At 47.4% G+C, this 144,179-nt stretch overlaps 1 protein-coding gene and 1 long non-coding RNA gene across 3 annotated transcripts; one reads left to right on the top strand and one right to left on the bottom strand.

Moving 5' to 3' along the window:
- Window positions 1-7,666: 7,666 nt before the first annotated feature.
- On the top strand, window positions 7,667-87,472 carry LOC134965754 (protein-arginine deiminase type-2-like). 2 transcript variants are annotated; one of them, XM_063942103.1, is made up of 16 exons: window positions 7,669-7,859; window positions 25,221-25,404; window positions 25,690-25,762; window positions 29,556-29,617; window positions 34,347-34,464; window positions 34,548-34,673; window positions 39,785-39,948; window positions 40,841-40,944; window positions 41,111-41,222; window positions 42,084-42,191; window positions 55,690-55,841; window positions 57,510-57,654; window positions 73,441-73,534; window positions 73,755-73,831; window positions 80,355-80,480; window positions 85,904-87,472. In XM_063942103.1, the coding sequence occupies exons 1-16, from the start codon at window positions 7,762-7,764 to the stop codon at window positions 86,138-86,140; spliced, it is 1,980 nt and encodes a 659-aa protein (XP_063798173.1). In that variant the 5' UTR covers window positions 7,669-7,761; the 3' UTR covers window positions 86,141-87,472. The 2 variants fall into 2 exon arrangements, with proteins under 2 accessions (XP_063798174.1, XP_063798173.1); XM_063942104.1 differs by lacking the exon at window positions 80,355-80,480 and having other exon boundaries at window positions 7,667-7,859.
- A 7,318-nt stretch (window positions 87,473-94,790) lies between these two features.
- On the bottom strand, window positions 94,791-101,511 carry LOC134965756 (uncharacterized). The gene is made up of 2 exons (XR_010188508.1): window positions 99,815-101,511; window positions 94,791-97,270 (listed from the first exon to the last, which is right to left on the bottom strand). It is a non-coding gene; the product is annotated as an uncharacterized LOC134965756 (long non-coding RNA).
- Between the last annotated feature and the right edge of the window lie 42,668 nt (window positions 101,512-144,179).

Consider the following 144,179-nt stretch of genomic DNA (forward strand, 5'->3'; position numbering starts at 1 on the left):
CGTTTGTAAATTTTTACAAATTTGATACCCTGGCAAAGGAGGACCTGGAGTTCTCTCATTCGGTGCTGCAGAGTCATCCGCACTCTCCCGCCCGTTTGGGAGCTTTGGTATAATCCCCATGGTCCTTTCAGGAACCCCAGCATCCACTTAGGACGATAGAGAAAATAAGAATTTACTTACCGATAATTCTATTTCTCGGAGTCCGTAGTGGATGCTGGGCGCCCATCCCAAGTGCGGATTATCTGCAATACTTGTACATAGTTATTGTTAACTAATTCGGGTTATTGTTTAGGAAGCCATCTTTCAGAGGCTCCTCTGTTATCATACTGTTAACTGGGTTTAGATCACAAGTTGTACGGTGTGATTGGTGTGGCTGGTATGAGTCTTACCCGGGATTCAAAATCCTCCCTTATTGTGTACGCTCGTCCGGGCACAGTACCTAACTGGAGTCTGGAGGAGGGTCATAGGGGGAGGAGCCAGTACACACCACCTGACCTGTAAAAGCTTTACTTTTGTGCCCTGTCTCCTGCGGAGCCGCTATTCCCCATGGTCCTTTCAGGAACCCCAGCATCCACTACGGACTCCGAGAAATAGAATTATCGGTAAGTAAATTCTTATTTTTCCACTTTAATTTTGAGTTTGACTCCAAATCCAGACCTCCATGGGTTAATAAATTTGATTTCCATTGATAATTTTTGTGTGATTTTGTTCTCAGCACATTCAACTATGTAAAGAACAAAGTATTTAATAAGAATATTTCATTCATTCAGATCTAGGATATGTTATTTTAGTGTTCCTTTTATTTTTTTGAGCAGTATGTGTATATATATATATATATATATATATAGAAGCAGTGTACAGCGGCACTCGGAGAAATAGACTAGTACAGCAGAGTGGTATACAACGTTTCGGAGCTTTAATGTCCCTCCGTCATACCTGATGACGGAGGGACATTAAAGCTCCGAAACGTTGTATACCACTCTGCTGTACTAGTCTATTTCTCAGAGTGCCGCCGTACACTGCTTCTATTATTTGGACCTGCCGAAGGTACCTAGGAAGGCACCGGGACATTTATTTTGGCATTGGGAGTGCTGCCCGAACGACTTCTATATATATATAGAGAGAGAGAGATAAAATGACAACAGTAGCCTTATCCTGCGCCCGAACAGGAGCGACACTACAGGAAAGATCTCTGTTGACTAATCTCAAAAATATATAAAATAAAACACAATTCCCAAGTGCGCTATATTAATCGAAAGTTGTTTTCTTGAATTCTTTCAGACAGGATCCCAGCAAGTGTGGATTACTAATTGGAGAATTCTAATGGCAATTATTATCCGAGCTCCTAAAACAAGAAACCCCTCACCAAAAAATCACCCAAAACAGACGGCAAAAGGCCAATTAGTACCATTTTGTGGTTTAATCACATAGATTTTAGACATACAAAATATAAAATTGTACAATGATAAAATACATAAATCAGTGAGGTTAGTCCAGAATATGGTGATGGTAAAGTAGATCCTCCCTCACCTTAACAAGGTGTGAGCTCAAAAGAGGGAGAATCCTCACAGACTGCATTGCCAACTCATGACTGACAGACCCTGCGCGTTTTATCTAATCAACTTCATCAGGGGTAACTTTTTTGAAGGGTGACAAAAAGATCTTTTACTTAAAATATGTAGAGAGCAGACTGGGTATGGTAGAATAAAGTGAATTTGATTTAACAAAAATGGAATTAATTTAGTTGGTACCTACCAATAATAAAAGCAGTACCAGATTCTGTGTTTTGATTAGGTGTCTTTAAGGATATTTTTATATATTTTTCATCATGGTAGTCAATGGGCCTCATCATATTTATTGAGTCTTATTAAGATGTCTCTCGTTTGAGATTATAAGATTTCCCCAGGTATGTACCTATGGAGTTACACTGTCTTTAGTAGATCCCCGATTTGGGGTAAAAATCCTTAATAATACGTTTCTAATCTTTATTAGGTTGCGATAGACCAGTTGCATTTATAGCTCCAACTTGTGTATCTGGTCCTGCTTTTATGATTGGAGACTGGGGGCTGTAGTCCATGTTACCCTACACAGAGCCTGCAGAATCTGGGGTCACTGGGAGGGGGAGCATGTAATCCTGCATCATGTCTGTGGAGGCTGGGGGCTGTAGTCCATGTCACCCTACACAGAGCCTGCAGAATCTGGGGTCACTGGGAGGGGGAGCATGCAATCCTGCATCATGTCTGTGGAGACTGGGGGCTGTAGTCCATGTTACCCTACACAGAGCCTGCAGAATCTGGGGGTCACTGGGAGGGGGGAGCATGCAATCCTGCATCATGTCTGTGGAGGCTGGGGGCTGTAGTCCATGTTACCCTACACAGAGCCTGCAGAATCTGGGGTCACTGGGAGGGGGAGCATGCAATCCTGCATCATGTCTGTGGAGACTGGGGGCTGTAGTCCATGTCATCCTGCACAGAGCCTGCAGAATCTGGGGGTCACTGGGAGGGGGGAGCATGCAATCCTGCATCATGTCTGTGGAGGCTGGGGCTGTAGTCCATGTTACCCTACACAGAGCCTGCAGAATCTGGGGTCACTGGGAGGGGGGAGCATGCAATCCTGCATCATGTCTGTGGAGGCTGGGGCTGTAGTCCATGTTACCCTACAAAGAGCCTGCAGAATCTGGGGTCACTGGGAGGGGGGGGGGGGGAGTATGCAATCCTGCATCATGTCTGTGGAGGCTGGGGGCTGTAGTCCATGTTACCCTACACAGAGCCTGCAGAATCTGGGGTCACTGGGAGGGGGGAGCATGCAATCCTGCATCATGTCTGTGGAGGCTGGGGGCTGTAGTCCATGTCACCCTGCACAGAGCCCTGCAGAATCTGGGGTCACTGGGAGGGGGGAGCATGCAATCCTGCATCATGTCTGTGGAGGCTGGGGGCTGTAGTCCACGTTACCCTGCACAGAGCCTGCAGAATCTGGGGTCACTGGGAGGGGGGAGCATGCAATCCTGCATCATGTCTGTGGAGACTGGGGGCTGTAGTCCATGTTACCCTACACAGAGCCTGCAGAATCTGGGGTCACTGGGAGGGGGGAGCATGCAATCCTGCATCATGTCTGTGGAGGCTGGGGGCTGTAGTCCATGTTACCCTACACAGAGCCTGCAGAATCTGGGGTCACTGGGAGGAGGAGCATGCAATCCTGCATCATGTCTGTGGAGACTGGGGGCTGTAGTCCATGTTACCCTACACAGAGCCTGCAGAATCTGGGGTCACTGGGAGGAGGAGCATGCAATCCTGCATCATGTCTGTGGAGGCTGGGGCTGTAGTCCATGTTACCCTACAAAGAGCCTGCAGAATCTGGGGTCACTGGGAGGGGGGGGGGTATGCAATCCTGCATCATGTCTGTGGAGGCTGGGGGCTGTAGTCCATGTTACCCTACACAGAGCCTGCAGAATCTGGGGGTCACTGGGAGGGGGGAGCATGCAATCCTGCATCATGTCTGTGGAGACTGGGGGCTGTAGTCCATGTTACCCTACACAGAGCCTGCAGAATCTGGGGTCACTGGGAGGAGGAGCATGCAATCCTGCATCATGTCTGTGGAGGCTGGGGGCTGTAGCCCATGTTACCCCACACAGAGCCTGCAGAATCTGGGGTCACTGGGAGGGGGAGCATGCAATCCTGCATCATGTCTGTGGAGACTGGGCGCAGTAGTCCATGTCACCCTGCACAGAGCCTGCAGAATCTGGGGTCACTGGGAGGGGGGAGCATGCAATCCTGCATCATGTCTGTGGAGACTGGGGGCTGTAGTCCATGTTACCCTGCACAGAGCCTGCAGAATCTGGGGGTCACTGTGGGGGGGGGGGGGGGGGGGGGGGGAGCATGCAATCCTGCATCATGTCTGTGGAGGCTGGGGGCTGTAGTTCATGTTACCCTACACAGAGCCTGCAGAATCTGGGGTCACTGGGAGGGGGAGCATGCAATCCTGCATCATGTCTGTGGAGACTGGGGGCTGTAGTCCATGTTACCCTACACAGAGCCTGCAGAATCTGGGGTCACTGGGAGGGGGAGCATGCAATCCTGCATCATGTCTGTGGAGACTGGGGGCTGTAGTCCATGTTACCCTACACAGAGCCTGCAGAATCTGGGGTCACTGGGAGGGGGGAGCATGCAATCCTGCATCATGTCTGTGGAGGCTGGGGGCTGTAGTCCATGTTACCCTACACAGAGCCTGCAGAATCTGGGGTCACTGGGAGGAGGAGCATGCAATCCTGCATCATGACTGTGGAGACTGGGGGCTGTAGTCCATGTCACCCTGCACAGAGCCTGCAGAATCTGGGGGTCACTGGGAGGGGGGAGCATACAATCCTGCATCATGTCTGTGGAGACTGGGGGCTGTAGTCCATGTTACCCTACACAGAGCCTGCAGAATCTGGGGTCACTGGGAGGGGGAGCATGCAATCCTGCATCATGTCTGTGGAGACTGGGGGCTGTAGTCCATGTTACCCTACAAAGAGCCTGCAGAATCTGGGGGTCACTGGGAGGGGGAGCATGCAAACCTGCATCATGTCTGTGGAGACTGGGGGCTGTAGTCCATGTTACCCTACACAGAGCCTGCAGAATCTGGGGTCACTGGGAGGGGGAGCATGCAATCCTGCATCATGTCTGTGGAGACTGGGGGCTGTAGTCCATGTTACCCTACACAGAGCCTGCAGAATCTGGGGTCACTGGGAGGGGGAGCATGCAATCCTGCATCATGTCTGTGGAGACTAGGGGCTGTAGTCCATGTTACCCTACACAGAGCCTGCAGAATCTGGGGTCACTGGGAGGGGGGAGCATGTAATCCTGCATCATGTCTGTGGAGGCTGGGGGCTGTAGTCCATGTTACCCTACACAGAGCCTGCAGAATCTGGGGTCACTGGGAGGGGGGAGCATGCAAACCTGCATCATGTCTGTGGAGACTGGGGGCTGTAGTCCATGTTACCCTACACAGAGCCTGCAGAATCTGGGGTCACTGGGGGGGGGGAGAGCATGCAATCCTGCATCATGTCTGTGGAGACTGGGGGCTGTAGTCCATGTTACCCTACACAGAGCCTGCAGAATCTGGGGTCACTGGGAGGGGGAGCATGCAATCCTGCATCATGTCTGTGGAGGCTGGGGGCTGTAGCCCATGTTACCCTACACAGAGCCTGCAGAATCTGGGGGTCACTGGGAGGGGGAGCATGCAATCCTGCATCATGTCGGTGGAGACTGGGGGCTGTAGTCCATGTCACCCTACACAGAGCCTGCAGAATCTGGGGTCACTGGGAGGGGGAGCATGTAATCCTGCATCATGTCTGTGGAGGCTGGGGGCTGTAGTCCATGTTACCCTACACAGAGCCTGCAGAATCTGGGGTCACTGGGAGGGGGAGCATGCAATCCTGCATCATGTCGGTGGAGACTGGGGGCTGTAGTCCATGTCACCCTACACAGAGCCTGCAGAATCTGGGGTCACTGGGAGGGGGAGCATGTAATCCTGCATCATGTCTGTGGAGGCTGGGGGCTGTAGTTCATGTCACCCTACACAGAGTCTGCAGAATCTGGGGTCACTGGGTGGGGGGAGCATGCAATCCTGCATCATGTCTGTGGAGACTGGGGGCTGTAGTCCATGTCACCCTACACAGAGCCTGCAGAATCTGGGGTCACTGGGAGGGGGAGCATGTAATCCTGCATCATGTCTGTGGAGGCTGGGGGCTGTAGTTCATGTTACCCTACACAGAGTCTGCAGAATCTGGGGTCACTGGGAGGGGGAGCATGCAATCCTGCATCATGTCTGTGGAGGCTGGGGGCTGTAGTTCATGTCACCCTACACAGAGTCTGCAGAATCTGGGGTCACTGGGAGGAGGAGCATGCAATCCTGCATCATGTCTGTGGAGGCTGGGGGCTGTAGTCCATGTTACCCTGCACAGAGCCTGCAGAATCTGGGGTCACTGGGAGGGGGGAGCATGCAATCCTGCATCATGTCTGTGGAGGCTGGGGGCTGTAGTTCATGTCACCCTACACAGAGTCTGCAGAATCTGGGGTCACTGGGTGGGGGGAGCATGTAATCCTGCATCATGTCTGTGGAGGCTGGGGCTGTAGTCCATGTCACCCTACACAGAGCCTGCAGAATCTGGGGTCACTGGGTGGGGGGAGCATGCAATCCTGCATCATGTCTGTGGAGGCTGGGGGCTGTAGTCCATGTTACCCTACACAGAGCCTGCAGAATCTGGGGTCACTGGGAGGGGGGAGCATGTAATCCTGCATCATGTCTGTGGAGGCTGGGGCTGTAGTCCATGTCACCCTACACAGAGCCTGCAGAATCTGGGGTCACTGGGAGGGGGAGCATGCAATCCTGCATCATGTCTGTGGAGGCTGGGGCTGTAGTCCATGTCACCCTACACAGAGCCTGCAGAATCTGGGGTCACTGTGGGGGGGGGGGGGGGAGCATGTAATCCTGCATCATGTCTGTGGAGACTGGGGGCTGTAGTCCATGTTACCCTACACAGAGCCTGCAGAATCTGGGGTCACTGGGAGGGGGAGCATGCAATCCTGCATCATGTCTGTGGAGACTGGGGTCTGTAGTCCATGTTACCCTACACAGAGCCTGCAGAATCTGGGGTCACTGGGTGGGGGGAGCATGCAATCCTGCATCATGTCTGTGGAGACTGGGGGCTGTAGTCCATGTTACCCTGCACAGAGCCTGCAGAATCTGGGGTCACTGGGAGGGGGAGCATGCAATCCTGCATCATGTCTGTGGAGACTGGGGGCTGTAGTCCATGTTACCCCACACAGAGCCTGCAGAATCTGGGGTCACTGGGAGGGGGAGCATGCAATCCTGCATCATGTCTGTGGAGACTGGGGGCTGTAGTCCATGTTACCCTACACAGAGCCTGCAGAATCTGGGGGTCACTGGGAGGGGGAGCATGCAATCCTGCATCATGTCTGTGGAGACTGGGGGCTGTAGTCCATGTTACCCCACACAGATCCTGCAGAATCTGGGGTCACTGGGAGGGGGAGCATGCAATCCTGCATCATGTCTGTGGAGACTGGGGGCTGTAGTCCATGTCACCCTACACAGAGCCTGCAGAATCTGGGGGTCACTGGGAGGGGGAGCATGCAATCCTGTATCATGTCTGTGGAGACTGGGGGCTGTAGTCCATGTCACCCTGCACAGAGCCTGCAGAATCTGGGGGTCACTGGGGGAGGGGGGGCATGCAATCCTGCATCATGTCTGTGGAGGCTGGGGGCTGTAGTCCATGTTACCCTGCACAGAGCCTGCAGAATCTGGGGTCACTGGGAGGGGGGAGCATGCAATCCTGCATCATGTCTGTGGAGGCTGGGGGCTGTAGTCCATGTTACCCTACACAGAGCCTGCAGAATCTGGGGTCACTGGAAGGGGGGGCTGTAGCCCATGTCACCCTGCAGGAAGGGATAATGACATTAGTGGTCATTAGGCTGGGGCTGGTGCAGGGTGATCCCGGGTGTTACTGCCCCCTCCTCCCCAGTCCCCCCCCTCCAGCCATCTCCTTACTGGGAGCGCCTATACTTAGCCCCTCTCTCTCCCAGAGTCCCAGGCAGCAGCAGCAGCAGCAGCAGCAGCAGCAGCAGCAGGGGGCGGGCACCTCCCGGCGCACTCACCTCCTGGCCCCGCCTCCCCGCTGTGAGTGACGTGCCGGGGCGGGGCTGTCAGTGTGTAGTCCCCGGGCAGCAGCGCAGAGTCACCTGCAGCAGGTGCAGAGCGGGCAGCATGCAGCACGGGCAGAGCAGGACCCTGCGGCTGGTGCACGGGCAGAGGCTGCAGGCTGTGTGTGTGCTGGGCACCAGCCTGACCGTGGACGTCAATGGGTGAGCTGCCCCAATGCCCCCTCACCCACCTGTCCCCCTCACCCCCTGTCCCTGGTCCCCTGTGTGTCTGTGCCCCCTCACCCCCTGTCCCCTGTGTGTCTGTGTCACCCCCTGTCCCTGGTCCCCTGTGTGTCTGTGCCCCCTCACCCCCTGTGTGTCTGTGCCCCCTCACCCCCTGTCCCCTGTGTGTCTTTGTCTCCTGTCCCTGTCTTACTGGCTGTGTGTTATCTATTGCAGCAGCCTGTCATCTGGGCAGGGCATGCTGGGTGTTGTAGTGCTATAGGGTGCCAGAGTCTCTCTGATCTCCAGGTGACAGCTTCATTCCTCATGGGAGGTCGCCCTGATCCCTGTGTGACCCTGTATCAGAGTATTTCACACTCAGGACCCATAACAGTCCATGTTTTCCAGATCTCCTGGGGATCTTTTGGATGTGTCTGTTAGGAAGGCATGTACCACTACCTGTGCCCGGCTCAGTGGTCTGGAAAACGTGAGCTGCTGTGACCGAGTCTGAGAAACCGTAATCTATAGCCCAGAAACTGATACTCCCTCCCCTCCCCCACCTACCCCCTATCCATGTGTCACCAGGCCTCTCCTTTTTTGCATCTTACAAAGTATAATGTGTCCCCCCCCTCCCCTTCCTTGTCCAGAATGTCGCAAGTAGAGGCGCTCTTTTGTGTGTTACTGTTATGTCACTAAAAAACTAATTGTTGAACCCTCTACTCAAGTTTCTGGCATAAAGCTATAACTAGAGAATGACGCATTGGGATGACCGGTGTATTATAGAGAATGACGCATTGGGATGACCGGTGTATTTTAGAGAATGATGCATTGGGACGGCCGGTGTATTTTAGAGAATGATGCATTGGGATGGCCGGTGTATTATAGAGAATGATGCATTGGGATGGCCGGTGTATTATAGAGAATGATGCATTGGGACAGCCGGTGTATTATAGAGAATGACACATTGGGACGGCCGGTGTATTATAGAGAATGATGCATTGGGATGGCCGGTGTATTATAGAGAATGATGCATTGGGACGGCCGGTGTATTATAGAGAATGACGCATTGGGACGGCCGGTGTATTATAGAGAATGATGTATTGGGACGGCTGGTGTATTATATAGAATGACGCATTTGGACGGCCGGTGTATTATAGAGAATGACGCATTGGGATGGCCGGTGTATTATAGAGAATGACGCATTGGGACGGCCGGTGTATTATAGAGAATGACGCATTGGGATGGCCGGAGTATTATAGAGAATGACGCATTGGGATGGCCGGTGTTATAGAGAATTACGCATTGGGACGGCTGGTGTATTATAGAGAATGACGCATTGGGACGGCCGGTGTATTATAGAGAATGATGCATTGGGACGGCGGGTGTATTGTAGAGAATGACGCATTGGGACGTCCGGTGTATTATAGAGAATGACGCATTGGGACAGCTGGTGTATTATAGAGAATGACGCATTGGGACGGCCGGTGTATTATAGAGAATGATGCATTGGGACGGCCGGTGTGTTATAGAGAATGATGCATTGGGATGGCCGGTGTATTATAGAGAATGACGTATTGGGATGGCCGGTGTATTATAGAGAATGACGTATTGGGATGGCCGGTGTATTATAGAGAATGATGCATTGGGATGGCCGGTGTATTATAGAGAATGATGCATTGTGACGGCCGGTGTATTATAGAGAATGACGCATTGGGATGGCCGGTGTATTATAGAGAATGACGCATTGGGATGGCCGGTGTATTATAGAGAATGGCGCATTGGGATGGCCGGTGTATTGTAGAGAATGACGCATTGGGATGGCCGGTGTATTGTAAAGAATGACGCATTGGGATGGCCGGTGTATTATAGAGAATGACGCATTGGGATGGCCGGTGTATTATAGAGAATGATGCATTGGGATGGCCGGTGTATTATAGAGAATGCTGCATTGGGATGGCCGGTGTATTATAGAGAATGATGCATTGGGACGGCCGGTGTATTATAGAGAATGATGCATTGGGACGGCCGGTGTATTATAGAGAATGATGCATTGGGATGGCGGGTGTATTATAGAGAATGACGCATTGGGATGGCCGGTGTGTTATAGAGAATAACGCACCTCCTATTGACATCTGTAGCAGATATATAAGCTGGAGGCTGTGGTCCAGGATAATAAGATCACACAGCTGCTCCGTGACTTCTAATATCCATATTATTTATTTACAGTAGGGAGTTCATTATCCCATATATAAAATATTACCAGAGATCTGCAGAGCATTGCCTGTCCCATCTGTAGATTTGTGTTGCAGAGTATCGCATATCCGCCCCCCAGGAACAGATGCTTAGGAACTTCGCACATGTGCGCTATATTTGCCATATAACACGTCGGTAATACCCAGTAAATGCTGCGACGCTGCAGTACGGCAGCGTGATGTAATGGCCGGTGAGTGCGCACTTTCTGAGAGCGTCATGATACTGTACACCAGAGATTTATTTTTATCCCTCCCCGGTCAGTGTATTTATTGTCGCTGGTGACTGTAATGTATATGCCCGTAGTACACACTAGTCCGCGCTCTGTGAGACGTGACGCTGCTGACTTTTAGCCACTGGTAAAGTTTACGGACAGTGACCTTGAAATAACTGTGATTGGGTGCGGCAGCTGCGGGGGATACGTGAGCATGAGCGTCTTGGCGAATAGTCACTGGCGCTACACATGTGTCCCGGTACGGCAGCTTGGTGTTGTGACTGTAACCGCACAGTTGTGTATCACATACCCTGAGGCCATGAATGTGTTTCCAGTTTGTTGTGTTCTACAAATGTATCAGACCTGAGTAAGAGTTAGGAACAAATAGACGTAGAGGGGGCAAATAAAATCCTACCCGTGCGCATTCATTGTATATACCGCTGCTTACTGTATGCGTGTAACGCGCACGTGCTGCACAGATTTACATTTACACCACAATGTAGAAGTAAGTTAGGGTGTCACCAGCAGGGATGTATTGGAATGTGCGGGTAGGTGCCGGCAGTGGCTATTCAGACACATGAGACCGGTCAGTCACTGTTACATGGAGGACCCGGGTCCGGTGTGAAGGGCGACAACTTGTGAATAACGCGGGTCCATCACCCACATGTGACCGGGGTCAGGGTCTGAGCCGAGATAAAGCCGGGGTTTATGTCTGAAAGGGGTATTACTAACATAGCCATCTGCCCTGCCCTCGGGGTATTGTCCATTGCTTCCTTTACCGTGGTTTTCTGAGGCATGACAATATTTGGGGAAGTAGCTGATAGGGCCTTGCGGGTTCCATCCCGGGCACCGGCCCCCTGCAGGTTACATCCCAGGCACACACCCCTGCGGGTTACATCCCGGGCACCCCCCCCTGTAAGTTACATCCCGGGCACCCCCCCCTGTGGGTTACATCCCGCCCCCCCCCCTTTGAGTTACATCCCGGGCACACCCCCCTGCGGGTTACATCCCGGGCACCCCCCCCTGCGGGTTACATCCCGGGCACACCCCCTGCGGGTTACATCCTGGGCACACCCTCCTGCAGGTTACATCCCGGGCACACCCCCTGCGGGTTACATCCTGGGCACACACCCCCTGCGGGTTACATCCTGGGCAGACACCCCCTGCGGGTTACATCCTGGGCACACACCCCCTGCGGGTTACATCCTGGGCACACACCCCCTGCGGGTTACATCCTGGGCACACCCCCCTGCAGATTACATCTCGGGCATACCCCCTGCGAGTTACATCCTGGGCACACACCACCTGCGGGTTACATCCTGGGCACACCCCCCTGCAGGTTACATCTCGGGCACACCTAAGGAGACTCTTCCATAGAATGTGACGCGTGTTCCTTACCAGTCAGAGGATGTGGGGGAGCAGGATCGCGGGCAATGAGCTGGTTACCCCTTTGATCGCAGGTAATGAGCTGGTTACCCCTTTGATCGCAGGTAATGAGCTGGTTACCCCTTTGATCGCAGGTAATGAGCTGGTTACCCCTTTGATCGCAGGCAATGAGCTGGTTACCCCTTTGATCGCGGGTAATGAGCTGGTTACCCCTTTGATCGCGGGCAATGAGCTGGTTACCCCTTTGATCGCAGATAATGAGCTGGTTACCCCTTTGATCGCAGATAATGAGCTGGTTGCCCCTTTGATCGCAGGTAATGCGCTGGTTACCCCTTTGATCGCAGGTAATGAGCTGGTTGCCCCTTTGATCGCAGGTAATGAGCTGGTTACCCCTTTGATCGCAGATAATGAGCTGGTTACCCCTTTGATCGCAGATAATGAGCTGGTTACCCCTTTGATCGCAGGTAATGAGCTGGTTACCCCTTTGATCGCAGATAATGAGCTGGTTGCCCCTTTGATCGCAGGTAATGAGCTGGTTGCCCCTTTGATCGCAGGTAATGAGCTAGTGTTCACTCTAGCTTCCTTTTGCGGGGCGCTGCGCCCTGCCCCTTTTCTGAGTGTCAGAAACGCGCCCTGCCCGTTTGTGCCCGCCCTGCTAATTAGTAAAGGACTGCCGCGCCGAGCCGTGCTGTCACTCCTCCCCGCCGCATCTGTCACTCCTCTCCGCCACGCTGCCACTCCTCCCCGCCGCGCTGTCACTCCTCCCGCCGCTGCTTCAGGCTTGTTGCGCTCACAGCTCTCTGCAATACTGTAGGCTGCTGGTGAGATGAGGAGGGCTGGGTTTGCCTCTCCCGCTGAGGCAAACCCAGCCCTCCTCTCTGTACATGACCCTACATAAGAGGACGCCGGGTAGGATCAGTGTGGCGCCCATTTTCATCCAGTTCCGCGATGTGTGAGGGGGGACACCAGTGCGATCACTCCTGCAGCATCAGCCCCCAGTAAGTTGTATTGACACACAAACATCATATAAGACTAGTGCTGCCACACTACGCTATTTATCCTACTGTATATAGGTCGCCTGGTGCCCCTTTAGTTTTAATCTGGCAGCACTCAACTAATCTTATTGTGACACATTACCTATGAATTACAAATGAATGTGTAAGAGATCTAAGTCCTAACAAACTGCTGGTTTCTTCTACTGGAGACAATGGTGACTGTTTATTTATTTTTTCCTAATGGCCATACAGTTTTTGGCAATGTATCTGTAGCTGCAGAAAACATTATGATAGCATTGGGAAATCATACACCCTTTATACAATCTAATAACTGATGTAACCTATTAGGCTTCAGATGTGAGAGGACATCCCCTGCTGGTTTACCCTGGAGAGCTCCCAGTTTCTAAACGGCCCTGATATATTCTGAAGTGTCTCAATAGAGTTTATATAGTTTAATGAACTATATAAACCCTATTGAGACACTTAATAAATAAACTGGCAGCACATGAATGTTATATAAACCATTCTGGGACACCTTCGCTTCAATCTGACAGCACATTTAACTTAAAATGTGCTGTCAGATTGAAGCAAAGGTGTCCCAGGATGGTTTATAAGATACAATGTGCTGCCAGTTTAATACACCTGCATACATATTACAGTATGTACATCATTTTGCCCTTCTAAATTAAAATGTGCCCTCCCGAATCAAAAATGTGCCCTCCCCAAGGTCAGCACCCTGCCCTAAAAAATTCCTAGAGTGAACACTATGAGCTGGTTACCCCTTTGATCGCAGGTAATGAGCTGGTTACCCCTTTGATCGCAGGTAATGAGCTGGTTGCCCCTTTGATCGCAGGTAATGAGCTGGTTGCCCCTTTGATCGCAGGTAATGAGCTGGTTACCCCTTTGATCGCAGGTAATGAGCTGGTTACCCCTTTGATCACGGGCAATGAGTTGGTTACCCCTTTGATCGCAGGTAATGAGCTGGTTACCCATTTGATCGCAGGTAATGAGCTGGTTACCCCTTTGATCGCAGGTAATGAGCTGGTTACCCCTTTGATCGCGGGCAATGAGCTGGTTACCCCTTTGATTGCAGGTAATGAGCTGGTTACCCTTTGATCGCAGGTAATGAGCTGGTTACCCTTTGATCGCAGGTAATGAGCTGGTTACCCCTTTGATCGCAGGTAATGAGCTGGTTACCCTTTTGATCGCAGGTAATGAGCTGGTTACCCCTTTGATCGCAGGTAATGAGCTGGTTGCCCTTTTGATAGCAGGTAATGAGCTGGTTACCCCTTTGATCGCAGGTAATGAGCTGGTTACCCCTTTGATCACGGGCAATGAGTTGGTTACCCCTTTGATCGCAGGTAATGAGCTGGTTACCCATTTGATTGCAGGTAATGAGCTGGTTACCCCTTTGATCGCAGATAATGAGCTGGTTACCCCTTTGATCGCAGGTAATGAGCTGGTTACCCCTTTGATCGCAGGTAATGAGCTGGTTACCCCTTTGATCGCGGGCAATGAGCTGGTTACCCCTTTGATCGCAGGTAATGAGCTGGTTACCCCTTTGATCGCAGGTAATGAGCTGGTTACCCCTTTGATTGCAGGTAATGAGCTGGTTACCCTTTGATCGCAGGTAATGAGCTGGTTACCCTTTGATCGCAGGTAATGAGCTGGTTACCCCTTTGATCGCAGGTAATGAGCTGGTTACCCTTTTGATCGCAGGTAATGAGCTGGTTACCCCTTTGATCGCAGGTAATGAGCTGGTTGCCCTTTTGATCGCAGGTAATGAGCTGGTTACCCCTTTGATCGCAGGTAATGAGCTGGTTACCCCTTTGATCGCAGGTAATGAGCTGGTTACCCCTTTGATCGCAGGTAATGAGCTGGTTACCCCTTTGATCGCAGGTAATGAGCTGGTTACCCCTTTGATCGCAGGCAATGAGCTGGTTACCCCTTTGATCGCAGGTAATGAGCTGGTTACCCCTTTGATCGCAGGTAATGAGCTGGTTACCCCTTTGATCGCAGGTAATGAGCTGGTTACCCCTTTGATCGCAGGCAATGAGCTGGTTACCCCTTTGATCGCAGGCAATGAGCTGGTTACCCCTTTGATCGCAGGCAATGAGCTGGTTACCCCTTTGATCGCAGGTAATGAGCTGGTTACCCCTTTGATCGCAGGTAATGAGCCGGTTACCCTTTGATCGCAGGCAATGAGCCGGTTACCCCTTTGATCGCAGGTAATGAGCTGGTTACCCCTTTGATCGCAGGTAATGAGCTGGTTACCCCTTTGATCGCAGGCAATTAGCTGGTTACCCCTTTGATCGCAGGTAATGAGCTGGTTACCCCTTTGATCGCAGGTAATGAGCTGGTTACCCTTTGATCGCAGGTAATGAGCTGGTTACCCCTCTGATCGCAGGTAATGAGCTGGTTGCCCCTTTGATCGCAGGTAATGAGCTGGTTACCCCTTTGATCGCGGGTAATGAGCTGGTTACCCCTTTGATCGCAGGTAATGAGCTGGTTACCCCTTTGATCGCGGGTAATGAGCTGGTTACCCCTTTGATCGCAGGTAATGAGCTGGTTACCCCTTTGATCGCAGGTAATGAGCTGGTTACCCCTTTGATCGCAGGTAATGAGCCGGTTACCCTTTGATCGCGGGCAATGAGCCGGTTACCCCTTTGATCGCGGGTAATGAGCCGGTTACCCCTTTGATCGCAGGTAATGAGCCGGTTACCCCTTTGATCGCAGGTAATGAGCCGGTTACCCCTTTGATCGCAGGCAATGAGCTGGTTACCCCTTTGACCGCAGGTAATGAGCTGGTTACCCCTTTGATCGCAGGTAATGAGCTGGTTACCCCTTTGATCGCAGGTAATGAGCTGGTTACCCCTTTGATCGCAGGTAAAGAGCTGGTTACCCCTTTGATCGCAGGTAATGAGCTGGTTACCCCTTTGATCGCAGGTAATGAGCTGGTTACCCCTTTGATCGCAGGTAATGAGCTGGTTACCCCTTTGATCGCAGGTAATGAGCTGGTTACCCCTTTGATCGCAGGTAATGAGCTGGTTACCCCTTTGATCGCAGGTAATGAGCTGGTTACCCCTTTGATCACAGGTAATGAGCTGGTTACCCCTTTGATCGCAGGTAATGAGCTGGTTACCCCTTTGATCGCAGGTAATGAGCTGGTTACCCCTTTGATCGCAGGCAATGAGCTGGTTACCCCTTTGATCGCAGGCAATGAGCTGGTTACCCCTTTGATCGCGGGTAATGAGCTGGTTACCCCTTTGATCGCAGGTAATGAGCTGGTTACCCCTTTGATCGCAGGTAATGAGCCGGTTACCCCTTTGATCGCGGGTAATGAGCCGGTTACCCTTTGATCGCGGGCAATGAGCCGGTTACCCCTTTGATCGCGGGTAATGAGCCGGTTACCCCTTTGATCGCAGGTAATGAGCCGGTTACCCCTTTGATCGCAGGTAATGAGCCGGTTACCCCTTTGATCGCAGGCAATGAGCTGGTTACCCCTTTGACCGCAGGTAATGAGCTGGTTACCCCTTTGATCGCAGGTAATGAGCTGGTTACCCCTTTGATCGCAGGTAATGAGCTGGTTACCCCTCTGATCGCAGGTAATGAGCTGGTTGCCCCTTTGATCGCAGGTAATGAGCTGGTTGCCCCTTTGATCGCAGGTAATGAGCTGGTTACCCCTTTGATCGCGGGCAATGAGCTGGTTACCCCTTTGATCGCGGGCAATGAGCTGGTTACCCCTTTGATCGCGGGTAATGAGCTGGTTACCCCTTTGATCGCGGGTAATGAGCCGGTTACCCCTTTGATCGCAGGTAATGAGCTGGTTACCCCTTTGATCGCAGGTAATGAGCTGGTTACCCCTTTGATCGCAGGCAATGAGCTGGTTACCACTTTGATCGCAGGCAATGAGCTGGTTACCCCTTTTATCTGTGCAAAGTTCAGTTTTTTTATATAAAGTTAATTCCAAAACCTGTAGGTCTGGTGCAGCGCTGCCCCGATTACCTGCCCCAACGGGCACAAACAGAAATCCGATGGCGCGCATGTAACAGTAGATGAACTTTAGTTACAGATTAACGTCCCTACATCAGAATTAATTGTAAGAAGCATATAAAGAGCCTTCCAGGCAGGATCACCTTAATGCTTCACACAGACCTCAGTCTCCGTTATTTGAATCACTCATACGCATCACATCGTCATCAGCAACGACCAACGCGTTTCATCACCCCATTGGACTCTTCATCAGGGGGCGAGTCACAACTGCACCACAGAACTCCTTCTATGCTGGCCCAGTGTAATATGCATAATGCGTGGGCCAGCACAGAAAGAGGCTTTCCAAGAGGAACGTTGGCTTATTGGAGACAAAAATATAGGGATTTTCAGACTCCAAGTGCCGCTGCTCCATCTGACTCGTGAGATATATATATATATATATATATATATATATATACTGTAAAATATATATATATATATATATATACTGTAATAAATATATATATATATATATATATATATATATATATATATATACTGCTCAAAAAAATAAAGGGAACACTTAAACAACACAATGTAACTCCAAGTCAATCACACTTCTGTGAAATCAAACTGTCCACTTAGGAAGCAACACTGACTGACAATCAATGTCACATGCTGTTGTGCAAATGGAATAGACAACAGGTGGAAATTATAGGCAATTAGCAAGAGACCCCCAATAAAGGAGTTGTTCTGCAGGTGGTGACCACTTCTCAGCTTCTATGCTTTCTGGCTTATGTTTTGGTCACTTTTGAAAGCTGGCGGTGATTTACTCTAGTGGTAGCATGAGACGGAGTCTACAACCCACACAAGTGGCTCAGGTAGTGCAGTTCATCCAGGATGGCACATCAATGCGAGCTGTGGCAAGAAGGTTTGCTGTGTCTGTCAGCGTAGTGTCCAGAGCATGGAGGCGCTACCAGGAGACAGGCCAGTACATTAGGAGACATGGAGCAGGCCGTAGGAGGGCAACAACCCAGCAGCAGGACCGCTACCTCCGTCTTTGTGCAAGGAGGAACAGGAGGAGCACTGCCAGAGCCCTGCAAAATTACCTCCAGCAAGCCACAAATGTGCATGTGTCTACTCAGACGATCAGAAACAGATTCCATGAGGGTGGTATGAGGGCCCGACATCCACAGGTGGGGGTTGTGCTTACAGCCCAACACCGTGCAGGACGTTTGGCATTTGCCAGAGAACACCAAGATTGGCAAATTCGCCACTGGCGCCCTGTGCACTTCACAGATGAAAGCGGGTTCTCACTGAGCACATGTGACAGACGTGACAGAGTCTGGAGACGCCAAGGAGAAGGTTCTGCTGACTGCAACATCTTCCAGCATGATCAGTTTGGCAGTAAGTCAATAATGGTGTGGGGTGGCATTTCTTTGGGGGGCCGCACAGCCCTCCATGTGCTCGCCAGAAGTAGCCTGACTGCCATTAGGTACCGAGATGAGATCCTCAGACCCCTTGTGAGACCATATGCTGGTGCGGTTGGCCCTGGGTTCCTCCTAATGCAAGACAATGCTAGACCTCATGTTGCTGGAGTGTGTCAGCAGTTCCCGCAAGACAAAGGCATTGATGCTATGGACTGGCCCGCCCGTTCCCCAGACCTGAATCCAAATGAGCATATCTGGGACATCATGTCTCGCTCCATCCACCAATGCCACGTTGCACCACAGACTGTCCAGGAGTTGGCGGATGCTTTAGTCCAGGTCTGGGAGGAGATCCCTCAGGAGACCATCCGCCACCTCATCAGGAGCATGCCCAGGCGTTGTAGGGAGGTCATACAGGCACGTGGAGGCCACACACACTACTGAGCCTCATTTTGACTTGTTTTAAGGACATTACATCAAAGTTGGATCAGCCTGTAGTGTGTTTTTCCACTTTAATTTTGAGTGTGACTCCAAATCCAGACCTCCATGGGTTAATAAATTTGATTTCAATTGATAATTTTTGTGTGATTTTGTTGTCAGCACATTCAACTATGTAAAGAACAAAATATTTAATAAGAATATTTCATTCATTCATATCTAGGATGTGTTATTTCTCTAACGTCCTAAGTGGATGCTGGGACTCCGTAAGGACCATGGGGAATAGCGGCTCCGCAGGAGACTGGGCACAAAAATAAAAGCTTGAACTAGCTGGTGTGCACTGGCTCCTCCCCCTATGACCCTCCTCCAAGCCTCAGTTAGATTCTTGTGCCCGAACGAGAAGGGTGCATGCTAGGTGGCTCTCCTGAGCTGCTTAGAGTAAAAGTTTATTTTAGGTTTTTTATTTTCAGTGAGTCCTGCTGGCAACAGGCTCACTGCATCGTGGGACTAAGGGGAGAAGAAGCGAACTCACCTGCGTGCAGAGTGGATTGGGCTTCTTAGGCTACTGGACATTAGCTCCAGAGGGACGATCACAGGTTCAGCCTGGATGGGTCCCGGAGCCGCGCCGCCGGCCCCCTTACAGAGCCAGAAGAACGAAGAGGTCCGGTGAAATCGGCGGCAGAAGACGTTCCTGTCTTCAACTAAGGTAGCGCACAGCACTGCAGCTGTGCGCCATTGCTCTCAGCACACTTCACACTCCGGTCACTGAGGGTGCAGGGCGCTGGGGGGGAGCGCCCTGAGACGCAATAAAAACTGAAATACCTTAGGATGGCAAAAGAAATACATCACATATAGCTCCTGGGCTATATGGATGTATTTAACCCCTGCCAGTTTTCCAGAAAAAAGCGGGAGATAGGCTCCGCCCCTTCACGACGGCCTTATCTCCTCAGCACACAAGCGCCATTTTCCCTCACAGTTCCGCTTGAAGGACGGCTCCCTGACTCTCCCCTGCAGTCCCTACAGAATCAGGGTAAAAACGAGAGAGGGGGGGCACTATTGGCAGCTAAATTATAAACAGCAGCTATAAAAGGGAGTAACACTTATATAAGGTTATCCCTATATATATATATATATATATATAGCGCTCTGGTGTGTGCTGGCAAACTCTCCCTCTGTCTCCCCAAAGGGCTAGTGGGGTCCTGTCCTCTATCAGAGCATTCCCTGTGTGTGTGCTGGGTGTCGGTACGATTGTGTCGACATGTATGAGGAGGAAAATGATGTGGAAGCAGAGCAATTGCCTGTGTTAGTGATGTCACCCCCTAGGGAGTCGACACCTGACTGGATGGTTGTATTTAAAGAACTACGTGACAATGTCAGCACTTTACAAAAAACTGTTGACTACATGAGACAGCCGACAAATGAATTAGTGCCTGTCCAGGCGTCTCAGACACCGTCAGGGGCGATAAAACGCCCGTTACCTCAGTGGGTCGACACAGACCCAGACACAGATACTGAGTCCAGTGTCGACGGTGAGGAGACAAACGTAATGTCCAGTAGGGCCACACGTTACATGATCACGGCAATGAAGGAGGCATTGAACATTTCTGACACTACAAGTACCACAAAGAAGGGTATTATGTGGGGAGTAAAAAAACTACCAGTAGCTTTTCCTGAGTCAGATGAATTAAATGAGGTGTGTGATAAAGCGTGGGTTTCCCCCGATAAAAAAGTGCTAATTTCTAATAAATTATTGGCACTATACCCTTTCCCGCCAGAGGTTAGGGCGCGTTGGGAAACACCCCCTAGAGTAGATAAAGCGCTCACACGTTTATCTAAACAAGTAGCGTTACCGTCTCCTGATACGGCCGCCCTCAAAGAACCAGCGGATAGAAGGCTGGAAAATATCCTGAAGGGTATATACACACATACTGGTGTTATACTGCGACCAGCAATCGCCTCAGCCTGGATGTCCAGTGCTGGAGTGGCGTGGTCGGATTCCCTGACTGAAAATATTGATACCCTGGATAGGGACAGTATATTACTAACTATAGAGCAATTGAAGGATGCATTACTATATATGCGTGATGCACAGAGGGATATTTGCACCCTGGCATCAAGAGTGAGTGCTATGTCCATTTCTGCCAGAAGAGCGTTATGGACGCGACAGTGGTCAGGGGATGCGGATTCCAAACGACATATGGAAGTATTGCCGTATAAAGGGGAGGAGTTATTTGGGGCCGGTCTATCGGACCTGGTGGCCACGGCAACGGCCGGAAAGTCCACCTTTTTACCCCAGGTCACCTCTCAGCAGAAAAAGACACCGTCTTTTCAAACTCAGTCCTTTTGTTCCCATAAGTACAAGCGGGCAAAAGGCCACTCATTTCTGCCCCGGGTCAGAGGAAGAGGAAAAAGACTGCACCAGGCAGCCTCTTCCCAGGAGCAGAAGCCCTCCTCTGCTTCTGCCAAGTCTTCAGCATGACGCTGGGGCTTTACAAGCGGACTCGGACACGGTGGGGGCCCGTCTCAAAAATTTCAACGCGCAGTGGGCTCACTCGCAAGTGGACCCCTGGATTCTGCAGGTAGTATCACAGGGGTACAAACTGGAATTCGAGACGTCTCCCCCTCGCCGGTTCCTGAAGTCTGCTCTACCAAAGTCTCCCTCCGACAGGGAGGCAGTTTTGGAAGCCATTCACAAGCTGTATTCCCAGCAGGTGATAATCAAGGTACCTCTCCTACAACAGGGAAAGGGGTATTATTCCACGCTGTTTGTGGTACCGAAGCCGGACGGCTCGGTGAGACCAATTTTAAATCTAAAATCCTTGAACACTTACATAAAGAGGTTCAAATTCAAGATGGAGTCACTCAGAGCAGTGATAGCAAACCTGGAAGAAGGGGACTATATGGTGTCTCTGGACATCAAAGATGCTTATCTCCACGTCCCAATCTACCCTTCTCACCAAGGGTACCTCAGGTTTGTAGTACAAAACTGTCATTATCAGTTTCAGACGCTGCCGTTTGGGTTGTCCACGGCACCTCGGGTCTTTACCAAGGTAATGGCCGAAATGATGATTCTTCTTCGAAGAAAAGGCGTTTTAATTATCCCTTACTTGGACGATCTCCTGATAAGGGCAAGGTCCAGGGAACAGTTAGAAGTCGGAGTAGCACTATCTCAGTTAGTGTTACGTCAGCACGGGTGGATTCTAAATATTCCAAAATCGCAGCTGATTCCAACAACACGTCTCCTGTTCCTAGGAATGATTCTGGACACAGTCCAGAAAAAGGTGTTTCTCCCAGAGGAGAAGGCCAGGGAGTTATCCGAGCTAGTCAGGAATCTCCTAAAACCAGGCCAGGTGTCAGTGCATCAGTGCACGAGGGTTCTGGGAAAAATGGTGGCTTCTTACGAAGCGATTCCATTCGGAAGATTCCATGCAAGAACGTTTCAGTGGGATCTTCTGGACAAATGGTCCGGATCGCATCTTCAGATGCATCAGCGGATAACCCTGTCGCCAAGGACAAGGGTGTCTCTTCTGTGGTGGCTGCAGAGTGCTCATCTACTAGAGGGCCGCAGATTCGGCATTCAGGATTGGATCCTGGTGACCACGGATGCCAGCCTGAGAGGCTGGGGAGCAGTCACACAGGGACGAAATTTCCAGGGCTTGTGGTCAAGCATGGAAACATCTCTTCATATAAACATTCTGGAACTAAGGGCCATTTACAATGCCCTAAGTCAAGCAAAACCCCTGCTTCAGGGTCAGGCGGTATTGATCCAATCGGACAACATCACGTCAGTCGCCCACGTAAACAGACAGGGCGGCACGAGAAGCAGGAGGGCGATGGCAGAAGCTGCAAGGATTCTTCGCTGGGCGGAGAATCATGTGATAGCACTGTCAGCAGTGTTCATTCCGGGAGTGGACAACTGGGAAGCGGACTTCCTCAGCAGACACGACCTTCACCCGGGGGAGTGGGGACTTCATCCAGAAGTCTTCCAAGAGATGGTAAACCGTTGGGAAAAACCAAAGGTGGACATGATGGCGTCCCGTCTCAACAAAAAACTAGACAGATATTGCGCCAGGTCAAGGGACCCTCAGGCAATAGCGGTGGACGCTCTGGTAACACCATGGGTGTACCAGTCAGTGTATGTGTTCCCTCCTCTGCCTCTCATACCAAAAGTACTGAGAATCATAAAAAGGAGAGGAGTAAGAACTATACTCGTGGTTCCGGATTGGCCAAGAAGGACTTGGTACCCGGAACTTCAAGAGATGCTCACGGAGGAACCGTGGCCTCTACCTCTAAGAAAGGACCTGCTCCAGCAGGGGCCTTGTCTGTTCCAAGACTTACCGCGGCTGCGTTTGACGGCATGGCGGTTGAACGCCGGATCCTGAAGGAAAAAGGCATTCCAGAAGAAGTCATCCCTACCCTGATAAAGGCCAGGAAGGATGTAACCGCAAAACATTATCACCGCATTTGGCGAAAATATGTTGCGTGGTGTGAGGCCAAAGAGGCCCCTACAGAGGAATTTCAACTGGGTCGCTTCCTACATTTCCTGCAAACAGGACTGTCTATGGGCCTAAAATTAGGGTCCATTAAGGTTCAAATTTCGGCCCTGTCGATTTTCTTCCAAAAAGAACTGGCTTCAGTGCCTGAAGTCCAGACGTTTGTCAAAGGGGTACTGCATATACAGCCTCCTTTTGTGCCCCCGGTGGCACCTTGGGATCTCAATGTGGTTTTGGGGTTCCTAAAATCACATTGGTTTGAACCACTCACCACTGTGGAATTAAAATATCTCACATGGAAGGTGGTAATGCTGTTAGCCCTGGCTTCAGCCAGGCGTGTCTCAGAATTGGCGGCTTTATCTTATAAAAGCCCTTACCTGATTTTTCACACGGACAGGGCAGAATTGAGGACTCGTCCTCAATTTCTCCCAAAGGTGGTTTCAGCGTTTCACGTGAACCAGCCTATTGTGGTGCCTGCGGCTACTAGGGACTTGGAGGACTCCAAGTTACTGGACGTAGTCAGGGCCCTGAAAATATATATTTCCAGGACGGCTGGAGTCAGGAAATCTGACTCGCTGTTTATCCTGTATGCACCCAACAAGCTGGGTGCTCCTGCTTCTAAGCAGACGATTGCTCGTTGGATTTGTAGTACAATTCAGCTTGCACATTCTGTGGCAGGCCTGCCACAACCAAAATCTGTAAAAGCCCATTCCACAAGGAAGGTGGGCTCATCTTGGGCGGCTGCCCGAGGGGTCTCGGCTTTACAACTTTGCCGAGCAGCTACTTGGTCAGGGGCAAACACGTTTGCTAAATTCTACAAATTTGATACCCTGGCTGAGGAGGACCTGGAGTTCTCTCATTCGGTGCTGCAGAGTCATCCGCACTCTCCCGCCCGTTTGGGAGCTTTGGTATAATCCCCATGGTCCTTACGGAGTCCCAGCATCCAGGACGTTAGAGAAAATAAGAATTTACTTACCGATAATTCTATTTCTCATAGTCCGTAGTGGATGCTGGGCGCCCATCCCAAGTGCGGATTGTCTGCAATACTTGTATATAGTTATTGTTACAAAATTCGGGTTATTATTGTTGTGAGCCATCTTTTCAGAGGCTCCTTCGTTTATCATACTGTTAACTGGGTTCAGATCACAGGTTGTACGGTGTGATTGTTGTGGCTGGTATGAGTCTTACCCGGGATTCAAGATCCTTCCTTATTATGTACGCTCGTCCGGGCACAGTATCCTAACTGAGGCTTGGAGGAGGGTCATAGGGGGAGGAGCCAGTGCACACCAGCTAGTTCAAGCTTTTACTTTTGTGCCCAGTCTCCTGCGGAGCCGCTATTCCCCATGGTCCTTACGGAGTCCCAGCATCCACTACAGACTATGAGAAATAGAATTATCGGTAAGTAAATTCTTATTTTTAGTGTTCCCTTTATTTTTTTGAGCATTATATATATATATATATATATATATATATATATATATATATATATATACACAAAAAAAGAGAGGGACGGCGGCACTCAGAGTCTTTCACTTTCATAAGTATTAAAGCAAAAGGTGCATTTGACGAATAAATGCACCCTTTGCTTTAATACTTCTGAAAGTGAAAGACTCTGAGTGCCGCCGTCCCTCTCTTTTTTTTGTGTATATTGGGGTTGCCGTACCCCCAGGAGGGCACCGGAGCAATACCCCCATGGGGACAACAAAGTGCCGGGCTGCTTCCATGTACTATATATATATATATATATATATATATATATATATATATATATATATATATATATATATATATATATATAATTTAGTCATGCCTTTTATCAGCAGAGCATCACGCCTTGGCTGGTGTCACCTACGTCCCTGCCGATTGCCTGGTTGGTTAATTAAGTCTGGAATCCTCCCTTATATCTCAGATTCATATAATTGGGCAAATGATGCCTTTCATCTATAGTTCTCAGCTGCAATACAATACAGGGAGAACAATATATCAGGGGATTAAGTCTGACTGCCCTGGCTCAATTAACCCTATTAAAGGCCAAGATAAAGATGGCTCCATCTGTAGAATATGAGGTGTCCATATTATTCTCCCCTGGGATTAAAGTTACTCTGAGTGAACGTTGGACATCCTGGATTCTGCTGACTGTTACTTAATGATTAATCTGTAATGTTCCCCCTCCGTCCTGTACACAGGGGTTCTCCGGCGGACTGTAAGTGGTTCAGCATGAAGCACAGTCCTGACATTGAGGCTGAAGTTCTCAGCGGTGAAGTGGACAAGCAGAAAGTGGTCAATGGAGAGAAGCTGTGGCCGCTGTCCAGCAACACCCTGGTGGAACTTACCATGACGGCGCCCAGCGCAGAGACCAACGATGGGAAGGTGAGCGGGGAGAGCTGGCAGTGACTATAACACCACAAGGATGTGGTACTGGATGTCTGGCAGCTTGCGGATTCACACTGGGGCAGATGCGGGTAACGGGCGACTGATCCTCAGGGCGTTGGGAGAGTAATTTAGAAGAAAACCTCCAAAATGTCATTATGTAGAAGGGAATGGTAAGGCCTGGTCTTATCGCAGTGTGCACAGTAGAACATCGGTCAGGTGTATATAGCGCTGGGTGTAACATCCTGGTATATTGCATTTACTGTCCAACATTTATTCCTGCAGATAACCTTCGCATACTACAAAAAGGGGTCAGACGCGCCTGTAGACAAATCCAGACTCTACCTGACTGGCATCGGTAAGTCACCCAGAACGTGTGGGCTGCGGAGCTCAGGGCCACATGTGGGTTATGTGGATGGCAGGGTGAGAGGTGCAAGTCACCATATATCGCTCCGCAGCTCCGTCATCTTCTATATATCATACTTGTAAACGCTTCCTTGTACATTGCTGCCTGAAACCTAATAGGAGGTTCCACCTTCAGACAACTTTAACGTGTTAGTAAAAACTGTCCACTAAGTGCTGCATAGAACGTCACTTTATGTTTCTGTCTTACTTAAATCAGTCACACAGAGCTGCTTGCCCTTAGATGTGGCACAGCTCCGCTACACACTGTTCAATGGACTGTATATGATGGGAAGTTGTGTGTCATGTCTAAGGTCAATGAATACAGAGCTGCCTGAAAGTAATAGTGAAACATTCGGAAAGAAGACACAGTGTGAGCCATGTATGTAGGAAATGTTGCAGGAGGGTGCATACAAAAAGGGGCAATTAAAGCTGCCTGAAGGTGACAATCCATTTTTTTTTAATGCCGCATATTTTCAGAATGTCAGGAATAAATAAGAATGAAAGGGACCGACGGCGCCATAGAAAACTATAGACAGACAATATTTAATAACTGAGGTTTGTATCTTTTATGAGAGGACGTCCCATAAAACACAATAACAACAATGGACAGAATAAAGGTCATGCATAATGCTATATAATAACATGACGTGCTCAGAAGAGGGGGGAGACGGAGGTGGAAGAACTAACAATGTTATACTTTACATTTCGCTAGATATGTCCAGACTTCCAACAGTGATCTGATTTCTGATTGAAAACCTGCAGTAATATATGGTAGAACTAGTTCTGAATGTGAGGGGGATTATTTCCTCCCCATCCTATACCGGGTCTGGGACTCCAGGTCGACAACAAAAAGGTCGACACGCCTTAGGTCGACGCCAATTGGTTGACACGCCTTAGGTCGACATGGACAAAAGGTCGACATGGACAAAAGGTCGACAGGAACAAGGTCGACATGGAAAAAGGTCGACATGAGTTTTTTATGTTTTTTTGGTGTCGTTTTCTTCGTAGAGTGACCGGGAACCCCAATTAGTGCACCGTGTCCCCTCGCATGGCTCGCTTCGCTCGCCATGCTTTGGGCATGGTGCCTTCGCTCGGCACAGATTAGCGTTCCAATCGTAGTCCACGTGGATCGTTAAGTATGAAAAGGTTCCAAAAAAGAAAAAAATCGTGAAAAAAATCATGTCGACCTTTTGTCCATGTCGTCCTTTTGTCCATGTCGACCTAAGGTGTGTCGACCAATTGGCGTCGACCTAAGGTGTGTCGACCTTTTTGCTGTCAACCTGGAGTCCGGATACCTCCTATACCACTTGTCCTAGTGAGAGAATAAACAAGGACATGTCACAAGGCCGTCCATTCCAGGGAACTATATATCAGCTGTCAGGCAGGACCAGGAATATCCCTGCACGAGGTGGGGGTTCTCTTATGTCACTAGGATGTGCACTAGTGCGTGAGACGGCCTGTGAGTTACTGCCGGGACTAGTAATAATGCAATACCGCCCTATAGTTATCACTTTTACTTGTTGCTATGTTGGAAGGTGAGGTAGTTGTACTGATGCTGCTTCTGAGGAGGATAAGAACGTGTGAGTCAGGACACGCAGCAGTGTTACATACATGGGAAACATGGCAGGAATCTATTTCTGCTTTTCAGCTCACGGCTCCAACTTACACAGATCTCTTTGCTCTATGGCCTGTTTCTTACCTACCACTGTCCTAGTTCTGTGGCCCTCATTGATCGGGTCTGGAATTGCGCATGCGCGTCGTTGCCCGGCAACAGCCGTTGCCGGACAACGACTCTGACAGTGGAGAAAGCAGTCGCAGCGGCTACCGCAAGAAGATTGACTGCAGGAAGACTGCAGCTGACCGTTGGCGGACGTTTTCGGGGAGTGGTAAGAAAAACGCAGGCGTGTCCAGGCGAACGGAGGGCGGATGTCTGACGTCAAAGCCGAGCCCATCATCGCTGGATCCGTCGCACAGGGTAAGCATGTCCAGGGCTGGTCTTGATTTGTGAGAAACTTTTTTAGCATAGTAGGGCTGCACAAGCGATCGCACCCCTGCTATGCTATAATACACCCTCCCATAGGCGGAGATTAGTTGATCGCACCAGCAGCAAAAAGTTGCTTTGTGCGATCAACTCAGAATGAGGGACAATATACAACCAAGTGCAAAGCCACATTGACATAAGAAGAAACACCATTCTGTGGCAGAATAATAATAATAATGATTTATTACAAGCTGTCTTCTCAGCCACAAAAAAGGTAACGATATTAGATATAAGGAGCAGAGACGTGCGGGGAGGTAAATGGCTCAGGAGGCACTGGCTAGCACCAGAGCCAGATTTACACACAATATATGAGCCAAAGGGCATTATACACAAGTGCACCAGTATATACAAGTGGGCATTATACACAGGTGCAGCAGTATATACATGTGGGCATTATACACAGGTGCAGCAGTATATACATGTGGGCATTATACGCAGGTGCAGCAGTATATACATGTGGGCATTATACGCAGGTGCAGCAGTATATACATGTGGGCATTATACACAGGTGCACCAGTATATACATGTGGGCATTATACACAGGTGCACCAGTATATACATGTGGGCATTATACACAGGTGCAGCAGTATATACATGTGGGCATTATACACAGGTGCAGCAGTATATACATGTGGGCATTATACGCAGGTGCAGCAGTATATACATGTGGGCATTATACACAGGTGCAGCAGTATATACATGTGGGCATTATACGCAGGTGCAGCAGTATATACATGTGGGCATTATACGCAGGTGCAGCAGTATATACATGTGGGCATTATACGCAGGTGCACCAGTATATACATGTGGGCATTATACACAGGTGCACCAGTATATACATGTGGGCATTATACACAGGTGCACCAGTATATACATGTGGGCATTATACGCAGGTGCACCAGTATATACATGTGGGCATTATACGCAGGTGCACCAGTATATACATGTGGGCATTATACACAGGTGTAGCAGTATATACATGTGGGCATTATACATGTGGGCATTATACACAGGTGCACCAGTATATACATGTGGGCATTATACGCAGGTGCACCAGTATATACATGTGGGCATTATACGCAGGTGCAGCAGTATATACATGTGGGCATTATACACAGGTGCAGCAGTATATACTGCGGGGATTTTTCTGTGTTTTGGTCAGAGATGTGTGGACACAATAGGCAGGGGGCACTGCCTCACCTGCCATAGACTTTTTACTCCAGAGTTTTGACAATAAACATGATTAATATAATACACAGAATGTATTTCTAATATATTCTTGGTATTTTTCATATACTTTATATAGTCAAATCTCTGGCGTATACGTTAGTATGACAGTAAAGGCTCTGCCTTAGTTCACCGCATGTCACTGTAAGGCAGCCTGCCTGGTCACCAGGAACCAATGACTCCACTGCGGCTGCCATTTTGTTGGAGCCAGTTCTTGTGACCTGGTCTCATCAATGTCATTGATTCCAGACTCCTCATGAGTAGTGGCTCAGCCCACAAAATGGCCGCCACTGGTGTGTGTATAAATTAATACTTAAGCTGGACTTTATATTCACTCAAAGTGGTTCTATTTGCGCTCAGAATCTCTGGTCCACACCCCTGCACACCGTTACCGGTTATGTTGTTACCAGGAGTTCGGACGCTGTTGCCTGTTGACGCCATTTCCCTATGATTTGTAACCCACCATTTTGTTTGACAGAGATGTCCCTGGATGTTGACGCCGACCGGGATGGACTGGTAGAGAAGAACAACCCACATAAGGTAATTCTAGAAGGGTTCGCACGGCCAAGTACTGAGATGGGGTATAATGCTTGTGATCTCCTAGTATGACCACCTTGCAATAATGCAGCATTGCTCTTCATCCTCGTGGGCTTAATCCTATTAGCCATGACTGGAATGAGTTGCCGTTGCATGCCGTAGAGACGCCAGCAGCAGCACCGCGCCCCCATCTCACCCCCACCTTGCATATTTTTGTACGTAGTCCTATGGAGGTGCTGTGAGTGCGGCATGCAGCCTCACTCGCGTCGCGACTGAAATCACGGCCAATAGGATTGAGCCCTTAGGTTCCAGCACTGCACTAACAATGCGTCAGTATGGAGGTTATATATAATAATAATTTTATTTATATAGCGCCATTTATCCGGCAGAACTCAAGTCGCTTTACAGACATCAAACACCGTGCACTTAGGAGGTGATTCAGACTTGATCGTAGATGTGCTAAATATAGCACATCTACGATAATTTTCTCAGACATACGGGGGGACGCCCAGCACAGGGCTAGTCCGCCCCGAATGTCTGGCTCTGCCCCCCCCAACCCCCCTCCTCCAGCACGAGTGCGAAAGCAGGCTGCTAGCCACTGTATCGCGGGTCGCAGCGGCTGCTTGTGACTTCACGCAGCTGCCGCGGGCCACCCCCCGGTCCGAACATGCCTGCGTTGTCCGGACCGCGCCCCACCAATGGCGTTCTAATGCCGTTGGCATGCCCCCTTCCGCCCCGTGACTGCCTCTGCCAGGCAGAGGCGATCGCAGCCCTGAGATGCTATTAGCATCTCACCGGGCCTCCCGGGGTGCGCTCGCGCAGTACGCCTGCTGCGCGTGCGCACTCCCTAAAGGGATTCAGACTGCGATCGCTGTGGCAATCCAGTCTGAATGACCCCCCATAATACAGAAGATTTAAGTAACACCGCAATAGACCAGTCACACAGAAAAAAATAAAGCCTAGAGCGCACCATAACCAAAATGCAGGATTGGTGTAGGGATTTTGGGTTACAACTTTCGCAGGTTTTATATTCCACCCACGCAAGACAGCCATCTTGGGCGCACTGCATAGGATTACCCTGGGTGGAATACTCTACCCTTAGAAGAAAGGACACAAAATGGGGTGATTCTAAAGCTCAGAGTAGGGTTCCAACAAAACAATCAGGTCCATGGATTTTTCATCCCATCCACTAGCGTACCAGGTGAGGCCGCCATGTCGGCGCACTATGGAGGTTACACTGTGGGAGGTGAGCCATACATGGGCCCAGTGCATATATGGCAAAACTGACACTTGCATAGTAGTATATGGGAGATCACTGGATCTGGTCTTCACTCACCGTTGCGATATTTCTGATATCTCCAACTCCCCATTTCCCCTCTCTGACCACCACCTGCTCTCCTTTAACCTATCTCTCTCGACTTCCCCATCTCTGCCTCCTAAGGCTACCATCACTAAGCGTAACATTGAGGCTATTGACACCACATTCCTTTCCTCCCTGTTTGACTCACTTCTCTCTCCTATTCTCTTTCCCTCATACCCTGAACAAGCCACTTCCACATACAATGCATCCCTTACTTCTGCTCTTGACTCTGTTGCTCCACTAACCACTATTCACCCTCGCAAATTAACACCTCAACCCTGGCACACCAAATGCACCAGATATCTGCAAAAATGCTCACGTACTGCTGAGCGACACTGGAGGAAATCACGCTCTAAGGCAGCCTCCCTCCATTTCACACTTATGCTCTCATCCTTCAGTGCTGCCCTTTCTCTTGCTAAACAGTCATACTTCAAGAACCTCATCTCCTCCCAGTCTTCCAACCCCCGGCGCCTCTTTGCCACTCTCAACTCACTCCTCTGCCCACCTCCACTTCGTCTCCCTTCCTCACTCTCTGCTCTTGACTTTGCCACTTACTTCACATCCAAAATTGACTCCATACGTCAGGACATCACATCACACCAGACCATCAGTAACCAGCTTTCTCCCATCCTTTACCACCCCTCCCCATACCTCGCACCAACTCTGTCATCTTTCTCCCATGCATCTGGAGAGGAAGTCATGGCCCTCATTCGTTCCTGTCCCCTCCCCACCTCCCCACTTGACCCTATCCCCTCCCGCCTCCTCTGCTACCTCTCTTCTTCTGCTTGTTCCCATCTTTCCCACCTTCTCAATCTCTCCCTTTCATCAGGCACTGTCCCCTCTGCCTTCAAGCACGCACTCATCTCTCCCATTCTTAAAAAACCTACCCTTGATCCAAACACTCTCTCCAACTACCGACCCATCTCTCTCCTCCCTTTTGCCTCCAAACTCCTTGAGCGTATTGTCTACAACCGCCTTACTTCCTTTCTTTCCTCACACTCACTGCTTGACCCATTCCAGTCTGGCTTCCGTCCTCTCCACTCCACTGAAACTGCCCTTACAAAAGTATGCAATGACCTCCATGCTGCTAAATCTAAGGGACACTACTCTCTACTTATTCTACTTGATCTCTCTGCTGCTTTTGACACTGTGGACCATCCTCTCCTACTGCAAATCCTTCACTCCATTGGTCTGCGTGACACTGCCCTCTCTTGGTTGTCGTCCTACCTTTCTGACCGTTCATTCTCTGTCTCCTCTCATGACTCCACCTCCCCCTCACTTCCACTAACTGTAGGGGTACCCCAAGGTTCTCTCCTTGGTCCTCTTCTCTCTCTATACGTCCTCACTAGGTAAGCTCATTAGTTATTTTGGTTTCCAATATCATCTCTATGCTGATGACACTCAAATCTATCTTTCCTCTCCAGACCTCTCCCCTGCTCTCCTCACTTGTATCTCCAACTGTCTCTCTGCTACCTCTTCCTGGATGTCCCAGCGCTTTCTTAAACTTAACATGTCTAAGACCGAGCTGATCATCTTCCCTCCCTCCCGCATAACCTCACCTCCTACAATCTCATTATCTATTGATGGCACTACTATCTCCTCTACCCCCCAAGTGCGCTGTCTTGGAGTAATCCTTGACTTCTCCCTATCCTTCAAACCACACATTCAGCACCTCTCACAAACCTGTCGTTTTCATCTAAAAAATATTTCCAGGATCAGACCCTTTCTGACCCAGGATGCTACTTAGACTCTTATCCACTCACTGGTCATCTCCAGACTGGACTACTGTAATCTCCTCCTGACTGGCATTCCTGACAAATACCTCTCTCCACTCCAATCTATCCTCAATGCTGCTGCCCGGCTCATTTTCCTCACCAAACGCACTACTTCCACCTCTCCTCTCTTACTAGACCTTCACTGGCTCCCCTTCCCTTTCAGAATCCATTTCAAGCTTCTCACACTTGCTTACAAAGCCCTCACCCACTCCTCTCCCATCTACATCTCTGATCTTATCTCGCTTTACACTCCCACCCGTCCTCTTCGCTCTGCTAATGCTCGCCGACTCTCCTGCCTACGGATTACTTCCTCCCACTCCTACCTCCAAGATTTTTCACGTGCTGCACCACTTCTCTGGAATTCCCTACCTCTCCCCCTCAGACTCTCCACCTCTCTACAAAACTTCAAACGGGCTCTCAAGACCCACTTCTTCACCAAACCCAGCCAAATCTCATCCTAAACCTCTGTTCCACGCTCTCTATGTACCCCATCTGTCTCACCCCTGTCTGTCTACCCCTCCCCTTTAGAATGTAAGCTCTCACGAGCAGGGCCCTCTTCCCTCATGTGCTTACCCTTTTCTTACTTTAATAATCTTCAGCTGCACCAAATCCAGCAGTCTTCTGCCACCTGATACTTATTCCAGTGTCATCTGCTGATGTAGCTATGTTTATTTACCCTGTACTTGTCCTATATTGTCGTCAACTGTAAGTTGCTGTTTTCCTGTTTGATTATTTGTTTATGTACTCTGTAATTGGGCGCTGCGGAACCCTTGTGGCGCCATATAAATAAAGGATAATAATAATAATAATAATATACCCTGCATGGAAAGATCCACGTGAAGCACATCCTGCCCGCAGAGGAACTAACCGAGGCCACCATCTGTGGTCTACTGCATAAGTAGCTGCTGGCAGGACGTGCAATCAGTGGAGGTACACATTACAGGAATACCACACAGTGGGTTGATAGTAAGCAGTGACACCCCCCCCCGAGGAAACAAAACCCCAACATGGTGAAAACACATTGAGATAGCATATTATTTGAATAAAATTATATATAAATGTACTGGTCTTATGGGAGCAGTACGGGCGGGTGTGAGAATGTAGGGAGCACAGTTTGTCCAATAGAAATGTTCCTGCTAAGTCTAGTCCTGGAGTTCTCCCTGCTCATTTTGAGGGGTAGGCCAGGGGGGCAGTCCCGATGTTCCAACATGAGAGGTAGTGGGCCTGGTCCCAGTGTTCTCATGGCAGAGGTGGGGAGAGGCCACATACTGATCCTGAGCTGCAGTGTTTGAAAAATGTTTCATTTGAGATTCGAGAGTAGTCCAAAGTCCAGTTATAACTCTGCAAGCCCTGGAATAACATCCTTTCAATGCAGCCTTCCCAAACGCAGACCAAGGCTTGGTTGCAGAGCTTGAAAATAGTTCTCTTAAATACTACGCTCTACATCCGCCGGCACAGGGGGAGGTGCGTTGTTCAGCAATCTTCTTAACAGAGGGGGTGTTGAGTTGCAGACAGGGTTACAATTGCAGACAAATGTCTCTGTATAATGCCACACCGGTCATCCTTGGTCGAGTGTTGTGACCCTGTTATCATTTAGGCCACCTGGACGTGGGGTCCCAACGGTCAGGGCGCCGTCCTGTTGGTGAACTGTGACAAGGACAGCCTGTTCTCCCGTACAGCTGATTTTGGAGACAGCATTGTGCTCTCGAAGGCAGGTAATCCGCCATTTCCCCCGTCTCCCCGGTTCAATGTGTCTGTGTGCCAGATGCCTCCTGGTGATCCCTGCATCCGTTCACAGATCTCCTGGACATGTCTAGAATGGTCCTCAGGATCCAGGGACCAGAGAGACTTCCAACCGGTTATCAGATACTGCTCTACATCTCCGCAACGGACTCCGCGAGCCTGGCAGTGTTTCATTTCCACAGTACGTTCTGCTGGGTGATTTCCATAAGGTGACAGATTACTGCGCCGGGTACCTTATTACTTGCTGTAAGAGTCTAGATTGTAACTACCGTAACCCAACTTTGAGATGTTTTCTATGGTTATATACACGTTCCTGTTTCCTCCTTTGTACAATGCAAGTACTTTAAAAAAAAAAAGAACAACTAGTGCAGTGGTTCTCAAACTGTGTGCCGCTGCTCCCTGGGGTGCCTCGGGACACTTGCAGGGGTGCCCTGGGTTGGTGGTCCAGGACCAATTAAAATTATTTATGGTCAGTGTAATAGGCAAAACCAGTGCTGGTGGCTGTCAGTCATAAAATATGTGACTAAACAGAAGCAACTCTTGTCCCTCACCACACAACTGACCCTAAGGATGACCTATAAACACAATTTACTTAATGCAATAATTCTTTCTAAATTTCTCAGTGAGAATTTTTTTTGCCTAGGGGTGCCATGAATAATTTCTGATACTCTAGGGTGCCCGTGATTCAAAAAAGTTTGAGAACCACAGAACTAGACTATTTTTAGATAAGGAAGGAGGGAGCGTGTTTTTCATGGCTGCACATATTGTAACACAACTACGTCCACTTTGGGGTGAGGTAAAATGAGCGATGTTTCTGTCCCTGTGTGTCATTGTTACATGTGTTCCCATGCCTCGTTGATGGCACCTCACCAGCATCGCAGATGATTGATTGCCCCCAAGTGAATCCCATTTATGTGCTAAACACTACAATAAGTCTCAGAATTATTTACAATTCTGGTTTTTACGCCATAGTCTCGTTGTCTCCCACGGCATATTAGTATTATCAGTAGATAAAAGTCCCCGTTGGTACACCAGTGAGCCCCACAGTACACTCTGAGTGCTCTCTGAGAAGGAAGCCCGGCCACAAGCCACTGGGCTGTCCTGTCTCAGGGTGGCTGCATTTAGTGATGTGTTCCCATCTCTCTGGCACACTGAGGCCCGGTCACGACTGACCAGCCGATGCTCCAGATGCGTCAATCTGAGAATCGTCACCAGTGACTTATGGTTAACTCAGCACATGTGGTTAATGAAAACCCGGTAACTGTCACCAACAAGAGAACCACAAAACATGAACGTGTGGACCCCAGACTGTCTTTGCAGCTATCTGTATCCACAATTATTAATTGCACACTCACTTACACTTTAGTAGCTTTTGCCTCACTGGCTCGTAGATTCACCAAGAGACGCGGAGAATACGCTAGAATTATTTTAAAATTCAAACAAAATAATCCAAGGTTTGATTATAAAAAGATATGAAATGAACAGGAAATACAGTGCATATAAAGCTCAGGAAAAATAAACAGGATATAATAATTCAGTATCTTAACACATAGAGAAGTTAGGATTCTGATGTAGGGGACTGCATAACTGAGCTTATCGATTCATCTCCAGCGTAGCTGAATCCCCATAGAGAATGAACGCCGTGCTTTTAGGGAGAGGTGGAATTATACTGTTTTGCAGCTCCACTCCTCTTTCCCACCTTTTGGTTTTTTAACTAGCTCACTGCTGTACTCTGGACATGCAAGGGATTCATGTTCTCCCAAGTCTTTAACTCCGTAGATAAGGGAGGGGGAATTAGCCCACATGGGATACAGACATTCCATTCTCCTTATTACTAAACACAAGAAACAGTGACTTACAATTCAGTACAATATAGGACAAGGAGAGGGTATATGAACATGGCTGTGTCAGCAGACAACACTGAAATAAGTATCAGGGTGGCAGAAACTGAGGGATTTGTTGCCATCAAAGGTTTTATTGAAAAGATGATAGGTTAAGTAAGAGACATAAAAGCACATGAGGGAAGAGGGCCCTGCTTGTGAAAGCTTACATTCTAAAGGGGGAGGGACAGACATACAGGGGTGACACAGATGGGGTAGAAAGTGAGCGTGGGCCACAGAGGGCTTAGGATGAGAGACGGCTGGGTTTGGTGAAGAAGTGGGTCTTGAGAGCCCGTTTGATATTTTGTAGAGGAGGAGAGTCTGCGGGGGAGAAGTAGAGAATTCCATAGAAAGGAAGCAGTGCGTGCAAAATCTTGGAGGTAGGAGTGGGAGGAGGTAATCGGTAGGCAAGATAGGCGGCGTGCATTAGCAGAACGAAGAGGATGGGTGGGAGTGTAAAGGGAGATAAGGTCAGAGATGTAACTGGGAGAGGAGTAGGTGAGGGCTTTGTGAGTGTGAGAAGCTTGAAATGGATTCTGAAGGGGAAGTGGAGCCAGTGAAGGGCACGTAAGAGAAGGGAGGTGGATGTAGTACGTTTGGTGAGGAAGATGAGCCGTCAAGCAGCATTGAGGATAGATTGAAGTGGAGAAAGGTATTTGTCAGGGGTGCCAGAAAGAGAAGATTACAGTAGTCCAGTCAGGAGATGACCATTGACTGGATAAGACTCTTAGTGGCATCGTGTAAGAGAAAGGGTCTGATCCTGGAAATTATTTTGAGAAGAAAATTACCGGTTTGTGAGAGGTGCTGAATGTGTGGTTTGAAGGAGAGGAAGGAGTCGAGGATTACTCCAAGACTGCGCACTTGGGGCTAGAGGAGATAGTAGTGCCATCTATAGATATGAGAGTGTGGGAGGTGAGGTTGTGCGGGAGGGAGGGAAGATGATCAGCTCAGTCTTAGACATGTTAAGTTTAAGAAAGCGCTGGGACATCCAAGAAGAGATAGCAGTGAGACAATTGGATACACAAGTGAGTGGAGCAGGTGAGAGATCAGGGGAGAAATGTTAGATTTGAGTATCATCAGCATAAAGATGATATTATAAGTAAAAAGAGCTAATGAGTTCACTTAAAGAGGATGTATAGAGAGAGAAAAGGAGAGGACCAAGAACAGAACCTTGGGAAACACCTACAGTTAGTGGAAGTGGGGGGAAGGTGGAGCCATGAGAGGAGACAGAGAAGGAATGGTCAGAGAAGTTGTAGGACAGCCAGGAGAGGGTATTATCACGCAGACCAAGGGAGTGAAGGATCTGCAAAAGGAGAGGGTGGACAACAGTGAAAAGCAGCAGAGAGGTTAAGGAGAATAAGCAGAGAGTAGTGGCCCTTAGATTTGGTAGCATGGAGGTCATTGCAGACTTTTGTTAGGGCAGTTTCAGTGGAGTGGAGAGGACGGAAGCCAACCTGGTATGGGTCAAGCAGTGAGTGGGAGGAAAGAAAGGCAGTAAGGCGGTTATAGACAATACGCTCAAGGAGTTTGGAGGCAAAAGGGAGGAGAGAGATGGGTCGATAGTTGGAGAGAGTGTGTGGCTCAAGGGTAGGTTTTTTAAGAATAGGGAAGACGAATGCATGCTTGAAGGCAGAGGGGACAGTGCCTGATGAGAAGGAGAGATTGAGGATGTGGGTAAGATGGGAGCCGGCAGAGAGAGAGAGAGGTAGCAGAGGAGGTGGGAGGAGATAGGGTCAAGTGGGGAGGTGGTGGTGGGGGAACGGAGGAGGGCGATGACTCTCACAGATACATGGGAGAAATATCTCAGAGTTGGTAGGAGGGATGGGGAGGGATGGTAAGAGAAAGGAGGTGGCTGGTTGCTGATGGTTTGGTAGGATGTGGTGTCCTGACGTATGGAGTCCATTTTGGATGTGAAGTAAGTGGCAAAATCAAAGGCAGCGAGTGAGGAGGGGAGACTAGGTGGGGGTGGGCAGAGGAGAGAGTGGAGAGCAGCAAAGAGGCGCCAGGGGTTCGAAGACTTGGAGGAGATGAAGTATGACTGTTTAGCGAGGGAAAGGGCAGCACCGAAGGATGAGAGCATAAATTTGAAATGGAGGAAGTCTGTCTTAGAGTGTGATTTCCTCCACTGTCTCTCAGCAGTACGTGAGCATTTTTGCAAATATCTGGTGCATTTGGTGTGCCAGGGTTGAGGTGTTGATCTGCGAGGGTGAATAGTGGTTGGTAGAGCAACAGAGTCAAGAGCAGAAGTAATAGATGCATTGTATAGGGGTGTGGCTTGTTCAGGGCATGAGAGAGACAGTATAGGAAAGAGAAGTGAGTAGAGTAGGGAGGATAGGGAAGTGGTGTCGATAGCCTCAATGTTACGCTTAGTGATAGTAGCCTGAGGAGGTAGACATGGAGTAGGAGAGAGAGAGAGAGAGAGAAGGTAAAGGAGAGCAGGTGGTGGTTGTCAGAGAGGGGAAATGGGGAGTTGGAGAAATCAGAAATATCACCGCAGATCCAGTGAGCTCCCATTCACATGGGAGGGTGATAAGGTCCACTGGGAGAGACCAAGTGACGATGTGAGGGTAAGGAGTTTAGAGGCAGAGGATTTTGTGAAGATATCGATAGGGATGTTGAAGTCACCTAAGATAATGGAGGTAATGTCAGAATGGAGGAAGCCAGGAAGCAAAGTTGTCAAGGAATTTGGAGGGCAGGCCAGGGGGGCAGTAAATGACAGTTTCTCGAAGATGCACTGGTTGGAAGAGGCGTATAGCATGGACCTCAAATATGGAGAATGCAAGGGATGTTTCTGGGGGGATGAGTTGGTAGGAGTAGCTAGAGGATTAGAGGATCCCAACACCACCGCCTTGGCGACCCCAGGGAGTTGGAGATGAAAAGGTCATGGATGGAGACCAGTTTGTTAGAAACAGATCTGGCATTCCATAGGGCACAGGATAGGGGGTGTGAGATTGAGGTGAATTTCTGCTTTCATTTATTACTCCCGGCCTAGTGTGACCAGGTCTGGTTGTTTGTGGATGAAGTTTTCCACCCCCAAACATTTATGACTGGTACGTGGCAGGGGACACCCGATACCATTACAACAGCGCTCTGCCCGGCGTGTAATGGGACTCTCGGCCAGGAATGTATATTAGTGCCCTCACGGTTGTCACAAAAGCTGAAGTAATGAACTATTAGCACACGGGGGATTACGTCTGTCATACTCTGCTGGTCCAGACTTTATTGGAAGATGTTTCTGCCTCGCCTTAACCCCTCGTTCTCTGGCCTATTGCTGGAGACCCCGGCTGAAACGTCCGGGCAGCGCTTTGTGGTTTTATACAGGAACGGTGATCTTTAGGGGTGAAATAAATGGTATCCAGGATGTTTGCTCTGTCTAATGACCTATCTGTATCCCTCGCTATTACTCCCGCAGATAAGATGTACTCTCCTGTCCTGGGGAGAGAGAAGCTGTACTACAAGGCCCGGTACACGGGAACCAGCGAGCTGGAATTCTTTGTGGAAGGATTGCGTTTCCCGGATGAGGGATTCAATGGGCTGGTGACGGTCAGAGCCAGCCTGCTGCAATCTCAGGTGGAGGTACGCAGGACCGTAATATACCACCGCCCCATGTATCTGCATATACCCTGTATCATACATTATGGCTGGGGACCCCCGGTCCTTATTACACAGCGTCAACCTGCATTGGTGTATTGCAGTAATATGTATTCCAGGCTGATCCAATGAGCTTACAGTCTAGGAGGTATGGAGGGAAAGGAACATAAATCATTGTGAGAAGCAGCCATTGTGCATTTTCCCTTACTGTGCTTAACAGAAGGTGAATTGGGTTAAACACTTGTCAAATATAGGGATCAATATGCGCTGATGCCATGACTAACCTAGCCTGGCCCTTTATGGGGAAGTAGTGATATCACAGCAGCTATAGACCTTCAAAATGGCCGCCTACTGCGTTGTGTGGTGTTAGTGCTTTGTCTCCATGGAAACACTTTGCTGTTATGTCTGTGCTGCGCTCCCTTCCATCTGCGTTCCGTATTTAGAAGCCTCCGTGGCAGATTACGTCTAGTAACGGGATCTGACTTTTGACAGCATTGCATTGTCCTTGGCTTTAGTTTCATTTCTGTTCTGAGCTGTCTCCCGCTGCTAACAACATCATTACCTTCTCCGTGGGATGAAAGCCAGTGTTCTAGCCTCATTCGCTGACTACGGGACCTCACTGGGGACACGGCGTTGAGCGGGGTCTCTGAGGGTGTAACATGGGTCAATGAACCTCATCCCTGCAAGCTACTGAAATCTCGCCATTGTCACCCTTAGTACACACAAGCGTTATTAACCTCTGACCCTTAACTTTTAGAGAGGACACAGCACAATCTACAACTGCTTTCACGTGTTTAATCTCCCATATATGCTGTTACTGTTATCTTCTATGCTGTGAGCACGTGTAGACTCCGTATTGTTCTGCGTTGTCCCACAGGGCATTCCTGAGACCCCAATATTCACAGACACTGTGACATTCCGCATCGCTCCACTGATCATTACTCCCAACACCTTGGAGCCCATGGAGGTCTATGTCTGCAGGTAACGGGCGACACTTGGTGCACAATGGTGGGGGAGGTCCGTTGGGCCTTCTGATCATATTTTGGTTCAGTCAGATTAATTCTTATCTCCTACAAGAGTGGACGTAACAAGTTGACAAACTTCCCAATGACCCACAGGTAATATCGTGTTTGTCGTCTTTTCACAGTGTGAAGGACAATTATCTCTTCTTAAAGCAGATCAGGAACCTGGTGAGCGAGGCCAACTACAAGATCAAGATCTGCTTTGAATACGTAAATCGGGAAGACATCTGGATGCAGGTTTGTCCTCTCCGTTATTCTTAGTAAGCCAGCCAGACATTATTACACACCGGTTGTTGGTCACGAGGACCCATTTACATAAATCTTGGGCATACCGAGGTCTGGCTTTGATAGAATATGAAAAACCTTGAGACCTGAGAGAACCTAAGCAGGTATAATATGTACTTGTTGGCTAGCGTAGACCAAGAGATGGTCTTCTCTGTTCTTTCATAAAAGGCTTTGAGTGGCTTCTGCTCTTCTATGTGTCCTGCAAGAACCTGGATGGTCATATTATGTATGGTGATCTCATCACCCACAGAGTAATCCCATCGTGTAGCCACACGTGATAATGATTATATCAGAATCCGTGAGATTTATCAGGCAGGATGGAATATGAGGAATTGGCCTATCTATGCCGTCAACTTCCAGTCACATTGGCATCGAGGACTCTGGGTACCAACCCAGCTCCTCAAAGGGACTCGAGGTAATTTTGGGAACACAGATACCAAACTGGTAAAGGAATGACTGTCCGAGTTTTAAAAATTTAAAACTTTTTAGTAAGTCTAAAGAGCTGAAAATGGCGAGAAGTATATAGACGGACAAAATCTTGAATGCTATACCTCACCGTAATGAGTGGAGGAGTTTATCCTGAGACCAAGTACAGTAGTTCCAGATATGTGGTGCAGGACTCTACACCGCCACCTAAAGGCGGCATTCATAGATGCAATAAGGTTGGAGGGGAATCATCCCCTGAAGCTCCAAGAGCCTTTTCCATGCAATGTTTTGTGACCCGTTTGATCTGTATTGTTCATGACTATTGTGTTGTGACAGTGTCGCTCTTGTGCTGAATGTTGATGTAAGAGGACATATGTTTCATTGCAGGATGAGATGGAGTTTGGGTACATCCACGCGCCTCACAAAATCTTCCCTGTCGTGTTGGATTCTCCTAGAGATGGAGAACTGAAGGATTTCCCCATTCGGGAATTGCTGGTAAGTTCAGTTCTGTAAGGTTTTGCTTCCTTGTCCTTATTTTACACAGAAATGACTGACCACATACACAGGCTGCATGGGACGTCAGAGCCTAGAGTAGGTCCGTTTCAGTAATGTAGAATTTGCTTGATTTAATTTAAGATAGTCTGACCTCACACACAAAGGAAGCAGTGACATCACTGAGAGTGCGGCCTATCCATTTGCTAAGAGCTAGTGACATCACTGAGAGTGCAGCCTATCCAATCACTAGGAGCCAGTGACATCACTGAGAGTGCAGCTTATCCAGTGACTTGGAGCCAGTGACATCACTGAGAGTGCAGCTTATCCAGTGACTTGGAGCCAGTGACATCACTGAGAGTGCGGCCTATCTAGTCACTAGGAGCCAATGACATCACTGAGAATGCAGCCTATCCAGTCACTAGGAACCAGTGACATCACTGAGAGTGCAGCCTATCCATTTGCTAGGAGCCAGTGATATCACGGAGCGTGCAGCCTATCCAGTCACTAGGAACCAGTGACATCACTGAGAGTGCAGCCTATCCAGTTACTAGGAATCAGTGACATCACTGAGAGTGCAGCCCGTTCATAAAAACTATTCTTAGTCCGGTCTGCTGACAAAGAGGAATGATTATAGAGGAGAGTGTAAAATATGTGAAAAAGGCAAAAATAGGAGCCCAAAAAAAAGAAATCGTATATGGAAATGATGAAAAAGGGGTGAAAGTATAAACAAAGGATGGCATGCAGTGAATGTGTGTAGCACGTGAATAAAAGAAAACCACAGTCACAATTGTCATTGAATAGGGCCACCGACCTATGCCAATAAGGTATCCTTATATAGGAAAGGTAGGTCTTCTGTAACATAGTATCTGAGGTTGAAAAAAGACAATTGTCCATCGAGTTCAACCTATTTGTGGTCTCCTATGCATGATGATTTGACTAAAATTTCTGACTGATGCTGCTGTCAGCCATTGCATTTTATCCCTATTTATAGTAACTATAATGCATGACTATGCACCATACCCCTGGATATCCTTATCCATTAGGAATTTATCTAACCCATTCTTAAAGGTGTTGACAGATTCTGCCATTACAACTCCCTCGGGCAGGGAATTCCAAACATGTATTGTCCTTACCGTGAAAAAGCCTTTACGCCGTATTGTGCGGAATCTCCTCTCCTCTAACCTGTGCGAGTGTCCACGAGTCCTCTGTGTTGATCTAACCAAAAACAGGTCCCGCGCAAGCTCTGTGTATTGTCCCCTTATATATTTGTAGATGTTGATCATATCCCCTCTTAGTCTCCGCTTTTCCAATGTAAACATGCCTAGTCTTTCAAGCCTTTCCTTGTATTCCATCGTCTCCATGCCCTTAATTAGTTTGGTCGCCCTCCTCTGTACCTTTTCAAGCTCCAGGATATCCTTTTTGTAGTACGGTGCCCAGAATTGTACACAGTATTCAAGGTGTGGCCTCACTAGTGATTTATATAACGGGAGTATAATACTCTCGTCCCTAGCATCAATACCCCGTTTTATGCATGCTAATATCTTATTAGCCTTCTTTGCTGCAGTCCTACTTTGGGTACTACTGCTTAGCTTGCTATCTATGAGGACACCTAAGTCCTTTTCCAGTACAGAATCCCCTAATTTTACCCCATTTAGTAGGTAGGTGTAATTTATGTTCTTGTTACCACAGTGCATTACCTTACACTTGTCTGTGTTGAAGCGCATTCTCCATTTGGCTGCCCATGCTTCTAATTTAACTAAGTCGTTCTGAAGAGACTCGGCATCCTCCTCTATTTATAGCCTTACACAATTTGGTATCATCTGCAAAAATTTACACCATGCTCTCTAGACCTTCTGTTAGGTCGTTAATGAAAATATTGAACAATAGCGGTCCTAATACTGAGCCTTGCGGCACACCACTTAGCACTTCAGTCCAAGTTGAAAAAGATCCATTAACCACAACGCGCTGCTTCCTATTATCTAACCAGTTTTTGACCCAAGTGCATATTGTGCTTCCTAGCCCTGATTCTTGTAGCTTGTAGATAAGTCTCATGTGTGGTACAGTATCGAACGCTTTGGAAAAGTCTAAAAAGATTACATCCACGTCTTTACCCTGATCTAGGTTTGCGCTTACTGTTTCATAAAAGCCAAGTAAGTTGGTTTGACAGGATCTGTCCTTCATAAACCCATGTTGATTCCTTTTAATGACCTTATTGGTTTCAAGGAACTTCTGAATACTATCTCTTAGAATACCTTCCAATACTTTCCCCACTATAGATGTAAGACTAACTGGTCTATAATTACCTGGTTCAGTTTTACTTCCCTTTTTGTATATAGGCACTACTTCCGCTATACGCCAGTCTTTGGGAACCATACCTGATATAACTGAATCCTTAAAGATCAAAGATAGCGGTTTTGCCAGTTCAGAGTGAAGCTCCATTAAAACCCTTTGATGAATACCATCGGGCCCTGGTGATTTATTAATCTTTAAATGTTTTAATCGGTCACAGACTACTTCCTCGCTTAAATAAGTACCTATCAGTGTAATATAAATATAGCTATGCTCCCCTAGCTGAGATTACACGTATACTTCTGCTGTCCAGAGGCAGAGCTGAGTTGGGCCCTGTTGTATCAACCAGGCTCTCAGATTCTGTGATTTGTTTATACTGGGACCACTGAGCTGACTGGTTGGTAAAGGAGTAATGGAGTGAAGTGGTCACATGAGGCTCCTCTACAATTGGTTCCAGTGTTGGACTGGGGCATGTAGGGCCCACTGCGGGGATGCAGTGGTAGGGGCCTATGTTAGGGGTGTGGCCAGTCTGCAGAGGGTGTGTAGCCTGCAACTTCATTGGTTTGACAAACCATTAGAGAGTGCAACGTCTGGGTCCCTTCATAAATATATACAGTAAATTAATCTGCTGCATGCATGATAATGTACCAGATTAATAACAGATTAATAACAGCAATGCACTGTAGAGAATACACCATTGTCCAGTATAAGGTAACATATGTATGATGTATAATTCAAGTGCACAGTCTGGAACCTGATCCCTAGAGCAGGAGGAGGGCCCCCAGGCAGTGAGGCCCACCGGTGGTTTCCCCTGTACCCCTGTGGGCCAGTCCAAGCCTGATTGGTTCTACCTTCAGGATATATGAACAGGAAGGATAATATCACATACTAGGTTGGGAAACTGGTATGCTACCTGTGCGGACCCCGGGTTCATGTGTGCATTATTCTCGCCTATCGCTCATCTCCGCCTTGAGAAAGGCAGCGTTTACAGCTCTGCACGGTGCCCCGGGGTCACTACAGAGTTCCGAGATCACACAGTAAGGACACGATAGCAAGGTACAAAACGCACCTTTATTTTCATACACACTAATTATACCGGAAAAACCGTAACCACACTTTATACATTATTTACAGGTAGCATTAATAACAATTACAGTTAAGATTATAGAAGAGAAAGACCCAAACAAAACCAAGAACCCTTGCCCCTACACAGTCACTAGCCACCTCAGGGAATACTGGCGTTTGGTGACTCCTGGCGGATGCTGGTTGCTGGAAGGAGCGATGATGTCTGTCTTGCTGATCCCGGCCGCGTGGCCTGTGTGAACCTACTACTCTTACGAGTAGGGTAAGCTGGAAAAGTCACCCAGCTCCTGCTGGCACACTTAAGCCGGTTACCTAGGATAGCTCCTGTGGGAGCAATACGCTTGGCTGCGTATACTAGATCCTCTCCGCAGAGCCAGGTCTCCAGACCAACGGGCTGACAGGATCTCTCGACTCCTGGCAACAGCCTCGTTCCAAAACTCCTCACACGGCAGGAGCTTCACTCAACTGAGCCTAAAAGCCCTTCCGCGTGACCTTTTAAAACCTCTGTTGCTTGTGGAGTTAAGAGACCATTCTCTCTCTGGGATTGGTTGGATTTTCAATCCTAATATTTAAAAGTGTCCAGGGACACCAGGGGACCCCCTGTGGCTTTGGAGTCACTAAGTCTAGAAAGATCCCTGTTAGAATAAAGGACAGGTAATTATGCTGATAAGGGGGTAGTACACATTGGTATAGTGAAATGAGTCACGATTAACTCTGTGTAGTTGTTTGTGATGTCACATGCCCTTCAGCTGACTGCTGTGTCCTGTGAAGGGGGGGCTGCGACAGAGGGGGGGTCAGCCCTGCACTTCCTGTTTATAACTTACATGATCGCTATCTGGCTGGGCCCACACTGGACAACAAAATATTACACCCATGCAATAAACAGTACATTAATGTGACAGACACATATCAGGCTCAGGGAGATATACCATGATAGGCATAACATATATACACGGGACTATTTCCCACCACAGGCACACATCTGGTACCTAGCAAAATCACTTTCTTGGATTATTCAGCCTAACATCATATTCTGGGTGTTCTAAAGGATAACATACCATTTTCTCTGACGTCCTAGTGGATGCTGGGGACTCCGTCAGGACCATGGGGATTAGCGGCTCCGCAGGAGACAGGGCACAAAAATAAAGCTTTAGGATCAGGTGGTGTGCACTGGCTCCTCCCCCTATGACCCTCCTCCAAGCCTCAGTTAGGTTTTTGTGCCCGTCCGAGCAGGGTGCAATCTAGGTGGCTCTCCTAAAGAGCTGCTTAGAAAAAGTTTTTAGGTTTTTTATTTTACAGTGAGTCCTGCTGGCAACAGGCTCACTGCAACGAGGGACTTAGGGGAGAAGAAGTGAACTCACCTGCGTGCAGGATGGATTGGCTTCTTAGGCTACTGGACACCATTAGCTCCAGAGGGATCGAACACGGGCCCAGCCATGGAGTCCGGTCCCGGAGCCGTGCCGCCGACCCCCTTGCAGATGCCGAAAAGTGAAGAGGTCCAGAAACCGGCGGCAGAAGACTTTTCAGTCTTCATGAGGTAGCGCACAGCACTGCAGCTGTGCGCCATTGTTGTCACACACTTCACACCAGCGGTCACTGAGGGTGCAGGGCGCTGTGGGGGGCGCCCTGGGCAGCAATGAAATACCTATACTGGCTAAAAGATACATCACATATAGCCCCTGGGGCTATATGGATGTATTTAACCCCTGCCAGGTCTCAGAAAAACAGGAGAAGAAGCCCGCCGAAAAGGGGGCGGGGCCTATTCTCCTCAGCACACAGCGCCATTTTCCCTCACAGAAATGCTGGTGGGAAGGCTCCCAGGCTCTCCCCTGCACTGCACTACAGAAACAGGGTTAAAACAGAGAGGGGGGGCACTTATTTGGCGATATGATTATATATATTAAGATGCTATAAGGGAAAAACACTTATATAAAGGTTGTCCCTGTATAATTATAGCGTTTTGGTGTGTGCTGGCAAGTTCTCCCTCTGTCTCTCCAAAGGGCTAGTGGGGTCCTGTCCTCTATCAGAGCATTCCCTGTGTGTGTGCTGTGTGTCGGTACGTGTGTGTCGACATGTATGAGGACGATGTTGGTGAGGAGGCGGAGCAATTGCCTGTAATGGTGATGTCACTCTCTAGGGAGTCGACACCGGAATGGATGGCTTATTTAAGGAATTACGTGATAATGTCAACACGCTGCAAGGTCGGTTGACGACATGAGACGGCCGGAAAACCAATTAGTACCTGTCCAGGCGTCTCAAACACCGTCAGGGGCGTTAAAACGTCTTTTTACCTCAGTCGGTCGACACAGACACGGACACTGACTCCAGTGTCGACGGTGAAGAAACAAACGTATTTTTCTTTTAGGGCCACACGTTACTTGTTAAGGGCAATGAAGGAGGTGTTACATATTTCTGATACTACAAGTACCACAAAAAAGGGTATTTTGTGGAGTGTGAAAAAACTACCTGTAGTTTTTCCTGAATCAGATAAATTAAATGAAGTGTGTGATGATGCGTGGGTTTCCCCCGATAGAAAATTATTGGCGGTATACCCTTTCCCGCCAGAAGTTAGGGCGCGTTGGGAAACACCCCTTAGGGTGGATAAGGCGCTCACACGCTTATCAAAACAAGTGGCGGTACCGTCTCCAGATAGGGCCGCCCTCAAGGAGCCAGCTGATAGGAGGCTGGAAAATATCCTAAAAAGTATATACACACATACTGGTGTTATACTGCGACCAGCGATCGCCTCAGCCTGGATGTGCAGCACTGGGGTGGCTTGGTCGGATTCCCTGACTGAAAATATTGATACCCTTGACAGGGACAGTATTTTATTGACTATAGAGCATTTAAAGGATGCATTTCTATATATGCGAGATGCACAGAGGGATATTTGCACTCTGGCATCAAGAGTAAGTGCGATGTCCATATCTGCCAGAAGTTGTTTATGGACACGACAGTGGTCAGGTGATGCAGATTCCAAACGGCACATGGAAGTATTGCCGTATAAAGGAGAAAAAGACAACGTCTTTTCAGCCTCAGTCCTTTCGTCCCCATAAGGGCAAGCGGTCAAAAGGCCAGTCATATCTGCCATGGGATAGAGGAAAGGGAAGAAGACTGCAGCAGGCAGCCCATTCCCAGGAACAGAAGCCCTCCACCGCTTCTGCCAAGTCCTCAGCATGACGCTGGGGCCGTACAAGCGGACTCAGGTGCGGTGGGGGGTCGTCTCAAGAGTTTCAGCACGCAGTGGGCTCACTCGCAAGTGGACCCCTGGATCCTACATGTAGTATCCCAGGGGTACAGATTGGAAGTTCGAGACGTCTCCCCCTCGCAGGTTCCTGAAGTCTGCTTTACCAACGTCTGCCTCCGACAGGGAGGCAGTAGTGGAAACAATTCACAAGCTGTATTCCCAGCAGGTGATAATCAAAGTACCCCTCCTACAACAAGGAAAGGGGTATTATTCCACACTATATTGTGGTACTGAAGCCAGACGGCTCGGTGAGACCTATTCTAAATCTGAAATATTTGAACACTTACATAAAAAGGTTCAAATCAAGATGGAGTCACTCAGAGCAGTGATAGCGAACCAGGAAAAAGGGGACTATATGGTGTCCCGGGACAGATGCTTACCTCCATGTCCCAATTTGCCCTTCTCACCAAGGGTACCTCAGGTTCGTGGTACAGAACTGTCACTATCAGTTTCAGACGCTGCCGGTTGGATTGTCCACGGCACCCCGGGTCCTTACCAAGGTAATGGCCGAAATGATGATGATTCTTCAAAGAAAATGGACGATCTCCTGATAAGGGCAAGGTCCAGAGAACAGTTGGAGGTCGGAGTAGCACTATCTCAAGTAGTTCTACGACAGCACGGGTGGATTCTAAATATTCCAAAACCGCAACTGTTTCCGACGACACGTCTGCTGTTCCTAGGGATGATTCTGGACACAGTCCAGAAAAAGGTGTTTCTCCCGGAGAAGAAAGCCAGGGAGTTATCCGAGCTAGTCAGGAACCTCCTAAAACCAGGAAAAGTGTCAGTGCATCATTGCACAAGGGTCCTGGGAAAAATGGTGGCTTCTTACGAAGCGATTCCATTCGGCAGATTTCACGCAAGAACTTTTCAGTGGGATCTGCTGAACAAATGGTCCGGATCGCATCTGCAGATGCATCAGCGGATAACCTTATCGCCACGGACAAGGGTGTCTCTTCTGTGGTGGTTGCAGAGTGCTCATCTGTTAGAGGGCCGCAGATTCGGCATACAGGACTGGGTCCTGGTGACCACGGATGCCAGTCTGAGAGGCTGGGGAGCGGTCACACAGGGAAGAAACTTCCAGGGAGTATGGTCAAGCCTGGAGATGTCTCTTCACATAAATATACTGGAGCTAAGAGCGATTTACAATGCTCTAAGCCTGGCAAAACCCCTGCTTCAGGGTCAGCCGGTGTTGATCCAGTCGGACAACATCACGGCAGTCGCCCACGTAAACAGACAGGGCGGCACAAGAAGCAGGAGAGCAATGGCAGAAGCTGCAAGGATTCTTCGCTGGGCGGAAGATCATGTGATAGCACTGTCAGCAGTGTTCATTCCGGGAGTGGACAACTGGGAAGCAGACTTCCTCAGCAGACACGATCTACACCCGGGAGAGTGGGGACTTCATCCAGAAGTCTTCCACATGATTGTGAACCGTTGGGAAAAACCAAAGGTGGATATGATGGCGTCTCGCCTCAACAAAAAACTGGACAGGTATTGCGCCAGGTCAAGAGACCCTCAGGCAATAGCTGTGGACGCTCTGGTAACACCGTGGGTGTTCCAGTCAGTGTATGTGTTTCCTCCTCTGCCTCTCATACCAAAAGTACTGAGAATTATACGGCAAAGGGGAGTAAGAACGATACTCGTGGCTCCGGATTGGCCAAGAAGAACTTGGTACCCGGAACTTCAGGAGATGCTCACGGAAGATCCGTGGCCTCTACCTCTAAGACGGGACCTGCTTCAGCAGGGACCGTGTCTATTCCAAGACTTACCGCGGCTGCGTTTGACGGCATGGCGGTTGAACGCCGAATTCTAAGGGAAAAAGGCATTCCGGAAGAGGTCATTCCTACACTGGTCAAAGCCAGGAAGGAGGTGATTGCACAACATTATCACCGCATTTGGAGAAAATATGTTGCGTGGTGTGAGGCCAGGAAGGCCCCCACGGAGGAATTTCAATTGGGTCGATTCCTACATTTCCTGCAAACAGGATTGTCTATGGGCCTCAAATTGGGGTCCATTAAGGTTCAAATTTCGGCCCTGTCGATTTTCTTCCAGAAAGAATTGGCTTCAGTTCCTGAAGTCCAGACTTTTGTAAAAGGAGTACTACATATACAGCCCCCGGTTGTGCCCCCAGTGGCTCCGTGGGACCTTAATGTAGTTTTGGATTTTCTCAAATCCCATTGGTTTGAGCCACTCAAATCGGTGGATTTGAAATATCTTACATGGAAAGTAGCCATGCTACTGGCCCTGGCTTCAGCCAGGAGAGTGTCAGAATTGGCGGCTTTATCGTATAGAAGCCCATATCTGATTTTCCATTCGGACAGGGCAGAACTGCGGACGCGTCCTCAGTTTCTGCCTAAGGTGGTGTCAGCGTTTCACCTGAACCAGCCTATTGTGGTGCCTGCGGCTACTAGCGATTTGGAGGATTCCAAGTTGCTGGACGTTGTCAGGGCATTGAAAATATATATATTTCAAGGACGGCTGGAGTCAGAAAATCTGACTCGCTGTTTATACTGTATGCACCCAACAAGCTGGGTGCTCCTGCTTCTAAGCAGACGATTGCTCGTTGGATTTGTAGCACAATTCAACTTGCACATTCTGTGGCAGGCCTGCCACAGCCTAAATCTGTCAAGGCCCATTCCACAAGGAAGGTGGGCTCATCCTGGGCGGCTGCCCGAGGGGTCTCGGCATTACAACTCTGCCGAGCAGCTACGTGGTCGGGGGAGAACACGTTTGTAAAATTCTACAAATTTGATACCCTGGCTAAAGAGGACCTGGAGTTCTCTCATTCGGTGCTGCAGAGTCATCCGCACTCTCCCGCCCGTTTGGGAGCTTTGGTATAATCCCCATGGTCCTGACGGAGTCCCCAGCATCCACTAGGACGTCAGAGAAAATAAGATTTTACTTACCGATAAATCTATTTCTCGTAGTCCGTAGTGGATGCTGGGCGCCCATCCCAAGTGCGGATTGTCTGCAATACTTGTACATAGTTATTGTTACAAAAAAATCGGGTTGTTATTGTTGTGAGCCGTCTGTTCAGAGGCTCCTACGTTTGTCATACTGTTAACTGGGTTCAGATCACAAGTTGTACGGTGTGATTGGTGTGGCTGGTATGAGTCTTACCCGGGATTCAAAATCCTTCCTTATTGTGTACGCTCGTCCGGGCACAGTATCCTAACTGAGGCTTGGAGGAGGGTCATAGGGGGAGGAGCCAGTGCACACCACCTGATCCTAAAGCTTTATTTTTGTGCCCTGTCTCCTGCGGAGCCGCTAATCCCCATGGTCCTGACGGAGTCCCCAGTATCCACTACGGACTACGAGAAATAGATTTATCGGTAAGTAAAATCTTATTATCTCCGGCATGCTACCGTTCACTACTGAAGCGCAGGACCAGGCTGGCCAAAAATACATGACGTGACGCTGGCATGGCTGCATCTGTCACACTACCCTTCAATGTGGCAACAATAACTGAGACCTAGAATACGGGAATACAGGTAATGCACGTTAGAGGTAATGTCTGATAGTGTTAGAACCTGGAATAAGAACAGCTTAGTAGATCGTGGTCAGGTGAGTTCTGTGAGTTGCCATCAGTCTCCTGGCAACCAGTTATCTGTGCAGACTAGGTCTCATTGTGCCGGGCTTCATTCTGACTCCTAAATGTTGCAGATGGGGTTAGAACTTTACTTGGTTCTTTGGTGCTGATTGGATGTTCAGCCCTTAATAGGGAGTCTCCCTGGCCACTCAGCTGTGGGTGGTAATCAGTCTGATCCTGTCTTGTCCTTTTACATACAGTTGATTCCAGCTCTGAGCTGCTCAGTGAAGTTATCTGCCTGTTTTTTATTTGTTTCCTGCCATGATGCTAACTGGATTCTTCTAAAAGATCTACTAAGTATCCTGCTGCAGTGCAAGTTATTTATGCCTATGGTAAAGAACTGTGTTGCATGTCATTACAGTGCAGTTAATCTGGAGTAGTCTGAAGATCTAATCAGATGTGCAAATTACTGGTGCTGTTCAGGGAATCAGTTATCTGCTAGCATTTCTCTACTGTGGAATATATGTGTGCTATATGAAAGAACTATTCTACAAGACATTTACCTGGCATTCAAAAACTTATGTGCCATCAATTCTATATTTTGGAAGCAACCTGTGCTATTTGAAATAATTGTCCAGCAAAACAATTATCAGTGCTATTTGGAAGATTGCTAAGAATACTCTTCAGTGCAAATTGCCTGTGCTATACTGAGGATCTGGCATGCTGTTTTCCATAAATAGTTTTAGTATTTTCTAAGGTATCCTTTTACCGTTAAACATGCGTCTGAGATCCTGAGCCTGCACTACTAAAGAGTTGAAGTCGCGAGTACCAGTAAACGGTGGTAGTTCCGGAAAAGAGGACTTTTATATAAAGTATAATAATTGGGTTCTGTAAGCGCAGGGTCAACTGATCCACATTTTGGGAATCCGACACCATGGAGCCTCAGCAACCCCGTCTGGATCAGAGTTTAACCAAGTTCAGACACTGGGGGGGAATTCAATTGTGGGTGAAAAGCGTGAGTTGCTGTGGCATTTAAACCCCAGTAATTGCACTACATCTCGCATCGTTGCTGCCTGTCCGAATTTGCACAAAACTGCTCACAACTCTACGGGGCTGCAAGCAGTTTTGTAGGAGTTTGCGCTGTCACCGTGATGATTCCCCGGGGAGAAGACATCCTCCCGCAATTGAATTCCCACTATTGACTCAGTTTGTCCAGGAACTTTCTTAGAGGATAGAAGTTCAGGAACAAGCTACATTTTTTGTTTTTGTTTTCTCACAATCTGAGCTCAGGATGTTTGGAACATTTAAGGAGAGCTGCAAGTTGTATTTTCACCTATGACCGTAATCTTCAGACACTGAAGACCAACAAGTGTGTATTATAATCTCATTATTGCAGGGTGAGCCACAGACATGGTGTTTGGTTTGAAATTAGGCTGTGAGGCCTTATCTTCTGTGGATAAGTTTTTCATTACTCATGGCCTCCTCTGAGATGCTTCAGATAAAGTGGCATTAGCTGAGCATCCTATTCGATGGTAGCAATGCATATGCTACTACATTCGCAGGTGGTCTGTAGATTCCACCTGGAATGATTCAGCTTTGAGAAGACAGTTCAGATGGGGGCTGTCTGAAGCTGTTAAGAATGCCCTGTTACAGTACTATATGGCGGGGTCGTTGAATGGTCTGATAGGGCGGTTTATTAAAATTGATAGACGGTTCAAAAAACATAGTTTTGAGAGGGGGTCAGTATACTTCTCTCAAGTGATATTCTCCGGGGATCAAGAGGAACCCGCGCAAGTTAGAGTTACTCAATTACCTATGGAGGAGAAGAGAAGGCGCCTGCAGAGTGCGAGAGCCGCCAGGTCCATGTAACTCTTTGCGTTTGGCATCTTTTTTTTGTCGAAAATGCATCTTAGTAGCAACGCGATATGACTAGACACACCATGTGCTAATTAATGTGATATATGACACTTGTATATCTGTGTGTGCGACTGACTCTGTACGAAGCACCATAGGATTTGTATTGGAAAAAAGCTGCGACTGCTACATTGTATCACTTCGTATACAGACTCAGGGACTCAGTCACACACAGATAAACCAGCGTTGCATATCAAATTAATCAGAACTGTCTCCTGGTGCCCCCTAGCTGCAACGTATTGCGACTAAGATGCCTTTTCAGCAAAAAAGCTGAAATTATTATCAGCAGTATTTGGATGTCCGCCAAGCATACTCTTCATTGCAAATTACCTGTGCTATACTGAGGATGTGGCATGCTGTTTTTCCAGTAAATAGTTTTAGTACTCTCTGAGGTGTCCTGTTCCCGTTAAATATGTGTCTGTGATCCTGAGATTACACTACTTAAGTCCCGGTGGGCGTTGAGTAGCGGTTATCGGTGAAGCACTCGGCAAGTGGGTTCTGTAAGCTCAGGGTAACGGGTAGGCACTCCTAACAGATTACATGTTAGTAAGCTATCTGTAAAATTATAGTACAGTTGCAGGAGATGCACGTTGCATGCAGAGAGACAAACTAATGTAATGAAGACTGCAGACCACCGGACTGGATGCTGAAAGCAACTGGAGAGTTGAAGCTGACTTAAGCAAATTGGAGGCTTGAAGTACACAGCTAGAGCCAGAAAACTCTGGAGTGCTGGAACACAATGCAGTGTGTGCTAACAGATGACTTGATGCTGAGCACTGGAGTGGTAAACCTGTATGCTTTGCTAACTGCAGATAATTAACAGAGAAGAAACTGGTCAGCGCAGCAGAGGATAACTTGCAGGTGGGCAGGCTGTTTGATAGCAGATGACAGAAACAGGAGACAGGAGCTGGTTAGGTACAAGTTGAACTGGCAGTGAGCAAGTGCAAGTGAGAGATTTATATAGGGCGCTCTGGACAGTCATTGGTTGCATGGGTCATGTGGAAACAAACTCCTCACTGATTGGACAAACCCAGAGTCGGCTGACCAATGGAAGTTGGTGGGGTCCATACCTCGTCAGCCTCAGGAGAAACATCAACACCCAGATACTGGCTTGTACCAACATGTGCTCTTTAGGAAGGCTGGTCAGTGAAGACATGTCAGCTGATGAACTGGCAGTGCCGGGAGCGGCAAGAGAGTCTGAGAACCTGTAGTGTGACACAGGCCTCATCCTGCCAGTGAGAATACTTGAAAACAAAATATGCAATGGTATGAAAAAGAAATAAATGACTTTAAATAGCAGGGTAGACAGAAAACCGTGGTCTGTGGTGTGAGGGTCTCGTTGGTGCTAAAGAGTCCTCATGAGTGTAAAGAGGAGGGACTCTCTTTAAAAATGAATATGATAACATCCTGTATTATTGTTATGTTCTATTTATTTCCAGGGACCAGATTTTGGCTATGTAACAAAAGTGGCAGCCTCCTCAGAGGTCACCAGCCTGGACTCCTTCGGGAATGTGGAAGTGAGCCCTCCCGTGACTGTTGCCGGCAAGAAGTACCCACTGGGGCGGATTCTGATTGGGAGCAGTTTCCCTATGTAAGAGTTTAACTAATTTTCCCATGTGACTGGAATTACCCATATTCTGCCATACGGAATTCCATTATCAAACCAAAATGTTAATATACTGTAATGAGATCAGGGTAAGGGTGCGCTCTCCTGGGGTAGATAGGCATCTCAAAACACGCAGCAGCCAGGAAAAGAGCACACCAGGTTTTTTTTCCACAATCTAGCCGTGGCTAGTTTTATTGTGCAGTACATAAAACAAAACATAGAAACAAATCTTAGCCCATTTGGCCACTAACTGAACTTGATAGATTCCTTCTCTCACAGTTGTAGGACCTAATGCCGCTACCACTTGTGGATGGAACCCTCCCTTCCATCTCACATCCACACACCCAGGACCCATATCCAGATTTTACTAAAAACCCAAACTCTCATCAAGTCTGTTTAGCAAAACTGACTTTTCCTGGGGGTTTAAAATACATAGGTCAGAAACCTGGGACAAACATAACTCCCGTTTATCACTTCACTAGTGCTTCTATCACAATATGTATATATTATCTATTAACCGATAATTCTGTTGCCATCATTTTGGTGTTCATTAGGGAAAATGTGTGTATTACAAGGAATAATGCAGCTTTACTGGAAATTATACTGGCTATGGGAAGTTATCTCATAGAAATAAAAAGGAATAATTGACATTGCAGGCCGCGTTTTTCCTCCCATTCAGCAGCCACTTCTGATGTCCACGTTGTTACCCCATGTATAAGGAGAAAGCTGCAGTGACCACAGCTATGTAAGGACACTGGGGTTCCGTTAACCCTCCACTGTCCGTACTCCTATGCTTGGCATCGGGTGGGGGTACCCGTCCTTTACTCCCAGTGTCCTCTTTGTACCCTCTCCTGGCTTTGTAGTGTGAAGGGACGCTGGGTAATTACAGCGGCCAGCTGTCGCATGAACGGCAATAAACACCTTACGGTCGGAGCGGCAGATTTGCTGAGCTGGCAGAACTATTTGTAAGGGTCTCAGCGCTGCGCTCACCTCTGAAACCTGAGAATGTCCCCCTGCCAGATGGACTGGGAACACAGACACAGATCACGCGGGGTGTGTTACATAATGTGGGCTGCATAGGGGATTGCGTGACTGGAGTTCTGCCTGAGCCTAGAATTCAGAACGTGTCCGTGTATCTTCCATGTGTATATACCTCAGACTTTGCTGCGCAGCGTTACTGTGGTGCTATATTCAGAGCGCCGGGGGGAAGAAGTGACAATCTCATTGGTGGTGGAGGTGTTCCCAAAATCACATTTGTAGAAATGGGCACGTTCCATATAACGACTACACATTATACACCCCGTGGTGCTCCCATATAACTGGTTACAGGCACTGAGCGGAGCCTAAACCCACAGGAAGCTCCTTAATCCCCATCCGCAGGTGCTGACCTATTATGGGGGAGATTCAGTTCTCTGTGATAGCTGGGGACTTCCTCGCAGAATGGTCGGTCATCGTTACTTCATGACCAATAATATACATTTTTAAAATTATGGGGCATATGTATCAAACCTTGGAGAGAGATAAAGTACCAACCAATCAGCTCCTAACTGCTATGTTACAGGCTGTCCTGTATATCTGCTCTGACACAGTGTTTGCCCTGAATCTGAGGTGTAATGCCTGGTGTTCGGCCTTTTGCTGTCCCCCCTCACGCAGCACTTCTGGAAGGAGGATGATCAAAGTGATTCGGGACTTCCTGTATGCCCAGAGGGTACAGTCGCCCATCGAGCTGTTCACTGATTGGCTGTACGTGGGGCACGTGGATGAATTCATGACCTTTGTGCCGGCGCCGGATCAGAAGGTAGATTGTGTGTCCCTCGTGCTGTGTTTCTCCCAGCGAGATCCTGGTCTTTATAGTCATGAGTGATGGATGTAATCAGTGGTGGATTTTACCTAGTCCCTCCTCATCCCCAGTAAAATCCAACACCCCAGTTACAGGCTGCCTGGCAGTGACTCCCTGCTAATCCCAGCCAGACAGGCAGTCTCAGTGAGAGGTGCCAGTCCAGACTGCAATTGGCAGAGAGAGTGCTTACAATGGGACACCACTCCCCTGCTATAACTGCAGCCCCATCTGACTTCTAGGGGCTGCAGCCAATGCAGCCCCCAGAATATTGTGCTGCTTGTAATTTTGGGATCCCACTAGCCAAAGCAACGGAGGGGAGAATGGGGGGCGCGAATTAGCACCTCACCTTTTGCCCCATGCAGAGTCCCCTCATTTTGAAAGCATTTGATAAGAAGGAATACATACTGCAAGGAGTGCTGGGTAGAGAAAATGATGCATAACTGTCCTGTGTGCTGTGTAATTGCTGGGGAATAACGCATTGGTATAGAGCAGATGTGGTGAACTACAAGTCCCAGCATGCTCTGACTGCTTCTGCCTATTGCTGGCAGGGCGTTCCGGCACTTGTAATCCTGCAATAGCCAGAGACGGGAGGCTCAGGGCTGCTGTAGAGGGACTAGTCTATCAATCTGGATTGCACTGAATACATGAATTGCAGAATACATTCACTGCCGCTTTGTGACTTTATCAGATGCCTGTGTGGGGTATGTAGTCAGTATGTCGGCATGCAGAATGTAGGGATACAGTCAAGATGCGGTCGGAATACTGACGCTGGCATCCTGAAACTGAACGGAATGCCGACACTATCATCCTGACATGGATAACAGTGCCGGCTCTGGGATCAGCCTTGAAAAAGGGACAGCATAGTCATTGACAATGCTAAATTCCTTTGTCGTATAAACAACCCTTTATGAAGCTAAGAACACTGTACGCTGTTTACTTAAGAAGTACCGTAATGGTACGCTAGTTGCGTAACGATCGCTCAGCCGTAGGCGAGACGCTCAGGCGTCACGTTCGCTCACGGCCCAGGGATCACAGGACACGTTATTGGTTATGTCTAGGGGAAAGATTCGCTGTAACGTAGCGTACGCTAGAGACCACGAGGAGGTCACCAGCGATGCAGACGCTCACGACACTATACCTTTATGTTAAACCTTATACCGATGAAACACACAGAATACCTTAATGTGAGTACAGGGTGTAAATGCAACCTTGTGTAACCTGACTAACTACAAAGCTGATTGAGCGTCACCGACGCTCAAGTGAACACTTAACACTATAGTAAATACACTGATACTGGTTTAGGTTTCCAAAGCCTATTAACTGTATTATATCTAATATATTTGTAAAAGGGGATAACAGTACATATGATACGCTACAATATAACAGAGACCTCCTAACCACAGAACTAAACAATAAATACAATAAGACAATACTACGCTGACCTAAATGAAATACAATACAATACTATAATACTATAAGGTATTTAAGAGAAAAGAGGAGAGAGAGAGATAGAGAGAGAGAGAGATTGGCTCGCAGAAAGACAATGATTATGGAGAGAACTTACGCACAAAAGGGTATGATCGCCAGCGCCTCGATATCCAGCTCCCGATTATCAGCAGATAACCGTTGATGAGAGAGTGAGAGCTGGATGTGGTCGGCCTGCCTATTTATGCTCCACACACAATGCAATCTCCTGGTCCTACAATCCCATTGTCCATTGGCCGAAGGAATTCGGCCCTGCATCATAACAAAAGGTCATAGGGTGATTCATACAGGTGGGCTGTGACGATTTCCAACAGCTCAGGTGGGTGGGAAACTGGGTTTCCCGCCGCATACCTGAGTATGTGTAAATCATAGAAATGGACATAAACTTCTTATGTCCATAACTATTCGCACGAGCGATTAATACGCTCCAAACCAACACCGGAATATTGCTAATTAAATACTCTTCCGATGGGTACCAAACACTGCAGTATGATTCCTGTTAGACCCTTCGTACGATGCAAAGAGGGATTCCTCAGCTCTGGGACATTGTACTTTAACCAAACTTACAGAAACTATCAAAGGGATCATGATCTATAAACTACATTAATTGTGAACATTTGTAACTAATGATTCGCACGCTACGATCACATAAACTCTACCGTAAATGCGCATACTGCGCGTGCGAGTGCACGCGATTGCGGGTATGCGCTTCCACGGGAGAGCGTACGCATGCGCAGCACGGACCAGTGTGCGGTGCAAATATGGCAACGTGCATTGAGACATTTTTCTGACTTTGACAGTCCACCCTTTGGCAGTCAATAATAACTGCCACAAAACATTTAAGGAGAAAAATGTAAGTCAGGGGTTAATTGATTTCCATGGTTGGGTAGGGGAGGAGAGAGGAGAAGGTGTGAAGAGGGTATGACCTAGTGAGAAAGCAGAAGCATGTGTGTATGAGTCCATGTTTGGAGGGTCATGTATCATCGTGCCGTACGTGTGGTAAATCAAGCTTCGAGGTATTGCGAAGTATACATTTGAATTCCTTCTTATCCTGTGGTACAGGTCTGTGGATGGGCTGTCAAACTTTACCGAGCTCATTTCGGCTGTAGTTGTAACAAAATGGGGATGCACATTTTAGTTGATGATACATGAATGGGGGAGGTATGTGGTTGCTGATATCTGTGCCTGAATTCCCTATCGTCTATGTGTGTCATTACCTGAGGGTTGTAGAGGTGAAGATAGAGAACACTTATGAAAAATGCAATGGTATTCTATGTCAGGGAAACGTACATTCGTCGATTGAGGTCTTGATTGGTGTCGGTTGATTGGAGTCTTCTTCTTTGTGCTTTTGCTCATAAATCGTGAGTAAAGCAAACAACGTCCATGGATTTACAAAAAATGTTGGGCTAGCGTGATTTTAAAGTTCCTAGGGAAACTGGGGTACCCATGGCATTGTCCATCAAAATCTTGTATATCAGGTCGACTGCTCTTCTTCTTTCCATCTTTCCGTTGTCGGCCCCTTGGCTCATCAAATCCTTCGTCTACGTGGGTCTTTGTACCTCGGAGGAAAACATAGAAATGGGTGAAAGACGGACCGTATACTCATTACATTATTACGTCATGGTTTCTAGCATTGGGTCATAAATCAAATCCAGGTTAATTACAGTTTCCTCACTCTTCAAGCTCATCACTTTCGTACTTTGTTTACACCTCATCAAAGCCTGCCCGCATCTAAATATCAATCCAAACGATATAACGACACCCAAAATACATAGGAGAAACTTTCCAACATCTATTATGACTCCTTGAGCCCAGTCTCCTAAACCGGAGAACCAATTTCGCGGGTTCAACCATGACACCCAACCAGTCAGCTCATTACCTACAGCAGCAAGGGTGAGATTGTGTTTTCGACGAAATTCCCACTTTAATTGCAGAATATCGTCCATCTTTTGGTCTATGACCTCTACCGGATCCTCGGTACTATTTGTGATATACGTGCAACACTTTATGCCGTACTGTGTTGCCAAGGTAACACAATATCCGCCTGTTACTGCTGTAAGATAATTAAGAACCATTCTATGCTGAACTAGTTCTGTTTTATAAGCTTGAAGTTCTCTTCCAGTGTATCTAAACGTGTCATCATACATTTCAGTGATATTATCTAACAAATTGGCGAGTGCGGAAATGTATCTATAATTCATCACTCCTCGAGCGGTACGAGTGAAATCTAACGCTACCAGAACCTGAATCCCGGTGGATTCATGGATAAGATCAGAGGCCGGATGCTCTAACCTTTCTGACAGTTGTCTTTTAACTCGGTGTTCGTAATGAGTGTGAGTATAAGGAGCTTGGGCACCACGGTGTATGTCCTTCATTTTGTCATGTGTAACAGTCATCACTTCAGGCAATACTTTTCCAATATAACACAATCCTTCAGAGTTTGGGGCAAGCCACTTGTACGCCTTTCTCCCACATATGAAATATGCATCATCGGGGAGAACATAGGGGACGGAGAAGGACATGACCATGTTACAAACCTTCCAGGTGAAATCTCCTGACCCTAATTCTTCCATCTGCCTAATGCACGTATCGGTTTGTACGATATGTGCACAGTATCCTGGTGATACCTCTCCAACTCTAGTAATCCTATTTCCTAAGGTATATCGATACCGGAAAGATTTTCCTCTACTGGCTATGTGGCGTACGAGCTCTGTATCTGTAGGCATTCTATCTGCTCTGTGTGAAAAGGTCATGGTAAGGTTGCTCCATGACACTTCCCAATTTCCCGGTTTTCTGGGATTGGAGATGTTAAAACATATGAGGGACCTATCCACATGGTATTGGTGGAGCTTCAAACTAGGAGGGCTGGAGATGTTAAACCTCCGGTCCACCGGTCTCCCACCACTTAGCTCAAGTACCTCCCCTAACGTTAAAGGAAATGGTACTAGCCCTGATTTACTGTGACCCTGAGGTACTTGAGAGCATACCCAACAATCTGTTTGGTTTAACACGTTACCCACTAAGGAGTGATAGTCACTCAATGGATGCCGGTCTATATGGATATTAAAACTAGATTGGCATTTCTTTATGCATCCATCTTCAACCAGATTATCACAGAGCCTACAGATACAATTTTCCTCGGCTAACAATCCATCACAATTTCTTCTATCGGATCGTTTTCTGATACTCGCCTTTGCTTGTTGGATTGGTTGATCTTGGAAAACTACGCCTCCATCATCATAATCGGAACCCATTCCAGAACCTCTCTCGACCTCTATGGTACTCTCGCCGGAATAGACTGCTCTGGTCAACATCATGGTCAACATCAAAATCCGGATCACAGTCTCTTTGGGCAAGTCCATCTTTGAGGAGGAAATGGAGAAGATTGAGAAGGGGGAAACAGAAATTTTAAGGGAGAGGGGATGGGAAGTGGAGAAAACAATAAAAGGGAGAGGGGAGTCGACAGCTACTTTCGGTCTTCAAGGCTCAGGTGCCGCCTCAGTCCTCCTGGAACAGACACTCTAGTGATACAACCTCTACCGTCTGTTCCTTATCACGGGACTTCTCTGGATCAGCAACCTTCTTGCAGTGGGATGAATGGACCCAAGTCTCTCTCTCAGCAACCTTCAATGCTGTGGTGCTAGTCAATAAGACCTGGTATGGTCCTTCCCATCTATCAATAAGACAACCTGAGCGTAGAAAATTTCGTATCATTACATAATCCCCAGGTTCAATGTCATGACAATTACTATCTGGTAAATCAGGAATCACCAACTTCAGATTATCATTTTGATTCCTCAACTGTTTACTCATGTTAATCAAGTACTTTACAGTTACTTCATTGTTACATTTCAAATCATCCTGAGGGTTAATCATGACATGCGGTTGTCGACCAAACAAGATTTCAAAAGGGGACAGATTAAGAGGGGACCTGGGAGTGGTTCTGATGCTATACAGAACAATGGGTAAAGCTTCTGGCCACGTCAATCCTGTCTCTGCCATTACTTTACTCAATTTATTTTTAATAGTGCTGTTCACTCTTTCGACCTTCGCACTCGCCTGTGGACGGTACGGAGTGTGCAGCTTGCTATCAATTCCCATCAACTTACACATTCCTTGGAAGACATCACCTGTAAAATGGGTACCCCTATCGCTTTCAATGATTCTAGGGATACCATATCTACATACAAATTCCTGCACAATTTTCTTAGCTGTAAACATAGCGGTATTTGTAGCTGCTGGAAAAGCTTCGACCCAATTTGAGAAAACATCTATACAGACAAGTACATACTTTAAATTTCTACATGGGGGCAATTGAATGAAGTCAATTTGTATTACTTGGAAAGGGCCGCCGGCAGGTGGGATATGGGATGGTTCTGTAGGTATTGCCTTTCCAATATTCTTTCTCAGACAGGTAAGGCATGACATTGCTCTTTTACTAGCATGAGAGGAGAATCCTGGGGCGCACCAGTATGCTCTTACCAATTTGCACATCCCCTCCTTGCCTAGATGAGTCAGCCCGTGAGCTGCTTCAGCCAGACACGGAAGGTATGCCCTGGGGGCCACTGGTTTACCATGTCCATCCGTCCAGAGCCCTGAGGACTCCTGGCCATATCCCTTTGCCTTCCAGACTGCCTTCTCCTGAGTGGAACACAAATTCTGCATTTCACACAACTTTTGTGTGTTGATGGTATTAAATACCATCAGTTGTGTGGTGTCTGTCCGTATGGGGGTAGCAGCTGCAAGCTTTGCAGCTTCGTCTGCTCGGCTGTTACCAAGGGATACTGGGTCTTGGCTATATGTATGTGCTTTACATTTGATAACAGCCACTCTGTCGGGTTCCTGTATCGCTGTTAGAAGCCTTTTTATATGAGCTGCATGCGCTATCGGTGTGCCAGCTGCCGTCATGAAATTTCTGAGCCGCCATAGGGCTCCGAAATCATGGACTACCCCGAACGCGTATCTGGAATCGGTGTAGATATTGGCAGACTTACCCTTAGCCAATTCACATGCTCTGGTTAGGGCGACCAGTTCAGCAACCTGGGCTGAGTGAGGTGGGCCTAGCGGTTCCGCTTCTATGGTGTCTTGGTCATCTACGACTGCGTATCCAGTACACAAGTCTCCCGAGTCTGACTGTCTGTGACAACTACCGTCCGTGTAGAACGTGAGTTCTGCATCTTCTAGTGGATTGTCACTGATGTCAGGCCTTGCGGAAAAATTTTGGGTCAAATATTCCATACAATCATGTGTATCTTCCTTTGCATTAAATCCTCCTTCCCCATCACTCTCACCTCCCACCCTTTGTGCCTGTCCAGGCACACCTGGGAGAAATGTTGCAGGGTTTAATGCACTGCATCTCCTTATGGTGATGTTTACTGGGGCCATTAATGCCAATTCCCATCTTGTAAACCTTGCTGATGAGACGTGTCTGGTTTGGGCAGAATTCAATAAGGCAGATACCGCATGCGGTGTATGGATTGTGAGGTTGTGGCCTAGCACGACATCTTCGCTTTTTGTCACTAGCAATGCTATCGCCGCAACGCTACGCAAGCATGTGGGGAGGGATCGCGCTACCGTGTCTAGCTGAGCGCTGTAGTATGCAATTGGCCTGCTGGCATCACCGTGTTTTTGTGTTAGTACACCTGCTGCGCACCCAGCACTTTCTGTTCCGTATAGTTCAAAGGGTTTCCCATAGTCTGGCATACCTAGTGCAGGTGCCTGCGTTAGACACTGTTTGAGTCTCTCAAATGCTGTTTCGGATTCGTCTGTATGCGAAATCCGATCAGGTTTGTTTGAGGAGACCATTTCCTGCAAAGGTAGTGCCAATATGGAAAACCCTGGGATCCAATTACGGCAATACCCACACATTCCTAAAAACGTCCTGATCTGTTGCTGGGTTTGTGGCAGTGTCATGTCTCTCTAATGGCTTGGATTCTATCAGCGGTCAAGTGTCTCAGTCCTTGTGTTAGACAGTGTCCCAAATATTTTACCTTAGTCTGGCATAATTGCAACTTGTCTTTGGAAACCTTGTGACCTGTGTCTGAAAGATGAAACAGGAGCTGTTTCGTATCCTTCAGGGATGCCTCCAGTGAATCTGAACACAGTAATAAATCGTCCACATACTGTATCAATACTGATCCACTGTCTGGTTGGAAAGACTGTAAACAATCATGCAAAGCCTGAGAAAATATACTTGGACTATCTATGAAACCTTGGGGTAACCGAGTCCACGTGTATTGGACTCCTCTGTATGTGAATGCAAACAAATATTGGCTGTCAGGGTGCAGAGGTACCGAAAAGAAAGCGGAGCAGAGGTCAATAACAGTGAAAAATTTGGCAGTGGGAGGAATTTGCATTAGGATGACAGCTGGATTAGGCACTACGGGGAACTGACTCTCAACTATTTTGTTAATCCCCCTTAGATCCTGCACTAGCCTGTAACCCCTCCCCCCACTCTTTTTAACAGGGAAGATGGGACTATTTGCTGTGCTGGACGTTCTTACTAGAATGCCCTGTTGTAGCAAGCGCTCTATTACGGGAAAAACTCCTAACTCCACCTCTGGCTTCAGAGGATACTGTGGGATTTTTGGAGCTATCCTACCATCTTTTACTTGTACTATTACTGGAGCTACGTTTGCCATTAATCCAGTGTCCTGTCCATCTTTTGTCCAAAGTGACTCTGGTATCTGAGATGTCATCTCTTCTACCTGGGATGGGTTCCTATTTGTCATCATGGTGTGTGACATTAATTTTGATGGGGAGTCTAACATGTCTCGTACTTCCTGAGCGTGATTCTCAGGGATGTCCAAGAATACACCTTCAGGAGTACAATAAATGACGCAACCCATTTTACATAGTAAGTCTCTTCCCAGGAGATTGGTTGGTGCAGATGCAGCCAGCAAAAAGGAATGCTTGGTATGCAAAGGCCCTATTGTAATCTCGGCTGGTTTGCTAACAGGGTAGTGCTGGACTACTCCTGTTACTCCCATGGCTGGAATTGTCCTACCAGTGGTTCTCATGCCCACTGTCGAATTTATCACTGACTTGGCCGCCCCTGTGTCTACAAGAAAGTTTAAAGTTTTACCGGCTACATTGATTGCAATCTCTGGTTCGCTTCCAAGACTGGCAATCAATTTAACTGGTTGCAGATTACAGGTATGGCCACACCCCTATTGGGTATGCTGACCTCCCTGAATCCCGCTGGCAGCAACTACTTGTGAAGGAGTTAGCTGGGAACTACCAGAGGCATGCCAGTCTCTGTTTGGGGGATATCTTTTTGTTTCCCCTGTATGTGGCTCAAAACTCCGCCTCTGTGGACCCTGCTCCCAATGTCGTGTGTTGTGTTGTTGTCTAGGGGGTTGAAAAGATCTTTGTACATTTCTTACTCTACAGTCTCGTGCAAAGTGTCCTGGTTTGTTACAAGAAAAACATGTTATTACACTTGCCTTACCCACAGGATTCGGTGGTACATACGCAGGCTGCCTTGTGGTCAGCGCCTGTATACTTACGGACATCAACTTATCACTTTGCGATTCCCTGTGCCTAGTGATGTTTCTGTCGTGATCAATAGCAGCCTCTCTCAAGCCGGACACTGACAGACCTCGCCAGCACGGTTGCGTGGTCTGAACCCTAGTCTTTAATGTTTCCTTTAAACCATCCATCAGTACAGATACTGCTACTTCCCGATGGTTTGGGTTGGTCTTAATGTCTTCTATACCAGTGTACTTTGCCATTTCTAATAGTGCCCGGTGAAAATATTCTGTTGCCGTTTCGGACTCCTTTTGCTTAATGGAAAATATTTTATTCCATTTAACAACGGCTGGGAAATACTCTTTTAGCTGTAAATTTATCCTTTTTACATTATCCTTGTTGTACACGTCTGTAAGCGGTACATCTTTATCCAATGCACAATCAGCTAAAAACTGAGTTGCATCAACATTGGAAGGTAAACAAGCTCTTAGCAGTATCTGCCAATCCTTGTTGTTGGGTTCTACCGTGTTACCTAAATCCCTGATGTATTTTTGGCTAGCAACTAAATCCTTCCTGGGGTCAGGAAATTCGGACACTATTGTTCTTAATTCCATTCTGGAAAATGGAGTGTACATGGCAATGTTCCTTATGGGAGTGGCTCCAGAGACATCTGTTTTTCCATTGGGGACTGCTATTACCCTTACAGGAGCAATTCTAACAGCCTCTTCCTGTGTAGATTCTACAGCTTGTTGTGGTACAATTGTTTCAGTGTAGTGCATGGTGCCGTACTTACCCGTTGACACGACCTCACCTATCCCTCCGCTAGGGGCTTTCACTAATCTCGTGGGTGTCGCTGTGCCTACTGTGGTCTCTGCTATGGTGGCTGCAAGAGAGAGAGCTGAAATTGTTGCTGAATCGTCTTCTTGATCACACTCCTGAGGAAGGTTCAAAACAGGGTACATCTTGCACGGGTTAATACTTGCATGAGTTATTTGGTTAACATCATTAACATTTACAGTGTTACTAAGAGTTTGTGTTTTACAACCCAGTGCGTTTCTCTCCGCAATCAACTTTTCTCCTGCAATGTATGGTGGGGGAGGAGCTGTGGCAATCAACTTCCTGACTGCCCCAGATCCTGCCGCCAGAGCCAAACCTCTCTGTATCTCACCTTCCTGGTGCCATAACTGTAAATAATCATGATGCTGAATTCGTCTCTTTGCTGATTTTACGAGACATATCCTCCTCCTTAAATTTTGTAACACCTCTGGACTGAAGCTACCTATTCTTGGGAACTTGTCCCTGTCTTGTACAGTCATTCTCTCCCATTCATCACATAAAGATTCGGTGTGAATTCCATATTTTTCACACATTACATATCGTGCCGACCCAACTGGTCGGTTCACAGAATCAACCTGAACCAGGGTTGATCGCCCCCTACCTGAGCAACTGGCCCCCATAGTCTGCAGGTGTTGCTTAGTCCTCCTTGGATCTCTGTATCAAGGTTTTCAGCAAGCCTTTTCAGACAACCAAATTACTCCACAGTAGGCCGGCGGTGGCGGTTTACCGAGTACCCCACTCACTCGCCCACCTCGACCAATACGACCTGATCACACCGACGTGGTGCTGGCGTACTCGATACAGGGCCCCTATGGAACCTTCAGTTTACTGGAACATATGAGGGTTACCCGCAGGACACTTACTCTTTCCAGTAAAGGTGGGGTTGTTAGATAGTTCCTGAGTGACCAGCGAACTTCCCTTCCAAAAATAAAAAATTACACAAATCACGTCAGAATGTACAAATAGCGTTTGTGACCACTTTACTCTAATGGTATTAGGTCAGATCACTAACTACTGCACACAATTACGTGCGGTCCAATCGTTCAGTACACGAGCACTACTTGTCATGTACTGAAAGACCAATGGAATCGATGTTTCCGGCCGCGATTCCTTCAGCAAGAGCTTATGGCCTATATGGGTTCTGCACCAACACCCCAGGCGTTGTGCCACTGGACTTTTATAGCGGACCTTTTACCTTACGACCTCCTGGTCTTGTTACCTTTTGACCTCCTGGTCTTGTTACCTTTACCTTATGGTCCGCTATACTCTAATGCTCAAATATTATTTAACCAGGGATGCCTCCCTGGCCACCGTATATGTCACTTACACGTATGTCCCTTGACGAGTACCCGGCTTTCCTTTTGGTTCCACCTTAAAGTTATATAAACTTTTGTATACAAAACACACTCACTCAACACATGTACACTTTGTTTCTATATCTATTTCTGCGCAGAAATTGTCTTCAGGCCAAGAGTGTTACCAATTAGGAGCAGGATCTGTTAAACTAAATTTCAGATTTTCTAAAAACAGATTTGCGTTATTTTCCGCTTCGCGTTATCTACCGCTGTGCGTTAATTATCGCCTTGCGCTAATTATCGCTTTGCGCTAATTCAACTTTTTCGTGACTTGAGCTACGTGAGCGTAACCGGACGCTACGTTGCGTAATGAACGCTGCGTGCGTCTGCCTTTGGATTGCGTACGCTAGTCTTTGTTAGCGACACGTGTACGCAATGCAAAGGATCCACCGTAACACAATATATTTTTATCAATGTAAATGATCCCTGATCATCTACCGCAATCCACACTGACTGCCTTGTATCTCAGACAAACCGTGTGTTTGTTCTATACTTTAACTATCACCTCTACTATGAAATAACAGCAAATCTCTTTTTTTAGCACTTTCTATCAACTATAAAATTTGGCAAACAGGAATAGTGATATACGAAAAAATGAAATACACAAGTGAAAAGAAATGCAGGTATGTATGCGTACGCAAGACAAAAGAAAAATAAACAGTTTTAAAAAAGACACAAGCGTTTTGTTCTTACTTCCGGTTACCGGGTTCCTTCAGCACTCTTTATCTAAGCGAAGCAGACGCTTATCCCGTCAGCACTGTGAGACAACCTCCCACCCTTTGCTGGAGGGATAATGTCTGCTGATCTACCTAGTGCAGATGTGAAAAGGACCGGACGAGCCCGCAATTGACAATGCTAAATTCCTTTGTCGTATAAACAACCCTTTATGAAGCTAAGAACACTGTACGCTGTTTACTTAAGAAGTACCGTAATGGTACGCTAGTTGCGTAACGATCGCTCAGCCGTAGGCGAGACGCTCAGGCGTCACGTTCGCTCACGGCCCAGGGATCACAGGACACGTTATTGGTTATGTCTAGGGGAAAGATTCGCTGTAACGTAGCGTACGCTAGAGACCACGAGGAGGTCACCAGCGATGCAGACGCTCACGACACTATACCTTTATGTTAAACCTTATACCGATGAAACACACAGAATACCTTAATGTGAGTACAGGGTGTAAATGCAACCTTGTGTAACCTGACTAACTACAAAGCTGATTGAGCGTCACCGACGCTCAAGTGAACACTTAACACTATAGTAAATACACTGATACTGGTTTAGGTTTCCAAAGCCTATTAACTGTATTATATCTAATATATTTGTAAAAGGGGATAACAGTACATATGATACGCTACAATATAACAGAGACCTCCTAACCACAGAACTAAACAATAAATACAATAAGACAATACTACGCTGACCTAAATGAAATACAATACAATACTATAATACTATAAGGTATTTAAGAGAAAAGAGGAGAGAGAGAGATAGAGAGAGAGAGAGATTGGCTCGCAGAAAGACAATGATTATGGAGAGAACTTACGCACAAAAGGGTATGATCGCCAGCGCCTCGATATCCAGCTCCCGATTATCAGCAGATAACCGTTGATGAGAGAGTGAGAGCTGGATGTGGTCGGCCTGCCTATTTATGCTCCACACACAATGCAATCTCCTGGTCCTACAATCCCATTGTCCATTGGCCGAAGGAATTCGGCCCTGCATCATAACAAAAGGTCATAGGGTGATTCATACAGGTGGGCTGTGACGATTTCCAACAGCTCAGGTGGGTGGGAAACTGGGTTTCCCGCCGCATACCTGAGTATGTGTAAATCATAGAAATGGACATAAACTTCTTATGTCCATAACTATTCGCACGAGCGATTAATACGCTCCAAACCAACACCGGAATATTGCTAATTAAATACTCTTCCGATGGGTACCAAACACTGCAGTATGATTCCTGTTAGACCCTTCGTACGATGCAAAGAGGGATTCCTCAGCTCTGGGACATTGTACTTTAACCAAACTTACAGAAACTATCAAAGGGATCATGATCTATAAACTACATTAATTGTGAACATTTGTAACTAATGATTCGCACGCTACGATCACATAAACTCTACCGTAAATGCGCATACTGCGCGTGCGAGTGCACGCGATTGCGGGTATGCGCTTCCACGGGAGAGCGTACGCATGCGCAGCACGGACCAGTGTGCGGTGCAAATATGGCAACGTGCATTGAGACATTTTTCTGACTTTGACATCCCGAAACGCGTTGGCCTTGCCCTGCTGTGCCTTATTCCATTATCAAGACGGACAACCTCTGCATGCTGTGGGTCACGTGGACAGTCATTTGGGAATGAAATCTCTGGAGCCTATAGCAGGGTATTTCCCGGGGTACTCTGCTTTCTCAACACCTGCGGCTCCCACCAAAGATACGGGTACGATCACCTTCCTGCCTTCATTGTGATTCACCACATGTGTTTTTATATTTCTATCTTTGTCATATTTTATATGCATTTTATTAAATATTTTATCATATTTTGATACCTCATTTGACATCTATATTGGAGATATCATATTTATACGGATCTAGCGCCTATTAGGGAGTGGTTACATCTCTTTGCTACTGGGATGCCGAACGCCAGAATCCCAAACGGGGGGGGGGGGGGTTTAGGTTAAGGCTGCGTCCCGAGGAGGTTAGGGTTAGGCTGCGGGGCAGGGAGGGTTAGGCTGCGGGGAGGGTGGGTTAGGGTTAGGCGCCACTGGGGAAGGTTAGGTTTAGGCTGCAGGGCTTGGAGGGTTAGGCTGCGGGGAGGGTGTGTTAGGGTTAGGTACCACTGGGGAAGGTTAGGTTTAGGCTGCAGGGCTTGGAGGGTTAGGCTGCGGGGAGGGTGGGTTAGGGTTAGGCGCCACTGGGGAAGGTTAGGGTTAGGCTGCAGGGCTTGGAGGGTTAGGCTGCGGGGAGGGTGTGTTAGGGTTAGGTACCACTGGGGAAGGTTAGGCTGCAGGGCAGGGAGGGTTAGGCTGTGGGGAGGTTGGGTTAGGCGCCACTGGGGAAGGTTAGGTTTAGGCTGCGGGGCAGGGAGGGTTAGGCTGTGGGGAGGTTGGGTTAGGCGCCACTGGGGAAGGTTAGGTTTAGGCTGCGGGGCAGGGAGGGTTAGGCTGTGGGGAGGTTGGGTTAGGTGCCACTGGGGAAGGTTAGGTTTAGGCTGCGGGGCAGGGAGGGTTAGGCTGTGGGGAGGTTGGGTTAGGCGCCACTGGGGAAGGTTAGGTTTAGGCTGCGGGGCAGGGAGGGTTAGGCTGTGGGGAGGTTGGGTTAGGCGCCACTGGGGAAGGTTAGGTTTAGGCTGCGGGGCAGGGAGGGTTAGGCTGTGGGGAGGTTGGGTTAGGCGCCACTGGGGAAGGTTAGGTTAAGGCTGCGGGGAGGTTGGGTTAGGTGCCACTGGGGAAGGTTAGGTTTAGGCTGCGGGGCAGGGAGGGTTAGGCTGTGGGGAGGTTGGGTTAGGCGCCACTGGGGAAGGTTAGGTTTAGGCTGCGGCGAAGGGAGGGTGGGTTGGGGTTAGGCATCACTGGGGAAGGTTAGGGTTAGGCTGCGGGGCAGGGAAGGTTAGGGTCAGGCTGCGTGTGGGGGAAGGGGGGGGGGGGTTCGGGTCAGGCTGCAGTAAAGGAGGGTTAGGCGTAGGGGTGGGAAGGATCCGGGTTACCATATCTTTTTACCTGCTGTCGGGATTTTGACAGTCGGCATTCTGGGTGCCGGGATATCATATGTATCCCATAATGTGGACAGTCACAAAGTCTACAGTACAGCGGCGATGTTTTTGCATCTCAGGAGTTACTCCCGGCCAGCGCAGCTCCCGCGGCTGGCCGGGAGAACCTCTTCGCTGCCCGGGTCACAGCGGCTGCGTGTGACGTCATGCAGCCGCTGCGGCCCGCCCCCCCCCCCAACGGTCCGGCCACACCTGTGTTGGCCGGACCGCGCCCCCTAAAAGGTGGCTTAACACCGCCGTCCAGCCCCCTCCCGCCCAGCGACCGCCTCTGCCTGTTAATCAGACAGAGGCGATCGCTATGATACAACGGCCTTCGGTGCGCTACGATAAACTGCAGCGAGCGATCAGGTCGGAATGACCCCCAATAAACGTATAATATGGTTTTCTTTTCAACTGCAGGGTTAGTGCAATGTCGCCACCTGCTGGATATTATAAGGATTGAACTAGTGTGGTTTATTTTTTTGGTTAACTGGGCCCTCTGGCTGCTGTGTAACGACACATCCCAGCATGCCCTGCAACAGTTTTACCATGCCCTATAGCACACCTGTGGCATGTCATGCTGGGATTTTCAGGTCCACAGCAGCTGGAGGGCGACAAATTAAATACACACGAAGTAAAGTATCACGGAGAGTGGGCGTGTTATGTGTGACTCCTTTATCTCATTCTCAGCCCCATCAGGTTAATAAACAAGGGCCAGTAATTCGTCACAGAGGGGACATGGCTTAGTCAGACACCCAGGGTGACACCTGTGATTAGAGAGTCAGACAGGACACATTGCAGGAACCATGATGTAAGATTCCCTCTCACCGGATGCCATTCTCCTTCAGGGTTTCCGGCTTCTGTTGGCCAGCCCTGCTACCTGCCTCAGAATCTTCCATGAGAAGAAGCAGGAGGGTAACAAGGATGTCACAATGTTCCAGGGTAAGTGCACCTTCATATGTATGCATCATCTAAGGTCTGATGGATGAACCTACAACCCCAGCATCTTCCACCGAGAGGTCCCACTTATTGATGACCAGTGCTCTATGTACGGTCCCCATACATCTACCAGACCAACTAATTGTCCATTTAGGTGGGTTGTTCTCCAAATATTCACCTGTATAATGTCTATATCCGGATGTTTCTTCTTCCGCTGATGTAGGATTCCAAAACATACGATGGACCATTGGCAAGGTTCTCTCCACAGATATCATAGTGAAGGAGAACAATTATGTGCAGGTGAGGAACTCAGATATTGGTGCACGAGTCAGGCTGAGGGGTGCTGTGGCTCTGTGATCTCTGCGGTTGTGTTGATAATAAGTAGTGTAGTTTTCTCTAACGTCCTAGTGGATGCTGGGGACTCCGAAAGGACCATGGGGAATAGCGGCTCCGCAGGAGACTGGGCACAAAGTAAAAGCTTTAGGACTAGCTGGTGTGCACTGGCTCCTCCCCCTATGACCCTCCTCCAAGCCTCAGTTAGATTTTGTGCCCGAACGAGAAGGATGCAATCTAGGTGGCTCTCCTGAGCTGCTTAGAGTAAAAGTTTAAATAGGTTTTTTATTTTCAGTGAGACCTGCTGGCAACAGGCTCACTGCATCGAGGGACTTAGGGGAGAGAAACGAACTCACCTGCGTGCAGAGTGGATTGGGCTTCTTGGCTACTGGACATTAGCTCCAGAGGGACGATCACAGGCCCAGCCATGGATGGGTCCCAGAGCCGCGCCGCCGGCCCCCTTACAGATGCTGAAGCAAGAAGAGGTCCATAAATCGGCGGCAGAAGACTTTCCTGTCTTCATAAGGTAGCGCACAGCACTGCAGCTGTGCGCCATTGCTCTCAGCACACTTCACACTTCGGTCACTGAGGGTGCAGGGCGCTGGGGGGGGGGGGCGTCCTGGGAAGCAATGAATTTACCTTATTTGGCAAAAAATACATCACATATAGCTCCTGGGCTATATGGATGTATTTAACCCCTGCCAGTTTTCCAGAAAAAAGCGGGAGAAGAGCCCGCCGTGAAGGGGGCGGGGCCTATCTCCTCAGCACACAGCGCCATTTTTCCCACACAGCTCCGCTGGTAGGAAGGCTCCCAGAATCTCCCCTGCATCCTGCAACTACAGAAACAGGGTAAAAAAGAGAGGGGGGCACTTATTTGGCAAAATAACAGATATAAGCAGCTATAAGGGATAGACACTTATTGTAAGGTTGTCCCTATATATATATATATATATATATATAGCGCTCTGGTGTGTGCTGGCAAACTCTCCCTCTGTCTCCCCAAAGGCCTAAGTGGGTCCTGTCCTCTATCAGAGCATTCCCTGTGTGTGTGCTGGGTGTCGGTACGTGTGTGTCGACATGTATGAGGAGGAAAATGAGGAGGCGGAGCAATTGCCTATAATGGTGATGTCACCCCCTAGGGAGTCGACACCTGAATGGATGGCCGTAATTAAGGAATTACGTGACAGTGTCGGCACGTTACAGAAAACTGTTGACGACATGAGACAGCCGGCAGCTCAGTTAGTGCCTGTCCAGGCGTCTCAAACACCGTCAGGGGCTATTAAACGCCCATTACCTCAGTGGGTCGACACGGACCCAGACACAGACACTGACTCCAGTGTCGACGGTGAAGAAACAAACGTATTTTCCAGTAGGGCCACACGTTACATGATCACGGCAATGAAGGAGGTTTTGCACATCTCTGATACTGCAAGTACCACAAAAAGGGGTATTATGTGGGGTGTGAAAAAACTACCCGTAGTTTTTCCTGAATCAGATGAATTGAATGAAGTGTGTGATGAAGCGTGGGTTACCCCCGACAGAAAACTGCTAATTTCTAAAAAATTATTGGCACTATATCCCTTCCCACCAGAGGTTAGGGCTCGTTGGGAAACACCCCCTAGGGTGGATAAGGCGCTCACACGCTTATCAAAACAAGTGGCGTTACCGTCTCCAGAAACGGCCGCCCTTAAGGAGCCAGCAGATAGGAGGCTGGAAAATATCCTTAAAAGTATATACACACATACTGGTGTTATACTGCGACCAGCAATCGCCTCAGCCTGGATGTGCAGTGCTGGAGTGGCTTGGTCGGATTCCCTGACTGAAAATATTGATACCCTGGACAGGGACAATATATTATTGACTATAGAGCATTTAAAGGATGCATTCCTATATATGCGAGATGCACAGAGAGACATTTGCACTCTGGCATCAAGAGTAAGTGCGATGTCCATTTCTGCCAGAAGAGGATTATGGACGCGACAGTGGTCAGGGGATGCGGATTCCAAACGGCATATGGAAGTATTGCCGTATAAAGGGGAGGAGTTATTTGGGGGCGGTCTATCGGACCTGGTGGCCACGGCAACGGCTGGGAAATCCACCTTTTTACCCCAAGTCACCTCGCAGCAGAAAAAGATACCGTCTTTTCAGGCTCAGTCCTTTCGTTCCTATAAGAACAAGCGGGCAAAAGGCCACTCATATCTGCCCCGGGGCAGAGGAAGGGGAAAAAGACTACAACAGACAGCTTCTTCCCACGACCAGAAGCCCTCCCCCGCTTCTGCCAAGTCCTCAGCATGACGCTGGGGCCTTACAAGCGGACTCAGGCATGGTGGGGGCCCGTCTCAAGAATTTCAGCGCGCAGTGGGCTCACTCGCAAGTGGACCCCTGGATCCTGCAGGTAGTATCTCAGGGGTACAAATTGGAATTCGAGACGTCTCCCCCTCGCCGGTTCTTGAAGTCTGCTTTACCAACGTCTACCCCCGACAGGGAGGCGGTATTGGAAGCCATTCACAAGCTGTATTCCCAGCAAGTGATAATCAAGGTACCCCTCCTACAACAGGGAAAGGGGTATTACTCCACGCTGTTTGTGGTACCGAAGCCGGACGGCTCGGTGAGACCCATTTTAAATCTGAAAACCTTGAACACTTACATAAAAAGGTTCAAGTTCAAGATGGAGTCACTCAGAGCTGTGATAGCAAACCTGGAAGAAGGGGACTACATGGTGTCTCTGGACATCAAGGATGCTTACCTCCATGTCCCAATTTGCCCTTCTCACCAAGGGTACCTCAGGTTTGTGGTACAGAACTGTCACTATCAGTTTCAGACGCTGCCGTTTGGATTGTCCACGGCACCCCGGGTCTTTACCAAGGTAATGGCCGAAATGATGATTCTTCTTCGAAGAAAAGGCGTCTTAATTATCCCTTACTTGGACGATCTCCTGATAAGGGCACGGTCCAGAGAACAGTTAGAGGTCGGAGTAGCACTATCGCAAATAGTACTACGACAGCACGGATGGATTCTAAATATTCCAAAATCGCAGCTGATTCCGACGACACGTCTGCTGTTCCTAGGGATGATTCTGGACACAGTACAGAAAAAGGTGTTTCTCCCGGAAGAGAAAGCCAGGGAGTTATCCGACCTAGTCAGGAAACTCCTAAGACCAGGCCAGGTATCAGTGCATCAGTGCACAAGGGTCCTGGGAAAGATGGTGGCTTCTTACGAAGCGATTCCATTCGGCAGATTCCACGCAAGAACTTTTCAGTTGGATCTGCTAGACAAATGGTCCGGATCGCATCTTCAAATGCATCAGCGGATAACCCTGTCTCCAAGGACAAGGGTGTCTCTCCTGTGGTGGTTACAGAGTGCTCATCTCCTAGAGGGCCGCAGATTCGGCATTCAGGATTGGGTCCTGGTGACCACGGATGCCAGCCTGAGAGGCTGGGGAGCAGTCACACAGGGAAAAAATTTCCAGGGCTTGTGATCAAGCATGGAAACGTCACTTCACATAAATATCCTGGAACTAAGGGCCATTTACAATGCCCTAAGTCAGGCAAGGCCTCTGCTTCAGGGTCAGCCAGTATTGATCCAGTCGGACAACATCACGGCAGTCGCCCACGTAAACAGACAGGGCGGCACAAGAAGCAGGAGGGCAATGACGGAAGTGGCAAGGATTCTTCGCTGGGCGGAAAATCATGTGATAGCACTGTCAGCAGTGTTCATTCCGGGAGTGGACAACTGGGAAGCAGACTTCCTCAGCAGACACGATCTTCACCCGGGGGAGTGGGGACTTCACCCGGAAGTCTTCCACATGATTGTAAACCATTGGGAAAAACCAAAGGTGGACATGATGGCGTCTCGCCTCAACAAAAAACTGGACAGATATTGTTCCAGGTCAAGGGACCCTCAGGCAATAGCTGTGGACGCTCTGGTAACACCGTGGGTGTACCGGTCAGTGTATGTGTTCCCTCCTCTTCCTCTCATACCAAAAGTACTGAGAATCATAAGAAGGAGAGGAGTAAAGACTATACTCGTGGCTCCGGATTGGCCAAGAAGGACTTGGTACCCGGAAATTCAAGAGATGCTCACGGAAGACCCGTGGCCTCTACCTCTAAGACAGGACCTGCTCCAGCAGGGACCATGTCTGTTCCAAGACTTACCGCGGCTGCGTTTGACGGCATGACGGTTGAACGCCGGATCCTGAAGGAAAAAGGCATTCCGGATGAAGTCATCCCTACCCTGATCAAAGCCAGGAAGGATGTAACCGTACAACATTATCACCGTATTTGGCGTAAATATGTTGCGTGGTGCGAGGCCAGGAAGGCCCCTACGGAGGAATTTCAACTGGGTCGATTCCTGCATTTCCTGCAAACAGGACTGTCTATGGGCCTCAAATTAGGGTCCATTAAGGTTCAAATTTCGGCCCTGTCGATATTCTTCCAAAAAGAACTAGCTTCTGTACCTGAAGTTCAGACGTTTGTCAAGGGAGTACTGCATATACAGCCTCCTTTTGTGCCTCCAGTGGCACCTTGGGATCTCAATGTAGTGTTGGGATTCCTAAAATCACATTGGTTTGAACCACTCACCACTGTGGACTTGAAGTATCTCACTTGGAAAGTGGTAATGCTGTTAGCCCTGGCTTCAGCCAGGTGTGTATCAGAATTGGCGGCTTTATCCTATAAAAGCCCTTACCTAATTTTTCATACGGACAGGGCAGAATTGAGGACTCGTCCTCAATTTCTCCCTAAGGTGGTTTCAGCATTTCACTTAAACCAACCTATCGTGGTGCCTGCGGCTACTAGGGACTTGGAGGATTCCAAGTTGCTGGACGTAGTCAGGGCCCTGAAAATATATGTTTCCAGGACGGCTGGAGTCAGAAAATCTGACTCGCTGTTTATCCTGTATGCACCCAACAAGCTGGGTGCTCCTGCTTCTAAGCAGACGATTGCTCGTTGGATTTGTAGTACAATTCAGCTTGCACATTCTGTGGCAGGCCTGCCACAGCCAAAATCTATAAAAGCCCATTCCACACGGAAAGTGGGCTCTTCTTGGGCGGCTGCCCGAGGGGTCTCGGCTTTACAACTTTGCCGAGCAGCTACTTGGTCAGGGGCAAACACGTTTGCTAAATTCTACAAATTTGATACCCTGGCTGAGGAGGACCTGGAGTTCTCTCATTCGGTGCTGCAGAGTCATCCGCACTCTCCCGCCCGTTTGGGAGCTTTGGTATAATCCCCATGGTCCTTTCGGAGTCCCCAGCATCCACTAGGACGTTAGAGAAAATAAGAATTTACTTACCGATAATTCTATTTCTCATAGTCCGTAGTGGATGCTGGGCGCCCATCCCAAGTGCGGATTGTCTGCATTACTTGTACATAGTTATTGTTACAAAAATCGGGTTATTGTTGTTGTGAGCCATCTTTTCAGAGGCTCCTTCTGTTATCATGCTGTTAACTGGGTTCAGATCACAAGTTGTACGGTGTGAGGATATTGGGTTCAAAATCACTCAGTCACGGTGGTAGATGAAATTCCAACAGTGATTTATTAAACAGATTGGGTTATAAACAGCTCAGCACACTTCTGTGATCCAATTCTACACGACAATCCCTCCTGGAACTCCTGACAGAACATTACTTCTTAGTCAGTCTCCTGCCACTCTCTCAACTTCTCTCTCAGGAGTCACGTCCCCTCTTTGCTATTATCCAGCCTTTGTCTTTCCTACAATAAGGCGACACCCCCAGACAGTTTCACATGCCCAGGCATGTCCCCTAGGCCACAATAGATGTTAACTAAAGTAACCTTACTTAATCTGATTGTGTGGCCTGGAATCCATTGTGTGGGGAAGAATGAGGGGGGTGTATGGCCTGACATCTGAGACTGGCTGTATCTACACAACAGCAAACACACAGGTTATCTGATCAGTCATATTGGGAAAACATTATTTTACAAACTATAACACAATAACCATTACATTCATATATATACATTGAAAACATAACTGTACCCTTGTAACAATAACATCATACAATATAATACAATATTGCCTAACATATAACTAATAACATATTGGCAATTGATGAAGTCCATGTGTAGGACCAGGGCTAGGAAAGTAACCACGTGTCTTTTACCACTGAGCGACACGACGCGCCAGCTGTGTCATCACATGTCGTCACATACGGTGTGATTGGTGTGGCTGGTAATGAGTCTTACCCGGGATTCAAAATCCTTCCTTATTGTGTACGCTCGTCCGGGCACAGTATCCTAACTGAGGCTTGGAGGAGGGTCATAGGGGGAGGAGCCAGTGCACACCTGCTAGTCCTAAAGCTTTTACTTTGTGCCCAGTCTCCTGCGGAGCCGCTATTCCCCATGGTCCTTTCGGAGTCCCCAGCATCCACTACGGACTATGAGAAATAGAATTATCGGTAAGTAAATTCTTATTATTAAGGTTCAGGGACTGTTCAGGAGAAGACATCATTGCTAGTAATTCATCTCTTTGCAGCACTGCATTGATTGGAATCGGGACATCCTGAAGCAGGAACTTGGTCTGACGGAAGATGACATCATCGATATACCTGCATTGTTCAAACTGCGCCAAGACCAAGCCTTGGCTTTCTTCCCAAACATGGTGAGTCTCTGGAGAACCGGAGAGCTAGGACGCTGGCTCCATCAACTTTCAACTTTCTGAGCATTTGTTATCACTAATTTCTCTGACGTCCTAGTGGATGCTGGGAACTCCGTAAGGACCATGGGGAATAGCGGCTCCGCAGGAGACTGGGCACAAAAGTAAAGCTTTAGGACTACCTGGTGTGCACTGGCTCCTCCCCCTATGACCCTCCTCCAAGCCTCAGTTAGATTTTTGTGCCCGAACGAGAAGGGTGCACACTAGGGGCTCTCCTGAGCTGCTTAGTGAAAAGTTTAGTTTTAGGTTTTTTATTTTCAGTGAGACCTGCTGGCAACAGGCTCACTGCATCGAGGGACTAAGGGGAGAAGAAGCGAACTCACCTGCGTGCAGAGTGGATTGGGCTTCTTAGGCTACTGGACACCATTAGCTCCAGAGGGACCGAACACAGGCCCAGCCTCGGAGCTCGGTCCCAGAGCCGCGCCGCCGGCCCCCTTACAGAGCCAGAAGCAAGAAGAGGTCCGAAAAATCGGCGGCAGAAGACATCAGTCTTCACCAAGGTAGCGCACAGCACTGCAGCTGTGCGCCATTGCTCCTCATGCACACCACACACTCCGGTCACTGAGGGTGCAGGGCGCTGGGGGGGGGCGCCCTGAGCAGCAATAAAAACACCTTGGCTGGCGAAAATACATCACATATAGCCCCCGGGGCTATATGGATGAATTTTAAACCCTGCCAGATTACACTGAAAAGCGGGAGAAAAGGCCGCCGAGAAGGGGGCGGAGCCTATCTCCTCAGCACACTGGCGCCATTTTTCCTCACAGCTCCGTTGGAGGGAAGCTCCCTGGCTCTCCCCTGCAGTCACTACACTACAGAAAGGGTTAAAAAAGAGAGGGGGGCACTAATTAGGCGCAGTATTAACAATACAGCAGCTATAAGGGGAAAAACACTTATACAAGGTTATCCCTGTATATATATAGCGCTCTGGTGTGTGCTGGCAAACTCTCCCTCTGTCTCCCCAAAGGGCTAGTAGGGTCCTATCCTCTATCAGAGCATTCCCTGTGTGTGTGCTGTGTGTCGGTACGTTTGTGTCGACATGTATGAGGAGGAAAATGATGTGGAGGCAGAGCAAATTGCCTGTAATAGTGATGTCACCCCCTAGGGGGTCGACACCTGAGTGGATGAACTGTTGGAAGGAATTACGTGACAGTGTCAGCTCTTTATAAAAGACAGTGGTTGACATGAGACAGCCGGCTACTCAGCTTGTGCCTGTCCAGAAGTCTCATAGGCCGTCAGGGGCTCTAAAGCGCCTGTTACATCAGATGGCAGATACAGACGCCGACACGGATACTGACTCCAGTGTCGACGGTGAAGAGACAAATGTGACTTCCAGTAGGGCCACACGTTACATGATTGAGGCAATGAAAAATGTTTTACACATTTCTGATAATACGGGTACCACCAAAAGGGGTATTATGTTCGGTGAGGAAAAACTACCTGTAGTTTTCCTGAATCTGAGAAATTAAATGAGGTGTGTGATGAAGCGTGGGTTTCCCCCAATAAAAACTGATAATTTCTAAAAAGTTATTGGCATTATATCCTTTCCCGCCAGAGGTTAGGGTGCGTTGGGAAACACCCCCTAGGGTGGATAAAGCGCTCACACGCTTGTCAAAACAAGGGCTCTACCCTCTCCTGAGATGGCCGCCCTTAAGGATCCTGCTGATAGAAAGCAGGAGGGTATCCTAAAATGTACCGTATTTACACACATACTGGTGTTATACTGCGACCAGCAATCGCCTCAGCCTGGATGTGCAGTGCTGGGTTGGCGTGGTCGGATTCCCTGACTGAAAATATTGATACCCTAGATAGGGACAGTATATTATTGCCTATAGAGCATTTAAAAGATGCATTTCTATATATGCGTGATGCACAGCGGGATATTTGCCGACTGGCATCAAGAGTAAGTGCGCTGTCCATTTCTGCCAGAAGAGGGTTATGGACGCGGCAGTGGTCAGGTGATGCGGATTCCAAACGGCATATGGAAGTATTGCCTTATAACTCAGGCACGGTGGGGGCCCGTCTCAAGAATTTCAGCGCGCAGTGGGCTCACTCGCAAGTAGACCCCTAGATCCTTCAGGTGGTATCTCAGGGGTACAAATTGGAATTCGAGACGTCTCCCCCTCGCCGTTTCCTAAAGTCGGTTTTACCGACGTCTCCCTCCGACAGGGGGGCAGTTTTGGAAGCCATTCACAAGCTGTATTCCCAGCAGGTGATAATCAAGGTACCCCTCCTGCAACAGGGAAAGGGGTATTATTCCACACTGTTGTGGTACCGAAGCCGGACGGCTCGGTGAGACCGATTTTAAATCTAAAATCTTTGAACACTTACATACAGAGGTTCAAATTCAAGATGGAGTCACTCAGAGCAGTGATTGCGAACCTGGAAGAAGGGGACTGCATGGGGTCTCTGGACATCAAGGATGCTTACCTTCATGTCCCAATTTACCCTTCTCACCAAGGGTACCTCAGGTTTGTGGTACAGAACTGTCACTATCAGTTTCAGACGCTGCCGTTTGGATGGTCCACGGCACCCCGGGTCTTTACCAAGGTAATGGCCGAAATGATGATACTCCTTCGAAGGAAGGGAGTTTTAGTTATCCCTTACTTGGACGATCTCCTGATAAGGGTAAGATCCAGGGAACAGTTGGAGGTCGGTGTAGCACTATCTCAGGTAGTGTTGCGGCAGCACGGTTGGATTCTCAATATTCCAAAATCGCAGCTGGTTCCGACGACTCGTCTTCTGTTCCTAGGGATGATCCTGGACACAGTCCAGAAAAAGGTGTTTCTCCCGGAGGAGAAAGCCAGGGAGTTATCCGAGCTAGTCAGGAACCTCCTAAAACCAAGCCAAGTCTCAGTGCATCAATGCACAAGGGTTCTGGGAAAAATGGTGGCTTCCTACGAAGCAATCCCATTCGGCAGATTCCACGCAAGAACTTTACAGTGGGACCTGCTGGACAAATGGTCCGGGTCGCATCTTCAGATGCATCAGCGGATAACCCTGTCTCCAAGGACAAGGGTGTCTCTCCTGTGGTGGTTACAGAGTGCTCATCTCCTAGAGGGCCGCAGATTCTGCATTCAGGATTGGGTCCTGGTGACCACGGATGCCAGCCTGCGAGGCTGGGGAGCAGTCACACAGGGAAGGAATTTCCAGGGCTTATGGTCAAGCCTGGAGACATCACTTCACATAAATATCCTGGAGCTAAGGGCCATTTACAATGCTCTAAGCTTAGCAAGACCTCTGCTTCAAGGTCAGCCGGTGTTGATCCAGTCGGACAACATCACGGCAGTCACCCATGTAAACAGACAGGGTGGCACAAGAAGCAGGAATTCCGGGAGTGGACAACTGGGAAGCAGACTTCCTCAGCAGACACGACCTCCACCCGGGAGAGTGGGGACTTCACCCAGAAGTCTTCCACATGATTATAAACCGTTGGGAAAAACCAAAGGTGGACATGATGGCGTCCCGCCTCAACAAAAAACTCGACAGGTATTGCGCCAGGTCAAGGGACCCTCAGGCAATAGCTGTAGACGCTCTGGTAACACCGTGGGTGTACCAGTCAGTGTATGTGTTCCCTACTCTGCCTCTCATACCCAAGGTACTGAGAATTATAAGATGGAGAGGAGTAAGCACTATATTCGTGGCTCCGGATTGGCCAAGAAGGACTTGGTACCCGGAACTTCAAGAGATGCTCACGGAGGATCCGTGGCCTCTACCTCTAAGAAGGGACCTGCTCCAGCAAGGACCCTGTCTGTTCCAAGACTTACCGCGGCTGCGTTTGACGGCATGGCGGTTGAACGCCGGATCCTGAAGGAAAAAGGCATTCCGGATGAAGTCATCCCTATCCTGATCAAAGCCAGGAAGGATGTAACCGCAAAACATTATCACCGCATTTGGCGAAAATATGTTGCGTGGTGCGAGGCCAGTAAGGCCCGACGGAGGAATTTCAACTGGGTCGATTCCTACATTTCCTGCAAACAGGAGTGTCTATGGGCCTGAAATTGGGGTCCATTAAGGTTCAAATTTCGGCCCTGTCAATTTTCTTCCAGAAAGAACTAGCTTCAGTCCCTGAAGTTCAGACGTTTGTAAAAGGGGTACTGCATATACAGCCTCCTTTTGTGCCTCCAGTGGCACCTTGGGATCTCAATGTAGTTTTTGGGTTCCAAAAGTCACATTGGTTTGAACCACTTAAATCTGTGGAGTTAAAATATCTCATATGGAAAGTGGTCATGCTGTTGGCCCTGGCCTGGGCCAGGCGCGTGTCAGAATTGGCGGCTTTATCCTGTAAAAGCCCTTATCTGATTTTCCATTCGGACAGGGCGGAATTGAGGACTCGTCCTCAGTTTCTCTCTAAGGTGGTTTCAGCGTTTCACCTGAACCAACCTATTGTGGTGCCTGCGGTTACTAGGGACTTGGAGGACTCCAAGTTGCTAGACGTTGTCAGGGCCCTGAAAATATATGTTTCCAGGACGGCTGGAGTCAGAAAATCTGACTCTCTGTTTATCCTGTATGCACCCAACAAGCTGGGTGCTCCTGCTTCTAAGCAGACTATTGCTCGTTGGATTTGTAGTACAATTCAGCTTGCACATTCTGTGGCAGGCCTGCCACAGCCAAAAATCTGTAATTGCCCACTCCACAAGGAAGGTGGGCTCATCTTGGGCGGCTGCCCGAGGGGTCTCGGCTTTACAACTTTGCCGAGCAGCTACTTGGTCAGGAGCAAATACGTTTGCAAAATTCTACAAATTTGATACCCTGGCTGAAGAGGACCTGGAGTTCTCTCATTCGGTGCTGCAGAGTCATCCGCACTCTCCCGCCCGTTTGGGAGCTTTGGTATAATCCCCATGGTCCTTACGGAGTTCCCAGCATCCACTAGGACGTCAGAGAAAATAAGAATTTACTTACCGATAATTCTATTTCTCGTAGTCCGTAGTGGATGCTGGGCGCCCATCCCAAGTGCGGATTGTCTGCAATACTTGTACATAGTTATTGTTAACTAAAATCGGGTTATTGTTGTTGTGAGCCATCTATCCAGAGGCTCCTCTGTTATCATGCTGTTAACTGGGTTCAGATCACAGGTTATACGGTGTGGCTGGTATGAGTCTTACCCGGGATTCAAAATCCTTCCTTATTGTGTACGCTCGTCCGGGCACAGTATCCTAACTGAGGCTTGGAGGAGGGTCATAGGGGGAGGAGCCAGTGCACACCAGGTAGTCCTAAAGCTTTACTTTTGTGCCCAGTCTCCTGCGGAACCGCTATTCCCCATGGTCCTTACCGAGTTCCCAGCATCCACTACGGACTATGAGAAATAGAATTATCGGTAAGTAAATTCTTATTTTCAGCCCTTTAACCATGTTTTCATGTTCTGTCTCCAGGTTAACATGATTGTTCTGGGAAAAGAACTGGGTGTTCCCAAACCCTATGGACCTGTCATCAATGAGATCTGCTGCCTGGAGGATTATGTCATCTCCCAACTCAAGCCATTGGGACTGAAATGCACGTTCATAGATGACGTTGTGTCATACCACAAGAAACTGGGCGAGGTGCACTGTGGCACCAACGTGCGCCGGAAGCCGTTCACTTTCAAGTGGTGGCAAATGGAAGAGCCTTAGATTCCACACAGCCTGGCATTAATCTTTCCTGGCGATCTTTCTCTTCTGTTTAGGTTTCTGGAACGCCCTCTGTTAGGATTGTACAATAACACCCTTTTAATACAGCAGAAATCCTGAAACATTCATTTAAAATTAGGAGAGACTTTTCTGATTCGCTTCTTGTTCACCAAACCCAAGGAGACCACACTTTTCTCCCCTAATGATATCATGTGCTGCAGCCAGTCCTAATATGTGTGTTTTATTGGCGTATGCTCTGTACGCCTTCCTACACACAACTCACAGGCACTCTGTTTTTACCTATTGCCCTCACATAATGAATTTAAAGGGACACATTTTCCTGTACAACGCCTTAGCGCTACGTTCCCCGATTGCATCCTCTGTATGTGTGATTTGGGAGAGTCTGAGAGGTTCTTGGATGTTCGTTCTGTTGAATGGACTCATTGGGAAGCGACTGTACGTAATTGTCTCTGACACATAGTTTCCTTCTTACGACCGTTCACTATATTCACCCAATCGCCTGTGTGGGTTAGCCGTGGTTAGCGGGCCCTGTGTAGGAGGGGGGCTCAACCATGGACCACATTGTATTAGCGTACATGGCCTAAGCTAGGTACAACACACATTCTGCTTTGTTATGGATCAGGTTAGGGGTAAGGATTTGAGAGATTGCTCCACAAGAACCGCCTTCAAGTGGATGATGGAGGTGGACGGTAGAAGCAGTCCGCTGTAGTATCTCCCACCACCACCATATGGGTGGGATGTTATGAGAAGATCTGTGTATTATCCCTAGAATTTGTGTTCTTCAGTTTTCTCCACTAGTCTTTGCTAATTGAAACCTCTCACCTGTAAAAGGTTTCAGTTGTTTTTTTTGTTTTCTTTTTCCCACTAATAACTTGTTATTCCACAAAGTTCTTCTCTTTGTACTGACATTTTGTACTTTCATTGTTCCCCTCCTTGGGTTCAGTCACCTCTCATGTACTAGAACGGAGCTCGTTGATCTCTTGCAGCCAGCGTGGCGGTATTACACTAGCCTATGGTGCACTTGTTAGCGGTGTACATGAAGATTTCCTCTGTAACTAATCACCGGCTTATGCAGAGATGGAAAGGCTGATATATAAATACCTGTCGGTGACCAGACCGTAAAAGTGACGGGTGCTGAGGTTTTGAAGTAGAAACCTCACATTATATATATATATATATATATATATATATATATATATATATATATTGCATCCTATGTTATAATTCCGAGGGTTTTGTGAACCTTGCCTGTATCACGGGACAAGCCATCCAGCCCATGTTACTACTAACACGTAATAAAATCTTTGGAATGAACTTCATTTCTGCTTCTTTATTGCTGTATAAGTTGGATCCGGCAGTGTTACGGGACACGGGTGACAGCAGGAACGAGAGAGTGATCTCCAGGATAGGATAAACCGTTGTAGGAATACAAACCGGGTGGTGGGACCAGAAGGCTTGGAACTAGAAGCCAGGGCACCTGTTCTTACTGTGGATATAGGAAGTATTGGGATTTGGGGCGCTGCACTGCACTGCACGTCCTTAGAACCTTGGTTAACCCAAAGAGTTCAGTATGAAAATGTTGATTTGTGTGAGGACGGGCACTTACTGCAGAACCTGATGTGGGGGTTGAAGTATGTTCTCAGTTGTGAGGTGTCTGACATGTCTTCAGAGATTGATGTAGGACAGGATAGTACCTGGTGGCTTTATATAATTATACAATTGGTCATTTAACTCTGGGTAAAAATTCTGCCATGAATCTTGTGGTCCTTAATTGAGATCTGTTTTTTTTGTAACAAGCGTTATTATTTCTGTGTAGAGAATGGAAATGACCTCCAAAGGATAAATAAGTGCGCACACTTCAAAAGGCCTCGGAATGTAAACGCAATCATACGTGCGTTCCATGCTTAATCGGGCCATTAATTCTCTTTCAAGATTAAAAGTGGGAACTTGAAACCAGACGAATTGCTTAGAGGCTAAATAACATAAGATATGCACATGAGTTACCTCTGAAGGCTAATAAAACATCAGAGGCCCATTTATCACGGATTGCATACTGTATGCGATCGGGACGGGATCTTACTGCCCAGGATCACATTGCAATATGCATTCCCTTCGGGCGGATGTATCACCCGGCACCCACGGGGAGAGGGCCTCTGAAAGGAGCCTGTCCCTGCAATGTGCTCTGCAGGCTGCCGGGGTCCTGCACATGACTTCAATCCTCAGGGAAAAGGGGATTGTGATGAAGGAGATGGTGGAACCGGCTGTAGCGTGGTGCAGGGGATCTGACAGGTACCTCTAGTGAGAGACAGAGGTAGCCATGCTCTACCTGAGAGTAGGATGAGTAAATGGGGCAGTAGAGGAGACAGGTACGCATTATCACAGAGAGTGGAACGAGTAGCTACTAGCTGGGAGCCAAGTGGGCTGACCCTGAGGAGGTAATGGGGTCCACCATCCACAATGGACAACTGGGTAGGGGGAGTAGATTAGAGGACTGCTCCTCCAAAGTGTAATTAGAAGTCTTACTAGACAGAGCTAGAGAGTGTGGTGGTTACTAGGGGAAACCACAGGTAGTGTAAGGAGTAGTATAAGGGTTAGTGGACAGACAGGTGTGTTAGAGGAAAAAGTGGGGAATACTACAATGATGATGAGAGAACAGTAGAGCTTGAGATAAATGATGATCTGATAAATAATCCCATTATTATACCCAGAACCTCCGGGGGAGAAATGTAAGCCTGGTTAGGGGTTTGACTAAGAAATATAGTTATATTTTAAACATATTATAGGTAAAATGTCTAAAACATTAATTTGTATACACAATACTGTAATAAATATATTTCTTATATGTACATTCAGGTAACCGTGAACAATGTAACACAAGACATACAGCATTGTGTAGTAAAAGGTTTATTTAATTCTTGTACTGGCCAGTAGTGTAAGGATTCTGGAGGAATGTATAAAATTTGTGTATTTATTAAATGTTCACTATATACTGGATATTGTGTATATGTAGCCCTTGTCACACACAGCGAAGGGGCCTGTCATAGGGATATAAGGGGAGTCTGAGGGAAGCTTCTAGAGTCTGCAAACACCCTCAGCTGCCGTCAATCATCCAGATGGCACGAGACAGTGGCGGGAAAACTGACCCCCACGCGCCGGGCTGTAGGTCACGCGATTGGCCAGAGAGGAGTATAAAAGAGCAGCCAGTCGCCGCTGACAGCAGTCTAGTGATCCCCCCTTCCAGTGCTCAAACCTCCACCCTTGTGTCCCGAGCGACAGCAGAGCTGTAAACAAGAGCTGTAAAGTCAGGCGCCGGGCACAAGAGGGGGCGATGCCTGTGAGGGAGCCAGGAAGCACGGCAGGAGCCGTGGCTCCCGGTCTGCAGTACCTGTTCCAGAGAACACCTCCAGGCTGCAGCCAGCAGTGGAAGCTGTACATAGCAGCAGATGCGGGTCCAAGCACTGGCAGCAGCTGCAATGAACTGACCCCCGGGTGCAGCTGCAGTGTTGTGAGCAGGACGCCGGCAGCGGGGTCCCCAGTGGTGAGGCAGAGGCGGCTGTTTGGAGTCGGTCAGCAACAGGGTGATGAGCTGGAGGAGGCGGGGCAGACATTGGCCGGTGCTGGAGTCTGAGTCAGTTCTCCAATGCAATGATTGGGTAGAGCAGCCAGCCTCCACTTGAGTGACAGTGGGGATGTCGGCATCCGGTTACAGGAGTCGGGGGAGTGGCTATAGGTAATCAATAGCCCGGCAGCTCCGTGGTATGGTGAGACCAGTTCATGCACTGCTCTTCTCACATACAGCTCCAGGACTAGGGATGGTGCAGGCACCCACTCACCCTCACATCTTACTTTCTGGCTAGAAGTCCAGTGATGGAAGGCTGCTCATTAATATACAGAACTACCTGCTGGATTAGCAGCCCTACGTATCCTCTATGCTAGCCTAATCCAAGTGGGTGTTGATAGATACATCTAGTGACCATAGGGCCCGATTCAGACCTGATCGCTGCGGTGTGTTTTCGCACAGTGGGCGATTATTGATGAACTGCGCATGCACCGCAATGCGCACACGCGTCTCCAAACAGCGACAAGCTGGTGCAAAAATTTCAACCGCACAGCCATTCACAAGCTGACAGGAAGAGGACGTTTGTGGGTGGTAACTGGCCGTTTTCTGGGAGTGTCAGGGAAAACGCAGGCGTTCCTAAGCGTTTTCAGGGCGGGTCTGTGATGTCAGCTCTGGCCCCGATCAGCCTGTTCTCATCGCACTGGAGGAGTAAATCCTGGGCTGTGCACACAGTGGAAAAATCATTCGATGGTGAGTTGCAAGCGCATTTGCAGCTGTCCGCTGACTGAGGGACACTTTCACACGGCGTACACTTGCACGGGGTGAATTCACGCTCCCCTTGTGCGGCGACTATCCGATCGCAGGACAAAATTATCAGCACAGCGATCAGGTCTGAATTAGACCCGTAGACTGTACAGACAGGGAAGCAGCCACATCTAATGGTTGGGAGACACGGCTGGTGGGTGACATCTGCAATAGTACGCTGTATTTATTCGTATGCAGCACATATACCAGAGACACTACTAGCATACCTTACCCTTTATTATCTACCAGCATATCTGTGGGCTCCGTACAGGCAGCACAGCTAGTATACGGCGCTATCTGCTGGGACACAGAACTAGTACTGTGACAATTTATTTGCTGGCCGTCAGACGTAAGGTGCATACACATCATACTTGCCGACTTTTAGGCTGCTCTCACCGGGAGAGAGCAGCCAGGTCAGCTCTGCAGGGGGGCGGGCAGTGACGTAACATGCAGAGGTGGGGCAGGTCAGAGGCGGAACGTGGGCGTGGCGGAGGCAGGATGGGGCGTGGCTGCGAGATCGCATCATGTAAGTATGACACACACTAGGCGATGTGCTCCATGAGTGACATCGCCTAATGTGTCCCCCTCCCGGCCATCAGACGTGGGCATACACACCGTGCGATATCGCTAGCGGACGGCCCGTAAATGCAGCTTTGGATGACGAGTCCAAATTGAGCTGCATGTACGGCCGACACCAAGGGTCGTTAACCCATGTGGCTGCACATCGGCCGTCATCAGCTGCATACACACTGGGCGATATAGTAAACAATATCAGGAGTGGGAAAATGAGCGATATCGTTTACTACATCGTCCAGTGTGTATGCACCTCAAGGGATTTAATGCACATAAACTGCCAGAGGTGGTATTGCCTGTAATAGTTACACCTTGTGTATATACTGTGGCACATTACACTTCCCATCCTATCATTGAACTAGATAGGGAGAGATGCGTTCATAGGCCCTCATTCCGAGTTGTTCGCTCGCTAGTTGCTTTTAGCAGCTTTGCACACGCTAAGCCGCCGCCTACTGGGAGTGAATCTTAGCTTTGCAGAATTGCTAACGAAAGATTAGCAGAATTGCGAATAGAATAGCGATTAGAAATTTCTTTGCAGTTTCTGAGTAGCTCGAGACTTACTCTGCCACTGTGATCAGTTCAGTCAGTTTTGTTCCTGGTTTGACGTCACAAACACACCCAGCGTTCGTCCAACCACTCCCCCGTTTCTCCAGCCACTCCCGCGTTTTTCTCAGAAACGGCAGCGTTTTTTCGCACACACCCATAAAACGGCCAGTTTCCGCCCAGAAACACCCACTTCCTGTCAATCACACTCCGATCAGCAGAACGATGAAAAACCTTTGTTACGCCGTGAGTAAAATACCAAACTTTTGTGCTAATTTACTTGGCGCAGGCGCACTGCGAACATTGCGCATGCGCAGTTTGCGACTTATCGCACCGATGCGAAGAAAAAGAACAAGCGAACAACTCGGAATGAGGGCCATAATGTACAATCTGCAGGAAAAGGAGAGGCGCAGGATCTCATACTAACCGATTATCGAGGTATTAATTCAGTTATCACAAGATATAAGAGGAAGAGAATCCTCTCCAGGAGACTAATAAAAGTCTAACTCCTGGGTAACACTGCATAATACTTTCCTTCCGATAATAAATATATGTCTAGCCAACCACACACAGTAGAAACGTGCACTGAATAACCATATATATATTTATGTAGCATTCCAGTGACATTGGACCAATGCATGAGTAAACCGAAAAGTTATCACCATTTTAAATGTTACAATTTTATGAGCTCGGGACAGAATTGTTGGAGTCGTTGAACAATGGATTCACCATTGTGTGATTGTACAGCACTGGGACGCCAGGGCATTGCTCTTAAAAGAGGTGGTGGTTGGTTAGAATGGAAAAGTCCCCAAGGATTAAAATGCTTTGGAGTCTTATAGACCCTACACACTGGGTGATAATACTGAAAGATATGAACGATCTTGTTCATTAATGAACGAGATACCGTTCATATCTTTCAGTGTGGAGGCACCAGTGATGAACGATGCGCGGCCCCACGCTCGTTCATCGCTGGTGACCCGCCGGCTGTGCAAGCAGGCCAATATGGACGATCTCGTCATTATTTGCCTGCACTTCTATGGAGACGGAGGGGGAGTGAAGAAACTTCACTCCCTCCGTCACTGCCCCCCCCCCCCCCCCCCTGCCGCCGGGTTGCCCGTCGGCCGTATCCGCCCTCGGGCAGCTCGGCGGATCGCTCAATGTGTAGGGCCCTTTAGTAGTTACAATGGAAAAGGTGAGTCATTGTTACGTATTCCACTGTATTTGTTGTTACTGTACATTTACAATTGTCCGGAGTCATGTGAAGAAATACTATTGAGCAAAATTCAATCTTGCCTCTGATGGACTATGGGCCTAATTCAAGGTTGATTGTAAAACTAAACTCTTCCTCTAATGGGCAAAACCATGTGCACTGCAGGTGGAGCAGATATAACATGTGCAGAGTGTGCAATGGGCCCTACACACTTGGCGATTACACTGAAAAATATGAACAATCTCGTTCATTAATAAACGAGATATCGTTCATATCTTTCAGTGTGTATGCACCAACGATGAACGATGCGCTGCCCCGCGCTCATTCATCGTTGGTGACGGCTCATTTATGAATGCAAGCCAATATGTATCTCCAACTGTCTCTCTGCTACCTCTTCCTGGATGTCCCAGCGCTTTCTTACACTTAACATGTCTAAGACCGAGCTGATCATCTTCCCTCCCTCCCGCATAACCTCACCTCCCCAATCTCATTATCTATTGATGGCACTACTATCTCCTCTACCCCCCAAGTGCGCTGTCTTGGAGTAATCCTTGACTCCTCCCTCTCCTTCAAACCACACATTCAGCACCTCTCACAAACCTGCCGTTTTCATCTACAAAATATTTCCAGGATCAGATCCTTTCTCACCCAGGATGCTACTAAGACTCTTATCCACTCACTGGTCATCTCCAGACTGGACTACTGTAATCTCCTCCTGACTGGCATTCCTGACAAATACCTCTCTCCACTCCAATCTATCCTCAATGCTGCTGCCCGGCTCATCTTCCTCACCAAACGCACTACGTCCACCTCTCCTCTCTTACTAGACCTTCACTGGCTCCCCTTCCCTTACAGAATCCATTTCAAGCTTCTCACACTTGCTTACAAAGCCCTCACCCACTCCTCTCCCATCTACACCTCTGACCTTATCTCCCTTTACTCTCCCACCCGTCCTCTTCGCTCTGCTAATGCACAACGACTTTCCTGCCCACGGATCACCTCCTCCCACTCCTACCTTCAAGATTTTTCACGTGCTGCACCACTTCTCTGGAATTCCCTACCTCTCCCCCTCAAACTCTCCACCTCTCTACAAAACTTCAAACGGGCTCTCAAGACCCACTTCTTCACCAAACCCAGCCAAATCTCATCCTAAACCTCTTTTCCACGCTCTCTATGTACCCCATCTGTCTCACCCCTGTCTGTCTACCCCTCCCCTTTAGAATGTAAGCTCTCACGAGCAGGGCCCTCTTCCCTTATGTGCTTATCCTTTTTCTTACTTTAATAATATTCAACTGCACCAAATCCAGCAGTCTTCTGCCACCTGATACTTATTCCAGTGTCATCTGCTGATGTAGCTATGTTTATGTACCCTGTACTTGTCCTATATTGTCGTCAACTGTAAGTTGCTGTTTTCCTGTTTGGTTATTTATGTACTCTGTAATTGGGCGCTGCGGAACCCTTATGACGCCATATAAATAAAGGATAATAATAATAATGGATAATATCGTCTATATTAGCATGCAGGGCTATGGGGCCGGGTGACTGGGTGGGAAGAAACTTCACCCCCCCCAGCCGATGGGTCATCCGCCGGCCGTATCTGCAGTGCACGTGGTTTTGCCCATTAGAGGAAGATTTTGCTTTTGCAATCAACCTTGACTTAGGCCCTATATAACCAACTTGGTGATGTATAAGCAACACAGAATTATTTTACACAACACCATTAGAGTTACCTGACTTACTAGAATTACGCAATAAATGCGTTTTCCCAAGTAGGCCCATTAGTGTAAAGTTTACACACATACTTGGGTGGTGGCACTTCTGCAATAAATGGCTCTGGGTAATTGAAAGGATTTGACCTTATTTTCTTTAACCCTCGATGTGATGGCCTTACAGACGTCTGGAGTGTAAACTTTTAACCACAAGGTACATGCACAGACAAGCAGTTAAAATTCACACTGTTTATTATAAAGTTAACAAGAGTATATAAGACAATGCATATGGGTGGAACTGACAAGTGTAAAAGGGCTCATTGGCTTAGGGGTAGGTGCCTGGGTGGGGTACGTAGGGGTGGTTAATACTTGACATAACATAATTGGATATAGCAGTTGCCAGGCAGATGTTATATATGTTGCATCAGACGAAACTTAACAAAGGATCTTTTAGTAACACACAGAAGTAGAAAAAGCAGGTTTCATCTAGTAGAGAGCTGACCTTGGATGCCAGACCCACACAAGCCTGGTATCTGTATGAGAGACAAAGGCATCTAACACAGGGCAGCAGCATCCATTGCAAACACATAAGAGTTCATAAAGCATGTTTTAACCCTTCACTAGGGAAATAGAAATATTCACTTTTACACTGTAATTATTATAAGGAAACTGATCATATAAAAAGTAATATGTACAAAGACAGAAGAGGTAACCCTTCAATCCCCTCTTAGAATCATGATTATTATATGACATGATTCTTGAGTGAGGCTCCTTTCTTGTTCCTCCAGTTCTTGAGATATTGGACATAATCGTCGGGTCCCTTACTATCAGAGGAGGTGACAGGACTGGTGGTTATGTCATAATACATCAGGGCCTTATCAATGCCTTTGGAGGTAAGTTTCTTTCCACAGGGAATTACACAATAAACTATAATGCCTACAAGAATTAAAGTTACAAGTATGAATATGCTTATTTGCACAAGAGCCAGTTTCCAATTTTCAAACCATCCAAAATATTGGCTCCATGGGTTATCAATACCTGAATTTTTCTTAAGTTCTATGGATAAGGTTTCTAACTTGTTTATGGCTAAAGTAACCTTACCATTGGGACCAGTGTTGTCAGGAATATATGTACAACAGCCTTCCACCTTACTAATGTAAACACATGTACCGCCTTTTTCTGCTAGGATCATGTCAAGGGCCATTCTATTTTGGAATGTCATTTGGGAAGTGGCTTCTAGCTGTTCAGCTATACCTTTAAGAGCATCTTTGGTATCATTAACAAATCTTTGTTGATTATAATATATATAATTAATCCAGGCTACGTTTTTATTTACAGTTTCCCACATATGTAATAAATGTCGCCTAATGATCTAGTTTGGTTGACTAAAACAGTTGTTCTTTTATTTGCACAATACCCTGGTGGGAAGGTTTTTAAATTTCTCCCTGTTGTGGTGTTAGATGTATAACAAGTGTAGTTTCCAGGATATATGGTTATGGTGCTTCCTGGGTTGGGATTTTTTGACAATATGGGATATTCCCTTTTCCACATTTCGCACTGACTGTCATTTGTTTTGGTGTCATTAAAAAGGCTGAAAAAAACAATTTTCTTGTTCTAGGGGTATATTAAGGGGCACTGTACCTAGGTGGGGCCTAGATTTGCCACAGACATAACAGTTGCTTTTATTGTGTTTGTTAGCACTATACTTCATCCATTCCAACCAAAAATTAATGTCAGAGAAACCAGTTTCAATAGCTAGGGTGTCTTCAAAGGTAGGGTTAGTAATAGCCACCATATCTTTAAAAGTGGCAATATGGGGCTTTAAAGGTTTGTTTTGGGGAGCAATTTTAGGCTGGTATTTTGGGTTTTTATACATATCCCATAAATAAAACATTTGCCTTGCACTATAATACCCTGCTTGCCACCATATACCAAGTACATAAGTCTCATTGTCGCTTCTGCTAGGGTTCACTATGTTTAGTCTAAACCTGTATGAATTTGGGCCTTCATCCATCTTATGAATGGATAGTCTAGAAAGTAGGGGTACTCCATATTTGCTCCATCTATTCTTTGCAAACGATGGGCCATATTTCCAATCTACTCCTGTATTCCACCCCACAGCTTCCCAGGAATTACAATTAGATCCATAATATCTATTGTCATAGTACCATTCGTCAGTAACACAAATATATACTGTCTCAGACATTCCTGATTTCCTCCTTTGTTGTATATAATATTTGTCATCAGCAATTTTGGGGAACATAAAATAGTCAAGGATATATGTGGCTACGTGTGTATTGGAGGAATTGTACCACAAGGTGGGGATCCCATTAGTCTGTGTAATATCAACCTCACATATTGTGTGGTGAGTGAGGGCCAGTAGGGCTATCAAGGTAGTCCCCAGGATAAAGATAGGGGACAGGTTCCTCATCTTCTTCTGTTCTTCTTTCTTCGCTAGGTGGGAGGTCAGGGCTGTCTGCCCCGGTTCGTACCTCACTGGAATCACTTGCTTCCCTCTCTAGGTCTGGTCTAGGAACCTTTTTTTTTACTCGGGATGCATGGATCCAGGTAGGACTTTCCTCTGTCAGGACTGCTGTTCGGGTAACTGCTACGACCTCTGTCTCTGGACCATAGGTGAAGTCTCCTGGGCTCTTGTTCCTGGGGAGCACCTTCACCACGACTCTGTCTCCGACTTTAAAGGGGTGTGTAGGTTCCTGTGGATTCAAAGGGTTTTTACAAACAACCTCATGTTCAATTTCATTCAGTTTTGTTATCAGGGACCTGACATACTCTTCTCTGATAAGTTCTAGATCTCCCTCCTGTATTACTAATGGTTTCTTAGCCCAAGGTGTGGGAAAAGGCCTGCCCATTAGTATTTTAAATGGGGAGTAACCTAGAGTTTTCTGTGGGGTATTCAAGATGCTGGTGTTTAGCTTTATTAGGGTTGTTCCTGAGGCAAGTGATGCATCTGCTAACATACTGGTCCACAAGTGATTTGGCATTAGTAACATAAAAATCACTGGTTAGTAGGAGGAGTGTTGTGGCTTCACCACGGTGACCAACACCACGGCACTGGGCAACGAGCAAAGGGGCACTGGACTGGGGTATACAGGGTTTCCCCTCTTTGCAGATTAATCCTGATTTAGGATTTTTTCTGCAGAATTGGGTAAGTCCAGTCGGAGAGATCAGTATTAGTCGCAGCAGCTTGAAGTTGAGTGAGCAGATGGACGTTGTCAAGGGAGGGACATGCTCTAGTGAGTGCAATGAGTTCTGCAGCTTGCGCGGACTGATAAGGTATTGGTAGGGTTTCCAACACAGTATCAGGGAGGGTGACAATGGCATAGCCAGCCTGGTATGTATTGTCATTGGGCCTACTACATGAGCCGTCAACAAAAACTACGTCTGCGCCTGGTATGGGAACGGGAGACATGTCAAGTCTGGGAGAAGTTTCAGCTTCAATAGAAGCAGCACAGTCATGTAGGTCGGGTGGTTCATCCTCGGGACCTTTCAAGCCTAAAAGGGCATTGAGAATGGGTGCAGGGCCAGAAGAACTAGCAGTGTACTTGATGGTAAGGGTAGGGTTACTCAAAAGGAGTACTTCATATCCACTAAGGCGTTGTGCTGACATGTGCTGTGTGTAAGCCTTTAAGTATTGCCAGGACATCATGTGTGGTGTGGAGTACTGTGATGTGGCCTAAAGTGAGGGTAGTGGCCATTTCTGCAACCATTGCACAGGCTGCCAAAGCCCTGAGGCAGGCAGGCATACCTTGCACAGACACTGGCATGATTTTGGGAAAAAAAAAAAAATGCCACGGGGCGCAACTTCCCTCCATGAAACTGTGTGAGCACCCCCGCCATGGTTTTACAATTGTCCCTTGCATATAGATGGAAAGGTAGTACATAACTGGGGAGGCCAAGTGCCGGACTTTTCATCAACATACATTTTAAACTTTCATATGCAGTTAACATTTCTTGTGACCATTGTACAGTTTTAGGTTTGTCCTTCAGTGTGGCTTGTCTCAAAATGTTATCACAATAAGAGCAATCAGATATCCACTGTCTGCAGTAATTTACCATACCCAGGAAGGACAGTAGTTCCTTCTGGGTAGTTGGGGTGACCAGGCCCAATACAGACTGTATGCATTGTGGACTGACTTTTCTCTCTCCCTGAGTGAGCACAAAACCTAAGTAATCAACATGCTTTTTACACCATTGCATTTTTATTTTGGACACCTTGTGTCCACATTCACAAAGCCAGTTTAGTAATGAAACACCATCCTCTCGGCAGGCCTCCTCAGTTTTACTACAGAGCAGCAGATCATCTGCATACTGTAGCAGGACTGAACCATGGTGAGGTTGCCAGGGCCTCAATGTGGCCTGGAGACAACAGGTGCGTCAATAATCTGCACCAGGTAAGTTGTTTACCCTCAAAAGAAAAGGCAAAAAGTAATTGTGTCTGTGAATCTACAGGTATGCTGAAAAAAAAGGCATTCTTCAACACTCAGAAAATCTGTAAGAGAAGAACGCAGCATCTGCAGGGATTGCAGAAATGAGTGAGTTTACATCTGGAACAATTGGTGCAATTGGGACAATTAACTGATTGATCGCTCTGAGATCCTGTACAAATCCCATACTACCATCAGCTTTGGCAACAGGGTTCACAGGAGTACATCCCTGTATAAGTCAGAACACAAAACACTGGCTGCTGCACCGCTGTCCACTAAAAAGGGAATTTTACTTCCATTTATAATAAGTGGCAGCAGAGGTGAATCTCACTATGACGGGAGAGTTGAATAAAGGCTGGGATACCCTCCTCCGGGCCCCGTCAGTGCGCGGGGTCTTTGGAATGTTCCCTGACTGCGGGGTTGGTTCTGTCTGTCAAAGCGTCTGGAGCTCTGATAGTTATGAGTGGGCGCAGGTTTCTTTTTACAAGCTACAGCGACAGGCAAAAAAACACAGGCAAAAAAAAAACTTCCTTCATATGTGTATAGCTGCGTCCTTTGCAAGTTTTGCGTAAATAAGATATACAGCCATCGAGGGTAATGGTGGGCTTGGGACAGTGTTTTACTATTATCTAAACTCTGGGTTATTGGTGCGTTAGGGATAGAGCTAGTGGACGCACCCTCCAGCAGTGAAGTTGGAAGCGATCCCATTTAGTGTGAAAGGGTTACTGCTGCCAAGAGATTTGTGTCTCTGAGCGCAGGATACATTGGAATGCAAAAGGGGGGGGGGGGGCGAGAGGGATTTCAAAGACTTACAATTCCTCTGCAGCTTCGCTTCTGTGCTATTGGAAACTGACATTTTTTCTTAAATCTCCATATAGAAAAGGTAATTACTGCCTTCCCGTAGGAATGGGTCCCGTCCTGCTTTCTCTGTCCATCCCGCTAAATTATCCACCCATGGGTTAACTAAATAATACTCTGAGGTAGAGTTACGGGCAACATACATCCTGCATGTCTCACCAGGGAGGGGCGGGGGATATGCAGTTTTTTTACTCTGACTAGAGCCCATTGTCAGACAGTAATATAAATCAACAGTACAACTTTTTAAAAGAAAATTATCTAAAATATACGACACTCTACTTATACATAGGTCCCTCCCATAGTAAAAATGCAATCTACACCAGCTTTCTACGCAATTTCCACAACAACCCACAACAACTGTCTATGCAATATCACAACAAAAATGCAGTTTACAAAAAAAACCTTCTATGCAATTTCACAACAAAAAGACTTTCTATGAAATTTCACAACAAAAAAAATGCAATTTACAAAAACTTTCTATGCATGCATTAGCTAACACCAGTTAATTAGTCGTTGACAATATCACAATATTATCTGTATAATGAGAACATGAAATCTTTTGACGGGTACGCTTACCTTCGTACAAGATGTCAGAAAAAATACAGCGTTTTAGACAGGAAGCAAGAAAAGTGTTTGAGTAAAGATATCTGGCAGACGAAAACTTACCAGCCGTCTGGACCAAATATAAGAACTTATCTCACTACAAACATACAAAAATATATAGGCGATCAAATCGGGGTATTCTCTACGTTACGTATAGACTCCCAGGTCTATTTTTAAGTATCCCAGATACTAACGTCTTTGGAGAAGTGCGCTTGGACCCCTGGTCCCTTCTCAGACGAATCTTTAAGTCCCAGACATTAAAGATTCTATGGTATCCCTGATACCTGTTTTAAAAACTTCGTAATATTAAGTCCCGGACTTAAATATTACCTTGTCACGTGTTCCCGGAACACTGACACGGATTCAGCTTCAGTGTATGACCGCAATCCCGCATAGCAAAGACAGACAATAAATCTTCTATCTTTATTATTCGGGGACGATCACTGAATCCCGGACATAACCCCCAGCTGAAAGGATTTGACCTTATTTTCTTTAACCCTCGATGTGATGGCCTTACAGACGTCTGGAGTGTAAACTTTTAACCACAAGGTACATGCACAGACAAGCAGTTAAAATTCACACTGTTTATTATAAAGTTAACAAGAGTATATAAGACAATGCATATGGGTGGAACTGACAAGTGTAAAAGGGCTCATTGGCTTAGGGGTAGGTGCCTGGGTGGGGTACGTAGGGGTGGTTAATACTTGACATAACATAATTGGATATAGCAGTTGCCAGGCAGATGTTATATATGTTGCATCAGACGAAACTTAACAAAGGATCTTTTAGTAACACACAGAAGTAGAAAAAGCAGGTTTCATCTAGTAGAGAGCTGACCTTGGATGCCAGACCCACACAAGCCTGGTATCTGTATGAGAGACAAAGGCATCTAACACAGGGCAGCAGCATCCATTGCAAACACATAAGAGTTCATAAAGCATGTTTTAACCCTTCACTAGGGAAATAGAAATATTCACTTTTACACTGTAATTATTATAAGGAAACTGATCATATAAAAAGTAATATGTACAAAGACAGAAGAGGTAACCCTTCAGTAATGAAAGGGGGATACATCTGTGATCTTTTGTTCTATATTAGATATTTTGTAACATGAGGGGTGGGGTATTCTATAGGCTGCTATGGGGTCTCTATGAAGAAATGGAATTATTGGTGAGTATAATTCACTAATTTCTTCCAGGTTCTTCGATGGCAGCCATTACATTGTCATATTCCAAAGTAGAATTCAGGGAGATAGTAACTGGTCAAGTCCACAAAGTATATAGTTTTCCAAGTGCAATTCATTATTAAACTACACTTTGTAGAACTTGACTTTCAAGTGGGTGTCCATCATATATAAAGCATAGTGACTTAGGGGTACATTTACTAAGCAGTGATAAGAGCGGAGAAGTGAGCCAGTGGAGAAGTTGCCCATGGCAACCAATCAGCACTGAAGTAACATCTATAGTGTGCATACTATAAAATGATACAGAGCTGCTGATTGGTTGATGGGGAAATTTCTCCACTGGCTCACTTCTCCACTCTTATCACTGCTTAGTAAATGTCCCCCTTAATAACATATGTATATTAACCAAGCCAGTGGCGCACGGACGTTCTTACTGACTCATGAGCTTTCTTTACTCTATGTCATTGACAAGGCTGTAAATCCAAAGTACGCCAAGAATTCCGGTACCTAGCGCTCTTTGTTCGGATAATGAAGACTATTTAACCCATTTTCCAATGGTCAATTATTCAGCTGATACATTTACTTACTTTATTCCTGCAGGAAAGTCCAACAAATGCTTTTTTCCAGAAATTAACTTCACTCTGATTAGGTACTTAGATTTGGCTCCGACAATATACCACACATGAGACTTATCTACAAGCTACAAGAATCAGGGCTAGGAAGCACAATATGCACTTGGGTCAAAAACTGGTTAGATAATAGGGAGCAGCGCATTGTGGTTAATGGATCTTTTTCAACTTGGACTGAAGTGCTAAGTGGTGTGCCGCAAGGCTCAGTATTAGGACCGCTATTGTTCAATATTTTCATTAATGACCTAACAGAAGGTCTAGAGAGCATGGTGTCAATTTTTGCAGATGATACCAAATTGTGTAAGGCTATAAATACAGAGGAGGATGCCGAGTCTCTTCAGAATGACTTAGTTAAATTAGAAGCATGGGCAGATGGAGAATGCGCTTCAACACAGACAAGTGTAAGGTAATGCACTGTGGTAACAAGAACAAAAATTACACCTACCTACTAAATGGGGTAAAATTAGGGGATTCTGTACTGGAAAAGGACTTAGGTGTCCTCATAGATAGCAAGCTAAGCAGTAGTACCCAAAGTAGGACTGCAGCAAAGAAGGCTAATAAGATATTAGCATGCATAAAACGGGGTATTGATGCTAGGGACGAGAGTATTATACTCCCGTTATATAAATCACTTGTGAGGCCACACCTTGAATACTGTGTACAGTTCTGGGCACCGTACTACAAAAAGGATATCCTGGAGCTTGAAAAGGTACAGAGGAGGGCGACCAAACTAATTAAGGGCATGGAGACGATGGAATACAAGGAAAGGCTTGAAAGACTAGGCATGTTTACATTGGAAAAGCGGAGATTAAGAGGGGATATGATCAACATCTACAAATATATAAGGGGACAATACACAGAGCTTGCGCGGGACCTGTTTTTGGATAGATCAACACAGAGGACTCGTGGACACTCGCTCAGGTTAGAGGAAAGGAGATTCCGCACAATACGGCGTAAAGGCTTTTTCACGGTAAGGACAATACGTGTTTGGAATTCCCTGCCCGAGGGAGTTGTAATGGCGGAATCTGTCAACACCTTTAAGAATGGGTTAGATAACTTCCTAATGGATAAGGATATCCGGGGTATGGTGCATAGTCATGCATTATAGTTACTATAAATAGGGATAAAATGCAATGGCTGACAGCAGCATCAGTCAGATATTTTAGTCAAATCATCATGCATAGGACACCACAAATAGGTTGAACTCGATGGACAATTGTCTTTTTTCAACCTCAGATACTATGTAATATCCGATGTACAGAACCGTTTATTTTATCATCCTTAGACTGAGGGGGTTAAAATATGATTGGCAGAGTGATTTACCGATTCTCCTAAAATGAGGATATTACTTTTGGTAGAAAGGCTAAAATTTGCCCTAATCACAAACTCTGACCAAATATTCCAGAAAAACTCATCGGCCCATGGAGCTTGCAATTCACTCACTATCCTGACTTAGGTACTGTATTTGTAATTAAGAATACCACTTTCCAGATCAGGAATTCAGATATACTTCCTTCAGAGAACTGACCTATGATGACATCAGAGCCTTCATTATACATTTCTCTAACGTCCTAAGTGGATGCTGGGGACTCCGTAAGGACCATGGGGAATAGCGGCTCCGCAGGAGACTGGGCACATCTAAAGAAAGCTTTAGGACTAACTGGTGTGCACTGGCTCCTCCCCCTATGACCCTCCTCCAAGCCTCAGTTAGATTTCTGTGCCCGACGAGAAGGGTGCACACTAGGGGCTCTCCTGAGCTTCTTAGTGAAAGTTTTAGTTTAGGTTTGTTATTTTCAGTGAGACCTGCTGGCAACAGGCTCACTGCATCGAGGGACTAAGGGAAGAAGAAGCGAACTCACCTGCGTGAAGAGTGGATTGGGCTTCTTGGCTACTGGACATTAGCTCCAGAGGGACGATCACAGGTCCAGCCTGGATGGGTCCCGGAGCCGCGCCGCCGGCCCCCTTACAGAGCCAGAAGAGCGAAGAGGTCCGGAAAAATCGGCGGCAGAAGACGTTCCTGTCTTCAATAAGGTAGCGCACAGCACTGCAGCTGTGCGCCATTGCTCTCAGCACACTTCATACTCCGGTCACTGAGGGTGCAGGGCGCTGGGGGGGGCGCCCTGAGACGCAATAAAACATGACAGAAATACCTTACATGGCAAAAAATACATCACATATAGCTCCTGGGCTATATGGATGCATTTAACCCCTGCCAGAATATACAAAAAACCGGGAGATAAGGCCGCCAAAAAGGGGGCGGAGCCTATCTCCTCAGCACACTGGCGCCATTTTCCCTCACAGCTCAGTTGGAGGGAAGCTCCCTGGCTCTTCCCTGCAGTCACTACACTACAGAAAGGGTTAAAAAAAGAGAGGGGGGCACTAATTAGGCGCAGTATTAAAACATACAGCAGCTATAAGGGGAAAAACACTTATATAAGGTTATCCCTGTATATATATAGCGCTCTGGTGTGTGCTGGCATACTCTCCCTCTGTCTCCCCAAAGGGCTAGTGGGGTCCTGTCCTCTATCAGAGCATTCCCTGTGTGTGTGCTGTGTGTCGGTACGTTTGTGTCGACATGTATGAGGAGAAAAATGATGTGGAGACGGAGCAGAGTGTCTGTAACAGTGATGTCACCCCATAGGGGGTCGACACCTGAGTGGATGTACTGTTGAAAATTACGTGACAGTGTCAGCTCTATATAAAAAAAAAAACCAGTGGTTGACATGAGACAGCCGGCTACTCAGCTTGTGCCTGTCCAGACGTCTCATAGGCCGTCAGGGGCTCTAAAGCGGCCGTTACCTCAGATGGCAGATACAGACGCCGACACGGATACTGACTCCTGTGTCGACGGTGAAGAGACAACCGTGATTTCCAGTAGGGCCACACGTTACATGATTGAGTCAATGGAAAATGTTTTTATACATTTCTGATAATACGAGTACCACCAAAAAGGGGTATTATGTTCGGTGAGGGAAAAACTACCTGTAGTTTTCCTGAATCTGAGAAATAAAATGAGGTGTGTGATGATGCGTGGGTTTCCCCCCGATAACAATTGATAATTTCTTAAAAAGTATTGGCTGCATACCTTTTCCCGCCAGAGGTTAGGGTGCGTTGGGAAACACCCCCTAGGGGGGATAAGGCGCTCACACGCTTGTAAGAACAAGGGCTCTACCCTCTCATGAGATGGCCGCCCTTAAGGATCCTGCTGATAGAAAGCAGGAGGGTATCCAAAAAGGTATTTACACACATACTGGTGTTATACTGCGACCAGCTATCGCCTCAGCCTGGAGGTGCAGTGCTGGGTTGGCATGGTCGGATTCCCTGACTGGAAATATTGATATCCTAGATAAGGATAGTATATTATTGCCTATAGAGCATTTAAAAGATGCATTTCTATATATGCATGATGCACAGCGGAATAATTGCCGACTGGCATCAAGTATAAGTGCGTTGTCCAATTCTACCAGTAAAATGGTCAGGTGTTGCGGATTCCAAACGGCATTTGGAAGTATTGCCTTTGAAAGGGGACATTTGGGGTCGGTCTTTTAGACCTGGTGGCCACGGCAACAGCTGGGAAATCCACGTTTGTACCCCAGGTCGCCTCTCAAAATAAGATGCCGTATTATCAGGCGCAGTCCTTTGTTGGCAAGCGGACAAAAGGTTCCTCTTTTCTGCTCGTGACAGAGGGAGAGGAAAAAGGCTGCAGAGATCAGCCAGTTCCCAGGAACAGAAACCCTTTCCCGCCTCTGCCAAGCCCTCAGTATGACGCTAGGGCTTTACAAGCTCAGGCACGGTGGGGGCCCGTTCTCAATGAATTTCAGTGCGCAGTGGGCTCACTCGCAAGTAGACCCCTGGATCCTTCAGGTAATATCTCAGGGGTACATATTGGAATTCGAGACGTCTCCCCCTCGCCGTTTCCAAAAGTCGGCTTTACCGACGTCTCCCTCTGACAGGGAGGCAGTTTTGGAAGCCATTCACAAGCTGTATTCCCAGCAGGTGATAATCAAGGTACCCCTCCTGCAACAGGGAACGGGGTATTATTCCACACTATTGTGGTACCGAAGCCAGACGGCTCGGTGAGACCGATTCTAAATCTAAAATCTTTGAACACTTACATACAGAGGTTCAAATTCAAGATTGAGTCACTCAGAGCAGTGATTGCGAACCTGGAAGAAGGGGACTACATGATGTCTCGGGACATCAAGGATGCTTACCTTCATGTCAAAATTTACCCTTCTCACCAAGGGTACCTCAGGTTATGGTACAGAACTGTCACTATCAGTTCAGACGCTGCCGTAGGGATGGTCCACGGCACCCCGGGTCTTTACCAAGGTAATGGACGAAATGATATCCCTTCGAAGGAAGGGAATTTTAGTTATCCCTTACTTGGACGATTCCCTGATAAGGGTAAGATCCAGGGAACAGTTGGAGGTCGGTGTAGCACTATCTCAGGTAGTGTTGCGGCAGCACGATTGGTTTCTCAATATTCCAAAATCGCAGCTGGTTCCGACGACTTGTCTTCTGTTTCCTAGGGATGATCCTGGACACAGTCCAGAAAAAAGGTGTTTCTCCCGGAAGAGAAAGCCAGGGAGTTATCCGAGCTAATCAGGAACCTCCTAAAACCGAACCAAGTCTCAGTGCATCAATGCACAAGGGTTCTGGGTAAAAATGGTGGCTTCCTACGAAGCAATCCCATTCGTTAGATTCCACGCAAGAACTTTCCAGTGGAACCTACTGGACAAATGGTCCGGGTCGCATTTTCAGATGCATCAGCGGATAACCCTGTCACCAAGGACAAGGGTATCCATCCTGTGGTGGTTGCAGAGTGCTCATCTTCTAGAGGGCCGCAGATTCGGCATTCAGGACTGGGTCCTGGTGACCACGGATGCCAGCCTGCGAGGCTGGGGAGCAGTCACACAGGGAAGGAATATCCAGGGCTTAGGGTCAAGCCTGGATACATCACTTCACATAAATATCCTGAAGCTAAGGGCCATTTACAATGCTCTAAGCTTAGCGAGACCTCTGCTTCAAGGTCAGCCGGTGTTGATCCAGTCGGACAACATCATGGCAGTCACCCACGTAAACAGACAGGGTGGCACAAGAAGCAGGAGGGCAATGGCAGTAGCTGCAAGGATTCTTCGCTGGGCGGAAAATCATGTGATTGCACTGTCAACAGTATTCATTCCGGGAGTGGACAACTGGGAAGCAGACTTCCTCAGCACGACCTCCACCCGGGAGAGTGGGGACTTCACCCAGAAGTCGTCCACATGATTAAAAAACTCGACAGGTATTGTGCCAGGTCAAGAGACCCTCAGGCAATAGTTGTAGACGCTCTGGTAACACCGTGGGTGTACCAGTCAGTGTATGTGTTCCCTCCTCTGCCTCTCATACCCAAGGTACTGAGATTGATAAGATGGAGAGGAAAAAGCACTATATTCGTGGCTCCGGATTGGCCAAGAAGGACTTGGTAACCGGAACTTCAAGAGAGGCTCACGGAGGATCCGTGGCATCTACCTCTAAGAAGGGACCTGCTCCAGCAAGGACCCTGTCTGTTCCAAGACTTACCGCGGCTGCGTTTGACGGCATGGCGGTTGAACACCGGATCCTGAAGGAAAAAAGGCATTCCGGATGAAGTCATCCCTATCCTGATCAAAAGCCAGGAAGGATGTAACCGCAAAAACATTATCACCGCAATTGGCGAAAATATGTTGCGTAGTGCGAGGCCAGTAAGGCCCGACGGAGGAAATTCAACTGGGTCGATTCCTACATTTCCTGCAAACAGGAGTGTCTATGGGCCTGAAATTGGGGTCCATTAAGGTTCAGATTTCGGCCCTGTCAATTTTCTTCCAAAAAAGAACTAGCTTCAGTCCCTGAAGTTTAGACGTTTGTAAAAGGGGTGCTGCATATACAGCCTCCTTTTGTGCCTCCAGTGGCAATTTGGGATCTCAATGTAGTTTGGGTTCCAAAAGTCACATTGGTTTGAACCACTTAAATCTGTGGAGTTAAAATATCTCACATGGAAAGTGGTCATGCTGTTGGCCCTGGCCTGGGCCAGGCGCGTGTCAGAATTGGCGGCTTTATCCTGTAAAAGCCCTTATCTGATTTTCCATTCGGACAGGGCGGAATTGAGGACTCGTCCTCAGTTTCTCCCTAAGGTGGTTCCAGCGTTTTCACCTGAACCAACCTATTGTGGTGCCTGCGGCTACTAGGGACTTGGAGGAATCCAAGTTGCTGGATGTTGTTAGGGCCCTGAAAATATGTTTCCAGGACGGCTGGAGTCAGGAAATCTGACTCGCTGTTTATCCTGTATGCACCCAACATGCTGGGTGCTCCTGCTTCTACGCAGACTATTGCTCGTTGGATTTGTAGTACAATTCAGCTTGCACATTCTGTGGCAGGCCTGCCACAGCTAAAATCTGTAAAAGCCCGTTCCACAAGGAAAGTGGGCTCATCTTGGGCGGCTGCCCGAGGGGTCTCGGCTTTACAACTTTGCCGAGCAGCTACTTGGTCAGGGGCAAACACGTTTGCTAAATTCTACAAATTTGATACCCTGGCTGAGGAGGACCTGGAGTTCTCTCATTCGGTGCTGCAGAGTCATCCGCACTCTCCCGCCCGTTGGGGAGCTTTGGTATAATCCCCATGGTCCTTACGGAGTCCCCAGCATCCACTTAGGACGTTAGAGAAAATAAGAATTTACTTACCGATAATTCTATTTCTCATAGTCCGTAGTGGATGCTGGGCGCCCATCCCAAGTGCGGATTGTCTGCAATACTTGTACATAGTTATTGTTACAAAAATCGGGTTATTATTGTTGGGAGCCATCTTTTCAGAGGCTCCTCTGTTATCATACTGTTAACTGGGTTCAGATCACAAGTTATACGGTGTGATTGGTGTGGCTGGTATGAGTCTTACCCGGGATTCAAAATCCTTCCTTATTGTGTACGCTCGTCCGGGCACAGTATCCTAACTGAGGCTTGGAGGAGGGTCATAGGGGGAGGAGCCAGTGCACACCAGTTAGTCCTAAAGCTTTCTTTAGATGTGCCCAGTCTCCTGCGGAGCCGCTATTCCCCATGGTCCTTACGGAGTCCCCAGCATCCACTACGGACTATGAGAAATAGAATTATCGGTAAGTAAATTCTTATTTTCTTAGGTCCCATTTGTTATAAATGGTCTAAATTATGGACAATTTATTTATGTGTTGACAGAAACTAAATGCAGGAACGGTCAGACTTGTGACATTTGCATAATATTCAGTTTGAAACTTCTACAGAAAAATAAAGTTTCTCAGATGTGATACTACAGTAGGAAAAGGCTCTTTGCCTGTTGTCAAATCCAAATAAAGCAGAGTCAGGGCTCTGGAACACTGGGTCACTGTGAGACGTCAGATAAACCACCTACAAGCATAGGCCGAGAGGCTAGGAAGGTACAATGGCCCTCATTCCGAGTTCATTGCTAGCTGCTTTCGTTCGCAGCACAGCGATTAGGCCCAAAAACGGCAATTCTGCGCATGCGTATGGGGCGCAGTGTGCACGCGCGTCGTACTTTCACAAAAGCCATTGCAGTTTCACACAAGGTCGAGCTACGCTTTTCAGTCGCACTGCTGACCGCAGAGTGATTGACAGGAAGTGGGTGTTTCTGGGAGTTAACTGACCGTTTTCGGGGAGTGTGTGAAAAAACGCAGGTGTGCCAGATAAAAACGCAGGAGTGGATGGGAAAACGTAGGCGTGGCTGGCCGAACGCAGGGCGTTTGTGACGTCAAAACAGGAACTAAATAGTATGAAGTGATCGCAAGGTAGGAGTAGGTCTCGATCTACTCTGAAACTGCACAATCTTTTTTTGTAGCAGCGCTGCGATCCTTTCGTACGCACTTCTGCTAAGCTAAGATACACTCCCAGAGGGAGGCGGCTTAGCGTTTGCACGGCTGCTAAAAGCAGCTAGCGAACGAACAACTCGGAATGAGGGCCAATTAACACAGCTCAGAGCTGTTCAGAGTTTATTATAAACAATCAGGTGTTATAAAGCATTCCCACAAGCATTGCAAAGAAAAACACAAATTCCAAGCTACCAGGCATTGTCTAAGAATTACAGTTATCAGCCAATTAAAATGGCCTCAGTATCTTATCTACGTTGGACACTGAGTATGTGAACTTTTTCTATGTGAGCAATTCTCACAGCATTTTCCAGACTATACCAAAACATTCACTGGAATTCTACAAATACGTTTCAATTAAACTCCAAGAGAATAAAAGATGTCTGCTGCGGAACAAAATGGCTTCTGCTGCTTTCACAAACCCCTCTTTTAATTCAAATTACTTGCTCACACTGGACTTGTCTATGCTCACCTTCCTAACCATGCCATTGGCTCCTGGTGGACCCTACGTTCACAATATACTTCCCTACTGGGCCTATATTATGTAATCCTTTGATTAATTCACATCCACCGGACTTGCCAATGACCTGTCCCTAAAAAGAAAATACCCTATGTCAGAGGTTCTCAAATGCGGTCCTCAAGGCACCCCAGTGGTCCAGGTTTTAGGCATATCCATGGCTCAGCACAGGTGGTTAAAACAAACTGACGGAGGTGCTAATAAAGTTACCTGTGGCCAAGCATGGATAAACTTAAAACCTGGACCGTTGGGGTGCCTTGAGGACCGCTTTTGAGAACCTCTGCCCTATGTTTCCCTAATTTTCAAAATATGCAAGTAAAATGGTCTGTAAATAAGGGTTGCAAAAGTCTCTTGTGCAGAAGTCACATGGAGCTTTATCCTAGGCTTGGGATTCTTGTAGCATATTAGTCAGCTGGAGAAGCATTCAGATAACATCTGGGACAGTTTATATCATCTGGCAACAGTTCATATCCACAGATAGTACAGGTTTCTTTACACAGGGCAGCGCTGGTAAGCAAGCATAGCTGGGTCACAGCTTGGATCTTTGGACCCTTGAAAGGAAGGACATTTTGCAGTAAGTATTTCCTTAAAAATACATATTTAATTATCTAAAACTAGAATTAAACCTTTGCCTAGCATAATTAGTATTTCAGAGAACTAGCCACCTACTAAACCGATTTGATGGATTTAACCATGAAAACCATCCTGCAAACCATTTATCCTTAGGATGTTCTTTCACAAACTGATCCTTCATTTGTCTAACTTGGTGTAGGTGGTCTTCAAATGCTTCATCTATTTCATAGGTGTTATTAATATAATTACAACAGGCTGCTCCCACAACTATACACATACCACTATCCTTTGCTGTAAGATAGTCTAAGACCATTCTGTGGGCCTTTACCTCTTGTTCTATCATTTTCAATTCCTTGAGTAATGTTATCTAGCAAATTTATCTAGGTCTAGAATATCTGAGAAGGCCTTTTTAATACAACACCTGTTGACCCATGGTAAGGAAATCAGTTCCTTGGGGCTTATGGGACTTACAAAGGCTTCTCTCCTTGTTCTATACATTGATACTGGAAGCTCAGCAGTATCCGTAAAATAAGTGGTAGGTACTGTACCACTTTACCTAGTGTACAATTACCATATCCCCCATAGGGTATCCATTTGTAAGATTTCCTACCACATAGGTAGTATATGTCTGGTAGTAAAATGAAAGGAATATTAATCACCACGCCTTATGCTATTCCAAATGCAGCTTGTCTAGTTGTTCCACCTAAATGTAGGGCTTTGTCGTCATGGGACCTAGCAGCGCCATTAGAAGCATTTAAGCATGACATCCACTTAGTGGCTGCTTCATTGACCTGAACTTTGATCCCTTGCAACCGGTGGATAGAGATAGTGGAACACATTGAAGCAGTATATCCCCAGATCTGTGCAAAATGTGCTCGAGCCTCTAAACATTTCACTTGTCCTAGTTTTCTAGGAACTGGTATTAGTGGGAGTTAATCAAAGTCAGATAGGGGCTTTAATACAAAAAAGTCTGGGAGATGGGCCATACCAGTTGCCATAAGTGCTACTGGTCTTCCAGCCATTGACCTATTCAACTGTTCTCCTTGAGTAATATTGAGGGCTAGGAATTCCTCCACAGTGAGGGAAACACCTACCCAAATCATGGATGTTGGAGTTTTTGGAGAATGTGTGCAAATACAACAATTCCTGATACAGTACCTAGCTGCTGGGCTGCTAGCTAATGTGACCGTGCAAAGGAGTTGGACCATGGTTCAGAAATACCTTCTATTTCTTAGTGTGGGGAGTTCTGTAAGGTTAGTATTATTCATTTGTGTTCCTGGATTAAAGTCAGTAGGTTCAATCATGAACACCCACAAAAAAAATATATTGATCTCCCGCCACAAATACTGAGCATCCATATATTATTCCCCACAGACTCTCGTCTGGCCTGGGGCCTAGAGGTTGTTATTATTCAAATTCACTCTAACTCCCCTTGTGTGAAGATCTTGCAGATTGAAGAGTGTATCCAGGCTTCCTTCCCAGTAACTTTAACAGAGGTTGGAGTAGTCAGCAGAACTTGGTAAGGACCTTTGTATCTGGGCTCAAGTGCTTCTTCATCACCGGCCAGTTTCCAGGTTGCATCTTGTGGGTACTGCTGTCTGAGTTTGGATCTGGGATGAAGGAAAAGACTTGGCGATGGATATTAGCTGTTGTAACTGAATTACATGGACAGTCAAATCACCATGTGCATGTTACAATTACTTACTAGAATGAAAGGTGCACCAAATAGTGCTTCATAAAAGGTGCAAGTTTTGTTTTCCCTCTAGGAGTATTTGACTGAATGCAGTCCTAGAGGTAGGTAAACCAACCAAGTCTTCACTGTTTCTGCTATCAACATTTGGATCGTCAATTTTAAAGTGCCATTAATACACTGCTGTACGCCACATGTAAAGCGTATATTATCCCTAAATCCTCAAGTACAAGCTGGAGGATTTCTCCTGTAAAGCGAGTACCTTTAGTACTTTCAATGACTTCAGGTGCTCCGTATGATCTCTTGCGTAAGTTTAGCTACGGTCTTTGTATTAGCCACCATACAGGGCTACGCCTCCGACCAGTGCATGAACAGGTCCGTATACACAAGGAGACAATCTAAAGCTTTGCCAATTGGATAAAAAGCAATTTGTATCCTCTGAAAAAGGTACATCATCTGGTGTGTACTTTTAAGTGGCACAATTTCACCAGGGTTATGAAGTGCACATATCACATAACCAGATACAAAGGCTTGTACAGCTCGAGTGAGCCCTGGAGACAGTGTTTCTCTGACGTCCTAGTGGATGCTGGGTACTCCGTAAGGACCATGGGGAATAGACGGGCTCCGCAGGAGACTGGGCACTCTTAAAAGAAAGATTAGGTACTACATCTGGTGTGCACTGGCTCCTCCCTCTATGCCCCTCCTCCAGACCTCAGTTAGAATCTGTGCCCGGCCAGAGCTGGATGCACCTAGTGGGTTCTCCTGAGCTTACTAGAAAAGAAAGTATTTAGGTTTTTTATTTTCAGTGAGATCTGCTGGCAACAGACTCACTGCTACGTGGGACTGAGGGGAGAGAAGCGAACCTACCTGCGTGCAGCTAGCTTGTGCTTCTAAGGCTACTGGACACCATTAGCTCCAGAGGGATCGAACACAGGTCCCGACCTCGATCGTCCGTTCCCGGAGCCGCGCCGCCGTCCCCCTTGCAGAGCCAGAAGACGGAAGAACCAGGAGAAAATCGGCGGCTGAAGACTCCGGTCTTCAATAAGGTAGCGCACAGCACTGCAGCTGTGCGCCATTGCTCCCACAGCACACCACACGCTCCGGTCACTGGTGGGTGCAGGGCGCTGGGGGGGGGCGCCCTAGGCTGCAATATGTATACCTTTTTGGCAAAGTGCACATAATACAGTTTTAAACTGTATATGTGCCTAATCCCCCGCCATACACATTATTAAAAAAGCGGGAGAAGCCCGCCGCGGAGGGGGCGGGGCTATCTCCCTCAGCACACCGGCGCCATTTTTTCTTCACAGCTCCGCTGGAAGGACGCTCCCCAGGCTCTCCCCTGCAGTATACACTACAAAAAGGGTAAAAAAGAGAGGGGGGGCACATAAATTTAGGCGCAAATCAATACAAAAAAGCAGCTATTGGGAAAATCACTTATTAGCAAATCCCTGTGTTATATAGCGCTGTGGTGTGTGCTGGCATACTCTCTCTCTGTCTCCCCAAAGGACTTGGTGGGGTCCTGTCCTCAGTCAGAGCATTCCCTGTGTGTGTGTCGGTGCGGCTGTGTCGACATGTTTGAGGAGGACGCTTACGTGGAGGCGGAGCAGGTGCCGATAAGTGTGATGTCGCCCCCTGCGGGGCCGACACCAGAGTGGATGGATATGTGGAAGGTATTAACCGACAGTGTCAACTCCTTGCATAAAAGGTTTGATGACGCAGCTTTGGGACAGCCGGCATCTCAGCCCGCGCCTGCCCAGGCGTCTCAGAGGCCATCAGGGGCTCAAAAACGCCCGCTACCTCAGATGGCAGACACAGATGTCGACACGGAGTCTGACTCCAGTGTAGACGAGGATGAGACAAATGTATAGTCCACAAGGGCCATCCGATGCATGATTACGGCTATGAAAAATGTGTTGCACATTTCTGACATTAACCCGGTTACCACTAAAAAGGGTTCTATGTTTGGGGAGAAAAAGCAGCCAGTGACTTTTCCCCCATCTGATGAGTTAAATGAATTGTGTGAAGAAGCGTGGTGTTCCCCAGATAAGAAATTAGTGATTTCTAAGAGGTTACTAATGGCGTACCCTTTCCCGCCAACGGACAGGTTACGTTGGGAAACATCCCCTAGGGTGGACAAGGCGCTCACACGCTTATCAAAAAAGGTGGCACTGCCGTCTCAGGACACGGCCGCCTTAAGGGAGCCTGCAGATAGAAAGCAGGAGGCTATCCTGAAGTCTGTGTATACACACTCAGGTACTATACTGAGACCTGCAATTGCTTCAGCATGGATGTGTAGTGCTGCAGCTGCTTGGTCTGATACCCTGTCAGATAACATTGATTCCCTTGACAGGGATACTATTTTGATAACCATAGAGCATATTAAAGACGTCGTCTTATATATGAGGGATGCACAGAGGGACATTTGCCGGCTGGCATCTAGAATTAATGCAATGTCCATTTCTGCCAGGAGAGTATTATGGACTCGGCAGTGGACAGGTGATGCTGATTCTAAAAGGCACATGGAGGTTTTGCCTTATAAGGGTGAGGAATTGTTTGGGGACGGTCTCTCGGACCTCGTATCCACAGCAACAGCTGGGAAGTCGACTTTTTTACCTCAGGTTCCCTCACAGCCAAAGAAAGCACCGTATTATCAAGTACAGTCCTTTCGGCCTCAGAAAGGCAAGCGGGTCAGAGGCGCGTCCTTTCTGCCCAGAGGCAGGGGTAGAGGGAAAAAGCTGCACCAGACAGCCAGTTCCCAGGAACAGAAATCCTCCCCTGCTTCCACTAAGTCCACCGCATGACGCTGGGGCTCCACAGGTGGAGCCAGGTGCGGTGGGGGCGCGTCTCCGGAACTTCAGCGACCAGTGGGTTCGCTCACAGGTGGATCTCTGGGTTCTACAGGTGGTATCTCAGGGATAAAAGGGTGGCGAGACAGACCGCACTAGATCGCTCCCGTCTCTAAAGAAGTCCTCCTAAGAAAGGAGGTGAGTTTCAACAGGAGACTCTAATTCAAAAATTATAACCAACTACCATATTATTTAGTAAAAGAAAATATCCTTTGGTAAATTTCATTTGTTGGTGGTGCTCCCCAGAGTCAGAAATAGCACAGTGTGAGGAAAGAAAAGAAGACTCTTGTTTGGGGGCACTCTTAGTTGTATTACACCTGTACAGGAAAATGGTATTGTCAATTAAAATATAACTTTTATTAAGTATTTTTTTTTTAATTATCTGAGATTGTGTGTAATCAGCAAAAAATGCGGCAGTGAAATCATGCCAAGCAATTTAATTGGGTAAAACTTATTCCCAAAGTGGGTATTTTCTAGGCTGTGAGAGCCCACTATGGGCTCTCACAGCCTAGAAAATACCCACTTTGGGAATAAGTTTTACCCAATTAAATTGCTTGGCATGATTTCACTGCCGCATTTTTTGCTGATTCTTGGGCAGAACAGAAGAAGGTGTTTCTCCCGGAGGAGAAGGCCCAGGAATTGTCATCTCTGGTCAGGGACCTCCTGAAACCAAAACAGGTGTCGGTGCATCACTGCACGCGAGTCCTGGGAAAGTTGGTAGCTTCTTACGAAGCAATTCCCTTCGGCAGGTTCCATGCAAGGATCTTTCAGTGGGATCTATTAGACAAGTGGTCCGGATCGCATCTTCAGATGCATCGGTTGATCACCCTGTCCCCGAGGGCCAGGGTGTCTCTGCTGTGGTGGCTGCAGAGTGCTCATCTTCTCGAGGGCCGCAGATTCGGCATTCAGGACTGGGTCCTGGTGACCACGGATGCAAGCCTCCGAGGTTGCGGGGCAGTCACTCAGGGAAGAAACTTCCAAGGACAGTGGTCGAGTCAGGAGACTTCCCTACACATAAATATTCTGGAACTAAGGGCCATTTACAATGCCCTGAGTCAAGCAGAACCCCTGCTTCAAAACCAACCGGTGCTGATTCAGTCAGACAACATCACGGCGGTCGCCCATGTAAACCGACAGGGCGGCACAAGAAGCAGGATGGCGATGGCAGAAGCCACAAGGATTCTTCGATGGGCGGAGAATCACGTGCTAGCACTGTCAGCGGTGTTCATTCCGGGAGTGGACAACTGAGAAGCAGACTTCCTCAGCAGGCACGACCTCCACCCGGGAGAGTGGGGACTTCATCCAGAAGTCTTCAAGCTGATTGTAAATCGCTGGGAAAGGCCACAGGTGGACATAATGGCGTCCCGCCTCAACAAAAAGCTAAAAAGATATTGCGCCAGGTCAAGGGACCCTCAGGCGATAGCTGTGGACGCTCTAGTGACACCGTGGGTGTACCAGTCGGTTTATGTGTTCCCTCCTCTTCCTCTCATACCAAAGGTACTGAGGATTATAAGAAAGAGAGGAGTAAGAACTATACTCATCGTTCCGGATTGGCCAAGAAGAACTTGGTACCCGGAACTACAAGAAATGATCTCAGAGGACCCTTGGCCTCTGCCGCTCCGACAGGACCTGCTGCAGCAGGGGCCCTGTCTGTTCCAAGACTTACCGCGGCTGCGTTTGACGGCATGGTGGTTGAACGCCGGATCCTAATGGAAAAGGGCATTCCAGATGAAGTCATTCCTACGCTGATTAAAGCTAGGAAGGATGTGACAGCAAAACATTATCACCGCATATGGCGAAAATATGTTGCTTGGTGTGAGGCCAAGAAGGCCCCAACAGAGGAATTTCAGCTGGGTCGATTTCTGCACTTCCTACAGTCAGGAGTGACTATGGGTCTAAAATTAGGATCCATTAAAGTCCAGATTTCGGCCCTGTCTATTTTCTTTCAAAAAGAACTGGTTTCACTGCCTGAAGTTCAGACGTTTGTTAAGGGAGTGCTGCATATTCAGCCCCCTTTTGTGCCTCCAGTGGCACCTTTGGATCTCAACGTTGTGTTGGATTTCCTAAAATCACATTGGTTTGAGCCACTGCAGACCGTGGAGTTGAAGTATCTCACGTGGAAGGTAGTCATGCTGTTGGCCTTGGCCTCAGCTAGGCGTGTGTCAGAATTGGCGGCTTTGTCCTGTAAAAGCCCATATCTAATTTTCCATATGGACAGGGCAGAATTGAGGACTCGTCCCCAATTTCTCCCAAAGGTGGTATCAGCGTTTCATTTGAACCAACCTATTGTGGTGCCTGCGGCTACTCGGGACTTGGAGGATTCCAAGTTGCTGGACGTAGTCAGGGCCCTGAAAATCTATGTTTCCAGGACGGCTAGAGTCAGGAAAACCGACTCGCTGTTTATCCTGCATGCACCCAACAAGCTGGGTGCTCCTGCTTCTAAGCAGACTATTGCTCGCTGGATCTGTAGCACGATTCAACTTGCACATTCTGCGGCTGGACTGCCGCATCCTAAATCAGTAAAAGCCCATTCCACGAGGAAGGCGGGCTCTTCTTGGGCGGCTGCCCGAGGGGTCTCGGCTTTACAACTTTGCCGAGCTGCTACTTGGTCGGGATCAAACACTTTTGCAAAATTCTACAAGTTTGATACCCTGGCTGAGGAGGACCTTGAGTTTGCTCATTCGGTGCTGCAGAGTCATCCGCACTCTCCCGCCCGTTTGGGAGCTTTGGTATAATCCCCATGGTCCTTACGGAGTACCCAGCATCCACTAGGACGTCAGAGAAAATAAGAATTTACTCACCGGTAATTCTATTTCTCGTAGTCCGTAGTGGATGCTGGGCTCCGTCCTAAGTGCGGACTTTCTGCAAGGGCAATACATGTATATAGTTATTGCTTAACTATAGGGTTTTGTTATGAGCCATCTGTTAAATGAGGCTCAGTTATTGTTCATACTGTTAACTGGATATAGTTATCACAAGTTGTACAGTGTGATTGGTGTGGCTGGTATGAGTCTTACCCTGGATTCCATATCCTTTCCTAGTAATGTCAGCTCTTCCGGGCACAGTTTCCCTAACTGAGGTCTGGAGGAGGGGCATAGAGGGAGGAGCCAGTGCACACCAGATGTAGTACCTAATCTTTCTTTTAAGAGTGCCCAGTCTCAGGTTTCAAATGGGGGCGGCAACTGATTCTAGATGTTTTAAATGCGGCATGGTAGAAGCCGACATATACCACTGTTTGTGGGGCTGCTTAGAGGTACGTAAATTCTGGGACAAAATACAAACCTTTATTAAAGACAGGCTACACCTCACTTTAGACACTTCCCCGGAGTGGGTCATTTGGGACATACACCCGATATCTCCTGCTTCTAAGATGTCGAATGGTCAACGCCTATTACTAACCAAAATAGCAGCAGCGGGTAAGAAAACAATACTATCGCAATGGATAGCTACAGACTCCCTATCCCTAGCTCTATTCTTACCACGACTATCATATTTATTTCACATGGAGTGGTTGGAAATGATACTTGACAAAGAAAACAAAATAAAGAGATTCTTTGAAATATGGCTCCCATACGTTCAGATGCTAGATGGCCCTGTTAAGATCCTATTGCGTCAAGCAGTGATGCACACTACATGGTATAACCTTGAAGTGCTAGATCAGGCGCATCCACCCTTTTAAAAGGAGTCTCACAGGATACTCCATGACCCTGTTTGCATGATTTATCCTTTCGTTTTCTTTTCCTTTCTGTAAAACACTGTTTATACTGGCAGATTGATGACCAGGGTGCCACTGTGTCATTGTACCATATACTAATGTATATAATTGTTATACAGCTGTCCAATAAAGTATTATAAAAAAAAAAAGAGTGCCCAGTCTCCTGCGGAGCCCGTCTATTCCCCATGGTCCTTACGGAGTACCCAGCATCCACTACGGACTACGAGAAATAGAATTACCGGTGAGTAAATTCTTATTTTTCTTTTTCATCCACTAGGGGTCACTGGAGTACTCTTGGGATATGGACGGCTTAGCAGAAACAAAGGCACTGAATATTTAAATTTAGAACTCTCCACCCCTCCATATCCCAGAGTACCTCAGTGTACTACCTCAGTGTTTTTTCTGTGCTCACAGCACTAACAAGGCTTGTGGGAAGTTCCCACACTTGGTGGAAGATTTTATTAATTTTTCATTTTTACTTTTTACTTTTTACACTTAGCACATCCCTTCCCAGTTTCTGGAAAAACATGGGTCCGGGATAGTGCCGCTGCAAGGACAGCGCATGGTGTGTCGGTCCTCACAAAGAGCACCCTCACAGCCACAGGCAGCCCACTGTCTCCTGCAACAGCTGGACGGAGCTTACACATAGAAGCCCCGTCGCAGCCATGACCTGAAGAGCTGGACGGAGCTTACAGATAGAAGCCCCGTCGCAGCCATGATCGGAAAGCGTCGCAGACCTCCCTACAAAAGGTATGCTGGGAAAGGGGGGTGGCGGAGCGGTCAGCGCAGGCTGCCGCCCCGCTGTGTGGGGTCCGTTGGTAAAGCCGCCCGCTCACTGCCGCTCATAGTAGCCGCCCCAGCCGCTCCGTCCAGCGCTCCGTCTGCCGCTCCGACCGCCCGCTCCAAGCGCTCCGTCCTCCCGCCAGGCGCTCCGTCAGCGCGGTGTTCAAAGTACACCGCTCAGAGGGGGAGACCCGCCGCAGCTTGCCTAGCGACGCCGGAAGCCGCTACGCGCTCCGGCCAGCCGACCTCCGCTGCTAAATACGTGTCCCTCGCCTCCCTGCAATGAGCTTCCCGGCTCCCCGCTGAGACACAGCGCTACAGGGAGTACAGGGAAGGGGGGGGGGGGACCTGGCTGATTACAGCGCGCCTGCAGCTGCCATATCTATAGAAGGTATTAATGCTGCAAGAAGGTATTAATGCTGCAAGGGGAAAGAATAGCAGGCTGCCATATCTATAGAGGTATTAATACAGAATTAACTGCAGGCAGAGCTTATATTAAATGGATGTGACCTGCCTGTGCTTATCACGGTATAATAGGCTATTGAGCCTATATATATTAACACTGAAGGCATGTATTGTAACCTGCATGTAATTATCACTGTATACTAGACTGTGATTATCACTGTATAATAGTCTATTGAGCCTATATTAACACTGCAGCAGGTATGGTAAACTGTCCTGTGATTATCAGTGTAAGCATGGCATGGGGGCCATTTTAATCCTGTTTCCTGTTTCTTCCAGTTGGTAATTCCAGAACATTCCTGCCCTACATCTCTACGCCACCGGAGGCGCAGGGGTGTTAGTGGGAATTTTGGTTCAGGTTTCACATAGGCTGCCCATGTGAACTGTATTTCGGCCATAAATAATATATATATGATGAAGTCTTAAGGACGAAACGCGTTGGGCTATCTGGCAGTGACTACATACCAAGTTAAGGAATCCTTTTTTACTATTTATTCACTTATAACTGGTATTTTATAGTTCTGTATGTATAGTTTTTATCCCATTTTTTTAGAAAAAGTTATTGTCATTTTTTTAGAAAAAGTTTTTTTAGAAAAAGTTTCTTGTCATTTTTTAAATTGTACACACTAATAAATTGTATTTTACTTTGAAAATATACACCTAAAGTGTGATTCTTATAGACACCATTGGTCGCTAAACCCCCTCCCCCCAACTACATATATATATATATATATATAAATATTACACACCTTAAGTAAAGATTTTACTGAGTCGTGCAAGTGTCTGTCCTTTGGCTATTGTGGTGTCTGTCTGTATAAGGGGTAAGGCTCCAACACAGACTAAATATAAGGTTTACTACAATGTCTGTACATAAATCTACCACAGATTCAGTTGTTTTGTAGGTTTCCACACCGGAAGCCGGGTCAGTCCCAGATCCTATGTTAAGCATTGGCAATTCAAATTGACTCCGCTCGACAGGAGCGGTAAGATCGGAGTCTCGGAAGTACTCCGCCAGCTCTAATGGAGGAGTCTCAGCCTTTCCAAAGGTATAATTTCCCTTTGGGTACCAGGGTGTTAATTTAACTGGTCTTATAATTTAATGCAGTCTGACAATTCTATGTCAAACCTCACAGCGCTAACTACGAGTGAGAAGGGCACATTAAACCAGCAGTCAGATAGTGCGGGGTTTGGGCAACCATACATTGCTAATGACCAGTGAGTCAATGTCTTAATTTTTACAGAGACTAAGGAGACTCTAACATCTAATCCGTCGTATTTAATAAACGACAGATCTTCAATGAGTTTCTTATTTAGAATATCTTACTAAGATTTAAGTCTATTTACCCGTTTCCACATCTAACGCCATTGGTAAATTCGTCTGTGTCAAACCTTATAAAGACCCAAGATACATTTGGGTCACTAGGCGCTCTATGTATGGAAACAATGACGATCACGTTAGACTTATCGTTAATGAGAAGCTGCAGAGTATCTCTATAAAGCTTCTGCTGCCGCCTGTTACCTCGATTCTCGCTTTTCATCGTCGCTAGTTTCAGCACGACAAGGCCAGAAGTTGGTTGGTCCTAAATTTGATATTTCAGGCCAAGGCGGAGGGGGGGGGGGGGGGGGAAGTCTAGCCATTGCCTCCTCCGGTATCAAGACGGAAATACGCTGGTCCGGCGTTTAAAGGCTTTAGACTTCAGTCTTTTCAAGGCTGTGGTACAAAAACAGTCACGCCTTGTAACGCCAGGGCGCTAAAGTCACAACAAACAGTGGCTTGACGGCCTCTCAGGCCATTTCGAATTTCCAATTGTGGAAGCGCGCCTTTACAGGTTACATTTGCCGGGTTTCCAGCCATCCACTCATGGATGTATCCGCTATTTAGGGTTAAAAGACTGCCTCTGTCGGATGAAATTAGGCGTTTTGGCAGGTTGCCATTCAGTCTCAGCAGTTTTTATTTCCAGGCCTGGTACACCAACAGAGTCAGGGTTACTTATTCCCCTCTGTTTGGGGTACCGAAGCCGGAGGGCTCCGTCGCAGTCTCAATCAGCAAGTCACTTACTACAGATTGAAAATGGATTTTCTGCGGTTAGTATTTGCATATTTGGAGCCACAAGATTGCATGATTGCGCTTGATCTTCACAATGCGTATTTACCCATTCCGGTTTCGTCACCGCATCACAGGTTCTAGCGTTTTGCAATACGCCACAACCATTAACCGTTTCAGGTTCTACCGTTTGGCCTCTTGTCAGCGCCTCGGGTATTCACCAAAGTGATGTTGGTGATGATAGCTCATCTCAGAGCCCTGGCAGTGACAATCGTTCCATACTTAGACGATCTGCTCATAAGAGCTCTAACATACACCACGGTTGCAGTGTCAAGTTCAAAAACAATCGCATCTAATTCCGTCTAAATGACTTCAATTCCTAGGTATGATTCCAGATACGGTAAATCAAAGATTTACCTACTACACCAGAAAGAACAGATTATACCATCTGGTACAATTAGTGCAAAAGCCACGCACACTAGCGGTACATTGGTGTATTCGCCTATTAGGAACAATGATGTGCTTTCGAAGCGCTTCAGTTCGGCGGGTTTCACTCGCGTTTCCCACAGGGGGGCGAGGGTGTCTCTACTCTGGGCGAGAGTCTCAGTGGTTGGGGAGTTGTAGTTAAAATGGTCAGCGACAGGGTTTCTAAAACGGATCACGACAGATTGCTGTCTATAAATGTCCTGGAACTCCGTGCAATTTACAATGCACTACATGCTTCGCTTTCAGACTGTCCAAGTGCAGTCAGACAACGCAACGGTAGTTGCATACACAACAACCAGGGAGGACCGAGAAGCCGCATGGCAATGCGGGAGGTAGCTCGAATCCTCAATTGCCCAGAATACCCAGAATATTATCCAGTAATAAATGCCCAGTCGAATTTCTCTTTATTCGATGGTCTATATGGTTTTACCGCCAGCAGCTCTGCCCTATCTATTTCCACGCTATATCGACGATATTTTATTTATTTGGAGGGGAGATGTTACACTTTTGGAGACTTTCTGTAACTATCTGAATTCAAATAACCTTAATATAGAACTTTCATTTTCAATTAGCAAGGCTACTGTTAATTTTTTAGATCTGACCCTTACCACAGAGGGAAATATTCTATCCACCTGTACTTTTACAAAAGAGACTGATTCTATGTTGTACATACATGCTGAAAGCTGCCACCATCACAATTGGCTGGACTCGATTCCATACGGGCAGCTAAAAAGACTCAACAGAAACTGCTCTAACCCTGAGGTTTATCTGGATCAAGCCCAGAAATTAAAGGGAAGATTTGAAGATAGTGGATATGATGTAGCCAAAATAGAAAAAGCAATGGAGCAAACGGAAAAAATAGATAGGGCAGAGCTGCTGGCGGTAAAACCATATAGACCATCGAATAAAGAGAAATTCGACTGGGCATTTATTACTGGATATAGCTCACAGCATAAAACCTTAGAAAAATCGGTTAGACGTAACTGGAAAATCCTTAAAAAGGATCCAGTCTTAGGTGATTTATTGCCCAATCATCCAACGTTTATTTATAAAAAAGCACCTAACCTAAAGACCTCCCTGGTTAATAGCTACATACCCCCCAAAAAAAGAGAGGGCAGGATTTTAACGCAAGGATTTCACCGGTGTGGGGATTGTATTTGTTGCAGAGAGGTACCAAATGACGGGACTAAGAAATTGGACTCTATATGTATTAATGGAATAACTGCAAAAATCAGAGATTTTATTACATGTAATGTTAAAAATGTCGTATATTTTATCGAATGCCAATGTCATTTGTTTTATATAGGTCGCACCAGTAGACCACTAAAAACCCGTTTAGGTGAACATTGTAGAAATATTAAAAAAAGTTTGGAGTCCCACGCCCTGTCAAATCATTTTAAAGTACACCACAAAAGTTCCACAGCGGGGATATTTAGATTTGGGGCGATAAAAGTAGTTAAATGTGGACCTAGACAACGAGATATCACTACTCTTCTAGCAAAGAGCGAGATGCACTTTATTTATACATTTAATACCCTACATCCTATGGGGCTCAATAATGATTTTGAGCTGAAGTGGTTTATGTAATTATATTGACAATCAAACTGTTGTTTTATATTAAATTTTCGGTGCAATATGATGTGTTTCTCTTTTGAGAAATTTTTATGGTTTTTTAATGTCTTTTTATATTCTTCTAGAACCCCATTGGGCCTTTAATGCACTTTAATTCTAAATACATTTTATTAATGACTGGATCATCTTTCAGCAAAGAACTATGGACACATTTATTTTTTAGTATGGACGGAGTCTGTGTTTACAGTGACCATGGTAACCAATACCGAGGGCCGGAGCAGGATGATGACGCACTCCGGACTTGTGTAAAACTACGAGCCGGGTTACCATGGAGACCAGGGCAAGGACGATATCACCGGAAGTTACGTCCTGATGTGCCCCGCAACCACGGCAACAATTCCAGAGTGCAATGGACGGAAGTGACGGACACGGACTTCCGGTCACCATGGAAACTGGGTGACGCGCGGAAACAACAAGAAGGACAGTGCCGCCAAAAAGGGTGGACGTGATTGGTCAAAGGATAGTTTAAATATGGGGATTATGATTGTGGGATGGTATACAGCCTTGAGAAAGACTCCAGGAACGAGGAGTTGAAACGCGTCGGCGAACTTACCTGTGGCCAGTACTCGGAGGGTGCCGTGCAGTTTTAAGCGCTAGTGACTTTCCAGTTTTCCAGCCCGGGCGGTTTCTGGGATTTAAAGATCTTGTCTGAGAACTTTTTGTGGGTTCTCAGACGCTCTGGTAATTATTCTGCATTTTCTCCTCTGCAAGCTGATCCACTTGTACCATCTCACAGTATTGCTTTTGTCTATGTGTGTATGTAATAAATGATTGTACTACACATGTGGCCCTCCTGTGCTCTCTTTTATGTGCTGGTCTTCATGCGACCCATTTGGTGAGAAGGAGGTGCACAAAGTTTTGAAGATCGAACATCCCTGCATCAACTAAAGGGTTGTATTGTTTGCTTATCCATTATTGTATTGTGAATATATCTGTATAGGCGCCTGGTGGTACCTGTAGCTATAATTTTCCTTCTGAGTTTCTTATATAGAGCCTAATTCTGAGTTGATCGCAGCAGCAAATTTGTTAGCAGTTGGGCAAAACCATGTGCACTGCAGGGGGGCAGATGTAACATGTGCAGAGAGAGTTAGATTTGGGTGGGGTGTATTCAAACTGAAATCTAAAGTGCAGTGTAAAATAAAGCAGCCAGTATTTACCCTGCACAGAAACAAAATAACCCACCCAAATCTAACTCTCTCTGCAGATGTTATATCTGCCCCCCCCTGAAGTGCACATGGTTTTGCCCAACTGCTAAAAAATTTCCTGCTGCGATCAACTCAGAATTACCCCCATAGCGCGGAAAATTCCATTGCGATTTACTGCAGTCGAGATCTCAGTATCACCCTTCACATTAGAGCAGGTAAGATAAGTTATTTGTTTAGTCTTCTGAGGTGATTAATGGTTCAAAGACCGTCAGGCTGAATGGTAAGCCCCCACACATTTTCAGTTCACCTCACCAAATCTGGCCTTCTTGGCAAAACGTTTGGACACCCCTGGCCTACAGGAATTCTCATACGGTCAGCCCCCCATGAAATGTCATGCCTCACAGCACACAAGCTTGCAGGAACTGGCCGAGCATATGGGCCTATGCTCATCCTATATACTGGAATGCAATCCATGGCTTGGCTGTGGGGGTATGGACGGCAGGTCCAGAGAAACATGTTGGTTTAGTTGAAGTTCTAGTTCAGTCAGTGGCTAGCCTGAGTGGCAGGACATCTATGTGCAGCTCCCAGGAGTCAGGAGATCTTACCTGCTTGCCAAAAGCGGACAGTGCTCCATGCAGTTCCATAAAGAAGATCCATTAAAAAATAAATAGCCAAAGTACGTCCAGGATCCGTAAGTCCCAGTTGCCAGGATTTCGGAGAAGCATGAAGTCTCTCTTGCGGCCAGGGGCGTTTTAACAGAGGAGGGAACCGGTGTGCAAACCCCCGTTGGGCCCCTACCTCTACTGCGCATACGCAGATCTCCATAAACATGGTGGTCGCCATGTTCCAGGGACTAATTTCACTACTGCACATGCGCGGGTACCATTTTGGCTGTGATTTTTTAACGCAGCTGCAGTGTGGTACCCCACAGGTGCCCCTTGTTTAATAAACTGTTTTGTGGCCCCTACAACCCCCAAGTGTGACTGCTGCCGGCTGTATAGGGACACCGGCATCACCAGGGTTAACAAACCCCTCTCATTGTTACATCAGCAGCAGCAAAAACACCACAGACACCAGGATACGGGGAAGTGGAGCAGCAGTGTTCAGAGAGCAAAAGAGTAATCTCATTGGCCCTCATTCCGAGTTGTTCGCTCGGTAAATTTCATCGCATCGCAGCGATTTTCCGCTTAGTGCGCATGCGCAATGTCCGCACTGCGACTGCGCCAAGTAAATTTGCTATGAAGATAGGATTTTTACTCACGGCTTTTTCTTCGCTCCGGCGATCGTAGTGTGATTGACAGGAAATGGGTGTTACTGGGCGGAAACAGGCCGTTTTATGGGCGTGTGGGAAAAAACGCTACCGTTTCCGGAAAAAACGCGGAGTGGCCGGAGAAACGGAGGAGTGTCTGGGCGAACGCTGGGTGTGTTTGTGACGTCAAACCAGGAACGACAAGCACTGAAATGATCGCAGATGCCGAGTAAGTCTGGAGCTACTCAGAAACTGCTACGAGGTGTGTAATTGCAATATTGCGATTACATCGTTCGCAATTTTAAGATGCTAAGATTCACTCCCAGTAGGCGGCGGCTTAGCGTGTGCAATACTGCTAAAATCGCCTTGCGAGCGAACAACTCGGAATGAGGGCCATTGTTTCATACCAAGCAAGGGAAAAGGATGTTACCTTAGTAGCCCAGGGACGTCACCATTCCATAATCTACGGACTTTAGTGGTAAGGAACATTTAAATGCTCACTTGTCTATATTAAGCATATAGGCCCTCATTCCGAGTTGTTCGCTCGCTAGCTACTTTTTGCAGAAATGCACACGCTAAGCCGCCGCCTACTGGGAGTGAATCTTAGCTTTGCAGAATTGCGAACGAAAGATTAGTAGAATTGCGAATAGAAATTTCTTTGCAGTTTCTGAGTAGCTCGAGACTTACTCCTACACTGCAATCAGCTCAGTCCTTTTCGTTCCTGGTTTGACGTCACACACACACACCCAGCGTTCGCCCAGCCACTCCCCTGTTTCTCCAGCCTCTCCCGCATTTTTCCCTGCAACGCCTGCGTTTTTCCGCACACTCCCATAAAACGGCCAGTTTCCGCCCAGAAACACCCACTTCCTGTCAATCACACTACGATCAGCAGAACGATGAAAAAACCTTGTTAGGCCGTGAGTAAAAAAACAAACTTTTGTGCAAATTTACTTGGCGCAGCCGCACTGCGAACATTGCGCATGCGCAGTTCGCGACTAATCACTCCGTAGCGGAAAAAAATAACGAGCGAACAACTCGGAATGAGGGCCATAGTGGACAGAACACTGACTTTTGTGCAACTGGGTTTTAAGTATAGAGGGCCTAATTCAGATCTGATCGCTGGGCTGCGTTTTTAGCAGTCCTGTGATTAGATAGTCGCCGCCTACACGGGAGTGTATTTTCACTGTGCAAGTGTATGATCCTATGTGTACGCAGAGCTGCTACAAATCAGTGTGTGCAGTCTCTGCGCAGTCCAGGACTTACTCCTCCAATGCGATCATATCAGGCTGATCGGGGCCAGAGCTGACGTCAGACACCCTCCCTCAAAACGCTTGGACACGGCTGCGTTTTTCCGGACACTCCCTGTATATGGTCAGTTGCCACCCACAAAAGGCCTCTTCCTGTCAATCACCTAGCGTTCGCCCGTGCGAATGGATTCTTCGCACCATCCCGTCGCTGACCGGCGATGCCCGTTGTAGCTGTCCGACACGCATGTGCATTGCAGTGCATGCGCAGTTCGGAACTGATCGCCCGCTGTGTGAAAACGCACAGCAGCGGTCAGATCTGAATTACCCCCAGAGATTGAGTTGTAGAGAACCTCACAGCACCACCTGGTGGACAGGTAACATATTGCTTTGAAGTGAGAAAGTAAAGGTGACTTCTGAACAGAGTTTATTTATTGTACTTATGTGATATTATATGCTGAACTTGTAATGATATTGCTGTGACTGTGATATACTGAAAAGTGTGAATACTTTAACAGTTGATCATTTAGCTGCCTAACGCCTCACACAGTTATATCCACCAGCGGCAACCAGACATTATTCCAGCCAAATAAACAAAAAGTCACCGTCCAACTGTGTGGTGATATTGGGGCTTGTTTCCTAGGGGGTGCTGATCCTTCTGCATAAAGCCTGTTGCAGAGATCCGGAGGAAGCCGACATCATTTGGGAAACAGGTACGACCACCGACATCCGCACCTGTACAGACACCCTACTTACCTTACCTGTCCATTACAGCAGCACCCGACACGGGACTTTGGAAAGGTAAGTATTAAAATATGGGTGCAGGGTGGCCCCCTGGACACAGGAGCCCACATGCACCGCACACATTGCACCCATTATAGAAACACCAATGCTCTCAGCAGTGTTTGCCCCAGTCCAGGCAGGTAAGTGTGACTGAGTACTGTTTCTATTTCGAATACTGAAGGGATCGCTGTCTTAGGGACATGGCAGGGTCTCACAGTGTGATGAATACTGTCAGTGCTGTATATGTAAATGATAAATATAATTATAATGCTGGGATGTGTAGTCCAACAACAACTGGAGGGCTGCAGGTTTCCCACCCCTGTAGTATAGTGATGTAGTGTGGGGAGGTAGTGCAGTTATACAGTGTGAGGGAGGTAGTATAGTGATGTAGTGTGGGGAGGTAGTGCAGTTATACAGTGTGAGGGAGGTAGTACAGTGATGTAGTGTGGGGAGGTAGTGCAGTTATACAGCGTGAGGGAGGTAGTACAGTGATGTAGTGTGGGAAGGTAGTATATTGATGTAGTGTGGGGAGGTAGTGCAGTTACTGTATGCAGTGTGAGGGAGATAGTATAGTGATGTAGTGTGGGGAGGTAGTGCAGTTATACAGTGTGAGGTAGTACAGTGATGTAGTGTGGGGAGGTAGTGCAGTTATACAGTGTGAGGGAGGTAGTCTAGTGATGTAGTGTGGGGAGGTAGTGCAGTTATACAGTGAGGGAGGTAGTACAGTGATGTAGTGTGGGGAGGTAGTGCAGTTATACAGCGTGAGGGAGGTAGTACAGTGATGTAGTGTGGGAAGGTAGTATATTGATGTAGTGTGGGGAGGTAGTGCAGTTACTGTATGCAGTGTGAGGGAGATAGTATAGTGATGTAGTGTGGGGAGGTAGTGCAGTTATACAGTGTGAGGGTGGTAGTACAGTGATGTAGTGTGGGGAGGTAGTGCAGTTATACAGTGTGAGGGAGGTAGTGTAGTGATGTAATGTGGGGAGGTAGTGCAGTTATACAGTGTGAGGGAGGTAGTATAGTGATGTAGTGTGGGGAGGTAGTGCAGTTATATAGCGTGAGGGAGGTAGTACAGTGATGTAGTGTGGGGAGGTAGTATAGTGATGTAGTGTGGGGAGGTAGTGCAGTTACTGTATGCAGTGTGAGGGAGATAGTGTAGTGTGGGGAGGTAGTGCAGTTATACAGTGTGATGGAGGTAGTATAGTGTGGGGAGGTAGTGCAATTATACAGTGTGAGGGAGGTAGTATGGTGATGTAGTGTGGGGAGGTAGTGCAGTTATACAGTGTGAGGGAGGGAGTATAGTGTTGTAGTGTGGGGAGGTAGTGCAGTTATACAGCGTGACGGAGGCAGTACAGTGATGTAGTGTGGGGAGGTAGTATAGTGATTTTGTGTGGGGAGGTAGTGCAGTTACTGCATGCAGTGTGAGGGAGATAGTATAGTGATGTAGTGTGGGGAGGTAGTGCAGTTATACAGTGTGATGGAGGTAGTATAGTGTGTGGGGAGGTAGTGCAGTTATACTGTGTGAGGGAGGTAGTATAGTGATGCAGTGTGGGGAGGTAGTGCAGTTATACAGCATGAGGGAGGTAGTACAGTGATGTAGTGTGGGAAGGTAGTATATTAATGTAGTGTGGGGAGGTAGTGCAGTTACTGTATGCAGTGAGGGAGATAGTATAGTGATGTAGTGTGGGGAGGTAATGCAGTTATACAGTGTGAGGGAGGTAGTATAGTGTGGGGAGGTAGTGCAGTTATACAGTGTGAGGGAGGTAGTACAGTGATGTAGTGTGGGGAGGTAGTATAGTGATGTAGTGTGGGGAGGTAGTGCAGTTATACAGTGTGAGGGAGGTAGTATAGTGATGCAGTGTGGGGAGGTAGTGCAGTTATACAGCATGAGGGAGGTAGTACAGTGATGTAGTGTGGGAAGGTAGTATATTGATGTAGTGTGGGGAGGTACTGCAGTTACTGTATGAGGTGAGGGAGATAGTATAGTGATGTAGTGTGGGGGGGTAATGCAGTTATACAGTGTGAGGGAGGTAGTATAGTGTGGGGAGATAGTGCAGTTATATAGTGTGAGGGAGGTATTACAGTGATGTAGTGTGGGGAGGTAGTATAGTGATGTAGTGTGGGGAGGTAGTGCATTTATACAGTGTGAGGGAGGTAGTATAGTGTGGGGAGATAGTGCAGTTATATAGTGTGAGGGAGGTATTACAGTGATGTAGTGTGGGGCGGTAGTATAGTGATGTAGTGTGGGGAGGTAGTGCAGTTATACAGTGTGAGGGAGGTAGTATAGTGATGTAGTGTGGGGAGGTAGTGCAGTTATACAGTGTGAGGGAGGTAGTATAGTGATGTAGTGTGGGGAGGTAGTGCAGTTATACAGTGTGAGGGAGGTAGTACAGTGATGTAGTGTGGGGAGGTAGTGCAGTTATACAGTGTGAGGGAGGTAGTATAGTGATGTAGTGTGGAGAGGTAGTGCAGTTATACAGCGTGAGGGAGGTAGTACAGTGATGTAGTGTGGGGAGGTAGTGCAGTTATATAGTGTGAGGAAGGTAGTATAGTGATGTAGTGTGGAGAGGTAGTGCAGTTATACAGCGTGAGGGAGGTAGTACAGTGATGTAGTGTGGGAAGGTAGTATATTGATGTAGTGTGGGGAGGTAGTGCAGTTACTGTATACAGTGTGAGGGAGATAGTATAGTGATGTAGTGTGGGGAGGTAATGCAGTTATACAGTGTGAGGGTGGTAGTATAGTGTGGGGAGGTGAGGGAGGTAGTACAGTGATGTAGTGTGGGGAGGTAGTGGTTATACAGTGAGGGAGGTAGTATAGTGATGTAGTGTGGGGAGGTATTGCAGTTATACAGCGTGAGGGAGGTAGTACAGTGATGCAGTGTGGGGAGGTAGTGCAGTTACTGTATGCAGTGTGAGGGAGATAGTATAGTGTAGTGTGGGGAGGTAGTGCAGTTATACAGTGTGATGGAGGTAGTGTAGTGTGGGGAGGTAGTGCAATTATACAGTGTGAGGGAGGTAGTATAGTGATGTACTGTGGGGAGGTAGTGCAGTTATACAGTGTGAGGGAGGGAGTATAGTGTAGTGTGGGGAGGTAGTGCAGTTATACAGTGTGAGGGAGGTAGTACAGTGATGTAGTGTGGGGAGGTAGTATAGTGATGTAGTGTGGGGAGGTAGTGCAGTTACTGCATGCAGTGTGAGGGAGATAGTATAGTGATGTAGTGTGGGGAGGTAGTGCAGTTATACAGTGTGATGGAGGTAGTATAGTGTGTGGGGAGGTAGTGGAGTTATACAGTGTGAGGGAGGTAGTATAGTGATGCAGTGTGGGGAGGTAGTGCAGTTATACAGCGTGAGGGAGGTAGTACAGTGATGTAGTGTGGGGAGGTAGTATAGTGATGTAGTGTGGGGAGGTAGTGCAGTTATACAGTGTGAGGGAGGTAGTATAGTGATGCAGTGTGGGGAGGTAGTGCAGTTATACAGCATGAGGGAGGTAGTACAGTGATGTAGTGTGGGAAGGTAGTATATTGATGTAGTGTGGGGAGGTACTGCAGTTACTGTATGAGGTGATGGAGATAGTATAGTGATGTAGTGTGGGGAGGTAATGCAGTTATACAGTGTGAGGGAGGTAGTATAGTGTGGGGAGATAGTGCAGTTATATAGTGTGAGGGAGGTATTACAGTGATGTAGTGTGTGGAGGTAGTATAGTGATGTAGTGTGGGGAGGTAGTGCATTTATACAGTGTGAGGGAGGTAGTATAGTGATGTAGTGTGGGGAGGTAGTGCAGTTATACAGTGTGAGGGAGGTAGTATAGTGATGTAGTGTGGGGAGGTAGTGCAGTTATACAGTGTGAGGGAGGTAGTATAGTGATGTAGTGTGGGGAGGTAGTGCAGTTATACAGTGTGAGGGAGGTAGTACAGTGATGTAATGTGGGGAGGTAGTGCAGTTATACAGTGTGAGGGAGGTAGTATAGTGATGTAGTGTGGAGAGGTAGTGCAGTTATACAGCGTGAGGGAGGTAGTACAGTGATGTAGTGTGGGGAGGTAGTGCAGTTATATAGTGTGAGGAAGGTAGTATAGTGATGTAGTGTGGAGAGGTAGTGCAGTTATACAGCGTGAGGGAGGTAGTACAGTGATGTAGTGTGGGAAGGTAGTATTTTGATGTAGTGTGGGGAGGTAGTGCAGTTACTGTATACAGTGTGAGGGAGATAGTATAGTGATGTAGTGTGGGGAGGTAATGCAGTTATACAGTGTGAGGGTGGTAGTATAGTGTGGGGAGGTGAGGGAGGTAGTACAGTGATGTAAGTGTGGGGAGGTAGTGGTTATACAGTGTGAGGGAGGTAGTATAGTGATGTAATGTGGGGAGGTAGTGCAGTTATACAGTGTGAGGAAGGTAGTATAGTGATGTAGTGTGGGGAGGTAGTGCAGTTATACAGCGTGAGGGAGGTAGTACAGTGATGTAGTGTGGGGAGGTAGTGCAGTTACTGTATGCAGTGTGAGGGAGATAGTATAGTGTAGTGTGGGGAGGTAGTGCAGTTATACAGTGTGATGGAGGTAGTGTAGTGTGGGGAGGTAGTGCAATTATACAGTGTGAGGGAGGTAGTATAGTGATGTAGTGTGGGGAGGTAGTGCAGTTATACAGTGTGAGGGAGGGAGTATAGTGTAGTGTGGGGAGGTAGTGCAGTTATACAGTGTGAGGGAGGTAGTACAGTGATGTAGTGTGGGGAGGTAGTATAGTGATGTAGTGTGGGGAGGTAGTGCAGTTACTGCATGCAGTGTGAGGGAGATAGTATAGTGATGTAGTGTGGGGAGGTAGTGCAGTTATACAGTGTGATGGAGGTAGTATAGTGTGTGGGGAGGTAGTGCAGTTATACAGTGTGAGGGAGGTAGTATAGTGATGCAGTGTGGGGAGGTAGTGCAGTTATACAGCGTGAGGGAGGTAGTACAGTGATGTAGTGTGGGAAGGTAGTATATTGATGTAGTGTGGGGAGGTACTGCAGTTACTGTATGCAGTGAGGGAGATAGTATAGTGATGTAGTGTGGGGAGGTAATGCAGTTATACAGTGTGAGGGAGGTAGTATAGTGTGGGGAGATGGTGCAGTTATACAGTGTGAGGGAGGTAGTACAGTGATGTAGTGTGGGGAGGTAGTATAGTGATGTAGTGTGGGGAGGTAGTGCAGTAATACAGTGTGAGGGAGGTAGTATAGTGATGTAGTGTGGGGAGGCAGTGCAGTTATACAGCGTGAGGGAGGTAGTATAGTGATGTAGTGTGGGGAGGTAGTGCAGTTACTGTATGCAGTGTGAGGGAGATAGTATAGTGATGTAGTGTGGGGAGGTAGTGCAGTTATACAGTGTGATGGAGGTAGTATAGTGATGTATTGTGGGGAGGTAGTGCAGTTATACAGTGTGAGGGAGGTAGTATAGTGATGTAGTGTGGGGAGGTAGTGCAGTTATACAGTGTGAGGGAGGTAGTATAGTGATGTAGTGTGGGGAGGTAGTGCAGTTATATAGTGTGAGGGAGGTAGTGCAGTTATACAGTGTGAGGGAGGTAGTACAGTGATGTAGTGTGGGGAGGTAGTATAGTGATGTAGTGTGGGGAGGTAGTGCAGTTATACAGTGTGATGGAGGTAGTATAGTGATGTATTGTGGGGAGGTAGTGCAGTTATACAGTGCGAGGGAGGTAGTATAGTGATGTAGTGTGGGGAGGTAGTGCAGTTATACAGTGTGAGGGAGGTAGTATAGTGATGTAGTGTGGGGAGGTAGTACAGTTATACAGTGTGAGGGAGGTAGTATAGTGATGCAGTGTGGGGAGGTAGTGCAGTTATACAGCGTGAGGGAGGTAGTACAGTGATGTAGTGTGGGAAGGTAGTATATTGATGTAGTGTGGGGAGGTACTGCAGTTACTGTATGCAGTGAGGGAGATAGTATAGTGATGTAGTGTGGGGAGGTAATGCAGTTATACAGTGTGAGGGAGGTAGTACAGTGATGTAGTGTGGGGAGGTAGTTTAGTGATGTAGTGTGGGGAGGTAGTGCAGTAATACAGTGTGAGGGAGGTAGTATAGTGATGTAGTGTGGGGAGGTAGTGCAGTAATACAGTGTGAGGGAGGTAGTATAGTGATGTAGTGTGGGGAGGCAGTGCAGTTATACAGCGTGAGGGAGGTAGTATAGTGATGTAGTGTGGGGAGGTAGTGCAGTTACTGTATGCAGTGTGAGGGAGATAGTATAGTGATGTAGTGTGGGGAGGTAGTGCAGTTATACAGTGTGATGGAGGTAGTATAGTGATGTATTGTGGGGAGGTAGTGCAGTTATACAGTGCGAGGGAGGTAGTCTAGTGATGTAGTGTGGGGAGGTAGTGCAGTTATACAGTGTGAGGGAGGTAGTATAGTGATGTAGTGTGGGGAGGTAGTGCAGTTATATAGTGTGAGGGAGGTAGTGCAGTTATACAGTGTGAGGGAGGTAGTACAGTGATGTAGTGTGGGGAGGTAGTATAGTGATGTAGTGTGGGGAGGTAGTGCAGTTATACAGTGTGATGGAGGTAGTATAGTGATGTATTGTGGGGAGGTAGTGCAGTTATACAGTGCGAGGGAGGTAGTATAGTGATGTAGTGTGGGGAGGTAGTGCAGTTATACAGTGTGAGGGAGGTAGTATAGTGATGTAGTGTGGGGAGGTAGTACAGTTATACAGTGTGAGGGAGGTAGTATAGTGATGCAGTGTGGGGAGGTAGTGCAGTTATACAGCGTGAGGGAGGTAGTACAGTGATGTAGTGTGGGAAGGTAGTATATTGATGTAGTGTGGGGAGGTACTGCAGTTACTGTATGCAGTGAGGGAGATAGTATAGTGATGTAGTGTGGGGAGGTAATGCAGTTATACAGTGTGAGGGAGGTAGTACAGTGATGTAGTGTGGGGAGGTAGTTTAGTGATGTAGTGTGGGGAGGTAGTGCAGTAATACAGTGTGAGGGAGGTAGTATAGTGATGTAGTGTGGGGAGGTAGTGCAGTTATACAGCGTGAGGGAGTTAGTATAGTGATGTAGTGTGGGGAGGTAATGCAGTTACTGTATGCAGTGTGAGGGAGATAGTATAGTGATGTAGTGTGGGGAGGTAGTGCAGTTATACAGTGTGATGGAGGTAGTATAGTGATGTATTGTGGGGAGGTAGTGCAGTTATACAGTGCGAGGGAGGTAGTATAGTGATGTAGTGTGGGGAGGTAGTGCAGTTATACAGTGTGAGGGAGGTAGTATAGTGATGTAGTGTGGGGAGGTAGTGCAGTTATACAGTGTGAGGGAGGTAGTGCAGTTATACAGTGTGAGGGAGGTAGTACAGTGATGTAGTGTGGGGAGGTAGTATAGTGATGTAGTGTGGGGAGGTAGTGCAGTTACTGTATGCAGTGTGAGGGAGATAGTATAGTGATGAAGTGTGGGGAGATAGTGCAGTTATACAGTGTGAAGGAGGTAGTATAGCGTGGGGAGATAGTGCAGTTATACAGTGTGAGGGAGGTAGTACAGTGATGTAGTGTGGGGATGTAGTATAGTGATGTAGTGTGGGGAGGTAGTGCAGTTAAACAGTGTGAGGGAGGTAGTATAGTGATGTAGTGTGGGGAGGTAGTGCAGTTATACAGCGTGAGGGAGGTAGTACAGTGATGTAGTGTGGGGAGGTAGTATAGTGATGTAGTGTGGGGAGGTAGTGCAGTTACTTTATGCAGTGTGATGGAGGTAGTATAGTGATGTATTGTGGGGAGGTAGTGCAGTTAGACAGTGCGAGGGAGGTAGTATAGTGATGTAGTGTGGGGAGGTAGTGCAGTTATGCAGTGTGAGGAGGTAGTGCAGTTATACAGTGTGAGGGAGGTAGTATAGTGTAGTGTGGGGAGGTAGTGCAGTTATACAGTGTGAGGGAGGTAGGGCAGTTATACAGTGTGAGGGAGGTAGTATAGTGATGTAGTGTGGGGAGGTAGTGCAGTTATACAGCATGAGGGAGGTAGTACAGTTATGTAGTGTGGGGAGGTTGTATAGTGATGTAGTGTGGGGAGGTAGTGCAGTTACTGTATGCAGTGTAAGGGAGATAGTATAGTGATGTAGTGTGGGGAGGTAGTGCAGTTATACAGTGTGAAGGAGGTAGTATAGTGATGTAGTGTGGGGAGGTAGTGCAGTTATAGTGTGAGGGAGGTAGTATAGTGATGCAGTGTGGGGAGGTAGTGCAGTTATAGTGTGAGGGAGGTAGTATAGTGATGTAGTGTGGGGAGGTAGTATAGTGATGTAGTGTGGGGAGGTAGTGCAGTTATACAGTGTGAGGGAGATAGTATAGTGATGTAGTGTGGAGAGGTAGTGCAGTTATACAGTGTGAGGGAGGTAGTATAGTGATGTAGTGTGGGGAGGTAGTGCAGTTATAGTGAGAGGGAGGTAGTATAGTGATGTAGTGTGGGGAGGTAGTATAGTGATGTAGTGTGGGGAGGTAGTATAGTGATGTAGTGTGGGGAGGTAGTACAGTTATACAGTGTGAGGGAGATAGCATAGTGATGTAGTGGGGAGGTAATGCAGTTATACAGTGTGAGGGAGGAAGTATAGTGATGTAGTGTGGGGAGGTAGTGCAGTTATACAGTGTGAGGGAGGTAGTATAGTGATGTAGTGTGGGGAGGTAGGGCAGTTATACAGCGTGAGGGATGGTGTACAGTGATGTAGTGTGGGGAGGTAGTATATAGTTATGTAGTGTGGGGAGGTAGTGCAGTTATACAGTGTGAGGGAGGTAGTATAGTGATGTAGTGTGGGGAGGTATTGCAGTTATACAGTGTGAGGGAGGTAGTGCAGTGATGTAGTGTGGGGAGGTAGTGCAGTTATACAGCGTGAGGGAGGTAGTACAGTGATGTAGTGTGGGAAGGTAGTATATTGATGTAGTGTGGGGAGGTAGTGCAGTTACTGAATGCAGTGTGAGGGAGATAGTATAGTGATGTAGTGTGGGGAGGTAGTGCAGTTATACAGTGTGAGGGAGGTAGTACAGTGATGTAGTGTGGGGAGGTAGTGCAGTTATACAGTGTGAGGGAGGTAGTATAGTGATGTAGTGTGGAGAGGTAGTGCAGTTATACAGCATGAGGGAGGTAGTACAGTGATGTAGTGTGGGAAGGTAGTATATTGATGTAGTGTGGTAAGGTAGTGCAGTTACTGTATGCAGTGTGAGGGAGATAGTATAGTGATGTAGTGTGGGGAGGTAATGCAGTTATACAGTGTGAGGGTGGAAGTACAGTGATGTAGTGTGGGGAGGTAGTGCAGTTATACAGTGTGAGGGAGGTAGTATAGTGATGTAATGTGGGGAGGTAGTGCAGTTACAGTGTGAGGGAGGTAGTATAGTGATGTAGTGTGGGGAGGTAGTGCAGTTACTGTATGCAGTGTGAGGGAGATAGTGTAGTGTGGGGAGGTAGTGCAGTTATACAGTGTGATGGAGGTAGTATAGTGTGGGGAGGTAGTGCAATTATACAGTGTGAGGGAGGTAGTATGGTGATGTAGTGTGGGGAGGTAGTGCAGTTATACAGTGTGAGGGAGGGAGTATAGTGTTGTAGTGTGGGGAGGTAGTGCAGTTATACAGCGTGACGGAGGCAGTACAGTGATGTAGTGTGGGGAGGTAGTATAGTGATTTAGTGTGGGGAGGTAGTGCAGTTACTGCATGCAGTGTGAGGGAGATAGTATAGTGATGTAGTGTGGGGAGGTAGTGCAGCTATACAGTGTGATGGAGGTAGTATAGTGTGTGGGGAGGTAGTGCAGTTATACTGTGTGAGGGAGGTAGTATAGTGATGCAGTGTGGGGAGGTAGTGCAGTTATACAGCATGAGGGAGGTAGTACAGTGATGTAGTGTGGGAAGGTAGTATATTAATGTAGTGTGGGGAGGTAGTGCAGTTACTGTATGCAGTGAGGGAGATAGTATAGTGATGTAGTGTGGGGAGGTAATGCAGTTATACAGTGTGAGGGAGGTAGTATAGTGTGGGGAGGTAGTACAGTTATACAGTGTGAGGGAGGTAGTACAGTGATGTAGTGTGGGGAGGTAGTATAGTGATGTAGTGTGGGGAGGTAGTGCAGTTATACAGTGTGAGGGAGGTAGTATAGTGATGCAGTGTGGGGAGGTAGTGCAGTTATACAGCATGAGGGAGGTAGTACAGTGATGTAGTGTGGGAAGGTAGTATATTGATGTAGTGTGGGGAGGTACTGCAGTTACTGTATGAGGTGAGGGAGATAGTATAGTGATGTAGTGTGGGGAGGTAATGCAGTTATACAGTGTGAGGGAGGTAGTATAGTGTGGGGAGATAGTGCAGTTATATAGTGTGAGGGAGGTATTACAGTGATGTAGTGTGGGGAGGTAGTATAGTGATGTAGTGTGGGGAGGTAGTGCATTTATACAGTGTGAGGGTGGTAGTATAGTGATGTAGTGTGGGGAGGTAGTGCAGTTATACAGTGTGAGGGAGGTAGTATAGTGATGTAGTGTGGGGAGGTAGTGCAGTTATACAGTGTGAGGGAGGTAGTATAGTGATGTAGGGTGGGGAGGTAGTGCAGTTATACAGTGTGAGGGAGGTAGTACAGTGATGTAGTGTGGGGAGGTAGTGCAGTTATACAGTGTGAGGGAGGTAGTATAGTGATGTAGTGTGGAGAGGTAGTGCAGTTATACAGCGTGAGGGAGGTAGTACAGTGATGTAGTGTGGGGAGGTAGTGCAGTTATATAGTGTGAGGAAGGTAGTATAGTGATGTAGTGTGGAGAGGTAGTGCAGTTATACAGCGTGAGGGAGGTAGTACAGTGATGTAGTGTGGGAAGGTAGTATTTTGATGTAGTGTGGGGAGGTAGTGCAGTTACTGTATACAGTGTGAGGGAGATAGTATAGTGATGTAGTGTGGGGAGGTAATGCAGTTATACAGTGTGAGGTTGGTAGTATAGTGTGGGGAGGTGAGGGAGGTAGTACAGTGATGTAGTGTGGGGAGGTAGTGGTTATACAGTGTGAGGGAGGTAGTATAGTTAAGTAATGTGGGGAGGTAGTGCAGTTATACAGTGTGAGGGAGGTAGTATAGTGATGTAGTGTGGGGAGGTAGTGCAGTTATACAGCGTGAGGTAGGTAGTACAGTGATGTAGTGTGGGGAGGTAGTGCAGTTACTGTATGCAGTGTGAGGGAGATAGTATAGTGTAGTGTGGGGAGGTAGTGCAGTTATACAGTGTGATGGAGGTAGTGTAGTGTGGGGAGGTAGTGCAATTATACAGTGTGAGGGAGGTAGTATAGTGATGTAGTGTGGGGAGGTAGTGCAGTTATACAGTGTGAGGGAGGGAGTATAGTGTAGTGTGGGGAGGTAGTGCAGTTATACAGTGTGAGGGAGGTAGTACAGTGATGTAGTGTGGGGAGGTAGTATAGTGATGTAGTGTGGGGAGGTAGTGCAGTTACTTTATGCAGTGTGAGGGAGATAGTATAGTGATGTAGTGTGGGGAGGTAGTGCAGTTATACAGTGTGATGGAGGTAGTATAGTGTGTGGGGAGGTAGTGCAGTTATACAGTGTGAGGGAGGTAGTATAGTGATGCAGTGTGGGGAGGTAGTGCAGTTATACAGCGTGAGGGAGGTAGTACAGTGATGTAGTGTGGGAAGGTAGTATATTGATGTAGTGTGGGGAGGTACTGCAGTTACTGTATGCAGTGAGGGAGATAGTATAGTGATGTAGTGTGGGGAGGTAATGCAGTTATACAGTGTGGGGGAGGTAGTATAGTGTGGGGAGATGGTGCAGTTATACAGTGTGAGGGAGGTAGTACAGTGATGTAGTGTGGGGAGGTAGTATAGTGATGTAGTGTGGGGAGGTAGTGCAGTAATACAGTGTGAGGGAGGTAGTATAGTGATGTAGTGTGGGGAGGTAGTGCAGTTATACAGCATGAGGGAGGTAGTATAGTGATGTAGTGTGGATAGGTAGTGCAGTTATACAGTGTGAGGGAGGTAGTATAGTGATGTAGTGTGGGGAGGTAGTGCAGTTATACAGTGTGAGGGAGGTAGTGCAGTTATACAGTGTGAGGGAGGTAGTACAGTGATGTAGTGTGGGGAGGTAGTATAGTGATGTAGTGTAGGGAGGTAGTGCAGTTACTGTATGCAGTGTGAGGGAGATAGTATAGTGATGAAGTGTGGGGAGATAGTGCAGTTATACAGTGTGAAGGAGGTAGTATAGTGTGGGGAGATAGTGCAGTTATACAGTGTGAGGGAGGTAGTACAGTGATGTAGTGGGGATGTAGTATAGTGATGTAGTGTGGGGAGGTAGTGTAGTTAAACAGTGTGAGGGAGGTAGTATAGTGATGTAGTGTGGGGAGGTAGTGCAGTTATACAGTGTGAGGAGGTAGTGCATTAATACAGTGTGAGGGAGGTAGTATAGTGATGTAGTGTGGGGAGGTAGTGCAGTTATACAGCGTGAGGGAGGTAGTACAGTGATGTAGTGTGGGGAGGTAGTATAGTGATGTAGTGTGAGGAGGTAGTGCAGTTACTGTATGCAGTGTGATGGAGGTAGTATAGTGATGTATTGTGGGGAGGTAGTGCAGTTAGACAGTGCGAGGGAGGTAGTATAGTGATGTAGTGTGGGGAGGTAGTGCAGTTATGCAGTGTGAGGAGGTAGTGCAGTTATACAGTGTGAGGGAGGTAGTATAGTGTAGTGTGGGGAGGTAGTGCAGTTATACAGTGTGAGGGAGGTAGGGCAGTTATACAGTGTGAGGGAGGTAGTATAGTGATGTAGTGTGGGGAGGTAGTGCAGTTATACAGCATGAGGGAGGTAGTACAGTTATGTAGTGTGGGGAGGTTGTATAGTGATGTAGTGTGGGGAGGTAGTGCAGTTACTGTATGCAGTGTGAGGGAGATAGTATAGTGATGTAGTGTGGGGAGGTAGTGCAGTTATACAGTGTGAAGGAGGTAGTATAGTGATGTAGTGTGGGGAGGTAGTGCAGTTATAGTGTGAGGGAGGTAGTATAGTGATGCAGTGTGGGGAGGTAGTGCAGTTATAGTGTGAGGGAGGTAGTATAGTGATGTAGTGTGGGGAGGTAGTATAGTGATGTAGTGTGGGGAGGTAGTGCAGTTATACAGTGTGAGGGAGATAGTATAGTGATGTAGTGTGGAGAGGTAGTGCAGTTATACAGTGTGAGGGAGGTAGTATAGTGATGTAGTGTGGGGAGGTAGTGCAGTTATAGTGAGAGGGAGGTAGTATAGTGATGTAGTGTGGGGAGGTAGCGCAGTTATAGTGTGAGGGAGGTAGTATAGTGATGTAGTGTGGGGAGGTAGTATAGTGATGTAGTGTGGGGAGGTAGTGCAGTTATACAGTGTGAGGGAGATAGCATAGTGATGTAGTGGGGAGGTAATGCAGTTATACAGTGTGAGGGAGGTAGTATAGTGATGTAGTGTGGGGAGGTAGTGCAGTTATACAGTGTGAGGGAGGTAGTATAGTGATGTAGTGTGGGGAGGTAGGGCAGTTATACAGCGTGAGGGAGGTAGTACAGTGATGTAGTGTGGGGAGGTAGTATATAGTTATGTAGTGTGGGGAGGTAGTGCAGTTATACAGTGTGAGGGAGGTAGTATAGTGATGTAGTGTGGGGATGTATTGCAGTTATACAGTGTGAGGGAGGTAGTACAGTGATGTAGTGTGGGGAGGTAGTGCAGTTATACAGTGTGAGGGAGGTAGTACAGTGATGTAGTGTGGGGAGGTAGTGCAGTTATACAGTGTGAGGGAGGTAGTACAGTGATGTAGTGTGGGAAGGTAGTATATTGATGTAGTGTGGGGAGGTAGTGCAGTTATACAGTGTGAGGGAGGTAGTATAGTGATGTAGTGTGGGGAGGTAGTGCAGTTATACAGTGTGAGGGAGGTAGTATAGTGATGTAGTGTGGGGAGGTATTGCAGTTATACAGTGTGAGGGAGGTAGTACAGTGATGTAGTGTGGGGAGGTAGTGCAGTTATACAGTGTGAGGGAGGTAGTACAGTGATGTAGTGTGGGGAGGTAGTGCAGTTATACAGCGTGAGGGAGGTAGTACAGTGATGTAGTGTGGGAAGGTAGTATATTGATGTAGTGTGGGGAGGTAGTGCAGTTACTGTATGCAGTGTGAGGGAGATAGTATAGTGATGTAGTGTGGGGAGGTAATGCAGTTATACAGTGTGAGGGTGGTAGTACAGTGATGTAGTGTGGGGAGGTAGTGCAGTTATACAGTGTGAGGGAGGTAGTATAGTGATGTAATGTGGGGAGGTAGTGCAGTTATACAGTGTGAGGGAGGTAGTATAGTGATGTAGTGTGGGGAGGTAGTGCAGTTATATAGCGTGAGGGAGGTAGTACAGTGATGTAGTGTGGGGAGGTAGTATAGTGATGTAGTGTGGGGAGGTAGTGCAGTTACTGTATGCAGTGTGAGGGAGATAGTGTAGTGTGGGGAGGTAGTGCAGTTATACAGTGTGATGGAGGTAGTATAGTGTGGGGAGGTAGTGCAATTATACAGTGTGAGGGAGGTAGTATGGTGATGTAGTGTGGGGAGGTAGTGCAATTATACAGTGTGAGGGAGGTAGTATAGTGATGTAGTGTGGGGAGGTAGTGCAGTTATACAGTGTGAGGGAGGTAGTATAGTGATGTAGTGTGGGGAGGTAGTGCAGTTATAGTGAGAGGGAGGTAGTATAGTGATGTAGTGTGGGGAGGTAGTGCAGTTATACAGTGTGAGGGAGATAGCATAGTGATGTAGTGGGGAGGTAATGCAGTTATACAGTGTGAGGGAGGAAGTATAGTGATGTAGTGTGGGGAGGTAGTGCAGTTATACAGTGTGAGGGAGGTAGTATAGTGATGTAGTGTGGGGAGGTAGGGCAGTTATACAGCGTGAGGGAGGTAGTACAGTGATGTAGTGTGGGGAGGTAGTATATAGTTAT

The sequence above is a fragment of the Pseudophryne corroboree genome, chromosome 10 (genome assembly GCF_028390025.1).
Source record: "Pseudophryne corroboree isolate aPseCor3 chromosome 10, aPseCor3.hap2, whole genome shotgun sequence".
In the NCBI taxonomy this organism is placed as follows: Eukaryota; Metazoa; Chordata; class Amphibia; order Anura; family Myobatrachidae; genus Pseudophryne; species Pseudophryne corroboree.

What these genes read in the sequence shown, in the direction of transcription:
- LOC134965754 (XM_063942103.1), top strand. Translation starts at nt 7,762, where the DNA reads ATGCAGCACGGGCAGAGCAGGACCCTGCGGCTGGTGCACGGGCAGAGG. An exon ending in CATTGTGCTCTCGAAGGCAG is followed by an intron (nt 34,465 to 34,547) that starts GTAATCCGCCAT and finishes ATCCGTTCACAG; the next exon opens with ATCTCCTGGACATGTCTAGA. An exon ending in GGATGTCACAATGTTCCAGG is followed by an intron (nt 73,535 to 73,754) that starts GTAAGTGCACCT and finishes CCGCTGATGTAG; the next exon opens with GATTCCAAAACATACGATGG.